Source organism: Pelophylax lessonae, assembly GCF_965119305.1.
Source record: "Pelophylax lessonae genome assembly, chromosome: 2".
In the NCBI taxonomy this organism is placed as follows: domain Eukaryota; kingdom Metazoa; phylum Chordata; class Amphibia; order Anura; family Ranidae; genus Pelophylax; species Pelophylax lessonae.
In genome coordinates, this window is record NC_138769.1 from 290750479 (window position 1) to 290881272 (window position 130794).

General features: G+C 45.6%; 1 protein-coding gene across 1 annotated transcript; it reads right to left on the reverse strand.

The window, feature by feature from the left end:
* Positions 1–20335: 20335 nt before the first annotated feature.
* LOC309547062 (uncharacterized protein) lies at positions 20336–95831 on the reverse strand (the record flags this gene model as incomplete). The annotated part of the gene is made up of 7 exons (XM_082246847.1): positions 95720–95831; positions 93791–94126; positions 78032–78355; positions 70343–70429; positions 70138–70258; positions 20485–20585; positions 20336–20409 (listed from the first exon to the last, which is right to left on the reverse strand). Exons 1-7 carry the CDS (start codon positions 95799–95801, stop codon positions 20336–20338), a joined length of 1125 nt encoding a protein of 374 aa, XP_082102973.1. The 5' UTR covers positions 95802–95831.
* Between the last annotated feature and the right edge of the window lie 34963 nt (positions 95832–130794).

Sequence of the window (130794 nt, forward strand, 5' to 3'; positions counted from 1 at the left end):
CCGGTATGGTGAGTAGTATGTTCCCCCTTTTCCCCTGACGGGTTGGTGGTGAACGCGGGCCCCTCTCTGAAATGGTAAGGATGGGTCTCCCCTCTATCCTATAACATGTCACAGATCCCCCTATTTGAGTGTGATTTTTGTGAACAAGAAACCAGGAGACTTGGTTTGGGAGCTGACAATCTAATGTCATTTCAAAACTGTAAAGATGACTGAAGTCAGTGGCAGTACTAGAATATTACTGTGGTAGCATAAGGTATCCTACCTGTCAGAGGTGTTCACAGGGCGATGTCTATGCATGTATAACTGCAGTCCAGATCGCATTCCTCCAGCAAGGGCAGGCTGCCTTCCGACGGCCCACGGACCGCATGCGGCCCGGCAGGGTCCGGTACCGCCGGCCAGGCTGATCACCATCCAGGGTGAAGTTTGGGGGGCCGATGCACTCCCACAGGCTGCTAGGCCGAATACAGCATCCCGCAGGCCGCTGCTAAGCCGCCGCTATCCTAACAGGCCGCCGCCATTGTCTTGCAGAGCACACGAGGCCGCCATATTGGCGTAGCCTCGTGTCTCCAGCATGGGGGCGGCCATGTTTGAGGTGACCAAACACCTTTGTGGAGCCAGGGGGAGGCGCCGGAAGGCGTGTTAAGGGGCGGAGCCGCCTCCTTTACCCAGGAAAAAGGGCCAAAGATTTCCTGTCTGTAACAGGACAGCACTGAGCAAGCTGATAACTTCTGTGCATCAGGGATGAGCCTTGGGGTCTCTCTCTCTCTCTCTCTCTCTCTCTCTCTGTGGGGTCCAAAAAGGCAGGTAACACTGAGGGGCGCTGTTGCGACTGGGGGATACAAAAAAAAAAAGTTTTTTACTTTGTCATTTTTTGTCGCTGGCAAATGTCTTGTATAATCATTGACCCTGCCGCATAGGTATCCCCACCTGATCCCCTCAAGGTGGCCGCAGGACCCTCCAGTACCCCACTTGTTTTTAATGCATTATCGGCAGTTTTGGAGTCTTTGGTATCCCGGGTGGAGGTGGCCTGTCAGGGACGGGGGTCAAGAAGCGACCCCCGCCTACCCCCTATTTTTTATCTGATACTTCAGATACGGATTCGGAGCTGGTCAATGCAGCTACAGGTCCCTCTTATGGTTCTGTTGTCTCAGGTAATGTCTCCTCAGCAGTGAGGAGAACGTTTCTGCCTCCGCCATAGCACAAGAGTGGTGGATACACTAGTTGTGTCCGTCCGGGAAACCTTTAGTCTTGAGGTTACACCGGCAGAAGTAGCTGAGACTGAAATTCCTTTTTGGTACTTGTTAGCCTACCAAAAGGGCGAAGGATTTTCCTTTACCCAAATGGGGTTGTTTTTAAACGAACCCCTGTTATTTCCTAACGCATGGCTAGGCGCTATCCGTTTGAGGAATCCCTCTTTAAAGGATAGACGGTACCACCTGCTGTCTTGCCACAGACTGTTAGGATAAAGAGGACCTCGTAACCAACGAGGACCTTCCCTTTCTGCTCATAAAGAGTTTGTTCGTTCCGCGAGGGCGGGCGATAAGGCGAAACCCTCCAAAACCCCTTCAGAGGGTTTTTCAAAGGGCGCTGGTCGGCTAAACAAAAAGTCCGGCTCAGTCTAGCCTGAAGAATACAGCCTGATGCGCCCCTTCCCATCTCTGGGGTGGGGGGATGTCTTCACCGGTTTCCAGATCCATGGCTTGCCAAAACCCCGAAAACCGGTCATACGGTCAGGATACAGGATCGAGTTTCGATCACTTCCACCGGTACGATTCTTCCCTTCTAACATTGAACGGTTTCAGGGGTCCTATTCGAACCTGTTCACAATGCCCAGGAAAGAGGGCAAGGTGCGTCCAATTCTGGACTTGGAATGTTGGATACATCCTGGGCAAGAAAGTTTCTCCTTGCGGAAAAACTCCAGAAGGTTCAGTCAACGATTCGGATGTTGCTGTCCCTCAATTGGCTGGGACGGATGGTGGCCTTCTTAGAGGCAGTACCGTATACCCAGTCTCATACCCAAATTCTCCTGAAGGAGATTCTTTTCTTATGGAATCAGAATTCCGATTTCCTGGACAATCGGATCCGGTTGAGCGAGCGGACCAGGGAGCCTCCGATGCTCAACCAGGGGAAGTCATTCCTTCCGATAGCATCCAGGTTACCAATAGGGTATCGGAACTGAGAGCGATCAGATTTTGTCTGATTTACTGGACCGAGCAGCTCTAGAGCAGCCCGATTCGGATCCAATCGCACAATGCCACGGTCGTGACTTATGTCAAGAAAGGGGCACTTAGAGTGTCCTGGTGGCCATCGAAACGACTAGCATCTTTCGTTGGACGGAACGGTTTGTTCTGGATCTCCCCGCAGTGTTCACTCCGGGGGTGGGAAATCGGCAGGCAGATATTTCAGCCGTCAGATTCTGGATCAAGGGGTATGGCCTCTTCATCCAGAGGTTTTTCACTAGCTGTCCCTTCACTGGGGCACCCCGGATGTGGATCTGTTGGCACCTTAGCTCAACAGGAAGGTGCGGAGGTTTGTAGCTCGCACCCGCGATCCTCTAGCGGACGCAGCAGAAACGCTGATCGCCCCGTGGGGGCAGTATCAGCTACGGCATGCCTTCCATCCTCTCAAGTTACTGCGGGAACTTCTTCGCAGGATAGAGGTGGAGGGAATTCCAGTTATTTTGGAAATTCCGGACTGACCTCGTCGAGCCTGGTACGCCGACTTGGTGAGGCTAGTCGCGGACGCTTCTTGGAGACTTCCTCTCAGGGAGGATTTGCGGTCTCAGGGACCGATCTTCCATCTTGCTTTACAATCGCTGGCTTAATGGCCTGGCCATTGAGACCCAGGTACTGAAGGACAAGGGAGTGTCAGCTTCAGTTATTCCTACCTCTAGTTAAAGCAAGGAAAGCGACTTCCAGCACATGGAAGTCTTGTATTGCGTGGTGTGAATCTTTTGGATTTCCCCCACATACCTATTCGGTGACCCGAATCTTGGTCTGTCTGCAACAAGGGGTTGAGCAGAAACTGTCCTTGAGCACTATCAAGGGTCAGGTTTCAGCGTTGGCAATCTTCTTTCAGAAACCTTTGGCTAATCATTCCTTGGTGCGGAATTTCATCCAGGGGGTGCGACATCTGGCTCCGCCAGTGCGCGCACCCTTACCGCCTGGGATCTTAATTTAGTGTGGTCGGTTCTTCAGAAACTTCTCTTTGAAGATATTAGGGAGATTCCCTTGCTTACATTTTCCCAGAAGGTGGCCTTCTTGGTGGCCATTACTTCTGCACGCAGGGTGTCAGAACTGGCCGCATTATCTTGACATTCCCAATATCTGGTGGTTCATAGGGATAAGGTGGTTCTCCTTCCAAATCCATCCTTCCTTCCTAAGTGGTTTTCAGAGTTTTTCATCTGAATAAAAATATTGTGTTACCTTCCCCGTGTCCTAAGACTAGCCATCCTTGGGAGTTTGCATTACACTCCTTGGATGGGGTTCAGAAGGATACACTTGACTACTACGAACTTGTTTTCGTAAGACGGACTCACTTCTGCAGGCCGCAATCTGAGGAGACTGTTGGTCTACCTCAAGGGTTTGTTGGGTGTTTCACTTAGGTCTCATCTTTTTGCTCGATGAGTCCTTGATGCTTCTGGTTGGCTCCGGTTGGGCCTTCTGGATTTTGATTTCTGTTATCCCACCCCTCATTTGTGGTACTGCTGTGGGACGTCCCGAGTTGTTATTAATCAACGAGGACTACGTCTGTCAATGAGCGACAGAGAAAAATGGATTTTTGTAAAATCTTACCGTAAAATCCTTTCTCTTAAGCTCATTGACAGACTTAGTACCCGCCCCTCTGTTGTTGGGTTGGGTTAAATTCTCTAAACACTGCTTTGTGACATAACTGATTTGCTGTAGCAGGAAGTGAGAGGATATACCCTCTGGGACTGCCCCTAGGGTGTGGCCAGAACGTTTTCTTTCCTGTCTAGTCCTACTCCTGTAGAGGGCAGTATAACCCGAGTTGTTATTAATCAACGAGGACTACGTCTGTCAATTAGCTTAAGAGAAAAGGATTTTACGGTAAGATTTTACAAAAATCCATTTTTTTTTTTTATTATTTTCTGTTCCTGTTAGAACTACAATCAATTGCCGGACTGGATATTCTAGATCTTTAAGGTCTCCCCAGTCTGACTAGCGAGCGCGCAGGCCCTAGCTCTGTGGTAGGTCAGCCGCTACTTAGTCCCACTAGACGGGGACTGGCCTGCGAGTGAAACACCTCGCGAGGAGGCACACGACCTGGTCGTGGCCTGAGTTGCAGCATACCTCTAGCTCACAACACCCCACTTTCTCAGATGGGGAGGTGGTTTGCCCGAAACCCGGAGTAGTGCCCACCCGGGTGTCCGGGTACCTGTCCAGGTACCTGACCAGGCTGTCTGAGTGCCTGACCGAGCTGAGCAGATGGATACTGCCGACGGATGTGCGCCTCATGCGGCCGGATCGGGCCGAAAATTGAGGACGCAGCTTTGCGGCTGATGGAGCTGGCTGTCCGAGCGATTAATCAGGCTGTCTAAGCTGCTGATCAAGCTAACTCGCGTCCTGATTGGGCCCCAAATTTAGGCCGCGACTTTGTGGCCTACTCACAGCCGGCTGTCTGAGCTGTTGACCGGGCTGTTCGAGCTGCTTACCGTGGTAATGGAGCGCCGTGGGGGCTGCATTTTTATATTTTTTTGAGAGAAGTGTAGCAGCCATTATTGTGTGGGGGGTACACTGCCTGCGCGTCTGCGTCACGGCAGGCCTCCCCTTCCCCATTTTAGGGAGCTATGTCCTTTTACGTCCTTTATAGTGGGCGACCCTTAGGTCTAATAGGTGGTCCTTTTGTGGACCTTTAGCCTGCGTCTCCTTGCGCGACTGGTCGACGACCTCCCCTGCTTATGTTCTCAGGTTGAGCTTAGCATATAGCAACTCTACTGGGTCTGCATCCACGCACTTTGGGTGCTCTGCAGTGAGGATGATTCCTCTTTTACTGCACATACTCATGCAAGGGCGCTGGTGGATGCACCAATTGTATCGGTACAGGAAACATGACAAGAATCCCCCCCCCCCCATCTGGGGTAGTGTGGTTTGGGCTGTTTTTTTATGGTGGGGGTATGCTGCCAGCAACTGGGCTAACGGCTGGGGGTGAGGCTGTACCTGGTGGGGGCTCCGGGCCCCAGGGATCCCTCTTAGGAGCCATGTGGGTCAGCTGTTTTGCTGTAGCCTGTATGGTCTATGGCCAGCGGGCACGTTTGTGTAGCCCGGCGACCATTTTTTTGTTGGACAAGCAAACAAGCTGACAGAAAAGCGGAGGCTGTGGCCCGCAATATGTTCACTGTTGCTGGTTTGGCACTTAGGCCGGTCTTCACCATTGCTCTGGTGTCACAAACTCTGACCGAGTGGGCTAAACTTTTGTGCCGTGACCTGGAGGGTGAGCAGCTCCCCCTGCCTTTTGCTGAAGGTTGACAAGTTTGTCCAAGGGCTACAGTTTCTGTGCCTCTTTGGATGCGGCTTTCTGGGCTGTCTGTTTCGGCAGTGGTACTTAGGCGCGTATTGTGCCTTAAGTGTTAGTCTGCGGACCAGACCTCTTAAAAAGCCTTAACTGAGGATTATTATTATTATACAGGATTTATATAGCGCCAACAGTTTGTGCAGCGCTTTACAATGTGAGGGAAGACAATACAGTTGCAATACAATTTAATACAGGAGGAATTAGAAGGCCCTGCTCGTTAGAGCTTACAATCTAGGAGGGAGGGTCAAGTGAAACCAAAGGCAATAATCGTGGGGGATGGGCTGATGAAGAAAATGGAGGTATAGTTGTTAGGTGTGGGTAAGATAGGCTTCTCTGAAGAGGTGGGTTTTCAGAGATCGCCTAAAAGCTAATAGAGTAGGAGATAATCGGACAGATAAGGGTAAAGGAGTTCCATAGGATTGGAAAGGCTCTGGTAAAGTCCTGGAGGCGAGCATGGGAGGAGGTGATGAGGGAGCTAGAGAGCAGGAGGTTTTGAGAAGAACAAAGAGAGCGGTTAGGTTGGTAATTTGAGCTAAGGCTAGTGATGTAGCTGGGGGCTAAGCTGTGGATGGCTTTGTAAGCTGTTAGTATTTTGAATTTAATTCGTTGGGTAAGCGGAAGCCAGTGGAGGGCTTGACAGAGAGTAGCAGCGGACACTGAGCGATTGATAAGGTGGATGAGTCTGGCGGCAGCATTCATGATGGATTGAAGGGGGATAGCCTGTGTGGAGGTAAATCAATGAGAAGGGAATTGCATTAGTCGAGGTGCGAGATGACCAGGGAGTGAACTAAGAGCTTTGTTGTGTCTTTGGTTAGAAAGGGGCGTATATTGGAGATGTTGAGGTGGCAAGATTTGGACAGCGATTGGATGTTGGGCTTGAAGGAGAGTTCAGAGTCCTGGACAACACCTAGGACCTTGGCATGCAGGGATGGGCTGATGGTAATGCCATCGATATTGACAGAGCGATCAGGGGAAGGCGCACTTGGTGGAGGAAAAATTTATAAGCTCGGTTTTGGATGGATTGAGTTTAAGGAAGTGGTGAGACATCCAGACTGATATATCTGATAGTAAATTAGTGATACGTGAGGAGACTGAGGGAGTGAGCTGAGGGGTGGATAAATAGATTTGGGTATCGTCAGCGTAGAGATGGTATTGGAAGCCATGGGAGGCTTTCGGCTGACCCAGAGAGGAGGTGTAGATTGAAAATAGGAGGGGTCCAAGAACAGAGCTTTGGGGGACCCCAACAGAGAAGAGGAGAGGAGGCAGTCGAATTGTAAATAACGCTAAATGTGCGCTTTGGATAAGTAAGATAACCAGTGAAGAGTACAGTCACGGAGACCAAAGGCATGGAGTTTTTTGAGGAGGGGATGGTCAACCGTATCAAAGGCAGCAGAAAGGTCCAGGAGTAGGAGTACAGGATAGTGTCCATCGGATTTGGCCATTAGTAGATCGTTTGTCAGTTTTAGGAGAGCAGTTTCAGTGGAGTGTTGAGGCCGAAATCCAGACTGAAGGCGATCAAGGAGGCTATTCTCGGGAAGGTGGTTGCACAGTCGCTTGTAGACCAGACGTTCAAGGAGTTTGGATAAAAAGGGGAGCAAGGAAATGGAGTGTAGGTTAAGATTGGTTTGGTCCAGTGGGAGCTTTTGAAGTATGGGGCTGACTAGTGCATGTTTTAGAGAGTTGGGGAAGATGCCAGAAGAGAGGGAGAGATTGAAGATGTGGGTTAGAGAGCGTAGAATAGGGCCAGAGGGTGAACGTAGCATTTGCGAGGGAACAGGATCCAGAGGGCAGGTGGTTAAGTTGATGTTGGCCAGTAGTTTAGCAATCTCATCGATAGTGGTGGGGTTGAATGAGGGAAGTAGTGATCCCACCTGTGGGCATGAAGCGTAAAGCAAGGAAGGTATCTGAACCGCAATGATCTCCTTACGAATTGTATCAATCTTCTGTTTGAAGTAGTTGGCAATCTCCTGGGCAGTGAGTGAGTCAGTGGGGGGAGGTAGTGGAGGACGGAGTAGAGAATTAAAGGTAGCGAAGAGTTGCCGGGGGCGGGATGACAAGCTTGGCAGTGTGGAGACTGGAATTGTATTTTTGGAGGGCAGATTTGCTGATAGCGCAGGGGCCACTTTTAAATTAAAATCTAGAGTGGTTGACTGGGGATAAAGAGAAGGCAAATTTATTAAATACTTTCTTCAGCTCAGTGTTCTACGAAGGAGCATGTCTATAATGGGGATGGTGTTTACACAGCCCATATGACCCACAATGGCTCAAAAGTGATATGGTCCAGAAATATTTAGACCGAACAAATGTGGATAAAGCACTTGGACCGGATGGCATCCACCCACAGATCCTGAACTAATTGAGTGCTGTCATTTCAAAGCCATTGGTTCTAATTTTTAGGGACTGTTTATTGACTGGAATATTGGCATAAGGCCAAAGTTGTAGTCGAGTAGTGGTTAATGATTCATACTCCGAATAGTCTAGGGTTGTTAGTGGTGTACCCCAAGGTTCAGTGTTGGTACCCTTGCTTTTTAATATATTTATAAATTATATATAGGGTCTGGGATTAAAAGTACCATTTTAGTCTTTGCAAATGACACCAAGCTATGCAGTGGAACAACCTTACAAGACATCTCGAACTTAAAAGCCAACGCTAATGCACTGTTTATTTGGGCAACTATGTGGTAAATGGGGAATAATGGGGATAAATGTTATGCACTTGGGGCTAAGAATATGATGCATAGTACATACTAGGGCGAGTACAACTAGGGGAATCAATGGTAAAGAAGGATCCGTGTGTTCTGGTAGATCATAAGCTTAATAATGGTACACGATGCCAAGCTGCAGTTTCCAAAGCAATCCTTTCTTGTATTAAAAGGCATGGACTGCAGAGAGAGAGCAACCTTTTTTTCCATTTTACCCCTGTACAAATCATCAGTAAGTCTAGGTTCACATCTATGCGGGCTGCGTTTGATGCGATTTTCTGGCTTGTTTTGCAGTCCATTTTTTTTATGGGTTTTTTTCATGCATTTTGGGTTTTTGTTGTTTTTTCCCCCCTTTAAAAACACTTTATATAGCTGGTTGCTAAGGAGTGGGCCAGGAGGAAGCTGGCCGCTGCATCCCTAACAACCTATAAGTCATCAACTGTCAGCAGGGTTTCCCTGGTGACAGCTAAATGTAAAAAAAAAAAAAAAAAAAATTGGTTGCAAAATATCAGGGGGGGGGGGGGGACGACAGTGTGGGTTCCCCCCACAAATCCATACAAGAACCCCCCCCCCCCCAAAGCATCTTGTCCCCATGTTGATGAGGACAAGGGCCTCTTTCCCACAACCCTAGGCTTTGGTTTTTGGCATCTGTGGGTGGGGGGCTGACAGCCCCCTTTAACTAGAGGGACCCCTGATCTTGCCCCCCCCCTTATGTAAATGAGTATGCGGTACATAGTACCCCTACCCATTCACCAAAAAAGTGTAAAAGTGAATAAAGACAGGAGCCAGTTTTTGACAATTACTCTATTAAAAAATAAAAAAACAATAGCCCCCGTTCGAGATCCATGGTCAATTACAATGCCACCACAGAACCCAGAAAACTGAATAAAAGAACTCCGCTCGTTACGAACGATAGGGCGGACCGCCTGCTCCATCATGGTACATTTCTTAACTAGCTATGGGGTGGGGCCACCCAGTGACATCACCAGGCAGTGGCCCAGCATGCATCAGTCGATTACTTTTTGGTTCTAAAAGCAGATGGTTTTTTATTTTAATGCATTCCATGCATTAAGATAAATAACTTGCAGTGTTCAGCAGACCCCCTAACACTTAACTGAACTCCATCTCAATCCAGCGATGTTACACGAGAGCCTCAGCTGTCCGGGACTCTCTCTCCTGATCGGCTGAGACACAGAAGCAGGCGCCATTGGCTCCCCCTGCTGTCAATCAGTAAGTGAGCCAATGAGGAGAGGGGGCGAGGCCAAGCCATTACTCCGTGTCTAAGCTGCTTGCTGTGGGGGCACTCGGTAGGAGGAAGGGGCCAGGAACGTCGGCGAGGGACCTGAAAAAAGCTGAATCTGGACTGCTCTGTGCTAAAACCACTGCACAGAGCAGATAAGTATGACATGTTTGTTATTTTGAAACAAAAAAAAAAAACAAGACTTTTAATCTATATTTCATCATTTTATCTTTGGGTCATCAGATGTCAGCAGGGTCTGCCACTGCCACTGACTCTAAATGTAAAAAAAAAAAGCTTGCGGGTGGGTAAAAAAAAAAAAAACGCATGGGGTCTCCCCCAAATCCATACCAGGCCCTTCTGGTCTGTTATATTATTAACCACTTTAGCCCCAGCCGCCGCAGATGTTCTGCGGCAGGTTGACTCTCCCAGGCAAAGTCCCGTACATGTACGGCGCTCGCCTAGGAGGAGCTAGGGGGCAAGCACGCGCCGGCGGCAGCGTGCCCCCGCTCCTCAGCTGCGGAGCCAGTGCGTGTGACAGGCGTCTCTGATGGCCGCTGGCCACTCGCGATCTCTACCTGCTGACAGAGGACGGACGGCTGATGTAAACACAGCAGTTCGTCATTCTCCCTGAGATGATCACAGAAACCTTGCGATCCTGCTATACAGTATAGGATCGCATGTCTCTATGGTCATCTCACATGCCCAGCCCTCCCACAGTTAGAATAACCCCCCTAGGCTTACATTTAACCCCTTGATCACCCACAGGGTTAACCCGTTCCCTGCCAGTGTCATTATTACAGTAACAGTGCATATTTTTAGCACTGATTACTGTAGTAATGTCACTGGTACCCCCAAAAGTGTCAAAAATGTCAGTTAGGGGTCCGATCTGTCCGCCGCAATGTCACAGTCCCACTAAAAATCGCCGCCATTACTAGTAAAAAAAAAAAAAACAATAAAAATTACATAAATCTTTTCCGTAGTTAGTAAACGCAATAACTTTTGTGCAAACCGATCAAAATATGCTTATTGCAATTTTTTTTTACCAAAAATATGTAGTAGAAAGCAACTTGGCCTAAAATGTTAAAACATTTAGATTTTTTTGGGGGAATGTTATATAGCAGAATGTGAAAAATATTTTTTTTTTTCAAAATTGTCGCTCTTTTTTTGTTTATAGCACAAAAAAATCAAAATCGCACAGGTGATCAAATACCATCAAAAGAAAGCTCTATTTGTGAGAAAAACCTGCGACCGCTCAATTGTCCATTAAAGTCACGCAGTGCCGAATCGCAAAATAGGGCCTCTTCTTTAAGCAGCAAAATATTCCGGTCTTAAAGTGGTTAAGTAAATTTTATTTACTTTGATTTGTGTTCCACTGAAATAATATAATATATTCAAAGAAAATGAAACATGTGCAGTGTGGACACATTGGGACATTCACTTAAATAGTATAACGAATGGCTGCTGATATGGATTGAACAGTGCAGCATGTAAAGGGTTTTCTAATTTATTGTTATTTTTATTATCTATTTCTATTTTTCAAAAAGGTTTATAACTCTTTTGCACAATTTCGCATTAAGCTGTTAGCATAAAGGTCTTGTTAACCCACATCACAATAGCTCCCCCGGTGGTTAGTGAGTGGATGTCAATGCACAAATGGGGACTATTTGTACTCACTACTTATGTTTACATCCAGGCTCTTTTTTCTTGATTCACAGCACTTATAAGCACTAGCACTTTTTTAATAATACAACTGCGCGCAGTGGTTATCTTGGAGGTGGATTTCACATATTTGTATCTGTAAAAATATTTGTATTTTTGTCTTTTTTGTATTAATTTATGCACAATAGCACTTTTACGGAGATATCACAACATAGATTGCACACATAAATATTTATAAGGGTAGCGCCGCAAACCAATATCCCATATAACACATACTTTACCCCAGCCCATAGGGATAGGTTGGTGGCAGCTTAAACCCCCCCCCCCCCCCTTTTATATTTTTTTATCTCTTTAATAGATCACCATACATATGCGTAGTGCTGGTCCTACCAGTTTTTTCTTTCAACACTTGTTTTTGCCCCCATTTTTCATGAGCTGAACTCAAAGATGTAAGAAAATCGGGATTCATCTGTGAAGAGAACACCTCCCCAAAGTGCCAGACGCCATTGAATGTGAGCATTTGCTCACTCAAAACGGTTACGACGATGAACTGCAGTCGTTGAGACCCCGATGAGGGCGACGAGCATGCAGCTGAGCTTGCCTGAGACGGTTTCTGACAGTTTGTGCAGAAATTCTATGGTTATGCAAACCGATTGTTGCAGGTGCTATCTGGATGGCTGGTCTCAGACGATCTTGGAGGTGAAGATGCTGGATGTGGAGGTCCTGGGCTGGTGTGGTTACACGTGGTCTGCGGTTGTGAGGCCGGTTGGATGTACTGCCAAATTCTCTGAAAAGCCTTTGGAGACGACTTATGGTAGAGAAATGAACATTCAATTTACGGGAAACAGCTCTGTTGGACATTCCTGCAGTCAGCATGCCAATGGCACGCTCCCTCAAAACTTGTGGCATTGTGCTGTGTGATAAAACTGCCTTTTATTGTGGCCAGCCTAAGGCACACCTGTGCAATAATCATGCTGTCTAATCAGCATCTTGATATGCCACACCTGTGAGGTGGATGGATTATTTCTGCAAAGAAGAAGTGCTCACTAACACAGATTTAGCCAGATTTGTGAATATTTGAGAGAAATAGGCCTTTTGTGTACATAGAAAAAGTCTTAGATCTTTGAGTTCAGTTCATGAAAAATGGGGCAAAAACAAAAGTGTTGCATTTATAATTTTGTTCAGTGTAGATCTACGATTGGCTTGGTGTTTAATGGCATCCCATTCTTAGTCCGTAGGGTTCAATATTGAGTTGGCCCACCCTTTGCAGCTTTAACAGCTTCAACTCTGGGAAGGCTGTCCACAAGGGTTAGAAGTGTGTCTATAGGAATATTTGACTATTCTTCCAGAAGCATATTTGTGAAGTTAGGCACTGATGTGGACGAGAAGGCCTGGCCCGCAGTCTCCTCTCTAATTCATCCCAAAGGTGTTCTTTCGGGTTGAGGTCAGGACTCTGTGCTGGCCAGTCAAGCTCCTCCACCCCAAACTCGCTCATTCATATCTTTATGGACCTTGCTTTGTGCACTGGTGCGCAGTCATGTTGAAACAGGAAGATGGGCCTAAGAGTTCTCTTCACTGAAACTAAGGGTCGAGCTCAACCCCTGAAAAACAACGCCACACCATAATCCCCCCTCCACCAAATGATTTAAACTAGAGCACAAAGCAAGGTCCACAAAGACATGGATGAACGAGTTAGGGGTGGAGGAACTTGACTGACCTCAACCCCTTTGGGATGAATTAGCGTGCAGACTGTGAGTCAGGCCTTTTCTCCAACATCAGTGCCTGACCTTACAAATGCGCTTCTGGAGGAATGGTCAAACATTCCCATAGACACACTCCTAAACCTTGTTGACAGCCTTCTAAAAACAGTTTAAGCTGTTATAGCTGCAAAGAGTGGGCCAACTCAATATTGAACCCTACATTTTTTTTCAGACGAAAACTGTGCTAATAAAACAAAAATCAACGTTGTGCTCACATACGATAAAAATGTTATAGCCTGCACATTCAGTTTTTGCCCTCTGAAAATTCGTAATCGGCTGTCGAAAACACTGTACTAACGATCCGAAAATCGTCAGATCGTTCGTTGGATGAAATTTTACCTCCGATTTTCTTATGTGTGCGGGCCTTTAGACTGGGATGCCATTAAAGTTCATGTAACGACAGGTGTCCCAATACTTTTGACAATTTAGTGTATATACCATAGATGGTAGATGCTATAACTTTCACAAAAAAACAATTAATTTACACTGCCTGTCATCTTTTTTCCCCAGATATGTAGCAGAATACATTTTGCCAAATTTTATGAAGTTTGATTTCATTGAAATTTTTTTTTACCTTTTTTTGTTTATATAACAAAAAATAAACCCGGTGGTGATCAAATACAACTAAAATAAAGCTTTATTTGTGTGAAAAAAAATAGTATAAATTTAATTTGGGTACAGTGTTGCATGATGAGACAATTGCAAGTTAAAGTAGTACAGTGCTGAATAGCAAAACATGGCCTGGTCATGAAGGGGGTAAAACCTTCCGGGACTGAGGTAGTTTAACACTGTCCAGACCTGTGCAAGCTGGGGCAGTGGTAACTGACTTGTTTGAGTTCTTGACTTCTATTTTTACAGTTTGATGGTGGAGCTAAAGTGTACATATTCTATTCTTTGACAGCAGCTGATATGTACATGCTGTAATCTCAGTAGATATGCTGAAATAAATGGATTTTAAAAGGCAACTCCACTTTTGTGGGGGAAACAAAAAGCAAATAAAAAAAAATTTAGCATATACAATTGTGTCAAAAGTCATATTGTAATTGAATGTTATTAAAAATTACCTTTCCTTTTCAATCTGCAGCTCTGAAATTTTCTTTAAAATGCAATGTAATATGGCTACCTGAAGGTACCTTTTTTTTTTTTTTTTTCAAAACACCAAGATGACCCGTGTTTATGAATGCTTTTGATTTAAAATGGCACCGTTGACATTCGGGTAAACCAGAAGTAATGTTAGATCATCACTTCTGAGTTACTATAGCAGTGGACGCGTTGGCTGGTTGCCCGGGTCTCCGGGTGGGATTGGAGGTCCCGACTAAGCCATGGAAGGAGGTGGGAGACGTCCTCTCTCGCTGCAGGCGTCATCCCAGTATATCCACCAAAAGTACAACAATGTATAGGTACGTTGCTGGCCCAAAAGTAGATAATAAATGTTTGCTTTTGGGTTTGTTGCCACTTTTAACTTCACTAAAACATGGAGATCTGCTTTGAATGGGGCTGTAAGTTCATAAGAAAAAGTTCAGTTTAAATTAGGGATCGACCGATTATCGGCGAGGGCCGATATTGACTTTTGCCGATATATCTGTATCGGCCCCGGAACTGCCCGATATTGCCGATATTCTAAATATTGCTCATGTAAGGGTAAAATGATGTCACATAGCATAATTCCATTTACAAATGTTATTGAATATGCCACTCACATATGTACAAATTAAAGATATAAGCAATTCCACATTAGCAGATCTGCTGGCAGATCGGTATCTCTCACCCACTTGCCGTAAGTGATACCCGGGTGATACCGCTCCGTTCGGCATCCACTCAATACTGCTCTGTCTCTCACCCGCTCCATCTCTCACCCACCCGATACCAATCTGTCTCTCACCCACTTACAGTAAGTTACACCCGGGTGATACCGCTCCTTTTGGCATACGATGATGATCCCCGAGGGCACGTGAGCACGCCGGGCGTGACAACGCATGTGACTTCCGAGATCATATGCCGGACGGAGCGGTGTCATCCGGGAATTATGCTATGTGACATCATATTACCCTAACATGAGTATCACCACCTAATGGTTGGAGGAGACTAGTCTCGGACCCTGACATAGGATGTACAAAATATTGCCCCATATCGGCCGATACCGATATGCGATGGCCAAAATATCGCTATCGGCAACGAAAAACCGATATCGGTCGATCTCTAGTTTAAATGACAGTGTTGTAATTGCTATATTTATGATTTTTGCTTGTATATGCCTTTTGAAATACCTCAATGTATTTAGGGACACAGCACAGATCATAGATCTTGACCATTGGGTTAGTGCTGCCTACAGGAGTAGGACAAAAAATTTACTTGCTTTGGTTAGACCCTGCTGTGGTTAAATCCCCTGTCTGCTAGAGGCATTTTTTTTTTTTACCTAATGTTGGGGTTTTAGTTTAGAATAGCTGACTGGCTGAATACTATAGGTACAAGAAGTCTTCCTGGTTCTGTCATTAAGCACATGCGGTTTCTTGCCATGTGTGGGTTAGACTATAACAGCCCTGTTGCGCCAAAGCAGCCTGTGGGATTTTTCTCCAGCAAATTCATATGACTGGGGTCCTTCTGACTGGCTTGTCACAGTGCTTTTCTCAGGGTAACAGCACCTCAGCTCTGTTTGGAGGCAGTCTGTCTTCAAGTGTGATGTACCTGTTGGTGTTGGCTCCACTCTGTGTCTGAATCCCAAATCCTAGTGTACTATAACCCCTGAAAGGCCCGCTAGTTGATGAGGATTAAATGTAATGAAAGCCCAGTCACTGCACATCTTCTGATAAGAGCAACATAGATGATGATGTGATCAGGGTTCCTTTTACCAGTGCAGAGGCCACCAGCACACACAAAATAGCGACTCCATGCACACTGATTCAGTAACCAGTCTAGGGGATGTCTTTTTAGGATTTAATGCTGATAGAACTAAAGGCTGTACCCTGTAAAGCTACACTGGCCCTATATCCTTACAGCACCAACATCATCCATGGGGATGTCCTGGTGACTTCTAAAGTTGATTCAACCCTTATTGTCAAGGACCCACAGTCCACTGATGGGGATAGATTGCAGCAGCTGTTTTATGTCTGAAGGTATGCCAATGGATGAGGGAACAGGAGCTGCAGAAGTGCAGGTACAGTGCATCCCCCAAATTTTTTTACCCCAAATTCTACAAACAATACCCCATAATGACAATGTGAAAGAAGTTTGTTTGAAATCTTTGCAAATTTATTAAAAATAAAAAACAAAAATAATCCCATGTACATAAGTATTCACAGCCTCAATACTTTTTTTGAAGCACCTTTGGCACCAATTTCAGCCTCAAGTCTTTTAGAGTATGATGCTACAATCTTGGCACACCTGCGGCTTCAGCATCTGCCTTTTCCCATTCAGCCAATTGGTCACCTCAGGAGCAGTGGTGGCCGGTTTATAGGGGGCGCAGGGGCGCCACCCCCCCGATCAGTGCAAAGAAAAAAAAAATTACAGTTTGAAACCCACTAGGGGCGTGGGACCTACTCCTGGCTATGGGGGGGGGGGGGGGTTTGCACCCCACGTGCTGCCACGCAGAGGCGCCGATTGGTGGCCTTCTGGGTGTCATCAGGGCGCAGAGCAATGCGCCCCGACACTCCCCACTGTAGTCCTGTCCTGGCTGTGATTGGTCCAGACTCCAGCCTGGACCAATCATACAGGACATCCCGGGTGACATCGCGTGGGGGCGGTGCGTGCGTCAGTCACTCACCATCACTCACCTTCCTGCCCATCAGAGTGGAGGAGCAGCGGCGCGCGTGGTCGGTGGAGACGTCTCTCCCGACTCCTGAGTCCCGTCACCCCTTCAGGAGCAGCAGATGCCAGTGAAGTTGGTCTGGTCGTGAGAGAGCCAGCCCAAGACGAGCAGGTAAGTGATAATTGGAAGCAGCCGCTGCCTCAGTGCCTCCTCTCTCTCCTGTGTGCGCAGGGCCGGCCCTACAATAGGAGCAGAGCGCTCCTAGTTTGAGCAGCGGGGAGCCCAGCCTACAGGCGGATGGCTGGATGATGCATTCAGAGTGCCCGTCCTGCCGCCTGGACAGAGTGACCGAATGGGAGTCCGACGGGACTGGAGGCAGCGGGGCGGAGGAGGGGGAATCTGGGATCAGAGGTGAGCAGAGGACACAGGGCTCATTCTTTCAAGCGGTACGATGTGGGTCAGCTTTCTTACTGAGAGAAGACAGGCAGGAGGAGCGCAGCAACGGTCAGACACCTGCCTGAAACCCTCCACCTCCTGACCACTGCTCCCCTAGCCTATCTATCTTTACCCCCCCCCATGCTCACCTTCCTAACTGGGACTGCACGAGCCCCACTACCCACCACTGCCTAATGACCTGATGCTGGAGAGGTTCTCCACTGTCCTGTCTCTCAGCCCACCTCCTGTGATGCTGCCCATCTTCTGTGATGCTGCCCCCCACCTGTCCCTCTGCCCACCTCCTGTACCATGACCTGTGCCATGCCCTTACCATGACCTGTGACATGCCTATACCATCTCCTGTACCATGACCTGTGACATGCCTGTACCATGACCTGTGCCATGCCTATACCATCATCTGTGCCATGCCTATACCATCACCTGTGCTATGCCTATACCATCTCCTGTACCATGACATGTGACATGCCTGTACCATGACATGTGACATGTCTGTACCATGACCTGTGCGATGCCTATACCATCACCTGTGTCATGCCTATACCATCACCTGTGCAATGCCTATACCATCATCTGTGCCTTGCCCTTACCATGACCTGTGCCATGCCTATACCATCTCCTGTACCATGACCTGTGACATGCCTATACCATCACCTGTGCCATGCCTATGCCATCATCTGTGCCGTGCCATGCCTGTACCATCACCTGTGCCATGACCTGTGCCATGCCCTTACCATTACCTGTGCCATGCCTATACCATCTCCTGTACCATGATCTGTGCCATGCCTGTACCATGACCTGTGCCATGCCTATACCATCATCTGTGCCATGCCTATACCATCACCTGTGCCATGCCTATACCATCACCTGTGCCATGCCCTTAACATCTCCCGTACCATGACCTGTGACATGCCTGTACCATGACCTGTGGCATGCCTATACCATGACCTGTGCCATGCCCTTACCATGACCTGTGACATGCCTATACCATCTCCTGTACCATGACCTGTGACATGCCTGTACCATGACCTGTGCCATGCCTATACCATCATCTGTGCCATGCCTATACCATCACCTGTGCCATGCCTATACCATCACCTGTGCAATGCCTATACCATCATCTGTGCCATGCCTGTACCATGCCTTTACCATGACCTGTGCCATGCCTATACCATCTCCTGTACAATGACCTGTGACATGCCTATACCATCACCTGTGCCATGCCTGTACCATGACCCCAAAGTCACGCAATTTTTTTACCGCGTTTTTTGCCGCAAAGCAATACCTGTTACATTTTTCTTTTTGCGCCCCCCAAAAATTTTGAGCACCAGCTGCCACTGCTCAGGAGTCCTTGGAATTTCCAGTCACACTTGCAGCGACCTCTCCCAGGTACTTTCTGCTGGCCCAGTGTTTTGTGTGCACAGTTGGTTTGTACTTTGCCTGGTGTGTTCAATAAACTGAAACTGTCATTGTCTCACCTTTGAAGAACTGGCATTTTAATTCTGCTCAGGTACAGAGCTTCATCCCCCATTGCTGTTGCACTTTAAAGTTACTTACCTGCCTGTCTGCCCCTGTACAGTGAGCCCCTCATGCACAGCTCACTGTACAAATTCAGCAATGCCAAATCTGACTGAACTCTCGCACATACACGAGAGTGATGTCATCCCCACCTGGCCAATGACAGTGGCCGGTGATCGAGACCTCCCCGCCCGAAGATGTCAGCAGTCGGGCGGGGAGCTCAGGAGCGACGCATCGCTGGAGGTGAGTATAGCCCTGCTATTTTGCTGCAACACAGTGCTGCATATTGTATGTAATTGTCGCTACCTACAGTTTATACCGGTGCCCAGCAAGTGCACCTGTTATTGCAGCAAATAGCTCATTTTCACCAGCTTGGCTCACACAAACTATTTAAAGCAACATTAAACGTGGAGTTAAGCTTTTAGGTGAAGACTGTGAATTGCCAATTATAACCATGTAAGGATTTGGTGAAACATCTTAGATAACCACTGGTGTACTAAAATACGTTTTTAATCATAGATCCATGCTATGTCACTTTTGTAACACCCTCCTAGGTAGCTGCTAGTGGGAGAGTAAATTTTGAGCCCTGTCTGCTTACCAGAGGGGCTGCAGGTAAATCTATATTGTTCGCTGCCTACCAGGGAGCAGGATCTGTTTGTGAGGTCTGCTCATTGTGCTCAGTATGCGATTCATTCGGTCTAGAGAGTGTTTCAAGCTGGCCGAATAGGGAGGCATGTTGGACAGTAGGAGGAAACCTGACAAATGGGTGCATAGGCTTTTGATACAGCCCTGATGATTGGCAGAGGGCAGGTCGCCTCAGTGAATGCTGGGATACTGTATAAAAGCCAGGAGCGCATGTGCTCGGGGTCTTTCGTTGGAGTGCGGAGTCCCAGGGGGAGGGGACGGCTGCCTCCTCCTCTGTAGAGGTGCCATGCGGTCTCAGGGGTCATTCTGAGACCGGAGGAGTGGTTAACGGGAGCTGAAATCAGAGGTCCAGGGAAGCTAACTGAGAGGGGAGACACTGGAGATCCTGTTTCTGCAGTATCGTAAGTACAGGAACTCTTGTCAAGGGGCCTGACATGAGGGGGGCCACCCCTGCTCATAGGATAGTCAGTGGACGGGTGTCAGTAGAAACAAGATGCTAGGGAAAGTATCTTGAAGATAAGATAGGATATTGTTCACCAAGTCATCTTAAGAGAGAGAGAGGGAGGATAAAGAAAGCAAGAGACTTACCCCTATTCATCTAAAGTGGCAGGATGAATTAACAGCCTGGCTGTTCCATATCTACAAGTGGAGTTGTGAAGATAGAAGTCCTCAGATATTGTGAATAGTTAATATTGGAGTATCCCACTATTCCCTTCTCCTATCCCAGTTACAAAATAAACAACAAAAAACCTAATACCCCTGGACCGTTTATTGCAGTGAAGAGCCAAGAGGAATGTAGGAACTGTATTTTCTTATAACAGTGTGTTGGTAACCAGGGGAGCCTGCAGAGTTAATATCCAGCGGTCCTTATAGGGGCAGTGATACACTTTATACACAATGGGGAAACACATTGCATAATGCATAGGAGGGCAACAAAACAGCATTTCATACACACCTCATATTTGGTGTGATGCTCTTTACACATGAATAAACACTAGAGGATCAAATGTGTTCCTGTAACATTGTGATGATTTTAACAACTGTAAAATTAACAAAATCCAAAAAGTATGAAAACAGTGATTTAGACTTTGCTTTTGTTCTGAATCTGGGATCTCTGTGACTTCTTGTAGATTTGCCGTACACCCGCAATGTCTTCTAGAAGAAAACAAATACAGTACAGTATAAATAGATTGATATTGATCCCATGTCTGTCTAAGTTACAAAACTTACCAGATGATCTCTTATATTGGCTAAAGAAGACAACACACAACACCATGCTTAGCAAAAGAATCCACCGCATAATATTCCACGGTTTGTGCCTGTTGGGACTTCTGCAAAAAAAAAAAAAAAAATTTCTCAAATTTTTGACAATTAAAAATTAAATTAAATTAGTTCATAAGAAATCAGAGATTAGAGAGGGAGGGGAAATCCCCCCAATAGGGACAGCAAGAAAAATAAATTAATAAAATTGCAGAGCCTAATCCTAATCCTAATCCACTCAATCTCAAAAAAAGTGTTTGTTGGAGTTCCACCTAAAATTTTAATTCCAGGCAGATATAAAATACATACATTAAAGCAGCTCCGTATTCACGATCACATCATGAGATTTGTTTTTGTAATTCAAGCAGTGTCAGCACCAGAATTCCACATGGTATCAGCGGCTTGCAGTCCCTGTATAGAACAGTTCATAAAGGGGAAAGGACAAGCAGCACCAGGGGTCAATCAATTGTGCAGCAGTCCCCCAAAAGGTACCAAATGTGGCAGCGGAGGGGGGAGGAGGCAGACAAGCAGAGCTTCTCCCTTTTGGGTGGAGCTATGCTTTGAGTTTAATTTGGCAAATAATTTGTGCATTTTTTAGGATCCTTTCTTTTTGAAAAGGAAATTATGTTGCATTTTCAATGACCACACTGTTAGAGTTCAATTGTTTTTGATGTGCATTACATTTTACAAGACCACAAATACAAATGTATTGCACAGTTTTCCCTCTAGCAGTTAGAGGTTTGTATCTAAAAGGAATGTACTTGGAATTTTCATAAAACTAGTGAAATAAAATTCAATTGCAGGATTAACCACAATGACGATTTTCAGACAGCCTGTGTAGACTAGAATCTAGTTATATAAGGTGGTATCAAAAAGTTTCGAGACTAGTTTTGTAACAGGCCAACAAGGACTCATTGCAGCCTCCCCGTAATCTTGTCAAATCATGTCAAACGTCTGTGTGACAGATTTCCCAGTTTCACGCAGAATTTTACAGTTACTCTGTGTTCTAACTTGCTGTCCATGATGAAATAGCAGACGTGGTAAGAATAGCACCAGTTGCACAATGCCCAATGTACACAGGACAATGTCTTTTGGCACACTGACTTATGAAGGCGGGTGCTCCCTGTGACTGTGCGTTCAGTCTTGTGCTGCCATGTGGTGATGTCTCAAAACTTTTTGATACCACTTTGTACTTAGACTCTGTTCACACTGCTGCGATGCAAAGTCGTACGACTTTGCCCTACGACTTCCTTGTGACTTGACCTGACTTGAATGTGATTTAAGAGCCTGTACAAGGGCTGAAATCATACTCAAGTCAGACCAAAGTAGTTCAGGAACCTTGGAGCGGAGTTGGAGCGGCGGGGTGTAGTATCAGTTAAGACAGCTCTCATAGAAAAACATCTTCATATTTTGTGGAAGGCCAGTGGGAATATTTAGCTTTGTGTACTTGGAGCCTTGGTCTTGAGTATTGGGATACAAGTGTGTGTTTACTAACACAGAAAACAGTACCAGACATGGTGTTGGTTTGGTCAAAGCAAAGTGCAACACAAGACGAGGCTCTTGCTCAGTATCAGTATGATCATTGGTTAGGATGGTAAATTGAAGCCATGTCTGATCAATAAAATACCCACATGCTACAGACGCAGCCCCTTCCAAAAAGTACAAAAAGTACAACATACTCTGCTCCCAAACTTCTCCCAAGGAGCCCTTGCGAATTCTGTTTATCATTGAGGCTGGGTTCACACCGTTGCAAATTGGATGTGGGTTTCACCGCATACAACTCGCATGTCAGGAAATTGTGACAGCCTCTCTATGGAGCCGTTTCATATATCCCTGGAGCGGATCTGGTGCGAATTGCACAGGAATCCTGTGCCTCTTCTGATCCATTTCAGGTCTGAATTCAGCCAAAGATTCGAACTAAAATTGGACATGAAAAGGTGAACAGGGACGTACCGGGCCCCTCCTGTGAGCCACTCCGTGCGGCAGTGTGAACCCAGACTAAAAGTGTACACAAAACATGAAAATGCACACAAAAAAACGACATACATATTATGCGGTCTGATAAAGCAAAAATGGTGCTGCGCTTATTCAAAAATATGTGCTTGATCTCTAATAAAATCACAAATAAAACATTCAACGTATGTGGTAAGTAATGAATCAATTTATATAATAAGGTGCATAAGTGTTAGAATTGTTTGTGATAAATAGGTAAAAAAGTTAATGAATGATATCAAGTGGCAGAGGTGCACGATTAGTAGGATGAAGAAAATATTAATTATGTCTTAAAATCGTGCGTAAAGGTCTAATTTGGGACACAGTTGGTACAATCAAAGGAATAGTAGGGATAATATTCAAAGTGCTAGATTGCAAACATACACTAAATAAATAAATGAAAATTATTATATAGAAGCCAAGTACTAAATCTTCTGATTGTACTACAACGATAATAAAAGAAACACTCATAGCAGGCAAACTCAAAAGTTAGAGCAAGTATTCACTTAAGAGCAATATCGTTGGGACTAGTAGATAAAGTGCATATATTGCTTCAAAAGGGAACCAAAGATGAGTCCACAGACTTCTCTTATTCTTAATAAAACACACACACACTGATGAGTCTAATTAATAAGGTCCATAGGTAAAGTTATAACGGGGTTAAATGGACAGGGCACCCTCCAAATATCTCTTTCCAAACAACATGGGGGGGGGGGTCTCTCAATCCAGATGGCAGTAAATCCTAAACGAGAAGTAGAAGGGGTGGGCGCAGAGATCCCGGATAAATGTAGCCTCGCTACCTGCTTATCTTACTGCTGTAAGGTAACAGCATAAACTCCGGCACCACAACGGGTTTGTGCTTTAGGATCCTCCCGCTTGCTCTACACTACTTCAGGGGGTGTCTTCTGCTGTGCATGTATGTCTTTCTCCTGGCAGCGGTAAGTTCTCCAAATAGACGATTCTCAGGTAAGTTTACGGGAGAAAGAGGGACTCCAATAGTGTAATAACATTTTTAAAAAATTATTTTATTAAAGTAAGAGGCAAAAACTCACATTAGGTAAAAGCCGCACAGCGGCGTACAGCACATGAGAGGCCGGCTGGTCCTTCGGCAACTGTTCCAATACTATCAGCTGCCCTACACGTGTCGTCACCGTCACGTGACTTCATCAGGGGGTCTTTATATATATATCTTGCCACTTTAAATCATTCATCAACTTTTTCACCTATTTATCACAAGCAATTCTAACACTTATGCACCTTATTATATAAATCGATTCCTTACTTTCCACATATGTTGAATGTTTGATTTGTGATTTTATTAGAGATCCAGCACATAGTTTTGAATGAGCGCAGCACCACTTTTGCTTTATCTGTCTGCTTTACTTGACAATAGGAATTTGTCAATCTTGGTTTTTGAAGCTGTTCTTTTGAGATCATTCTGTGGAGTGAGGGTACCCCCCGATTTTTTTATTATGCAGTCTATTGCTAGCATTAAAGACACCCTCCCATCAAACTATTTATTTCAACAAAAATATTTATAGGATTATATGTGCATTTAACATACTGGGCTCAATGCATAAAATGTTATCTACCGCTTTAAGATCAGCGCTAAAATAGCTTATAGCTTTTTTCAAGAATTATTTTGTAATTCACTTAAAAATGCTACTAAAACACTGCATTGGCTATTTCTTGAACTGATGCAGTATTTAAAGTGGAGTTCCACCCAAAAGTGGAACTTGCGCTCATTTGCTTCCCCCCCCCTCTGGTGCCACATTTGGCACCTTTCAGGGGGGAGGGGAGGACGCTGTCCCTCTGAAGTTTGGCCCCCTCCTCCTTCCCCCACCACCAAGCCAATCCGAATGTGCAGTGCAGTGTACGGTTAACATCAAACACACACACACACCATAGGTTGAACTGGATGGACTAATGTCTTTTTTCAACCTCACTAACTATGTAACTATTTTAAACACTCTATTTTCTGTGCTATTACCTGCATTTTTTTAAGTTGTTTTGTAGGGTTTCTTTAATACAGCAGGCATTGTTTTTCTGAGTTCCCCTGTAACGTTACCTGTTTATCCCACCAGAAAGTTTGTTATTTCTCTTCTTCCTATAATATTGTAAAAATGCTGTTTTGCAGGGAAATTGCACAACAGCATTGTCACTCTCTGGACATGGTAGTCTGAGATGGAGATGTAGTTTTAAATAGACTTTGAGTAAAAGACCAACTCCAGTTAACATATGTACCACTTTAAGGCCTCATGCACACTGGATGTTTTTACAGCTGCTCCGAGGGGCGTCTGACATTTTCTTTTCCTCCCTCTAAACACTCCTCCATGTTAGCCTATGTGTCCATGTACACATAGGCTTTTAGCAGCGTTTATTTGCAGGGGCTTTTAGAGGCAGGGAACAAAACCCACTGGCAGTGCGTCCAGGAGCAGCAGAGTTTGGACAGAAAAAAACGCTTGATGCTACTAAAAGCTGCCAGAAGCTGCTAAACGTGCCTAAAAGTTAGTGCTTGAGCATTTATTCATTTCAATGGCCAGAATAAATGATTTATTCTGGCCAATTAAATAAATTAATGCCCAAGAGCTTGACGCCGTTTGAAGCTTTAGACACCTTTAGAAGCATCAGGTGTTTTTTCTGCAAAATCGCTGCTAGCGTCTAGGTGAGTTAAAATAACGTGCTGTGTGAATGAGGCCTTAGGCCTTTCTTGGGTTATAGGTGCAGTACAGAGATGCAGGTCTCTGTATTCTTTTTGTTTCCACAGCAGTGCACAGGGATCCCCTGTTGTAGAGGAAAGAATTGTATAATTGTTTTGTCATATTGCAGTTAGAAAGTGTTCAAGAGACATTATTAACAATAAAGGGGATAGTGGGCATGTTAGCAGGTGCTCACAAAATTAAAAATAAAGTTTTCTTTATTTTGATATTGCTGTATATAATGTGAGGTTTATGTTGCTTTTCATTATAATGTGAAGCATGGTAAAATTATATTTTACTGTGCTTTTTAATGCACTGTGTAGTTATGCAGACAGTTACAGGCTGCCCAGGATAGAAAGGGGTTAACTGTGTCTAGACTCTTTTCCCGATTTCTAAGTCCTGTCCCCTGTTGTGAGCCACATAATCATCAGGGGACTCAGAGCAAGTTCTTTCTTCCACATGGGATTTACAGAGGAAGGTCTGCTGCAACATGTAGCCTTACTGGGGCATGTGGCTCCCTTCTGGGGTTCTCTCTCGACTAGGAACCTCCTAGCATTTGACTATTGCTACATGAACTTCGCTATCTAGAAAGGTATGGATCGGGGCATCCTGCATTAGTTAGTTAGGCCTAGACTAATGTTTCATGTGTGCTGTGCTGTTGAACTGCATAACTTTTAGTAAAACTGTTAACTGTCTCAAGCCTGGTCTGAGGTTACTACAAAAGGGTGCATGGTAGTGTATGGCAGGTTGCAAAGAACAGGGCCTGTTACACACACGGGGTTGAACAGGAGGACATGTAGTTGCTAAAAGTAACCAACACAAGGAAATGATATGGCAGCCAGACAGCAGGAGTATGGTACCATCAAGGGTGACAGGTTCTCTGCATAGTGAGGGGAGCAGTTCACTGTTCCCCTCCCAAGAGGTCAGTGCCCCAGCTAACCGGGACTGCACCTGTGTGGAGGAGACCTCAAAGACCTCGTGGGGGACTCCAGGCATTTTGTAGGAGGATATAGGCTTTTTGCCCTATGGAGGCTGGTAACTGAGACATTACCAGTTATACCTCTCCTTGCATTGTATGTGGCGAGTTCCCTACATGTACACATTGGGCTGTATTTTCTGTAAGTCAGCTGGCTTACTTCAAATGTTACCACCTGAGAGGTGACAAACTGTGGCCCTCCAGCTGTTGCATAAATACAAGTCCTATCATGTCTCTTAAAAAAGAATAGCACAACCATGCAAAAGAAATGACCATCAAACATGGAGACCATCCACAAATAAAAATGGGGATTTAGTTCCACCATATGGCCATATCGTGCTCAAGCCCACCACTGCGTCAAAGTACCCCATTATCGGTGGGTCCTACACTATCCATAAAAAAGGGGTGAATCCAGCCTCTCTTACCCTTGGAGACAACGCTCCTTGCTGGGAAGGTGTGCTAATGCACTGCAGGGGACTCCTCCTATATCTACTTGATAGAGGACACCAATAGAGTACAGGTGTGTGTGGGGGATGGGATGCTCAACCCCATAAGTCTGGTCAGACCGAATACATAATAAACAAGCAAAAAATTGGGGGAGCAAACCCTGAACATGTATATCTAAAGCCGGTGCAGCTATGGACCAAGCAACATGTATATTAAAAAAGAATAGCGCAACCATGCAAAAGAAATGACCATCAAACATGGAGACCATCCACAAAGATATAGGAGGAGTCCCCTGCAGTGCATTAGCACACCTTCCCAGCAAGGAGCGTTGTCTCCAAGGGTAAGAGAGGCTGGATTCACCCCTTTTTTATGGATAGTGTAGGACCCACCGATAATGGGGTACTTTGATGCAGTGGTGGGCTTGAGCACGATATGGCCATATGGTGGAACTAAATCCCCATTTTTATTTGTGGATGTTCTCCATGTTTGATGGTCATTTCTTTTGCATGGTTGCGCTATTCTTTTTTAATATACATGTTGCTTGGTCCATAGCTGCACCGGCTTTAGATATACATGTTCAGGGGATGCTCCCCCAATTTTTTGCTTGTCTATCATGTCTCTGCCTTTGGGAGTCATGCTTGTAACGGTAAGCCTTGCAATGCCTCATGGAACTTGTAGTTTGGAAATAGCTAGAGGGCCGCAGTTTGACACCTGTATATCACCTGCAATCTGATTCTTTTGAGGCCTTGATGTCTGCTTAGGGCATGTGTTTTACTGGTGCCACAGTTCCCGTCCTCATTGTTTCTTCTAGCTAACGCCCTTCTGTAGCATGTCAAGCTTGAGGTAAAGGATTGGTAGTTTTCCTTGTGATTGATTATCTAGAATCTTAATGTTGATGCATATGTATGTTGGTGGATAAGGACCACCGTCCTTCTCGACAGATGGTGAAGAATGCTACTGTATTTTCATTTATTTTAGCTTTTAAAATGTGCAAGTTATGTTTTTACTGAATATTTTGTGCCCATAAAATCCATGGACTGTGGTCCAAAAACCAATAAACTTTTGATCTCTAGTAATTAGGATGTGGCACCTGGTATAAGTTTAGTATCAACAGGTACCCACAGCACCACCTATTTCTCATTGCCTGTTTATTATTGTGACTCTCTACTGTGGATGAAGCCACTTGGTCCCTAGGCCCTAATGGAAATTCAAGAGAACAGTAAGGGGTTGAGGCCTAATGCCAGAATCTTTGCGAAGATTTTATAATAAAAATTTTAAAGAAATATCAGTCTAGTGCTTACCATCCTTAGGAAGTGTTTTGATATGTGCTAGTTGTGTTTCTGGTTGGAAGTGGTGTCCATGGTGAATACGTTAAAGTATAACTGAAGGTAAAACTTTTTTTTTCATTTTGGATAGAGTAAGGAAGGGTTATAACTTATAACCCCATTGCTGAAACAGGAAATCAATCCCTCCAAATTGAGTTAATCCTGGTGTGTCCCCTTTGGAAGATTTCCCCTCTATTACTGTTCTGGTGTCCACCCAAATGGGATTTGGGATTTTCTTTTTCTTTCACTAGCAATGATAGTCGCAAACCGGACAATTAAAGTAAATCTCCATAAGGGGGACACGGACAGCAATAAAAGCGCAGGTGTTCTAATCCTTCTCCACTCTATCCAAAAAAGTTTTGTCTTTAGTTACATTTTAATTAGTTTATAAAATTTAGACTTTTTCCATTAGGCATGCTTTTTTAGTGTTTCATAAATTACATCTATGAAAATATAATTATCCATAATTTCTGTTCAACTAGAAGGAAGTTTGGTCATACTGGAGACTGATACATTTTAGGAGATGGCCACTTGTCTGGTATACAATTTTTGGAGAGATAACATTTACTTGTCTTTTTTATGCAATATTTCTAAATGGGTGATACATCCAGTTTGCATGACAGGCGAGTGGTGACCAGCTCTCAATGGAGCCGGTTCACACAGATATGTGGCGGCCGCGGTCTAGATTCCAGAAGGGTCCTGTGTGTGTTTGGGTCCAGTTCAGGTGCGAATTCAGGCAAAAAATTTGGACCTGAATCGCACCTGAACCGATGAACAGACACACACTGGACCCCAGGCATGGACCCAGAGCCCCACATATGTGAACTGGGCCTTAGTTGATATTTTAGCTTAGTGTTTTAGTTTAGATCCTTATGATAACAGTTTTTTATGGATATAGGCTTCACAAGCCTCCCAAAATAATGTGTGGGTCCTGCCCTATTAATAGTAAAGGAGACAACGAGAGAAAAGCTGTGCTTGGATCAATCAAAGCAAACAAACATAATCAGTTCAAATAAAGCCAGCAGCTGCACATATGTGGGATAAAACATAAAGTTATTTTTGGAGCTTAATGATAACAACAGGGGTATCCATTTGCAATATGAGGCCAGTGACATGGAGGTGCGCTATCTGGATTTAAAAATCAAGGTTGATGGGAATTCTATCCTGACTTTTACATTTTTTAAGGAGACTGATAGAAATGGATATATCGATGTATCTAGCTGCCACCATCCGTCTTGGGTCAAGTCGATGCCTAAAAGCCAGTTTCTCCAGTTGCTAACAAACCGTATTAAAGAAATCTTTCTTTTTCCGGAATTTGATTGGAATTTTCCCATGTGGCAAGTGCCCTATTTGTGTGCTGAATGCATAGCAGCCGAGAAAGATTACATCATTTGAGAATTTTGCCATCAAGCAATTTATCACGACCAAGTATGTTGTATATATGATCTGTTGCCCTTGTGGCTTACAGTACATTGGTCGCACCAAACGGATGCTGGTAACGAGACTTAATGAACACGTTGCCAACATCCGTAATGGTTTCCCTGGCCATAGTCTCTCCAAACACTATGCCCTTTGCCACAATAAGGATCCCAAGGGGACGATGTTCATTGGGATTGAACATCTTGTGGCAAATTGGCATGGGAGTAACATGGTCGAGGAAATCTCAAAATTAGAGGCACGGTGGATTTATAGGGCCAAGACATACGCTGCTGGTATGAATGTGGAGTAGGATGTCAACGGTTTCATAGCTAATAGCTAGTTTCTCTGATTTCTATTTATATATCCTCATTTTTTTATTGTACTTGCTTTTTATGTGTACTTATTTTTATCTGCACATATATTTTTAATTAATTGATGTTAGTTAATTATATTGTTTTGTTGTGTGTAGTTTTTCTTTTGTAATGTTCATGTAGTACCGTTTTTTGTCCACAAGATGGCTCTGCATGTTTTTTTTTTACCATTTTTTACTAAAAATGTATTGAGTTGCCTTAGTCCACATTAGTATTAATCAAATTGGACTTTTGTGGAGGATTTTGCATCTTCTTTTGTAATTTTTATATATTTTCTTTATTTATTTGGGTTCTGAGGCTGTGCGTTCTGGTTCCTCTTCCGGTCCGGCTGTTGATCCATTCGCCGGATGTTGTGCCCCTCAGTTTATTGAGCCGCTCGTTCCAGTGTTCCGTGAAAAAACCATACCCATAAAAATTCCATACCCTCATCACTTCCGGTGCACCTACGTCAGTGAACAGCTGAGGAGCTTACTAGTGCGCATGCTCGGAGGGTATGGAATGTTCACGGTAGTGTGTTATAACGTTACACCGCATCAGCTGTTGCGGCGATTACATTAAAACATCTCCGCTGCAACATGAATCATCTCTGCTCCTACCCCTGTCACTTCCCTGATCTTGGCTACTAAATGTAAAAGCGGATCACGGAGCCGAGATCTCCGTGATTTAGATTTCATACACCCGCCGCCGCTTTTACATTTACTAGCCGAGATCAGGGAAGTCACAGGGGTAGGAGCCGAGATGATTCATGTTGCAGCCCACCTGTTTTAATGTAACCGGCGCAACAGCTGAGGCAGTGTAACGTTACAACACACTATCGTGAAAATTCCCTACCCTCCAAGCATGCGCAATGCTAAGCTCCTCAGCTGTTCAATGACGTATCCGGAGCTGTGAGCATGCGTACTGCTACGCTGCTCAGCTGTTCCATTACGTTTCTGACAGGAAGTGACGTGGGTATGGAATTTTCACGAGGTATGGTTTTCTCACGTTACACCGGCTGCTATATTAAGCGCATGATGCCGTCCTCTGACCACGCCCCTGACGAAGTCATTGGTTGACGAAATGCCGCGTTGGGCGGGTACTGGGACGTGTGACGTCATCGCGCCAAGGACTGGGCAAAAGGAACCGCACACTCAGCCAAGGCTAGGCAGTTCCTAAATGTTTTGCAGGACAATTTCATGGGTCAGATGGTGAATGCACCTACAAGAAACAATGCGGTACTTGACCTACTGATTACCAACAATACAGACCTGCTCACGGATATAGAAATACGGGGCAACTTAGGAAACAGTGACCATAGGTCAATAAATTTCAGTATTAATTACAGTAATAGGAAGCACAGGGATAATATAAGGACACTGAATTTCAAAAGAGACAATTTCCCAAAACTGCGCTCGCTGCTAGAAAATATCAAATGGGATAGAACCCTGGGAACAAAGAACATGGAGGAAAAATGGGAGTGCTCCAAGAGCATACTTAACAAGGGGATTGGCCAGTGCATTTGTAATGTTCCGGTACCTTTGGTACCCTAAATTACACTTTCCACAAGTGTATGCGCCCTACCATTTACTTTTGGAAAGGTGCGCATACACCTTTAAGACTGGAGCTGTCATCACTCAGCGCCGGACTAGATGGCTATTTAAGGCGTCGGTTCTCACTCACATGTGTTCGTTCAAACACCCTTATCTGGATGCTAACCTTGCTTGAAGCTTCCATGCTTGCAAGCTTACTTCGCTGACGGAACCTCGCTGCTCTGATCCCTGTATCCCGCTACTGGATCATCCGCCTCTCCTGAACCACCCTTCGGCTGTATCGCTAATAGTGCTAAGTACCCCACAGGGGAATTCTCTATAAACTTATACTAAGCTTACACTATCTAGCTCTGCATAGTAGAGACTGTTTATCACATCTGCATAAACTAGATTGCTAGCTCTTGAGACTACTGCTACTTTTCTGCACTGGGTTGATCTCTTTTGTATGTCCACCTGCTATTCTATCATCTGCTATCATACAACATTGCTAAACCTTCCTGCATCCATCTGCTACTGTCTCACCTTCAAGTGTCTATCACCTACCACCTCCACTCAACCTATCCCTCAACCTTCATCATTGTGTTACCACATGCATAAAGTCACTCTAAGAACCAGCTTGCTAATTGTGTGTATTTACTGGCTGAAATAAGACCTTCCACACATGATGAGTCATTGAGGTTGGGAATGGTATCTCAGCATATCTCTTACATGACTGCTGACGTGGAACTATTTCTACAGCTGAAAATCCACACCATATAAAAACGCAGGAGCGTTACAGATTGAACGAACCAAAAAATGGATTCAGCAGAAATAGTTCCAGAAATAACCACTCAGGTGACACAATTAAAACAGCAAGTATCTGCGTTAATACACGCACTTGCTGAATTAAAAGAAGACAATCAGGCTCTGTCGCAGCAGGTAATTAGACTGACACAACTTACCTCTGCTCAGTCCCCTGAACCCAAGATAAATCCCCCTTTGGTATTTACAGGCGATCGCAAAAAATTTCGCGAATTTAAAAACGCATGTGAGTTACTTTTTTTGCTAAAACCTCGTACCTACCTTACTGATCACATTAAGGTTTGTACTATTATTTCTTACCTATCAAGCGATCCTCGAGCCTGGGCAGATTCTCTTTTTGAGAAAAACGACCAGCTTCTCAACTCCTATGCCTTGTTCCTGGCAGAGCTCACTAGCCTATATGATGACCCCAATAGGCAGAGTACTGCTGATCTTCAGTTAAGATCCTTGAAACAAGGAAGGAGGCCTGTGGAAGACTTTGTCGCAGAGTTCAAGAGATGGACCCTTGATTCAGAATGGAATGATGCATCTCTGAAAACCCAATTTAGGCTTGGCCTATCAGAAGCCGTTAAGAACGAGCTCGCCCGAGCGGATCTGCCAAAAACCCTGGATGCATTAATACAACTCAGTATTACCATAGATAGAAGACTACGAGAAAGAAAGGCTGAAAAGATGGGAATGCCATTATCCGTTTCCTCTCGGAGTCTGGCCGTTCCTATGGAGGTAGGAACCATACGCCCACCGCTATCAACTATGGAAAAAGCCAAAAGACGAAATTAAAATCTCTGCTTGTACTGTGCATCCCCGGATCACAAGATAAACGTCTGTCCCCTAGTCAACAAAAAGAAGGGTGAGTGTTCACATGTCTCTCTAGGAGGATTGACAACTTCATTCACTAACCCCTACATTTCTGTTTTTTTGACATTACAGTGGGACCAGAACAGGATTACTACTAAGGCCATGATTGACACAGGATCTTGTGGAAATTATATGGATATATGTTTTGCTGCTTTAAATAAAATTCCTATTATTTCTAAACTCAAACCTGTCTCAGTAAGTCTTATTACCGGTGTTCCGTTATCCTCTGGTCCGATCACCGATCAGACACAAGCACTTCTAGTCACTATTAACGAGTCTCATAGGGAGACTTCTACCTTCGATTTAATACCATCACCCCACTTTCCCATTGTGTTGGGACTTCCCTGGTTGCACACACACCAACCAACCATAGATTGGAAGAAACGGTCCTTGACCTTCCCTTCTTGTTATTGCGAGGAAACGTGTAACCTCCCGTTTTCCGGGAAGATTCTGTCTGTGGTGACAGATGAGATTGCACCACTATGTTATCAGGATCTTTCTGAGGTTTTTCTTGAGAAAAATGCTCAAGCATTACCTCCTCATCGAGACTATGATTGTAGCATTGATCTACTCCCAAATAGCAAATTGCCGTTCGGTCATGTTTATCCTCTTTCACAGGATGAACTTGCCCATCTCAAAACCTATTTGGAACTTGGAAAAAGGTTTTAGTAGACCTTCCACTTCTTCCACAGCAGCAGGACTCTTTTTTGTTCGCAATAAAGATTCAAGTCTCAGACCTATCATCGACTACAGGAAATTGAATGCTATCACAATAAAAGATCGCTATCCTCTACTGCTTATCCCTGAGCTCATTGAGCAGGTGCGTGGAGCTACCTATTTTTCAAAATTAGACCTGAAAGGAGCATACAATCTCATTCGAATCCGTGATGGACACGAGTGGAAGACTGCGTTCAGAACTAGATACGGATTGTTCGAATATCTCGTGATGCCATTCGGCCTATGCAATGCCCCTGCAGTTTTCCAACGATTTATAAACAATATTTTTAAAGACTTACTAGATGTCTGTGTTGTGGTATATCTGGACGATATACTTATATATTCACGGACCCTGTCTGAACACATAAGACATGTAAGACTTGTATTATCGAGATTGCTTGCACATAATCTTTATGTGAAGCTGAAGAAATGCTTGTTCCATAAAGATGAGGTACTCTTTCTAGGCTACATCATATCCAAAACAGGAATCGAGATGGACATGAGTAAAATATCCTGCATTCAGGATTGGCCTACACCAACTACACGCAAGGCGCTACAGCGATTCCTGGGATTTTCAAATTTCTACAGGAAGTTCATAAAAAACTTTTCTGCTATTGTGAGACCCCTCACACAGTTCACTAGCATAAAAATACCATTTAAATGGTCAGAAGAAGCAAATAAGGCTTTCCACTTGTTAAAGACAAGGTTTACTTCCGCTCCCATATTACGCCATCCAGACCCATCCCTCCAATACATTCTGGAGGTAGATGCGTCAAACCTGGCAGTAGGAGCAATACTCTCCCAACGACCTACCCCCACTTCACCACTTCATCCAGTCGCCTTTTTTTTCTAAATCCCTGAGCAGTCCCGAGATAAATTACCCCGTGGGTGAGAAGGAACTGCTTGCTATAAAATTGGCTCTGGAGAATTGGCGACATTTACTCGAAGGCACCCAATTACCAATAATTATATACACGGACCATAAAAACCTCCAATATCTTCAGACTAGCAAAACTCTCTCGCATCGACAGGTACGATGGTCACTATTCTTTCTAAGGTTTAACTTCCTAGTGACCTACACACCTGCAGATAAGAACAAAAAGGCGGATGCACTATCACGACTAACTGAAGAAAACTACTTTGAAATTCCTTCCGTTCCTATAATACCTCACAAACGCATTATTGGAGTTGTCCGTTCCTTGAAGGAAGAGGTTCTGCATGGTATAAGGTTGGATTCACCCCCACCACAACTAACTACCGATGCAGAAGGCTTCCTCTACTACAACGACAAACTTTACATACCACCTACCCTACGCACCAAGATCTTGGAATTATCGCATGATGTGCCTATGGCAGGACATATGGGTATGACAAAGACTTTCAATTTGATTTCTCGGCAATTCTGGTGGCCTGACATGAAAACATCTATACAAAAATTCGTCTCTTCATGCAATGTCTGTGCCAGGTCCAAAATTGACACTACGAGACCATCCGGTCTACTATGCAGTCTACCAATACCCCAAACTCCATGGGAGGTTCTGTCATTGGACTTCATCGTAGAATTGCCTCCTTCCAAAGGATTTAATACCATCTTGGTGTCAGTGGACCATCTGACAAAGATGGCACATTTCATTGCTATTCGCAGACTACCTTCATCCAAACAAACGGCAGAACTCCTGATGAAACATGTCTTCAGATTACATGGTATCCCAAAAACTCTTTTGTCTGACCGTGGATCCCAATTTATTTCTAAATTCTGGCAAGAACTATGTCACATACTACGGATTGAGCGGAAGCTCACTTCTCCTTACCATCCGCAGACCAACGGACAGACTGAAAGAGTCAACCAATGCATCGAGCAGTATTTACGTTGTTACACTTCTTACCAACAGGATGATTGGTTGGATCTTCTCCCCCTGGCAGAATTTGCCTACAACAACGCAACTCACAGTACAACCAAGCAGAGTCCGTTCTACTTGAACTATGGGTTCCATCCCTCTATTCTCCCTCCACGCATCCTTCCTTCAAATAACCCAGTAGCCTCAGACTATCTTTCCCAAATAAAGGATTCTCTGGGTTTACTAAATACTACCATTGCACACGCTCACAGTCAACAAAAGACGTACTATGATCTTCGTAGAAGACCTTCTCCACAGTATACCATCGGGGACCTCGTTTGGCTCTCAACAAAAAACTTGAGACTGAAGATCCCTAGCAAAAAGCTTGGACCTCTGTTCTTGGGACCTTTCCCAATCATGAAACTTATTGGAAAAGCTGCAGTGCAGCTTACATTGCCAATGGACCTAAAAATCCATCCCATTTTCCATGTGTCGCTACTAAAACCCCATGTTCCGGACCAAGGAATAAGGCCTAATATTCCACCTCCCCCTCCTGTACAAGTTGAAGGTGGAGAAGAATACGAGATAAAAGAAATTCTGGATTCTCGTATCTACAGAAGAAGACTTCAGTACTTGGTTAGATGGAAGAACTATGGGCCCCAAGACGACACCTGGCTAAACACCTCTGACATACATGCCCCTAGATTAATCCGCAATTTTCATGCGAGATACCCAGACAAACCAGCTCCAGAGGCCTTCAGGAGCAGGCCTTAAGGGGGGGGTATTGTAATGTTCCGGTACGCGTTGGGTGGGTACTGGGACATGTGACGTCATCGCGCCAAGGACTGGGCAGAAGGAACCGCACACTCAGCCAAGGCTAGGCAGTTCCTAAATGTTTTGCAGGACAATTTCATGGGTCAGATGGTGAATGCACCTACAAGAAACAATGCGGTACTTGACCTACTGATTACCAACAATACAGACCTGCTCACGGATATAGAAATACGGGGCAACTTAGGAAACAGTGACCATAGGTCAATAAATTTCAGTATTAATTACAGTAATAGGAAGCACAGGGATAATATAAGGACACTGAATTTCAAAAGAGACAATTTCCCAAAACTGCGCTCGCTGCTAGAAAATATCAAATGGGATAGAACCCTGGGAACAAAGAACATGGAGGAAAAATGGGAGTGCTTCAAGAGCATACTTAACAAGGGGATTGGCCAGTGCATTTGTAATGTTCCGGTACCTTTGGTACCCTAAATTACACTTTCCACAAGTGTATGCGCCCTACCATTTACTTTTGGAAAGGTGCGCATACACCTTTAAGACTGGAGCTGTCATCACTCAGCGCCGGACTAGATGGCTATTTAAGGCGTCGGTTCTCACTCACATGTGTTCGTTCAAACACCCTTATCTGGATGCTAACCTTGCTTGAAGCTTCCATGCTTGCAAGCTTACTTCGCTGACGGAACCTCGCTGCTCTGATCCCTGTATCCCGCTACTGGATCATCCGCCTCTCCTGAACCACCCTTCGGCTGTATCGCTAATAGTGCTAAGTACCCCACAGGGGAATTCTCTATAAACTTATACTAAGCTTACACTATCTAGCTCTGCATAGTAGAGACTGTTTATCACATCTGCATAAACTAGATTGCTAGCTCTTGAGACTACTGCTACTTTTCTGCACTGGGTTGATCTCTTTTGTATGTCCACCTGCTATTCTATCATCTGCTATCATACAACATTGCTAAACCTTCCTGCATCCATCTGCTACTGTCTCACCTTCAAGTGTCTATCACCTACCACCTCCACTCAACCTATCCCTCAACCTTCATCATTGTGTTACCACATGCATAAAGTCACTCTAAGAACCAGCTTGCTAATTGTGTGTATTTACTGGCTGAAATAAGACCTTCCACACATGATGAGTCATTGAGGTTGGGAATGGTATCTCAGCATATCTCTTACATGACTGCTGACGTGGAACTATTTCTACAGCTGAAAATCCACACCATATAAAAACGCAGGAGCGTTACAGCATTCCAAAGGGAAATACATTTAAAAGAGCAAATAAAAATGCATATTCGTGCTAAAGAAAAGGCCTTCAAAAAATACAAGACTGAGGGGTCATTGGCAGCATTTAAGCATTACAAAGAGTGTAATAAGAAATGTAAAGACGAAATCAGGGCGGCTAAAATAGAACACGAGAGACATATAGCGGAGGAGAGTAAAAATAACCCCAAGAAATTCTTTAAGTATATAAACAGTAAGAAAGCGAGGCCAGAACACATTGGCCCCATAAAAGATGACAAAGGTAATATGGCCACTGAGGACAGAGAAAAGGCGGAAGTGTTAAATAATTTCTTCTCTTCAGTCTCCACAAAAGAATCGGGGGGCTACAGGAACCTAGCGTGTAAGACCGAACTAAACAACACACCTCAGGAAATACCGCCATGGCTTACAGAAGATAGACTTAAAACTAAACTAGAGAAACTTAACATAAATAAATCACCGGGACCGGATGGCTTGCACCCGAGGGTTCTTAAATAGCTCAGCCAGGTGATTACCAGACCATTATTCTTGATCTTTAAGGATAGTTTACAGACGGGTATGGTGCCAGCTGATTGGAAAAAAGCCAACGTGGTACCAATATTTAAAAAGGGGCCGAGATGTATCCCGGGTAACTATAGGCCGGTCAGCCTAACATCTGTAGTCTGCAAGATTTTGGAGGGGATGTTAAGGGACCACATACAAGACTTTAGTAATGAAAACTGTATTATTAGTAGTAATCAGCATGGATTCATGAAAAATCGTTCTTGCCAAACCAATCTATTAACCTTCTACGATGAAGTGAGCTGCCACCTAGATAAAGGAAAGCCTGTGGATGTGGTGTATCTGGACTTTGCAAAGGCCTTTGACACCGTTCCCCACAAACGCTTACTGTACAAACTAAGGAAGGTAGGTATGGACCATAAGGTGAGTACCTGGATAGAGAACTGGCTCCAGGGGAGAGTCCAGAGGGTGATGATTAATGGGGAGTACTCGGATTGGGCGGGTGTGGAAAGTGGGGCCCCCCAGGGTTCTGTCCTGGGACCAATCCTGTTTAATTTATTCATAAATGATGTAGAGGAGGGGATATCTAGTACAATCTCAGTATTTGCGGATGATACTAAACTAAGCTTGCCAATATCTTCTATGCAGGATGTGGAAACCTTACAAGCGGACCTGAACAAAATGGGTGGGCAACTACATGGCAGATGAGGTTTAATGTTGAAAAATGTAAAGTAATGCACTTGGGGGCCAGAAACCAGAAAGCAAGCTACTCACTAGGGGGGGAACCTCTGGGTGAGTCTAGGATGGAAAAAGACTTGGGGGTACTGGTAGACAACAAGCAAGCAAGCAAACAAGCAAGCAAAGCCAACAGAATACTGGGATGTATAAAAAAGGGGATTCACTCCAGAAATGAAGAGATTATTCTCCCGCTCTACAAGACTCTGGTCCGGCCACATCTGGAGTATGCTGTCCAGTTCTGGGCACCGGTCCTCAGGAAGGATGTGCTGGAACTGGAGAGAGTCCAGAGAAGGGCAACAAAAATAATTAGGGGAATGGAGGACATCAGCTATGAGGAAAGACTACAAGCACTGAACTTATTCTCTCTGGAGAAGAGACGATTGAGGGGGGATATGATATCAATGTACAAATACTGTACTGGCGACCCTAGCATAAGGAACAAACTATTCAGAGAAAGGAGATAAAATAAGACACGTGGCCACTCACTAAAACTAGAGGAAAGACGGTTTAACCTTAAAGTGCGTAAGGGGTTCTTCACTGTAAGAGCGGTAAGGATGTGGAATTCTCTTCCACAAGCATTCGTATCAGCAGGGAGCATTGATAGTTTCAAAAAACTATTAGATGGGCACCTTAGAGACCACAACATAAAGGGGTATACAATGTACGTTTAAAAGCAAACACACACACACACATCATAGGTTGAACTGGATGGACTGATGCCTTTTTTCAACCTCACTAACAATGTAACTATGTAAGGACGCAGTGGCCATCTTCTTGGTTAGAAACCGGGTTACATCTCTATGCTGACACTGCTCTGCTATTTATATGTGAGTTTATTAGCTTTATCTGTTTAATAAATATTGCCCTATTTGAACATACTACTCTATGAGTACTTCTTATATTCTTGGGGCCATTTCTTTTATTCTTCCCTGGGAATCTGATCTTGAGTCATCGTCTGTCCTTACTGAGTGCTGACCGGGCTAAGAACGTCTAGATGAGCCTGTGTTAGAATATATGGATGCCCTATGATTATCAGCAAGGCAGTAAGTGGCAGTGTGTTAGGAGGTGATTTGGTGGTGATGGTACACATTCCCCCAAACAGCTGATCCCTGTGGAATGACTGTTTCATTTGGACTGATACATAATGTTCTAGCGCTGCACCTCCCTTCACAACACCTTCCCTATTATTGTTCACTTTATAGAAAAGGAGCAGGTCTGCCTATAAGGTTTCAAGGAAGACTGGACAAGTTTAATTAACCACGTGCCTATTGGGCACTTTTACCTCCTTTCAATGCTGTCTCACTTTGAACGACAATTGCACAGGCATGCAATACTGTATCCAAACAAAATTTTTATTATTTTTTTCACATAAATAAAACTTTCTTTTGGTGGTGCTTAATCACCACTGGGTTTTTCTAGTTTTTGCTAAACAAACAAAAAAAGTCTGAAATTTGAAAAAAAAAAAAAGCAAAACATTTTGCAGCTTGATTTAAAATTTTGGAAACAAGTAATTTTTCTCCTTTACTGATGTGCACTGACAAGGCAGCACTGGTGGGCCCTGAGAGGCAGCACTGGTGGGGCATGAGAGGCGGCACTGATAGGTGTTACTTACATTTAGGCCCTGTTGGTCACTGATTAGCAGCACTGGTTGGCACTAATTAGCAGCACTGGTAGGCACTGTTGGGACCAATATCCCTGTAACATGTTGTCAGCATGAGGAGAGAATAGCCGTTAACCGGCTTGTGTTTATATCCTGTGATCAGCTGAGTCTGAAGGGGGTGCACAGGCAGCACAATCATGGGAGGACGTCCATGTACGCCCTCCCATCACTGGAATGCCGGGCTGTAGCCGCCTTTTAGCTGTAGCGTGGGCGGGAAGCGGTTAAAGGCTGAGTTCACCATTTTAAAGGCAGAATTCCACTTTTAATAACAAATAGAAACCTTTTCTAATGCCCTTTATGCCTAAGACACCCCATTGTGCTTATTGTGTCCAAGGAGGCTTTGAATTTTCACCGCTCAGTTCAAAATTTAAAAAATAAATGCTTTCTGAGACCTGACTTTCTGTATTGCATTATTATCCACTTGTGGACTGACCGCCTACTGCATATTTACTGCAGCAGAATGGTCCTGCAGCGCTGGTTCCTGTTCATGTATGTGATCCAGCACTTCTGGGTAGGGTGTGCACAACCGCTGCCTCAGTTGTGCTGTTTTTCGCTACAGCACAAAGTGATCAGTGGTTTTCTGGGCATGGATTTATGGCCAGCACCTGCTGATTGGCTGAGGGGATGACAGAAGAGTGTTCTGTGTTGGTAAACAACACAGAGCTCGCTACAGACAGCAGGATGTTATAACCAACACATCGCTCAGTAAAAACAGTACACAGTAAATATTGTAGGCATGCAGGCCCTTGATTGCCCCTAAATTAACACCCCTGCTCAGCCAGTGTCATTAGTACATTGACCGTGTATATTATTAGCACTGATCACTGTATTCGTGTCACTGGCGATGTCAGTGTAAGTTGGTCAATCCCCCCCAGCGTAGGTTGGTGTTAGATTGCCCACTGCACTATCGCAGTTCCACTATAAGTCCCTGATCACTGCCATTACTAGTATAAAAAAAATAAAATAAAATTCTGGTATATGTCCTATCGTTTGTAGATGCTATACCTTTCACGCAAATCAATCAATATACACCTATTTAGTATTTTTTGTTTACAAAAGACCTGTAGCCGAATACATTTTAGCCTACATTTATGAAGAAATACATTTTTTTTTTTTTTATGGGATATGTTTTATAGCAAAGTAAAAAATAAATAAAAATAAATACTTTATTTTTTTCAAAACTTTTGTTTTATTTTTTCATTTATAGCGCAAAAAATTAAAAACCCAGAGGTGATCAAATATCACCAAAAGAAAGCTCTGTTTGTGGGGAAAAAATGATATATATTGTTTGCATACAGCATTGCATGACTACGCAATTGTCAGTTAACCACTTTAGGACCGGAGGATTTTCCTTCTTTACGTCCAGGCCACTTTTTGCGATTCTGCACTGTGCGACTTTAACTGACAATTGCGCGGTCAAGCAACGCCGTACCCAAACAAAATTTACGTCCTTTTTTTCCCACAAACAGAGCTTTCTTTTGGTGGTATTTAAAAACCTCTGTGCTTTTCATTTTTTGCGATATTAATAAAAAAAAGCGACAATTTAAAAAAAAATAACAATATTTTTCTACTTTGACAGTTAAAAAATATCCAATATATTCAATTTTTGTCATATATTTAGGCCAAAATGTATTTAGCTACATGTCTTTGACAAAAAAATTCTCAATGAGCGTATTTTTAACCGCTTTAAGACCGGAAGATTTTACCCCATTTCTGACCAGGCCATATTTTGCGATTCGGCACTGCATTATTTTAACGGACAATTGCGTGGACGTGCAATGGTATAACCAAATTAAATTTATGTCTTTTTTTTCCCCCACAAATAGAGCTTTCTTTTGGTGGTATTTGATCACCTGTGCGAAACAAAAAAAGAGCGACAATTTTGAAAAAATAACAATATTTTTCACATTTTTTTATATGAAATTCCCCCCCCCCAAAAAATGTTAGAATCAAAATTTTTTAACATTTTAGGCCAATTTGTTTTCTGCTACATATGTTTGGTAAAAAAAAATTGCAATAAGTGTATTTTGATTGGTTTGCGCAAAAGTAATCGCAGCTACTAACTACAGGAAATTTATGTCATTTTTATTGTTTTTTTTTTTTTTTAACTAGTAAAGGCGGCGATCTGTGATTTTTTTTTTTTTTGCGGGACTGCGACATTGCGGCGGACAGATCGGACCCTTGACTGACATTTTTGACACTTTTGGGGGTACCAGTGACATTACTACAGTAAACAGTGCTATAAATATGCACTGTTACTGAATGACACTGGCAGGGAAGGGGTTAACTTTCATTGGTGGTCAAGGGGTTAATGTATGCCTGAAGCTTACTGACGTGTGTGGGGGGAGGGGACTGTGTGACACAGGCACAGATCGCAGGTTCAGCTATGCTGAATCCTGTAATCTGTCCCTGCCTGTCACTTAGGAGATCCGCCTGCTTTGTTTACACCAGCGGGCGGATCTCCTCACTCGATCCCCGACGATCAGGGAAGAGCGGCGGTGATCACCGCCGCTCCTCCCCTTGCCCGACTCCTGCTGTGACTGAATACAGCGGGAGCGAGCCTCCGGTGGCGCGCGCGGCGCTCACGGGGGGAGGAGTCCAGCAATGTAGAGCGGTCGGCAAGTGGTTAAAGTACACTGGCATAGTACCACTGGATTGGTGTAAGGCCAGTGTAGTGCGTATATTTAGAAAGGGTTTAAAGCCTTTACCAAGTAACTATAGACCTGTTGGTTTAACTTCTATAGTTAGGAAAATACTGGAAAGTATAATAAAAGACCACAGGCAGCATGGATTCATGAAAGACTGAAGTTGTCAGACAAATCTGATTTCTTTTTATGAGGAGGTAAGTAAAACCTTGGACAGAGGGATGGCTGTGGACGTAGTATACTTGGATTTTGCAAAAGCGTTTGACACAGTTCCCCACACACGGCTAATGTGTAAGGTAAAGTCTATAGACTTGGAAAAATCTGTCTTTAAATGGATAGAAATCAGGCTAAAAGACCGAATTCAGAGAGTAGTGGTAATGATTTATACCCAGAATGGTCTATGTTTGTTATTTTTTCTTGTTTTTTTATTAACACTTTATTTGATTTTGTATTATAAAACCATCCAATATACAGTGCCTTGCGAAAGTATTCGGCCGCCTTGAACTTTGCGACCTTTTGCCACATTTCAGGCTTCAAACATAAAGATATAAAACTGTAATTTTTTGTGAAGAATCAACCAGTGGGACACAATCATGAGGTGGAACGAAATTTATTGGATATTTCAAACTTTGTTAACAAATAAAAAACTGAAAAATTGGGAGTGCAAAATTATTCAGCCCCTTTACTTTCAGTGCAGCAAACTCTCTCCAGAAGTTCAGTGAGGATCTCTGAATGATCCAATGTTGACCTAAATGACTAATGATGATAAATAGAATCCACCTGTGTGTAATCAAGTCTCCGTATAAATGCACCTGCACTGTGATAGTCTCAGAGGTCCGTTTAAAGCGCAGAGAGCTTAATGAAGAACAAGGAACACACCAGGCAGGTCCGAGATACTGTTGTGGAGAAGTTTAAAGCCGAATTTGGATAAAAAAAGATTTCCCAAGCTTTAAACATCCCAAGGAGCACTGTGCAAGCGATAATATTGAAACGGAAGGAGTATCAGACCACTGCAAATCTACAAAGACCTGGCCGTCCCTCTAAACTTTCAGCTCATTCAAGGAGAAGACTGATCAGTGATGCAGCCAAGAGGCCCATGATCACTCTGGATGAACTGCAGAGATCTACAGCTGAGGTGGGAGACTCTGTCCATAGGACAACAATCAGTCATATACTGCACAAATCTGGCCTTTATGGAAGAGTGGCAAGAAGTAAGCCATTTCCTAAAGATATCCATAAAAAGTGTTGTTTAAAGTTTGCCACAAGCCACCTGGGAGATACACCAAACATGTGGAAGAAGGTGCTCTGGTCAGATGAAACCAAAATCAAACTTTTTGGCAACAATGCAAAACTTTGTTTGGCGTAAAAGCAACACAGCTCATCACCCTGAACACACCATCCCCACTGTCAAACATGGTGGTGGCAGCATCATGGTTTGGGCCTGCTTTTCTTCAGCAGGGACAGGGAAGATGGTTAAAATTGATGGGAAGCTGGATGGAGCCAAATACATGACCATTCTGGAAGAAAACCTGGTTCAGTCTGCAAAAGACCTGAGACTGGGACGGAGATTTGTCTTCCAACAAGACAATGATCCAAAACATAATGCAAAATCTACAATGGAATGGTTCACAAATAAACATATCCAGGTGTTAGAATGGCCAAGTCCAAGTCCAGACCTGAATCCAATCGAGAATCTGTGGAAAGAACTGAAAACTGCTGTTCACAAACGCTCTCCATCCAACCTCACTGAGCTCAAGCTGTTTTGCAAGGAGGAATGGGCAAAAATTTCAGTCTCTCGATGTGCAAAACTGATAGAGACATACCCCAAGCGACTTACAGCTGTAATCGCAGCAAAAGGTGGCGCTACAAAATATTAACTTAAGGGGGCTGAATAATTTTGCACGCCCAATTTTTCAGTTTTTTATTTGTCAACAAAATTTGAAATATCCAATAAATTTCGTTCCACTTAATGATTGTGTCCCACTTGTTGATTCTTCACAAAAAATTACAGTTTTATATCTTTATGTTTGAAGCCTATAATGTGGCAAAAGGTCACATAGTTCAAGGGGGCCGAATACTTTCACAAGGCACTGTATAAATGAAATTCCAAACATTAAAAACATTTCTTGTTCATGTGTACCTGCATCAAGTGTTCTATATTTTTGTGGTATCCATATATTTTTATCTTAATGTCTTGCTTAATGTGTTCTCCATCTTAACCTACCTTTTTTTTACTTTTTGTGTTTGTCCATTCTATCATTGGTGCTATTATTACTGCATTATAATATCTTTTTATATCTGGTGCTGTTTTGATCTCATTAAGTAGTGGGATATAATTAGCTTGATACAAATTCCCTAGAGAGGCTGTTAATTTTATTCCAAGATATTTTAATTATTCTTTCCCTCCATGTGAAGCAGAGCATGTTCTCCTCCCTTCAAAGACTGGGCCACAGGGCAGTATTCCAACATAATAACGACCCCAAACACACTTCGAAGACAACCACTGCCTTTCTAAAGAAGCTGAGGGTAAAATCCAAGCATGTCTCCGTACCCAAACCTTGTTGAGCATCTGTGGGGCATCCTTAACTGGACAGTGGAGGAGCGCAAGATCTCTAACATCCACCAGCTCCGTGATGATGTCATGGAGGAGTGGAAGAGAACTCCAGTGGCAACCTGTGAAGTTCTGGTGAACTCCATGCCCAAGAGGGTTAAGGCAGTGCTGGAAAATAATGGTGGCCACACAAAATATTGACACTTTGGGCCCAATTTGAACATTTTGACTTAGGGGTGTACTCACTTTTGTTGCCAGTGGTTTAGACATTTAATGGCTGTGTGTTGAGTTATTTTGAGGGGACAGCAAATTTACACTGTTATACAAGCTGTACACTCACTCACTTTACATTGTAGCAAAGTGTCATTTCTTCAGTGTTGTTACGCTAAAAGATATAATAATATATTTACAAAAATGTGAGGGGTGTACTCACTTTTGTGAGATACTGTATATTACCACAAACTAGTCTAGCTCACCTCCACTTGTTAACAACATACGTGCTGGGGTCATAGCAAGGCGAGTAAGGAAGGGGTGTGGATAATAAGACATTAGTAAATGAGACCCACAATATGAGAGGGAAATCTGCAAGAGGTGGGGCGGTCACAAAATCACCTAAAATAAGCTCAAGCCCAGGAAAAACAAAAAAGTATATGTCCCAAGAAGGAGGTCCAGATAAGCAGGCAGTGGAAAAACAACAAGGAACCTGTGTGAAACAGGCAGAAGCAAAGGATAAAAATGAACAAATTAGACTATTGACAGGTACAAGCACACTTAGTCAAGAATGGACCAAGATCTTGAAAGTGATTTAGAGATGGGATATAAGGAAGATCAAAACCTGAATGCTCAATTACCCACAAAAAAAGAAATGGGGGCCATGGTCGCAGCACTAGAAAATTCTCTAAAAACTGAAATGGCAACAATACACAGTGATCTGGGCCATATACTGTCACGAGTAGAAGATACATAAAAGAGATTGGATAGCCATGCACAAATAATAAACAAAATAAAAGGAGAAATGAAAGTCTTAAAAATCGAACAAAAAAACCTGGCATACAAATTGGAAGACCAGGAAAACCGTAACGGAAGGAAATGAGAATACGCGGCCTACCAGAACCGACACACAGAGAGAACCTAATAGAAATAATGAAGAATATATTCAACCCTCTATTAAGAAGAGAAGAGGCAGAAACCGATAAAAATAGAAAGTGTAAACAGGATCAGAAGATGAAAAGGTATCCCAATGAAGGCCCCAAGAGACATAATTATAAGATTCCAAAATTATGAAGAAAAATCCCAAATCTGGGGGAGCAGATAAAATATGTAAGCGTCAATCTCCAGATTTTTTGCAGATCTATCACAGGAGACATTAAGGAGAAGGAGGTTATTGAAACCTCTTTTAGATATGATGCAAAACCATTATATTCGGTATATTTGGGGCTTCCCAGCATGCCTAGCTGGCTGGAAAGAAGGACACATGGCAAAACTGAGATTCCCAGAAGAACTACAAGTCTTTTGTAAAATATTTGACATTCCCATACAGGGCATACCTGAATGGACAGTAGCCAGGAATGAAAAAACAACTCAGGAAGAAGACCAATGGCAATTGATCTCTAGAAAAATAAATTAGAATTTTGAATCTGAATAGAGAAGAACGAGAGGAAAACATAGGAAAAGATTTTGCTGGACTGGGGGAGGAGGAGTGGGGGGCAGAGAGTTGGACAAAATAGGAAATAAAAGATGGTGAACCTCAATATCTGGCAGTCTCCTGACCTTTGCCCCCAAAGTTAGGGGAAGCGGGTCCAGTAAGAGTGCCAGATAGAGCACCAGCCCAGAACAGAAAGAGCAGACAGGCAAAGAAGACCCAAATAGAAGCAACATGGATTTGCTCTATTACCAAGAGAAGATCAAAATTCTAATTTACAAGATTATTGGTATGGGGATGGGGAAGGGGAGGGAGAAGGGAGGGGGTGAGATGAAGTGTAGGAGAAGGGTAGGCGGAGGGGGGTCACTGTTCTAGAAATCCTTTGCTCTTTTGATTCCCCTTTCCACCTATGGGGTTGAGCCCCCCCCAATCTCTGGCCCTGTCTTTGGATTCTAAATGTACTGACTTACAATATTAGAGGGCTAAATACCCCAGAAAAAAAGACATAAGGTATTAGGGGAAATCAAAAGATACTCCGCAAACATAATATTTTTACAGGAGACACACATCACCGAATACAAATGTAAAAGTTTACTCAAAATTTTATCCAACATGGTATTACAGAGACTCTCCAACTAAAAGAGGAAAAGGGGTAGCAATAGGAGTGACAAAAGAAGTTCGATTTGAGCTAGAGGACAGGAAGGTGGATCCGGAAGGTCGCTAAATATTCCTGAAAGGTAACCTACAAGGGATGGAATGTACACTGGCTAATGTATATTGCCCCAACAAATCCGAAAGGTTACTTAACCTTCCTAGCGGTATTCCTGAGTGTGGCTTGGGGTTAAATTTCAGTGCCAAAAGCAGTACCGCCAGAAGCATCGCTGGATCCTGATAGAGGGGTTACTTACCTTGTCACCGGGATCCAGCGATGTATGCGGGCGGTGTGCGGCGGTGGATTTTCCTCCTGATGCTCTCTGTGCCCCGACTTCCATCTCCTGCGACGTGACGCTCGCAGGGGGGGGGGGGTGGCTCCGGCAGCAAATTCAAAAGTAATACACACCAGACACACTGATACATTGCAAAATAAAATAAATTCACATTAGATTGCCCCCCCCCAGTGCCCTTTCCTGCAGTTTTACTGTACTTTTTATGTATATAGGTATATATATATACACTTATGTATATATATATATATATATATATATATACGTATATACATATATATATACACGTATATATACAGCATATATATATATATATACTGTATATATATATATATATATATATATATATATACACACAGTTGTGTTAAAAATTATTCAACCCCCAATGCTGTAAAGGGTTTTAGGGAATTTAGTGTACATTTGTAATTGTATTCAGAATGAAATCCTACAAGGATTTCTTAAAGAACCATATGCAACTAAAATGACATCGATTGATTTTGTAATACAGTAGTAAATGTTTCTTTTGTGAATTCTTCATTGACACAATTATTCAACCCCTTAAAGACTACCACTCTGAAGAACAGAGGTTCATTGAAGTGTTTTCAATCAGGTATTGAAAACACCTTTGGATGTCAGGGAGCAGCAATAAAGCCTAATAAGCACCAATTAGGCAGCTTTAAAATGACTGTGATACTCAGCTCCTTCTAGACATTTACTGGTGTGGTTACAAACATGGTGAAGTCAAGAGAATGGTCCAAGAAGACAAGAGAAGAGGTGATTACTCTTCACAGGAAGGGCAATGGCTATAAGAAGATTGCAAAGATGTTAAACATACCAAGAGACACCATAGGAAGCATCATTCGCAAATTCAAGGCAAAGGGCACTGTTGAAATGCTACCTGGTCGTGGCAGAAAGAAGATGCTGACTTCGACTGCTGTGCGCTACCTGAAGCGTAGAGGGGAGAAAAGTCCCCGTGTGACTGCTGAGGAACTGAGAAAAGATTTGTCAGATGCGGGTACTGAAGTTTCTGCTCAGACAATACGGCGCACACTGCGTAATGAAGGCCTCCATGCCAGAACTCCCAGGCGCACCCCCTTGCTGTCTCCAAAGAATAAGAAGAGTCGACTGCAGTATGCCAAAAGTCATGTGGACAAACCATAGAAATTTTGGGATAGTGTTCTGTGGACTGATGAAACAAAATTAGAACTGTTTGGGCCCATGGATCAACGCTATGTTTGGAGGGGGCCTATGAAGAAAAGAACACCTTGCCTACTGTGAAGCATGGCGGGGGTCAATCATGCTTTGGGGCTGTTTTGCTTCTGCAGGTACAGGGAAGCTTCAGCGTGTGTAAGGTACCATGAATTCTCTTCAGTACCAGGAGATATTGGATGACAATGTGATGCAGTCCGTCACAAACCTGAGGCTTGGAGACGTTGGACCTTTCAACAGGACAATGATCCCAAGCATACCTCCAAGTCCACTAGAGCATGGTTGCTGATTAAAGGCTGGAACATTTTGGAGTGGCCATCACAGTCACCAGACTTAAATCCGATTGAGAACCTCTGGTGGGACTTAAAGAAAGCAGTTGCAGTGCACAAGCCTAAGAATGTGACTGAACTGGAGGCTTTTGCCCATGACGAATGGGCGAAGATACCCATAGATCGCTGCAAGACACTTGTGTCAAGCTATGCTTCATGTTTAAAAGCTGTTATAACTGTAAAAGGATGTTGTACAAAGTACTAAGATTGAATGTCACTTGGGGGTTGAATAAAACTGATAATGAGCACAGAAAAGACATTTGTGGTTATTTCATTATAAATGTTATGTTATATTTGTCTGACCTACACGTGCCTCTTTGATTTAATTGTAAGCAGGATGACTGAACGATCAAAATCAATGTCAAACTGGCCAAAACAATCAATTTCAGTGGGGGTTGAATAATTTTGAACACAACTGTATATATATATTTATATACTGTATGTATGTATGTATGTATATATATATATATATATATATATATATATATATATATATATATATATATATATATATATATATATACATGCATACATACTTTAACTTATTTATAGTCATTTATTATATTATAATTTATGATTTTGTGTTTTAAACTTTATCATACCCGAGATGTTAGAACGAAGAACGCACAGTAAAAAAAAAATCATATGTAAATAGTTGGTTTGGGCTGCTCATTCTTAAGAATTACATGCAAAATAATGGTACCGCTTTCAGCACCTAAAATCGGAAAGAATCATACTGCCAGGGAGGGTAAAGAGGATACTTGGGAAAATTCACAGAATTTAAGAAAGGTAAATTAATCCTATTAAGAGGCTTTAACTTCTGTATGGACCCACGATTAGACAGTACGTCGCGGGGACTGGGGACCGTTGATTAGGAATGGTAAAGAAGAAATTACACCAATGTCAACTGGTGTATGTTTGGTGAGCTCAAAACCCTCGGGCAAAGGACTATTCACTCCTCAGTGCATGATACGTACTCAAGGTTAGATTATATTCTAGTGGAACACAGACAACTGGAATCTGTAGTAAAATCATCTATTGAAATATCATCACTTTCAGATCATGCCCCAGTAATAGTGAGGATGAGATTCACAAGAATACAAAATAAAACAAGTACATGTAGGCTGAATGAGGAACTGATACAGGATACAGAAATAGAAAATAAAATAAAAAACGAAATAGAACAATATTTTGTGCTGAACGAGTTCCCTGAGGTTTCAAAAGCCACAATATAGGAAGGGCATAAGGTCTATATTAGAGGAGTGTTGATCTTATAGCAGCAAGAAAGAAGAAGAAAAGATCAGGAGATATGGAAAAATAATACAATAAATACATGAGCTGGAAAAGATACATAAAAAGCAGATACCGAAGTACAACAGTCACTAATAATAAAAAGAGACCAACTAAAAGATTTAATGGAACAAGAAACCAGACAGGCTTTAACAGAGTGGCGAAAGACAAATATAAATGGGGGAATAAACCAGAAAGATATCTTGTAAGAATCCTATAAAAAATAATTAAATTATATAGAAAAGATGAAAAATATTAAAGGAGAGATGGTATATGTAAGATCAGAAATTGCAAAGGTTTTCCAAAGATACTATAGTGCCCTCTATTCGGTAAGGCAAAAGGAGACAAGAGAAGCAGATTTAAAAAGGAAAAAAAAATATAGAAATACCTAAGGGAAGCAAAACTACCAAAAGTCTCAGTAGATAAACTGCAGGCCTTGGAAGACCCAATAACACAATGTGAGATTAGAACAGCAAAAAAAAAAAAAAAACACACCAACAGGAAAGAGCCCAGGACCCGATGGATTTACAATAAGATACTATAAAAAATTCAACGAACATTTAATACAAAAAATATGTGCACCTGAATAAATTAGGTGATGGGGAGGAGATGAGGAGGGAGTCATTACTGGCATATGTCAGATATACCCAAGGAGGGGAAGGATACAACATTATGCTCAAGCTATAGTATCTCGCAAAAGTGAGTATACCCCCCACAATTTTGTAAATATTTTATTATATCTTTATATTATTATCTTTTGTGACAACACTGAAGAAATTACACTTTGCTATAATGTAAAGTAGTGAGTGTACAGCTTGTATAACAGTGTATATTTGCAGTCGACTCAAAATAATGCAACACACAGCCATTATAGTCTAAACTGCTGGCAACAAAAGTGAGTACACCCCTAAATTAAAATGTGCAACTTGGGCCCAATTAGCCATTTTCCCTCCCGGGTTTCACGTGACTTCGTTAGTGTTAAAAGGTCTCAGGTGTGACTGGAGAACATTTGGTGTTATCGCTCTCACTCTCTCATACTGGTCACTGGAAGTTCAATCTGGCACCTCATGGCAAAGAACTCTCTGAGGATCTGAAAAAAGAATGGTTGCTCTACATAAAGATGGCCTAGGCCAGGGATCCCCAAACTACGGCCTTCCAGTTGTTCAGGAACTACAATTCCCATCATGCCTAGTCATGTATGTGAATGTCAGAGTTTTACAATGCCTCATGGGATGTGTAGTTCGGCAACAGCTGCAGGGCCGTAGTTTGGGAATCCCTGGGCCAAAAGATGCCAAGACCCTAACACTGAGCTGCAGCACTGTGACCAAGACCATACAGCGGTTTAACAGGACAGGTTCCACTCAGAACAAGCTTCACCATGGTCAACCAATGGAGTTCAGTGCACGTGCTCAGCGTAATATCCAGAGGCTGTCTATGGGAAGTTGACGTATGTGTACTGCCAGCATTGCTGCAGAAGTTAAAGGGGTGGGGGGGTCAGCCTGTCAGTGCTCAGACCATACACCGCACGCTGCATCAAATTGGTCTGTATGGCTGTTGTCCCATAAGGAAGCCTCTTCTAAAGATGATGCACAAAAAGCCTGCAAACAGTTTATTGAAGACAAGCAAACTAAGGACATGGATTACTGGAACCATGTCCTATGGTCTAATGAGACCAAGATAAACTTATTTGGTTCAGATGGTGTCAAGCGTGTGTCGGGACAACCAGGTGAGGAATACAAAGACAAGTGTGTCTTGACTACAGTAAAGCATGGTGGTGGGAGTGTTATGGTCTGGGACTGCATGAGTGCTGCCAGCACTGGGAAGCTACAGTTCATTAAGGGAACCATGAATGCCAACATGTACTGTGACATACGGAAGTAGAGCAAGATCCCCTCCCTTCGGAGACTGGGCCGCAGGGCAGTATTTCTACATGATAACGACCCCAAGCACACCTCCAAGACGACCACTGCCTTGCTAAAGATGCTGAGGATAAATTTTGTACACTCCGTACATTTTATACATTGAAGCATTGCATTGGTGTAATTTGTGTGAGTTTTTCTCTACTTGATTATAGGTTATTAAGTGGGGGGATGTATGGGGTGACATATACGTGATTATAGTCACCATCCCCGAAAGTTGCTGCTTAACCACTTTCCGACCGCCTGCCGCTTTTTTACTGCGGCAGGGCGGCTCGGCTTCATCCAGTCACATAGTACGTGGAGTGCATGTGGTTTCGGCAGCGCCCGCGCTGAGGGAGGATCAGCAGGGAAACCGAGAGAAAACCCTTTGGGGGGGGATCAAAGGGGTTAAATGTATGCCTGTATGCTTACTGGTTGTGTGTGTGTGTGTGTGTGTGTGTGTGGGGGGGGGGGGGGGGTTCTGTGACAGGCACAGACAGATCGCATTTTCAGCTTAGCTGAAACTGCTGATCTGTCCCTACCTGTCTGAGAGAAGATCCGCCTGCTTTGTTTACTTAAGCAGGCGGATCTTCTCTCAGACAGGTAGGGACAGATCAGCAGTTTCAGCTAAGCTCAAAACTGCGATCTGTCTGTGCCTGTCACAGAACCCCCCCCCCCCCCCCCACACACACACAACCAGTAAGCATACAGGCATACATTTAACCCCTTTGATTCCCCCCCAATATTATCCCCTTCCCTACCAGTGTAATTTATACAGTAACAGTGCATATTATTTAGAACTGATTACTGTATTAGTGTCACTGGTCCCCAAAAAGTGTCAAAAATGTCAGTTTGGGGTACGATTTGTCTGCCGCAATGTCGCAGTCCCGCTAAAAAATCGCAGATCGCCGCCATTACTAATACAAATAAATAAATAAATAAAAAGTCCAAAAATATATCCCGTAGTTTGTAAACGCTATAACATTTGCGCAAACCTCTTAACCACTTGCTGACCGCCGCAAGTACATATACTGCGGCGGTCAGCCCCGTGCAGGCAAAGTGACGTATGGGTACGTCACTCGCCTGCGAGCCAATAGGGGGCGAGCACGCGCCGCCGGAGGCGCGCTCCCGCCCCCAGCTCGTTCACTGTGATCCCCGCACGTGTGACCGGCGGCCTCGATGTCCGCCGGTCACTTGCGATCGTCTAGTACAGAGGGAGAAAGGCAGGCGGCTAATGTAAACAAAGCCGTCTGTCATTCTCCCTTGTGTAAGTGCAGAGATCATACGGTCCTGCTATGTAGGATCGCATATCTTTGTAGTTACACAAACAGCCACATCCCATAACAGTTAGAAGCACGCCCCTAGGGACACATTTAACCTCTCCTTCTCCAATAAAGTTAACCCCTTCCCTGCCAGTGTCATTTTTACAGTAACAGTGCATATGTATAGCACCAATTACTGTAGTAATGTCACTGGTACCCCCAAAAGTGTCAAAAATGTCAGTCATGGGTCCGATCTGTCCGCCGCACTGTCGCAGTCCCGCAAAAAAAAAAATTGCAGATCGCCGCCATTACTCGTTAAAAAAAAAAACAATAAAAATGACAAAAATCTTTCCATTAGTTAGTAAACGCAATAACTTTTGCGCAAACCAATCAAAATACGCTTATTGCGATTTTTTTTTCCAAACATATGTAGCAGAAAACAAATTGGCCTAAAATGTTAAAACATTTTGATTTTTACATTTTTTTTCTGGGAATTTCATATAAAAAAATGTGAAAAATATTGTTATTTTTGCAAAATTGTCGCTCTTTTTTTGTTTATAGCGCATTTTCAAAAAAAATCGCACAGGTGATCAAATACCACCAAAAGAAAGCTCTGTTTGTGGGAAAAAAAGGACGTCAAATTCGTTTAGATACAGCATCGCACGACCGTGCAATTGTCCGTTAAAGTCACGCAGTGCCGAATCGCAAAACAGGGCCTGGTCAGGAAGGGGGTAAAATCTTCCGGGGCTTAAGTGGTTAAAATACGCTTTTTTTTTTTTTTTACCAAAAATATGTAGCAGAATACAAATTGGCCTAAACTTATAAAAAAAAAATACATTTTTAAATTTTTTTTATTGGGAATGTTTTATAGCAGAAAGTAAAAAATATGGTGTTTATTTCAAAATTGTCGCTCTTTTTTGTTTATAGTGCAAAATCTAAAAACCGCAGAGGTGATCAAATACCATCAAAAGAAAGCTTTATTTGTGGGAAAAAAAGGACATCCATTGTATTAGATTTAGAGAAAAGCATTGTACGACCGCGCAATTTACCGTTAAAGTAATGCAGTGCCGAATCGCAAAAAAAATGGCCTGGTCATTAAGGGGGCAAATCCTTCTGGGCCAGAAGTGGTTAAATTTGCATTGATTTATATAATTATATATTTATACATTGTATTCAATGACACTTCTTGCACCAATGCCATAGCTTTTTGTTTTTACAAGAAAGGAAACAAAATACATTTTCTCTTTCAATTGTTTTTATATGTTTCTTTAACAGATTGGCTGCATATACCAATCTGATCGTCTTTGCTGGGATGTTAGTAATTGGTTAATAGTTAACATCATTAATTACTCCCATATTGGGAACATATGCTACCGTTACTATTTTAACATCTGATGCAAGTGTGTATTGCCAGTTATGATTAAGCGATCTTGAACCGTGAAACGCGTCAACTGTTTGTGGCTCGATTGTCTTGTCTTGTTGGATATACAATCTTAATGAAGGATCATTTTATCTTCATCCACTGGAGTGCGGTCAACCTCTTTTCGTTTACTGTGATGGACTGGCCAAGCATGTCTCCAGACCTAAACCCTATTGAGCATCTGTGGGGCATCCTCAAACAGAGGGTGGAGGAGCGCAAGGTCTCTAACATCCACCAGCTTCGTGATGTCGTCATGGAGAAGTGGAAGAGGACTCCAGTGGCAACCTGTCAAGCTCTGGTGAACTCCATGCCCAAGGGGTCAGGACAGTGCTGGAAAATAATGGTGGCCACACAAAAGATTGACACTTTGGGTCCAATTTGGACATTTTAATTTAGGGACGTACTCACTTTTGTTGCCAGCAGTGTAGACATTAATAGCTGTGTGTTGAGTTATTTTTAGGGCATGTGGCCTGGTTTGGTGCAGGAGGGGATGGGGCCGCTTGCTCATCCCGTCCCCTTTCCTGACCTGCCGGGCTGCATGCTTAGATAAGGGGCTGGTATTGATTTTTGGGGGACCCCCACGCCATTTTTTTGCATGGGCTTCCCCTCAAAATCCATACCAGACCTAAAAGGCCTGGTATGGAACCTGGGGGGAACCCCCACGCCGTTCTTTTTCCATTTTGGCGTGGAGTGCCCCATCAAGATTCTCAGAGTGCAAGTTGCACCACAATTTGGATCATCATAATCCAACTTGGATGCGACTTCCATTCAAATCAATGGGCTCTCATAGGGAACCATTGATTTTCACATAAAAAAACGTATGACGCGGCCTAACGATGTACAGTCAGGTCCATAAATATTGGGACATCGACACAATTCTAATCTTTTTGGCTCTATACACCACCACAATGGATTTGAAATGAAAAAAACACATTGTGCTTTAACTGCAGACTTTCAGCTTTAATTCGAGGGTATTTACATCCAAATCAGGTGAAAGGTGTAGAAATTACAACAGTTTGTATATGTGCCTCCCACTTTTTAAGGGACCGAAAGTAATGGGACTATGTAACTATGTAATTGGCTGCTCAGCTGTTCTTTGGCCAGGTGTGTGCTATTCCCTCATTATCCCATTTACAAAGAACAGATAAAAGGTCCAGAGTTCCTTTTAAGTGTGCTATTTGCATTTGGAATCTGTTGCTGTCAACTCTCAATATGAGATCCAAAGAGCTGTTCTATCAGTGAAGCAAGCCATCATTAGGCTGAAAAAACAAAACAAACCCATCAGAGAGATAGCAAAAACATTAGGTGTGGCCAAATCAACTGTTTGGAACATCCTTAAAAAGAAAGAACGCACCGGTAAGCTCAGCAACACCAAAAAACCCGGAAGACCACGGAAAACAACTGTGGTGGATGACCAAAGATTTCTTTCCCTGGTGAAGAAATCACCCTTCACAACAGTTGGCCAGATCAAGAACACTCTCCAGGAGGTATGTTTATTATTGTTATTATTATACAGGATTTATATAGCGCCAACAGTTTGCGCAGCGCTTTACAATGTGAGGGAAGACAATACAGTTACAATACACTTCAAAACCGGAGGAACTAGAGGGCCCTGCTCGTTAGAGCTTACAATCTAGAAAGGAGGGTCAAGTGAAACAAAAGACAATAACCGTGGGGGATGGGCTGATGGAGAAAATGGAGGTATATTTGTTAGGTGTGGGTAGGATAGGCTTCTCTGAAAAGGAGGGTTTTCAGAGATCGCCTAAAAGCTAATAGAGTAGGAGATAATCGGACAGATAAGGGTAAGGAGTTCCACAGGATTGGAGAGGCTCTGGAAAAGTCCTGGAGGCGAGCATGGGAGGAGGTGACGAGGGAGCTAGAGAGCAGGAGGTTTTGAGAGGAACGAAGAGAGCAATTAGGTTGGTATTTTGAGACTAGGCTAGTGATGTAGCTAGGGGCTAAGCTGTGGATTGCTTTGTAAGATGTTGTAAGTATTTTGAATTGAATTCATTGGGTGAGCGAAAGCCAGTAGAGGGCTTGACAGAGAGGAGCAGCGGACACTGAGCGATTGGTAAGGTGGAGGAGTCTGGCGGCAGCATTCATAAAGGATTGAAGCGGGTATAGCCTGTGTACAGGTATGCCAATCAGAAGGGAATTGCAGTAGTCGAGGCACGAGTTAACCAGGGAGTGAACTAAGAGCTTTTGTTGTGTCTTTGGTTAGAAAGGGGCGTATTTTGGAGATGTTGCGGAGGCTGAGGCGGCAAGATTTGGACAGCGATTGGATGTGGGGTTTGAAGGAGAGTTCAGAGTCCAGGACAACGCCTAAGACCTTGGCATGCGGGGATAGGCTGATAGTAATGCCATTGATATTGACAGTGAAATCTGGGGAAGGGGCACGTGGTGGAGGAAAAATTATAAGCTCGGTTTTGGATGGATTGAGTTTGAGGAAGTGGTGAGACATCCAGACCGACATATCTGATAGTAAATTAGTCATACGTGAGGAGACTGAGGGAGAGAGCTGAGGAGTGGATAAATAGATTGGGGTATCATCAGTGTAGAGATGGTATTGGAAGCTGTGGGAGACTATCAACTGACCCAGAGAGGAGGTGTAGATTGAAAATAGGAGGGGTCCGAAAACAGAGCCTTGGGGGACCCCAACAGAGAAGGGAAGAGGAGAGGATGACGTAGAATTGTACATAACGCTAAAGGTGCGGTTGGATAAGTAAGAAGATAACCAGTGAAGAGTACAGTCACGGAGACCAAAGGCATGGAGTTTTTTGAGGAGGAGGGGATAGTCAACCGTATCAAAGGCAGCAGAAAGGTCCAGAAGTAGGAGTACAGAATAGTGTCCATTGGTTTTGGCCGTTAGTAGATCGTTTGTCAGTTTTAGGAGAGCAGTTTCAGTGGAGTGTTGAGGCCGAAATCCAGACTGAAGGGGATCAAGGAGGCTATTCTCGGCAAGGTGGTTGCACAGTCGGTTGTAGACTAGACTTTCGAGGAGTTTGGATGAAAAGGGGAGCAAGGAAAAAGGACATAGGTTGTTAAGATCGGTTGGGTCCAGTGAGGGCTTTTTAAGTATGGGGCTGACTAGTGCATGTTTTAAAGAGTTGGGGAAGATGCCAGAAGAGAGGGAAAGATTGAAGATGTGGGTTAGAGAGAGTAGAATAGGGCCAGAAGGTGAACGTAGCATTTGCGAGGGAACAGGATCCAGAGGGCAGGTCGTTAAGTGGACGTTAGCAAGTAGTTTAGCAACCTCATCTATAGTGGCGGGGTTGAATGAGGGAAGTAATGATCGCACCTGTGGGCATGAAGCATAAGGCATGGAAGGTATCTGAACAGCAATGATCTCCTTACGAATTGTATCAATCTTCTGTTTGAAGTGGTAGGCAATCTCCTGGGCAGTGAGTGAGTCGGTGGGAGGGGGTAGTGGAGGACGGAGTAGAGAATTAAAGGTAGCGGAGAGTTGCCGGGGCGTGATGACAAGCTGTTAATGAGAGTGATAAAATAGGTCTGTTTTGCAGTGTGGAGACTGGAATTGTATTTTTGGAGGGCAGATGGTGTCGGTTTCTGCGGGTAACTGTAAGGTAGCTGGAGGGAGAGGAGGTGGAGGAGAGGGAGAGAGTGAAACTAATAAGGTAGTGATCAGAGAGAGGGAAATGATTGTTTGAAAGGTTGTGCGGAATGCATAGGTGGGAGAAAACAAGGTCAAGGATATTGCCTTCAGAGTGAGTAGAAGCATGTATCCATTGCTTCAGGTCAAAGGAGGAGGTTAGACTGAGAAGTTTGGAAGTGGTAGGAGTGTTAGTATTAATAGGGATGTTGAAGTCACCAAGAATGATTGTGGGGATTTCGGAAGAGAGAAAGTAGGGTAGCCAGGCAGAGAAGTCATCAAGAAAGGTCGATACTGGTCCAGGGGGGCGGTAGATCAGCTATCCTTAGAGAAACAGGGGAGAAAAGACAAATGCAGTGTACCTCAAATGAGGAGAGTGACAGAGAGGGAGGTGAAGTACCTGAAAGGTGCTATGTGGGGCTAGAAGGATCCCGACACCCCCTCCCTTGCGTCCATTGGGTCTCGGGAGTGAATCCATAGAAGACCACCAATTTGCGATAGAGCAGCAGAAGACGCAATGTTGGATTTGTGAAGCCAGGTTTCGGTGATGGCGAGTAGATTAAATGAGTTAGCGATGAAAAGGTCATGGAGAGAGGTGAGTTTATTACAGACAGAGCGGGCGTTCCAAAGGGCGCAAGAGAAAGGGAGTCTGGTCTTGGGAAGAAGAGAGATGGGAACTAGATTGTGCTGACTGCGGCTGCAGCCAGAGGGTGCAGGGTAAGTGGTGTGTTGAGCACGGGTAAATGATGGAGGCCCAGGGTTTGGGGGTATGTCTCCAGAGGTTAGGAGAAGCAGAAAGGTGGGGGTGGTAATATGAGAGTGTGATTTATATGAAGGGGCATGCCCCAGTGTCCTGGAGGATTTGTGTGTGTGTGTGTGGATTTAGAAGTAGCAGGAGATGGTGAGTGCAGTAATAAGGTGAGGACAGAAGTGAGGGTGATATATATAAGCTGTGGGGCTTCAGGCTGTAATTGACTGCAAAGGATTTGCAACCAAGTATTAAAAAGTGAAAGTTTGATTTATGATTGTTACTCTGTCCCATTACTTTTGGTCCCTTAAAAAGTGGGAGGCACATATACAAACTGTTGTAATTCCTACACCGTTCACTTGATTTGGATGTAAATACCCTCAAATGAAATCTGAAAGTCTGCAGTTAAAGCACATCTTGTTTGTTTCATTTCAAATCCATTCTGGTGGTGTATGGAGCCAAAAAGATTAGAATTGTGATGATGTCCCAATATTTATGGATAATTATTATATTTAGCAGCGTCAGACGTTTTTACAGCTGTGTTCTCAGAACGCACTGGCCCTGGGTTTTTTTTGCAGCTGGAAAACACTTACAGCTTCAAAACGTGTGTGTGTGTGTGTGCATGAGACCATAAAATAACATGGAGGGGCGTTTTTAAGCTGCAAAAAAAAAAAACATCTGACGCTCCTAAAAGCAGTTGCAAAGGACACCCTGTGTGCATGAGGCCTTAAAAACTAAAAAAACAAACATGTTATACTTACTTGGTCTATGCAGTTGGTTTTGCACAGAGAGGCCAGAATCCTCCTTTTCTCAGGTCCCTCTTCTGTGCTAAAACGGTGCATGTTTAGGAGATATTTACAGTACCTATAGGTAAGCCTTATCATAGGCTTACCTATAGGTACAAGTTGCAGAGGAGGGTTTACTTCCTCTTTAAGATCTGTATATAGGATTTCCAAAGAGTAAAGCCCCGTACACACGAGTCGAAATTTGGCCGGGAATTTTCGTCCGACGACCCATCTGCCGATTTTCGGCTTGTTAGTATGATGCTTCTGACAACCAACTCCGACTTTTCGGCCGAAAAAAATCCTGGTGTGCAGGCTATAAAATTTTTGTCCTCCGTTAAAACACGTCCGATTTTTGTGCAGTCAGTACAGATTTCGACAGGGAAAAACCTTATGAGCAAGACTGGGCATGCTCAGATAAGAAAGAACACAAAGAAAGCAAGCCAACACATGACATCACTTCTGAAGTAGAATTTTGTTGTGCGGGAAAATTCGTGGGCAGTATAGGCACATTCCAACCAACAAAACATCACTCTGGACAAAAGATGGACGACCGGTCGGCGGAAATTCGCTGCGTGTGTACTAGGCTTAACTCAAGGAGCTTTTAGTCTAGGTTCATACTGGTCCGTGTGGAACACCGCATGTGATTTATACAGGAATCGCATTCCTGTGCACATCACATGTGATTTCTGTGCCGTGGGATTTGAGCCATACATTTTGTATAGCTCAAATCACATGTGCACCAAAATGCTGCAGGACCCATTTTTTCCTCACCTGAATCGCATGGCTTGGGTGTTCAAATCCATGCCATGCGATTCTGGCAATTGCACTGCATTTTGTGATCTGTTTTGGGGTGTTGTTACTTTACATTGACACCCGCAGCAGCATGGATGCTGTGCAATTGCTATGAAGTGAATCAACAAAAACCAGGCCTGAAGGCTTAAAGAAAGCTACTCAAGCTTGCTGGAAGTTTTAGCGCCGGTTCACACTATCGCGACGCTACTTCCCGGGGCGACCTCCGAGATCGCGGTGTGAGCAGCGCGCCGCGACCTCGGAGCGGCCGCCACGGACTTCATAACATTGAAGTCTATGGCGGTCGCCTCCTGGTCGCCCCAAAGAAGCTCTGGACCCTTTTTCTAGGTCGGAGCGACTTGTGTCGCTCCTATTAGAAAGGGTCCGCAGCTTCCCTATGGGAGGCGACCTGCGGCGACCTGTGAGGCGATCTGGTCGCCCTAGTGTGAACCGAGGCATACAAAAGCCTGTTGTAGATTTCATTAAAGCTTCCTATTCACACTGCTCTTATACAAGCTGAAGCTTGTGTGAAACTGGCTGTATGCTGCTAAGGTGTCTTGGGCTCCATCTGGTGGCACTATATTTTATAAGTGGATAAACTTATTCAGTAGTATTTTGACCCTTCTAAGTCTATGTACAACCCATAATTCTTCACTCCCAGGAAAAAGAGGCCAGCCTCCATTATTGGCATGTGGTTGATGGAGGACTGAATATATGTTCCCCTCCAGGCAGCATTAGTGGTAAGATTTGGACTTTTACCAATAGCCAGTAACTGCTATACTTGCTAGCAACTTAAAGGCTAGGTTCACCTTTGTTAAAAAAAAAAAAAAAGAGCACAAGTTTTGCTGGAAAAAAGGTGTACATTTATACACTTTTATTATATTTATATATATATATATTTTTTTATACAAACTTGCAAGACATTACACCTGTAATCTGTGGTTTGCGGGAGTGATGTTGGGCTCCTGCAAACTTTTCCTCCAGCTATCAGCTTGTACCACTGTATGGGAGCTGGAGGAAGATTTAATGGACTGAGTGCCTGCAGTAGCAGACAGGACTTAGGCCCCTTTCACACAGGCGGACCGTTCAGATCCGCCTGTCAGTTTTTTTGGCGGATCTGAATGGTCCCCCCATGCATCCCTGTGGGGCATCGGATGTCAGCAGAGACATGTCCGCTGACATCCGATCCGATCCGTCAAATATGGACGGATGGAAACCCTATATATAGCGACGGTCCGTTCCCATCCGGTTCCCCCATAGAGATGTATGGGGAACTGACAGCTGTGTCTCCGCACACAGCGCGGAGAACAGCTGTCATCCTCCTGCTCAGCAGGGGATCGGTGGGTCGATCCCCCACTGAGATAAACGGAGTCCGCTGATGGAGCGGATAGTGTGAAAGAGCCCTTATAGAGCTCTGTGAATGAATAATTAGGCTGTGTGGACGGATGCTCGCACAGCTGCATTGAGTTTAAATGTGACAGCATCAGGGGAGAGAACAATAAAACCCCCCTTCTATCACAGGGGGGTGGGGATTTGTACCATTTTACACATAGCTGACAACTGTCCCGTTTTTCCCGGGACAGTCCCGGCAAATAGGACCCTGTCCTGGGTAATTTACTCTACTACTTTGGCCTTAAGTTTAAAATTCCCTTTTCAATTTCCTGTAATTCTCTCTTTATTGAGTAGACCCTATAATCTGTGATGATATGTGGGCGGAGGTTAATTAAGCGGAGTGGGCAGAGCTTCAGGGAAGTGGGTGTGGTAAGTAATTGATAGCTGTGCTGCAAAGTCTCCCTGGAAATTTTTTTCAAATGTTGGCAACTTTGTTTTACACCCTAAATAGGATGTAGCATGGTGCAAAAAAGGAGTTTAGTCTTTAACACTGTTTATTGTATATTTCATGTATTTGTATGCATTTCTGTTTTTTCTCCCCAGTTTTGCCCACCGTGTTCTGATAAAACTTTACGATTTGTGCACACAGTCAGTTTTTTTTGTTGAAGGATAGCAGGATTTAAGTAATAGAGGATGCTTTGTATATCTATATGCAAGTAGACTAAACACAGGGACATTTCATTTTTCAGAAAATAAACAGTTTTACACATTTCTCTGGGAAAATGGCAGTTCAGGCTCACACTCTAAGCAGTGCACCCATTTCAGGATGCTTTTAAAATTATGGACCGGAAGGACCTCATTAAAAGGCAGATTTGCCACTGCTTTCATCTTGAGTCTCTTCACCTTGAATCTAGAAAATTGTTACCAATTCCACCATGCTAAATTCACCCAGGCCTCTTCAGGAGCTGAGCCTAATTCTGTTCTAATACCGCTTATCCCAGGATACAGCAATTACTAGGAGACCGTTTTACCACTGCTCCCTATACTGCTCATCCCCGGAGAAAGTCCTACCACTGCTCATCCCGGAAGAAATTCCTACCACTTCTATACTGCACATGCCAGAACAAGGCATTGCCAGGGGAATGTCCTACCACTGCTCCAACACTGCTCATCTGAGGACAGGGTGGTACCAAAAGAAAGTCCTACCATTCATCAAAGGACAATTCATTACCAAGAGAAAGTCCTACCACTGCTTCAATACCACTCACTTCAGGACAGGGCTTTGCCAGGAGAAAACTCTACCACTGCTTTAATACCACTCATCCCAGAAAAGGACATTACCAGGAGAAAGTTCTACCATTGCTCTAATAAATAGCTCATCCAAGGATAGGGTATACTATCAAGAGAAAGTACTTCCACCCACAGCATAGCACAGAATTCTCCTCAGATGGCCACATTAGGGGGCTATCGGTTTCTATCAAAAAAAGTTGCCAGATCTAGTTGACTCCACCCCAGATTCCTTTGACCCCCACTGCATTCTTCACAGACTCCACAGTTGCTGCATCTTCTCTTTTAGGTCTCTCATTTCCATTTTAACCTCTTGGTAATCATTTAATATATTTTCGGTGAAAGGAAAATGCATTTTATTATCCAACCACCAAACATATGTGTCCACGGGAGCCTGAGGTTGCTGAGTGTGCTCACGGTATGCTGCCAGAACACTGACAAAGCTGTTATTGGCAGTTTTTGGTCATGGGTTCTGATCGGGAGCCAGCAGGATGAGCTCCCAATCATGTGACTGCAGTGAAAGCTGATCACATATACTTAAGCCTCGTACACACGCAACGATTATTGGCCGACCGATCATCCGACTTTTGTCCAAGTTGTGTTTTGTTGGTTGGAATGTGCCTAGACTGCACACAAATTTTCTTCCAACAAAATTCTACTTCAGAAATGATGTCATGTGTTGGTTTGTTTTCTTTGTGTTTTTTCTTCACTGAGCATGCCCAGACTTGCTCATGCCCAGACTTGCTCATCAGATTTTTCCCTGTCGAAATCTGTACTGACTGCACGAAAATCGGCCGTTGTGTTGACGGCCAACAAAAATTTTATAGCCTGCACACCAGATTTTTTTCGGCCGAAAAGTCGGAGTTGGTTGTCGTAATCATACTAACAAGCCGAAAATCGGCAGATCGGACGTTGGCCGAAAATTCCCTGCCAATTTTTGACGCGTGTGTACGGGGCATTAGAAGATTTTAAAGCCCAGCGATTGTACATATGCATCCTGAGGTTGTGCACTCACTACACGCTTCCAGAAAACTGACAGAGCTGTCACCAACAGCTTTTGGTTATTGGTCTGCGATTAGAAACCATCACAAGGTCAAATCATAGAGATGCTGCATCACCTAGGCTTTAAAGCCCACTTAAATGGCTGCCCAGAGCAGCCTGAAGGGGTTAACTGATCAGTTTTAACTTTAGATAGGTACTCAAGTAAAGGAACGATAATTCTCCTGCGCTCGGGTGGTATGTAACAAAGGATGAATAATCTTGTGTGGTCTTTATAGGCACCACTCAAAGTCTTGCTGCCCTCTCAGGACCAAGGGTATCCAAAAACACTGAAAGATAAACAACAAGAGTGGGGCACACCAACCTCGCCTTTAATTACCACTTAAAAGGTTTATCAAAATCCAATGGTAACATACGTTGTACTCACAAACAATAGGTGATAGCACGCATGTAAAAACAATGGAACCAATCGTCTCCAAAGTAGCCAGGGCACTCCCCACGTGCTGGAGGACGTGCTGGTGTCCTCATAAAACTAACTTGGCTGATGCATTTCGAGAGAGGACCCTCTTCCTCAGAGCACTTTTGGGCTCTGAGGAAGAGGGTCCTCCCTCGAAGCGTGTCAGCCAAGTTAGTTTTATGCGGACACCAGCATGTCCTCCATCACCACAGGAGTGCCCTGGCTACTTTAGAGATGATTGGTTCCATTGTTTTTACATGCGTGCTATCACCTATTGTTTGTGAGTTCAATGTATGTTGCCATTGGATTTTAATAAACCTTTTTAGTGGTAATACACAAGGTCGGTGCGCCCCACTCTTGTTTATTGCTCAAGTAAAGGAGCTCCACTTTTAAAATAAATATAAACTTTTTCACTGTCTGAAGCAGTTTCTTCTTTCAGCAAATCTAACGGTTCTTTCAGATTTTTGTTCACAGTCAATAACAGGTACCCTATCATTGTACTTCTCTGTGCAATGTAGGTACTATCTCACCTTTCTCTATTAGGCTAATTATATGTCGGTGGCTTTTTTTTTTTGTTAGCAGTACAAGCAGTCCCTGATTTACAAACATCCGAATTACATATGACCAGGGCCGGAGTGGGAATCATTTTCCTGGAGTTTCATGCCTTAGACCGGCCCACTTTAGTTCACGACTGGCTATATTTAAAACCTCAGAATATAAGTTTGCAATGGCACACTGTTCTCTACAGCCTTGTAATTCATTGTATTTTTCAAAAAATATAATCATTTCCAATTCAGTGCAAATACAGTAGCCTACATCTGTTCCCCTCTGTACCCTCCCACAAATCTGTTCTCCTCTGTACCCTCAACCCCCCTGCACATCTGTTCCCCCAAACCCCCTTCTGCACATCCGTTCCCCTCTGTACCCTCCCATAAATCTGTTCTCCTCTGTACCCTCAACCCGCACATCTGTTCCCCTCTATACCCCCCCCCCCACAAATCTGTTCTCCTCTGTACCACCAACCCCCCCTGCACATCTGTTCCCCTATGTACCCCCAAGCCCACCCCCCACATATGTTCCCCTCTGTACCCCCAAACCCCCTTTTGCACATCTGTTTCCCTCTGTACCCCCAAACCCCCTTCTGCACACCTGTTCCCCTCTGTACCCCCAAACCCCTTCTGCACATCTGTTCCCCTCTGTACCCCCAAGCCCGCCCCCCCACATCTGTTCCCCTCTGTACCCCCAAACCCCTTCTGCACATCTGTTCCCCTCTGTACCCTCCAACAAATCTGTTCTCCTCTGTACTCTCAACTCCCCCGCACATCTGTTCCCCTCTGTACCCCCCCCACAAATCTGTTCTCCTCTGTACCCTCAATCCCCCCTGCACATCTGTTCCCCTCTGTACCCCCTTGTACACATCTGTTCCCCTCTGTACCCCCCCAACACTCCCCCCCTGCACATCTGTTACCGGCTGTACCCCCAAACCCCCCTGCATACAATCATGCACTATAAACTTGACAGCAGATTCAAAGTTTTTTTTTACTTCAGGTGACTAGACTGGGTGCAGCACTGGGTATGCTGCGGGTTCTTCCACTACCAGAGCCATGAACGGGCAGAGCGGTGCTGCTGCCTATCCTACTACAGATCCCCAACGGTCCAGAAGGAGGAGGGAGGGGAAATCGCTGCAAGCTCTGATGCCCAGGTGGGATCTCCCTCCAGCTAGCAGATCACTTCCTTGTGTACAGTGGAGAGGGGAGGGGCCTCTGACCCGGTGTTCCGTGAAAAAAATCTACCCGTGAAAATTTCATACCCTCGTCACTTCCGGTGCACCTACGTCCGCACCTACGTCATTGAACAGCTGAGGGCCTGACAAGTGCACATGCTCGGAGGGTATGGATTTATCACGGTACTGTGTGCAACATTACACTTGCGGCGCTTACATTAAAACAGCTCCTCTGCAACATGAGTCATCTCCGCTCCTATCCCTGTCACTTCCCTGATCGCGGCTAATAAATTTAAAAGCGCATCACGGAGCCGACATCTCCGTCATTTAGATTTCATACACCCGCCGCCGCTTTTACATTTACTAGCCGAGATCAGGGAAGTGACAGGGATAGGAGCGGAGATGACTCATGTTGCAGCCCAGCTGTTTTAATGTAACCGCCGCAAATGTAACGTTACACATACTACTGTGATAAATCCATACCATCCGAGCATGCGCACTTGTCAGCTCCTCAGCTGTTCAATGACGTATCCGGGGCTTTGAGCATGCGCACTGCTACGCTGCTCAGATGGAAGTGACGAGGGTAGGCATTTCTCACGGGGTAGGTTATTCTCACGGAACACCGGCAGCTAATCGACTTCAGTGTACAAGTGAATTGCTTTGCTTGTACACTGAAGAGAGAAGCTGGTTAGCTGCTTGGGTCAGAGGCCCCTCCCCTCTCCACTGTACACAAGGAAGTGACTTGCTAACCAGAGGGAGATCCCTCAGCATGTTTTCACAGCTGGAAACGTCGGCTATCAGTGACCTGACAGCTTGCCCAGCAAGAGAACACAGGGACAAAGCCATGACGACGGCCCTCGCGGGCAAAAAAACCGACCAGCCCACTGGGAATTCTCCCGATGCTCCCGATTAGCCAATCCGGGCCTGCATAGGACTCATACTTACAGAGGGAGACAGCAGGAAGAGAGAGGAAATCTCCCCCTAGGAAGGGAAGTTCACGCCTGTAAGAGTTCTCATGGGAAAAAGGTGTCCCCACTGAAGCTTTATCACCAATCCTTGTTTCCACAACAACCCACAATTATAAAAATACAATTGTCATAGGGACAGAAAGGGAGGTGAAATTTTCTGAACAGGGGCACAGACAACAAAACAAACCTCAGGAGGGTGTTAACCCTTCCCTATGCTATCAAAAAATATTTTTTTTGTCTTGAGCTACTCTTAATAAAAAATGTACCTGTTCCAACTTGCATACAATTCAACTTGAGAACAAACCTACAAAACCTATCATGTTGGTAACCCGGGGATTGCCTGAAGTGGAATTTTGTATCGAAGTATTGTGCATGCAAGTGTTTGGCTTGTGGCTGTGGTACACTCCTATTGACTACAGTTGGTCAATTTGGCAGTAGCACCTGTCAAATTTGACATGCAAGGTAAAATTATAGCTGCTTTGCATTGTGCCCCAGTAGTGTGTAAGCACCAGAGTAGTCACCAGGTTCATTTGGAGGTGAGCGGTCATGGGGCAGTAAAAAAAACGCAGGTCGACCCTCAATTTTTACAGCTTTCTTTTTCTCTGTCTAAAAGAGGCCTTAATCTTTTGCCCTTGGGGAACATGGCTAAATGATACATGGTGGTACGATCTCCATCAGTTCTCGCCTCTCAGCCAGTACATATCTTCAGCCGGGATATCTCTCTCTCCCATATGCAAGTTCTTTTCTGATTGGAGCAGAGCTTACCTACCATTGGGTAGAGCAGCCTGTTGCTATACACTGCTTCCACATCTTGAAGGGATTGTAAAGTCTCAAGGTTTTTTACCTTAATGCCTTCTATGCATTAAGGTAAAAAACCTTCTGTGCTGCAGTTGCCCCCAGAGCTCCCCTTTTTCTTACCTAAGCCCATTCGTTCCAGCGATGCGCACAGGCCCAGTGGCTCCAGTCGCTGTCTCTGTACTTATTAGGTAGATTGATAGTAGCAGGAGCCATTGGCTCCTGCTACTATCAATTAAATCTAGTGATGGGGGGGCGGGGCTCAGTCATGCTGTCTGTGTCAATGGATGAAACAGGGGGACTCGGGAGCGCGCCCGCACGGATGCCCCCATGGAAAGCAGCTTTCTGTGGGTGCACCCAATGAAGGAGGAGCCAGGAGCACCAACAGGGCACCCCAGAAGAGGAGGATCAGGGCTGCTCTGTGCAAAATCCTTGCACAGAAGCAGCTAAGTATAACATGTTTGTTAGTTTTATTTTAAAAAATTCAAACATTTACAATTCTTTTAAAGTAAGATCACCTTTTCACAAAAAATGAAAAGGTGCACTAACACCCTACAACCCCCCCCCCCCCCGGTCCCCTCTACAGTTATTACCATGTGTATTTAGCTATCGCATATCACACAGGCAGTGCAGAGATTTGAAAGACCTGCTGTTCTTTCCCTCCTTTCCTTAGGCTTCTGAGATGGATCAGAGCAATTCTCAGTTAAAATGGTAACGTGGAAGCATGTGACCAATCAGAATTGCTGTGATCCATCCTGGAAAGATGTGAAAAGCACAATTTTTAAGTTTGTATGTGTGGAAAAGATTTAAAAAAATGCCTCTTGAAGTGAACCTGTGGGTTTTGAGCGTCCAAAATTTCTGTGTATGGTTTAACCTTTAAGTCAGGGGAGTGGTAAGAAAGACAGTAAAAACGAGAAATGCGAAAAAAACTGTAACATTAAATATAATGGAGAAAATGAAGAATACACAGCAAGTATAAAAAGTATAATCAAAAGAGTTATTTTCACTTACTGTGAAGGCTGTTGTGTAGTATAGCTGTTATTCCGAGTACTGGATTGGTGGAAAATCGAAGGATAGGTGTTCAGATCACTGGACTGGGTTATTCCATCAGCTGGACTGAGAGATTTTCTTTCTATTAAAATGGAGCAATTAGTTCAATCTCGCACTTTTATTATTGCAGCCTACATCCGGTATACTGTATCTTTTTGTAGCTTACCTGAATTAGCTGGTAATGAGTGAGACAATATCTTTGTAGTTTGTCCAGAAGATGGCATGGGAGGCATCTGTGTGCTAGCAAATGCCTCTTCAGTCAGGAAAAAAAAAAGATATATTAATTAAATCCTCGTATGGAACCATCTTAAAGCTCAAGTTTAAGCTAAAAAATTTCCTCTTAAGCTTTGGTTACACCACCTATCGGTAATGAAGTATGTCCCACTATGTGCAGGATGCTGGATTCTGTAGAAATTTTCACTGCTGGACTGCCTTGAACTTCTCCTGCTGCTAAGCTTATAGCGATGCGGGGGTCAACAGCTTCAGGTGTCTGGGCTCAGCTGCATTGATAGCATTATGTTTTATTTAAATGTTATAGTCATGCTTATTTAAATGGTTGGGGTTATGCTTTAAACTTGTTTAGTTTTATTGAAAGTCTCTCTCTGTGTATCTGAGATATTCTTGCTGTAAGTTTCCTCCCATTGTTTCTGAAGTCATGGGAATGCTTGTTGGCCACATAGTATTTTGTTGTTCTGAGATGTTTGCTTTACTGTTGTAATATACACAACTATTTCCTGTATGTAAAGGTATATTGTTAAGTGTTTCTTGCTGACGTGTATAGACTGGAAATATATCCTCTTTTTGACTATCTTATATAAGATGCAAAGGCTAAAAACAAAGTTAAGTAACCCATTCACTATACTTACGTGCGAGTGCGTTACTTCCAGAGCTCTGAAGTTATGGACATGTGGAATGGAAAAATATGCCGGCAAAGTTTAGTAGTGATTACATACAGTGGGTACGGAAAGTATTCAGACCCCCTTAAATTTTTCACTCTTTGTTATATTGCAGCCATTTGCTAAAATCATTTAAGTTCATTCTTCTTCCTCATGAATGTACACATAGCACCCCATACTGACAGAAAAACACAGAATTGTTGACATTGTTGCAGATTTATTAAAAAAGAAAAACTGAAATATCACATGGTCCTAAGTATTCAGACCCTTTGCTCAGTATTTAGTAGAAGCCCCCTTTTGATCTAATACAGCCAGGAGTCTTTTTGGGAAAGATGCAACAAGTCTTTCACACCTGGATTTGGGGATCCTCTGCCATTCCTCCTTGCAGATCCTCTCCAGTTCTGTCAGGTTGGATGGTAAACGTTGGTGGACAGCCATTTTTAGGTCTCTCCAGAGATGCTCAATTGGGTTTAAGTCAGGGCTCTGGCTGGGCCATTCAAGAACAGTCACGGAGTTGTTGTGAAGCCACTCCTTCGTTATTTTAGCTGTGTGCTTAGGGTTATTGTCTTGTTGGAAGGTAAACCTTCGGCCCAGTCTGAGGTCCAGAGCACTCTGGAGAAGGTTTTTGTCCAGGATATCCCTGTACTTGGCCGCATTCATCTTTCCCTCGATTGCAACCAGTCGTCCTGTCCCTGCAGCTGAAAAACACCCCCACAGCATGATGCTGCCACCACCATGCTTCACTGTTGGGACTGTATTGGACAGGTGATGAGCAGTGCCTGGTTTTCGCCACACATACCGCTTAGAATTAAGGCCAAAAAGTTCTATTTTGGTCTCATCAGACCAGAGAATCCTATTTCTCACCATCTTGGAGTCCTTCAGGTGTTTTTTAGCAAACTTCATGCGGGCTTTCATGTGTCTTACACTGAGGAGAGGCTTCCGTCGGGCCACTCTGCCATAAAGCCCCGACTGGTGGAGGGCTGCGGTGATGGTTGACTTTCTACAACTTTCTCCCATCTCATGACTGCATCTCTGGAGCTCAGCCACAGTGATCTTTGGGTTCTTCTTTACCTCTCTCACCAAGGCTCTTCTCCCCCGATAGCTCAGTTTGACCGGACGGCCAGCTCTAGGAAGGGTTCTGGTCGTCCCAAACGTCTTCCATTTGAGGATTATGGAGGCCACTGTGCTCTTAGGAACCTTAAGTGCAGCAGAAATCTTTTTGTAACCTTGGCCAGATCTGTGCCTTGCCACAATTCTGTCTCTGAGCTCTTCAGGCAGTTCCTTTGACCTCATGATTCTCATTTGCTCTGACATGCATTGTGATCTGGAAGGTCTTATATAGACAGGTGTGTGGCTTTCCTAATCAAGTCCAATCAGTATAATCAAACACAGCTGGACTCAAATGAAGGTGTAGAACCATCTCAAGGATGATCAGAAGAAATGGAAAGCACCTGAGTTAAATATATGAGTGTCACAGCAAAGGGTCTGAATACTTAGGACCATGTGATATTTCAGTTTTTCTTTTTTAATAAATCTGCATCAATGTCAACAATTCTGTGTTTTTCCGTCAATATGGGGAGCTGTGTGTACATTCATGAGTAAGAAGAATGAACTTAAATGATTTTAGCAAATGGCTGCAATATAACAAAGAGTGAAAAATGTAAGGGGGTCTGAATACTTTCCGTACCCACTGTAGATAAATCCCTTAGATAGATACAGTTGCAGTTGCAGTTTGGGATCAAGTTTGGAAGCGGGTAGTCATCCAAGCCGGGATTGAGTCCAGGAACAGGTGGTAGTCATCCAAGCCGAGATAGTCCAGAAGCAGGTAGCCTGCCGAAGCTGGGTCATCGTCTGATGCAGGGTCATCTGCCGATGCGGAATCCAGAGCCAGGAAGGTCCTCAGCCAAGCCAAGTCATGCACGGAGAAATCACAGAGACCAGAAGATTGTTGGCAGTGATGCACCTTGGAGCACAAATGCAAGGGCAAGGTCTGAAAGCCATTAGGTTATATATATAGTCACTGAGCAACGCCTAGGCAGCAGACAAGTGATGATGCAAACAGAGTTTATAAGAGACAGCAGTCTGCACATGTCCAAGATGGCTGCCAACAGGAAGGCAAGGTAAGACCTTGAGAGTACCCTCACCTCAACGGCCCCTCCTCCGCGGAGCAAAAACGGTTTCTGAGGAAAGCGAGCATTGAAAGTGTGGAGAAGGGTGGGAGCATGAACATCAGTGGAGGGAACCCAGGAGCGCTCCTCAGGACCATAACCTTTCCAGTGAACCAGGTATTGAACCTGACCTCGGAACAGACGAGAATCCAAGATGTTGCTAACCTCATACTCATGATTGCCCACAGGAATGGGACGAGGGCGAGGAAGTGAAGTATAGCGATTGCAAAGCAGTCACTTCAAAAGTGACATGTGAAAGACACTGGAGATACGCACGCCAGGAGGAAGATCAAGGGCATAGGCCACCGGGATCACTTTACGGAGGATGCGAAAAGGGCCAACAAAAACAAGGTGCCAGTTTTGGAGTGGGCATCTTGAGGTTGAGATTACAGGCCTACAACCCGGACCTGGTATGAACCTCTCCCGGACCTGGTACGAAGAAGCAGATAAACGTCTCCGGTCTGCCTGAAGCTTCTGACGTTGTGCAGAGACCCATAAAGACTCTTGAATCTGCACCCAAGATGAATGGAAGGCATGAAGGTGATCCTCCACAGCTGGAATGTCCTGTGGCGAGAACGACTCGGGCAACACAACTGGTTGGAACCCATAATTGGCCATGAATGGAGACTTTCCAGAGGACGAGTTGACGGCAGAGTTCCTGGCAAACTCTGCCCAGGGTAGCAGATCAACCCAATTGTCCTGATGGTCAAAGATATAGCAGCGGAGAAATTGCTCCAGAGCTTGGTTAGAAAGTTCAGCGGCGCCATTGGACTGGGGATAGTAGGCGAAGGAGAGTCGAATACCCTGAGAACAAAAGGCACGCCAGAACCTAGAGACAAACTGACTCCCACAGTCCGATACAATCTCCTTAGGCAACCCGTGTAATTAAAAAAACTCCCTGGCAAACACCGAGGCGAGCTCCTGAGAGGTAGGCAGCCGCTTAAAGGAACACCGTGGCACATTTTGGAAAACCTGTCGACAACCATGAGGATAACCGTGTAACATCTAGATGCGGGAAGTTCCAGAATAAAATCCATGGCCAGGTGAGACCAGGGATGCTCCCAATTGGGAATGGGATGCAGTAGGCCCAAGGGAAGGTGCTGCAGAGATTTGTTCAGGGCACAGACCAAAACAAGCAGCAACGTACTCAGCAACATCAGTGCGGAGAGATGGCCACCAGAACTGACGGGAAATAGCCCAGGACATCTGGTTCTTACCAGGATGACCAGCAGTCTTGGAATTGTGGTACGTGCGCAACAGTCTGATGTGGAACTCCTCAGGTACAAAACATTTGCCAGCAGGTCTCTCAGTGGGAGCAACAGGTAGAGCAGTCAAGATCTGTTCCCCAAGAGGAGAGGTTAATTTGGTGCGGATGGCAGCCAGGATATGATCTGAAGGTATGACCAGTGTCGGCACGGAGTCCTCCCTGGACAACTCATAATACTGGCGAGACAAGGCATCAGCTTTAACATTCTTGGAGCCGGGCAAATAGGAGACCACATAGTTAAAATGAGACAAGAATAAGGCCCATCTGGCCTGACGGGCTGTGAGCCTCTTGGCCTCCTAGAGATATGTCAGATTCTTATGATCGTGAGAATGAGAACTGGAACCACAGAACCTTCGAGCAAGTGTCTCCACTCCTTGAGAGCCAGGATAATGGCCAAGAGCTCTCTGTCTCCAATCTCGTATTTGCATTCAGCTGGAGACAGCTTCCTGGAGTAGAACCCACAAGGAAGTAAGGATCCATCAGGTGTCCGACCCTGAGACAGGAGGGCGCCTACTCCCATCTCAGACGCATCTACCTCTAGGACAAAGGGCAAACCAGGATTGGGATGAGAACGAATGGAAGCCGAAGCTAAAGCAGACTTGAGGGCCTCGAAAGCTTGGATAGCAGCAGGCGTCCAATTGTGGGGATCGCTGCTCCTCTTGGCTAAAGGGTAAAGGTCCCCCCGGACGACGTCACATCTGACGAATCCGGTCGGGCTGTACCGGACACCACGCTGATCATGCCCCTCTAAACGCCGGCTTTTTACCTCTCCGCGGGACGCCGCGGTTTTTACTGTCTGCATGTCTTTTTCTACAAAAATGTAAGTGTGACCTAATGAATGCTTTTTGTTATTCAATACTGGATTACGCTATGGTCTCCCTCAATTTTTCTCTTCCACGTGTATGGCATCACACATGATTGGAGCCCTATTTGAATATATTGTTTAATCTTCTGCACTGTGGAGCCAAGGTTGTTAACGGGTGCATGGATCTATGCCTATATCCCTGTGTTTGTGGAGGCAAGAGTTTGAGCTGAGCTTTCTACCGAGCCTATTGTGGCCTGTCCATTAAGTTGGAGGCCCATTTATTTTGGTAAGCAGCCATCTTTTAGTACCTGTCACGGGTGTTTTCCTCCTGCCTCACCACCTATTGGGATTCTGCCTTTGGACTACAGCTCTTCATCAATTATCCATTCTGGGACTCACGTCTCTGATGGACTTTTTTTTTTTTATATATTTATTTTCTATTTCTATGTCACTACACATGTGTCCATGAATCAATGTGATAACCTTTATAAGCGCTACACTTTTTTTGATATATTTCTGTTGGATTTCTATAGGTCCTGTGTTTAGCTGCTTTTATAAAAACATTTTGGGAAGATTTCATAGAGAACCCCTCAGCAGAAATGATGTAGCCCAAGAAGGCAACCTGAGACAGGTGGAATTCACATTTCTCAAGCTTACAGAAAAGCCCATTCTCGCGTTACCGTTGCAGCACCCGTCTGAAATCCAGGTATTGTGATTCAATGGAGTCCGAGTAAATCAAGATGTCGTCCAAATAGACCACCATGCATTTCTGCAACATAACACGAAAGACATCATTGAGGAACTCCTGGAAGACAGCGGGTGCATTGCACAAGTCAAAGGGCATTACTAAATATTCGTAATGACCGGTTCTGGTATTAAATGTGGTCTTCCACTCATTGCCCTCCTTGATTGTTACAAGGTTATACGCGGCCGAAAGATATACGGAAGAGCCAAATCAAGAACATCTGGGGTCAAGTTCGGAAGCGGGTAGTCATCCAAGCCGAGATCGAGTCCAGGAACAGGTAGTCATCCAAGCCAAGATAGAGTCCAGAAGCGGGTAGTCTGCTGAAACTGGGTGGTCGTCTGATGCGGGGTCATCTGCCAATGGGGTCGGGGTCGTCTGGAATCCAGAGACAGGAAGGTCGTTAGCCAAGCCAAGTCATGCACGGAGAAACCACAGAGTCCAGAGGACTGCTAGCAGTGATGCACCTTGGAGCACAAACGCAAGGGCAAAGTCTGAAAGCCATCAGGTGATATATATAGTCAGGTGTGCAACATCATCACTGAGCGACACCCAGGCAGCAGACAAGTGATGATGCAAACAGAGTTTGTAAGAGACAGCAGTCTGCACATGTCCAAGATGGCTGCCAACAGGAAGGCTAGGTAAGACCTTGACACTCTTCCCCTTTTCACAGATCATGTTATCGGCAGTGTAATCAATGAAAGAAATTTCTCAGTGGAGAAGAGGGCGGGGGGTGTCGTGTCGTGTCCCTTAGCGGATGCTCTTAAGTTCAGCTAAGCCCAGAGACTCGATGCTGTTAACCCCTGTAATGCCGGAAGCTCAGCAGCAGGAAGAGGAAAGGGCAGCCCAGCAGTCACAATTTCTACAGAACCTAGCAGCTTGAACATCATTACCATACTTCATTACAGATAAGTTATGTAACTAAAGCTATAAAAAAAAGATGTTTACCTAAACTTCAGCTTTAACCACATACCAATTACCCAATAGCAGTTTTACTGCTGCAGGGCAGCCGCTGTGCGCAGAATCACGTGTATATATAAGTGAGCCTGCACTTCCAGGTAGGAGCAACAAATTTGCACCGCTGGTGGCTCACTCCCGCTGGGATTATACGCAGTGGGAGCCGATCGGCAGGCACAGCAGACTCTGTCTGCTGGCACCCGCCGATCATCCTGCAGAGAGGCAGAACGGAAATCTGCCTATGTAAACAAGGCAGATTTCAGTTCTAACAGGAGGGAAGGCATGGATCCTGTGTCTCTGCAAAGCAGGGACATGAAATCGTGTCTTCCCCTAGTAAAAGCAACTCCCACACTGTAATAATACACAGGCTAGGTACACAGTTACCCTTTGATCGCCTCTGATGGTAACTCCTTTCCAGACAGTGTCGTTACTGCAGTAATAGTGCATATTAATAGTGTTCCTGGTTCCCAAAAAAGTGTCAAAGTGTCAGTGTCTGATTTTCCGCCACAATATCAGTCCCGCTATAAGTCGCTGATCGCCACCATTGATAGTAAAAAAATACATTTAAATTCTATAAATATATCCCATAGTTTGGCAATGCGATAACTTTTGCACAAACCAATCAATATACGCTTATTGAAATTTTTTTTACCAAAAATATGTAGCAGAATACAGATGGGCCTAAATTGATAAAGATTTTTTTTTCTCTTATTGGATGTTTTATAGCAGAAAGTGAAAAAAACGTTGTTGTTTTTTTATTTTCAATATTGTCGGTCTTTTTTTTTTTTTTGATTATAGCGCAAAGAAATAATGCAGCGGTTATCAAATAACACCAAAAGAAAGCTCAATTTGAAGGAAAAAAGGCATACATTTTATTTGGGTACCGTGTCGCATGACCACGCAATTGTCAGTTAAAAAATAATGAGGTGGTGTATTGCAAAAAAATGGCCTGGTCATAAAGGGGGGTAAATCTTCTGGAGCTGAAGTGGTTAAACAATATCAGTATGTTGTTTAACTTACCATTATCCATGGTAACTATCAGTAAGATTTCAGTCAGTATGGCCTTTTTGCTGGATTCTACGCACTGATAGATACCACTATCCCAGAGTTCCACCTGTTGGAATTGAACTGTCAGTCTTTTCTTCTGTTCATCATTGATGGCTATAACTCTTGATTTATAATCTGTGCCTATGTTTCCACTTGAATGGGCCACCCATGAAGATTTCTTTTCATTAATCTTCTTAGACCAGAATTTGGACTTCTTGATGTTCAATGGATATTCACAATGTAATGCTGCCATTTCATGAAGTTTGAATCTGGCAACATGAATATTGGGTGGCAACCCTGTAACACACAAGGAGTCATATAAAATGTAACTTGTAATGACATATTACATAAATATATTAAACAAAATTATAAACGCAACACTTTTGTATTTGCCCCCATTTTTAATGAGCTGAACTCAAAGATCTAAGACTTTTTCTATGTACACAAAAGGCCTCTCAAATATTGTTCACAAATCTGTCTAAATCTGTGTTAGTGAGCACTTCTCCTTTGCGGAGATAATCCATCCACCTCAGAGGTGTGGCATATCAAGATGGTGATTAGACAGCATGATTATTGCACAGGTGTGCCTTAGGCTGGCCACAATAAAAGGCCCCTCTAAAATGTGCAGTTTTATCACACAGCACAATGCCACAGATGTCGCAAGTTTTTAGGGAGCGTGCAATTGGCATGCTGACTGCAGGAATGTCCACCAGAGCTGTTTCCTGTGAATTGAATGTTCATTCCTCTACCAAAGGCGTTTCAGAGACTTTGGCAGTACATCTAACCAGCCTCACAACCGCAGACCACGTGTAACCACACCAGCCCTGGACCTCCACATCCAGCATGTTTACCTCCAAGATTGTCTGAGACCAGCCACCCGGACAGCTGCTGCAACAATTGGTTTGCATAACCAAAGAATTTCTGCACAAACTGTCAGAAACCGTCTCGGGGAAGCTCATCTGCATGATGTTGATCCCAACAGGGTCTCGACCTGACTGCAGTTCATCGCGGTAACCAACTTGAGTGGGCAAATTCTCACAATCGAGGGCGTCTGCCACTTTGGAGAGGTGTTCTCTTCACAGATGAATTCCGGTTTTCACTGTACAGGGCAGATGGCAGACAGCGTGTATGGCGTTGTGTGGGTGAGCGGGTAAGGCTGGCCATACACTATACAATTTTCTTGTTCAACTTTCCTTTAGATTTACCAAAACCATGTAATATAGGGTCAAACCTAAACACTTTCAATTTGTATGCAGTCAGGCAGGCCCTTGCACTACATAGTTTAAGGTAAATCTAAAGGAAATGGAATAAGAAAATTGTATAGTGTATGGCCAGCCTAAGGCACATCTGTGCAATAATCATGCTGTCTAATCAGCATCTTGATATGCCACACCTCTGAGGTGGATGGATTATCTCGGCAAAGGAGAAGTGCTCACTAACACAGATTTAGCCACATTTGTGAACAATATTTGAGAGAAATGGGACTTTTGTGTATATATAAAAAGTCTTAGATCTTTGAGCACAGCTCATGAAAAATGTGTACATCAATATATTTGTTTCACTCTTATTTTGAATGGAAAAATATTACAGCGTCCAACATAGATATCTTGACATAGAAATAGATACAGACAGGACTGCTTATTTTTAACGCTCCCCGCCCATCCTATGTGAATGAGCCATTAGGGCTCGTTTACATCTGTAGCAGTCTTTCAGGCTGGGTTCACGCTCATCTGAATTGGATGCGGGTTTTCCCCGCATCCAATTCACATGACAGGAGAGGGTGACTTGTTCTCAATAGAGCCCGATTCACACACCTCCAGGGCGGCCGCGGTCCATGCTGAAAAAGGATCCTGTGCGTCTTCTGGTCCATTTCAGGTCCGAATTCAGGCAAAAATTCGGACCTGATTCGCACATGAAACGGAGAACAGGAACTCACCGGACCCCTTGCTGTGAGCCGTGGTCGCAGCTAGTGTGAACCCAGTCCTAATCTGCAATGAATCTATTTTCAGATAGTCTTACAGCAGTAGCTAAAAGGCATTTAGGAGGTAATACAGCTGCCTCTTGAATGCCTGTTTTTTTTTTTTACAGCAAAATGGAGCCTTTGAATAGGAATACCACACAGCAACTGCAAGGCTATCATTTGGCTCGCCTTTATGACTTGGCCTGATTTAATTTGCCTACTACAGGTCTTGGAAGGTATACTTTTTGCCACAGCATGTGTATGACACTATCTGGCGTCTGTGCTAGGTTATAGGAGAATTAAACCATGACTTAAGGTGGAAGTATCGTTGCTTTTTACCTTTTACCTACAGGTAAGCCTATAATAAGGCTTACCTGTTGGTATAATTAATATCTCCTAAACCTGCAAGGTTCCCACAACCCACAATGTGGTGTATTGTGGAGTCCTACAATATACACAGTGTCCCATATTTGTAAATATTTTATGATATCTCTTCATGTGACAACACTGAAGAAATAACACTTTTCTACAATGTAAAGTAGTGAGTGTACAGCTTGTACAACAGTGTAAATGTGCTGGCCCCTCAGAATAACTCAACACACAGCCATTAATGTCTAAATTGCTGGCAAAAAAAGTGAGTGTATTAGGTTTTCCAGGCATTGGGCCTGGTGTGGGTCTGCCATGGTTACCGGTAACACCTTCAGCCCATTTAAGCTGAATACCCAAGTGTGAGATTGGGGACAATGACCATTCCGGCATCTTTGGTTTGTTTTTTTTATTTGATATTGGGAATGGGAGAAGGGAATGAGTGGGATACTCCTCTTGCTCAACTAGGTACAACTGGGACACTTTGTGGGAAAATGCCTTTCAGTGCTGTCTTGACGTCGGCAGGATGCTGACCAACGCTTGCTGGCGCTTGAAAAACACTGACTTGCTGAACTGTACTTGAACTTCACTTCTGACACTCTGATCAGCTCAAAAGTCCTGGATTGTACTTAGACTTGACTTTTGACGCTCTGGGTAGCTCAAAAGTCCTGCATTCAGCTCCCTCCAGTCTTTCCTGACTGAGATAGCTCCTGTAACTGCTTGTGTTGCTGCAACTCTCAACACTGCACACTGCACGCTGTACACTTTAACGTTTCAGGGCCCAACCGCTGGCGCCCCCTTTACACTTCAGGGTCCTCTCACTAGGCACCCCCTCTACACTTCAGGGTCCTCTCACTAGGCACCCCCTCTACGCTTCAGGGTCCTCTCACTAGGCACCCTCTCTGCACTACAGGGTCTACACCAGGGGCGGACGTACAGGGGTCGCAGGGGTTGCCATGGCGACCGGGCCCCATGCTGCAGGGGGCCTGAGAGGGCCCCCTGTATGTATAGAGAGAAGGAGCGGCAAGCGCAGCTGAGACCGAGCTCCCCGATCCTCAGCCGAACTGCAAATCGGCACCGAGGGAGCTGGTCTCACATAGGAAAGTGAAAGCACAGTGTGTGCTGTGCTCTCTGCCTCCCCCTACAGTGCAATACCGTGTGCAGTGGCGGCTGGTGCTCAAAATTATGTATGTATGTATGTATGTGTGTGTGCTTATATATGTGTATGCTTATATATATATATATATATATACAGTATATATGTGTGTGTGTGTGTATATGTGCTTATATATGAGTATGTATATGTGTATTTTTTTTACAGCTTGTTCATAGTACCAGTAAGAAAATGCTATTCCTCTGAAAAGCGATACATGCTCATATCGCTTTTCAGAGGCATTTGACAGGCGGTGAAAAGGCAATATGTTGCCTCCTCACCGCCTGTTTTAACCCCCTAATGCAGGGGTGGGGAACCTGCGGCCCGCACAATGTGAGTCACAGTGTGACAGTGTGAGTCACAGAAAAGCTTCAGAAAAGGGTGGATCTGGGGCGCAGAGCAGTGCGCCCCGATCCCACCCATTTGTGTGACAATAGCGAATGAAAATTCGCTATTGTTACACAGATCCTCCTCCTAGGCAATCAGGAAGCGGGTCCGAGACCCGCTTCCTGATTGGCCGAAAGGCGAACACATGCCATTGTTCGAGGAGGAGGCGGGAGGACTCGAGGAGAAGCCGCCACTGCAGGTAAGTGCACTGGCTTTCTGCATTGAAAGGTGGAACGCTGGGGTCCGTCTGCATTGAAAGGGGGCACGCTGTGGTCAGTCTGCATTGAAAGGGGGCACGCTGTTGTCAGTCTGCATTGAAAGGGGGCACGCTGTGGTCAGTCTGCATTGAAAGGGGGCACGCTGTGGTCAGTCTGCATTGAAAAGGGGCACGCTGTGGTCAGTCTGCATTGAAAAGGGGGCACGCTGTGGTCAGTATGCATTGAAAGGGGGCATGCTGTGGTCAGTCTGCATTGAAAGGGGGCACGCTGTGGTCAGTCTGCATTGAAAGGGGGCACGCAGTGGTCAGTCTGCATTGAAAGGGGGCACGCTGTGGTCAGTATGCATTGAAAGGGGGCATGCTGTGGTCAGTCTGCATTGAAAGGGGGCACGCTGTGGTCAGTCTGCATTGAAAGGGGGCACGTTGTGGTCTCTCTGCATTAAAAGGGGGCACGCTGTGGTCAGTCTGCATTGAAAGGGGGCACGCTGTGGTCAGTATGCATTGAAAGGGGGCACGCTGTGGTCAGTATGCATTGAAAGGGGGCACGCTGTGGTCAGTCTGCATTGAAAGGGGGCACGCTGTGGTCAGTCTGCATTAAAAGGGGGCACGCTGTGGTCAGTCTGCATTGAAAGGGGGCACGCTGTGGTCAGTCTGCATTGAAAGGGGGCATGCTGTGGTCAGTCTGCATTCAAAGGGGGCACGCAGTGGTCAGTCTGCATTGAAAGGGGGCACGCTGTGGTGCTGGGGTCAGTCTGCATTGAAAGGGGGCACGCTGTGGTCTCTATGCATTGAAAGGGGGCACACTGCGGTCAGTTTGCATTGAAAGGGGGCACGCTGCGGTCAGTTTGCATTGAAAGGGGGCACGCTGTGGTCAGTCTGCATTGAAAGACGGAACGCTGTGGTCAGTTTGCATTGAAAGGGGGCACGCTGTGGTCAGTCTGCATTGAAAGGGGGCACGCTGTGGTCAGTCTGCATTGAAAGGGGGCACGCTGTGGTCAGTTTGCATTGAAAGGGGGCATGCTGTGGTCAGTCTGCATTGAAAGGGGGCACGCTGTGGTCAGTCTGCATTGAAATGGGGCACGCTGTGGTCAGTCTGCATTGAAAGGGGGCACGCTGTGGTCAGTCTGCATTGAAAGGGGGCACGCTGTGGTCAGTCTGCATTGAAAGAGGGCACGCTGTGGTCACTGTGCATTGAAGGGGGCACACTATACCTTGATTACTGAAGGCCTCTTTCACGCTTTTGTGACCTCAAAGTCACACAATTTTTTACAGCGTTTTTTTGCCGCAAAGCAATGCCTATTACATTTATGCATACATTTTGTACGGCCCCCGAATGATGTTACAAAAATCCAAATGGCCCTTGGCAGAAAAAAGGTTCCCCACCCCTGCCCTAATACATCATCACTATGCTGTAACTGTGTACAATGCACACAATTGCGGGGTGGTTGTAGTGCCGCCCCATTCACCAGGGGGTATACCAGCCACAGCATGTGTCCACCCTGCTGCTGTCTCGGCAACTACAGGGTGAATAGCTGGGGTTGGTAAAAACGCAGTTAAAGTGTGTGGTTTTACCACCCCTCAACCTCACATGTAAACAGGCCCTTGGTTCACATCTGTGCATCTGTGTGCTGTGTATAGGGCAGCAAATTCACCGCCCCACAGAAACGCAGGGAAAAAAAATTCCCTTTTTTTTTTTTATTCTGCTGCAGCAAAAAATGCACCATGTTTGCCAATGTGTAGGGGTATCATTAAGAATGAATGACACCCCTGCATGTTTGTCTGCGTGTCAGGAACACGTGCAATTTTGCGCGTATTCTGTGACACGGAGTAATGTGAACCAAGCCTTAGACTGGGGGGCCTCCAGACTGAAAATACTTTCAAGATGCCCTGACTGGAAAAAGATGGAGAAACACCGACATAGAGGAACCCTTCTCTCCATTTTCCTCCTGCAGCCGCTGAATGTCTGGGGGAGGGAGAGGAGGAGAAGCGGGGGGGGGGGGGGAAATGAAGAGATTGGTTCCTTTTATATGCAGCTACCTCCACAGCTCCTCCTATGCAGCTTCTTTCTGCTGCCCCACCTACGTCCCTACAGCTCTGCAAGGTTCCCGCTTCCCCTCTCCCACTGGCTGCTTTAGGGAATCTGTCAGGATGAAGCCTTTTCTGAATGGAGAGTCAGTGATCCATACCAATCACTGACTCTGTCTATTTTACAATGCTTCAGTATGTGAATGAATAGGAAGCTCTGTACAGAGCTATTCCTATCCATTAATTCTGTGCAGCTTCTATGAGGCTTCAGAGAAGGAGATGGAAAGCTGTGTCTCAAAGGTGGGATATCAGGGGTCTGTTTAGACTCCTGATATTTCTCCTAAAAAATTGTAAAAAATATTTAAAAAAAATAATATTGTAACAAAAAAAAAAAAAAATGAATAAAGCAAATGGTAGAAAAATGTAATTAAAAAACTACTGACACCAATGGCAGAACTACCACACAAACATTGCACTTGCGACTGGCCCTGGCGTTCCGCCACCAGGCTGGGAGGGAAGGGCTCTCTCCGGGGGGCCCTTTATGGTTTCTTGCATCGGGGCCCTGAAGGTTCTAGTTACGCCACTGGTCTACTCACTGCCACCCTCTCTTCTTCTTTTCAGGGTCAACACTTGCACCCCCTTTACTTTTACTCTTGCACCGGTTAGCTAGCTCCTGGATCCCCACGACCTTCACCGGAGTGGTCCCCTCTCTCTCTAGGTAGACCCCCAGGGGGCAGTTTGCAGTACTCACAAACTCGGAATGCTTTCCTGAAACTGGACCCCTCTCAACTCCGCTGGTCCTCGTTACACCGTATCCTCTCTGCAGCTCAGCTCAGCCCTCTGTCACCTCAGGCAAGCCGCATGGGACACCCGATCCTGCTGACAGGAGGAGAGACAGGCATACTCTCCCTCCTGGGACTCTGCTTCCTGCCAAAGACGCTGCGTCATGCGTTCCCCTCAAACTTATATCCACTCCCAGAATGCTGTGTGGCAGAATCTGCCTTTCTGGGGTAGATACAGGCCTGAGTGCACCATTGGCTGGTTTTCCTCCACTGCCCAATGAGAACCCTCTCATGGAGCACAGTGGGGAGACTCCCCAGTCTCAACAGCTGCACCTGGGAGACATGACAGCCCAGCTGAAAATTATGGCCCTGCTGTTAAGCAGCCAGGGCCCACTATACTTTACCTAGCACCTACTTTGTAGGGTGTTACATGAGTATACCCCTGAGTCAAAATGTCCAAATTGGGCCTTAAGTGTCAATATTTAATATTTTGTGTGACCACCATTATTTTCCAGCACTGCCTTAACCCTCTTGGGCATGAAGTTCACCAGAGCTTCACAGGTTGCCACTGGAGTCCTCTTTTACTCCTCCATGATAACATCACAGAGCTGGTGGATGTTAGAGACCTTGCGCTCCTCCACCTTCCATTTTAGGATGCCCCACAGATGCTCAATAGGGTTTGGGTCTGGAGACATTCTTTGCCAGTCCATCACCTTTACCCTCAGCTTCTTTAGCAAGGCAGTGGTCATCTTGGAGGTGTGTTTGGGGTCGTTATCATGTTGGAATACTGCCATGTGGCCCAGTCACAGAAGGGAGGGGATCATGCTCTTCTTCAGTATGTCACAGTACATGTTGGCATTCATGGTTTCTTGAATGAACTGTAGCTCCCCAGTGCCGGCAGCACTCATGCAGCCCCAGACCATGACACTCCCACCACTATGGTTGACTGTAGGCAAGACACGCTTGTCTTTGTACTTCTCACCTGGTTGCTGCCACACACGCTTGAAACCATCTAGGTTTATCTTGGTCTCATCAGACCACAGGACATGGTTCCAGTAATCCATGTCCTTAGCCTGCTTGTCCTCAGCAAACTGTTTGTGGGCTTTCTTGTGCATCATCTTTAGAAGAGGCCTCCTTCTGGGACAACAGCCACGCGGACCATTTTGATGCCAGTGTGCGTTGTATAGTCTGAGCACTGACAGGCTAAACCCCCACCCCTTCAACCTTTGCAGCAATGCTGGCAGCAATCACATGTCTATTTCCCAAAGACAACCTCTGTATAGGACGCTGAGCACGTGCACTCAACTTCTTTGGTCGACCATGGCGAGGCCTGTTCTGGGTGGAACCTGTCCCGTTAAAACCGCTGTATGGTCTTCAAATAGTTTGTATATGCGCTCCTAGGTCGCAGGGTACCTAGGCGCAAAAAGGAATAATTATGGGTGCCACATCCTTGATAATGGAGTAGACCCCCTCGATAGAGTAACGAGGGGGTCGGTACGTTGTGGTTGGAGCAAACTGCTTAATACATATGCTAAGAATAACATGGAAATTAGTTCGTCATATAACATAGGTCCTGATAGGATCATAGACACCCTGTCATGGACACCCGGTAACGAAATAATAGAGGGCCAGATGGAAGAAGACCCCACGGCCTTCAAATCCAAACAGAGGAAGGCGAGGTGGGTACACCTCATATGCCTAAGACCCTGGTATATCCAGGCAAAGGTTTACTCCAGGTCCAACGACCACACATACACCCTCCCGATGGGGACCAACCCCCTCGTTACTCTTTGTAACCTACCAGGCTCAGTCCATTACAAAGTTTTATCACCTGAACCTCCTCTCAGATGTTTGCTTACACCACGTGCTCCAGAGGAAGCTTACTATGTTAAGCGAAACATGTAGGGCAACTGGGATTTAACTCAACATCTGTTTATTCACATTGTACAGACGACCTCCAGAGACGGTTACCATCCCTCTCTATGGCTGCCTTATGAATACAGGTTACTTTGTGATATATGTGATTGTTGTTACAATTATAATTACCTAGTAGGCTGTGCGATTTCATTTGCACACCGTTTTGAGGCTTTGCCGCCTGATTTTATTGTATGTAAATTGTATGTCTGTTATTTTGTATATTTCTTTTCTGTCTTCGTTTCAAATGTTTTCCTGTGATTTTTCAATAAAAATATACATTTTTAATACCGGTGCCAATAAAGTCCAAATTTCTTTTTCTTCTATCTTCCGCTGTATGGTCTTGGCCATTGTGCTGCAACTCAGTTTCAGGGTCTTGGCAATCTTCTTATAGCCTAGGCCATCTTTATGTAGAGCAACAATTCTTTTTTTCACATCTTCAGAGAGTTCTTTGCCATGAGGTGCCATGTTCAACTTCCAGTGACCAGTATGAGAGAGATAACAACAAATTGAACCCACCTGCTTCCCATTCACACCTGAGACCTTGTAACAGTAACGAGTCACATGACACCGTGGAGAAAAAATGGCTAATTGGGCCCAGTTTGGACATTTTCCTTTAGGGGGTGTACTCACTTTTTTGCCAGCGGTTTAGACCTTAATGGCTGTGTGTTGAGTTATTTTGAGGAGACAGCAAATTTACACTGTTATACAAGCTGTACACTCACTACTTTACATTGTAGCAAAGTGTCATTTCTTCACTGTTGTCACATGAAAAGATATAATAAAATGTTTACAAAAATGTGAGGGGTGTACTCACTTTTGTGAGGAAAAAAAATAAATAAATAAATATATATATATATATATATATATATATATATATATATATATATATATATAATTTGGATACAATCTTGCATGATGGAGTCAATTTGATTATGGAGGTAGATATAGTCAGCACTCGATGAATAGCTGTGGCGCGTGAATCTGCTCTTATGAGGTTTTTTTTAAATTTAATTTCAGAATCATTCTAACCTAGGTTGATCTTTCCCCTGGCACCTCATAAGCTTGATACACACTATACAACTTTTGTTTGGTTTTCTTTAGCTGTACCTTCAACTATGTAGTGCAAGGGCCTGCCTGACCGCAGTGCATACAAATTGAAAGTGTTTAGGTTTGACCTCATATTACATGGTTTTGGTAAATCTAAAGATAAAATTCTAAAGATCATTTATAGTTTGTATCCAGCCTAAAACTAAGAGAGAGTTGGTGGGTGTCAGTCAGCAGCTGTCTGCTCTGCCCTCCTGCCCCTCACTGGAGCGCCGAGCTGTGGAGGAGACAGGAGCAGCCAGCCAGGTGCCTGTTCAGGCATGTGGGCAGATCCCAACTCTAATGTCGCGATCTTGCCCAAGCCTTGACTGGCTTGGGCAAGATGTCAGCACACAGCGGACTTCAGCCCGCTATCTGCTGAAAACTGGTCACAGGAGTGCAAAATAATATATGATCCATAGAAGTACAGCCAAATGAGCTTTAGCTGTACTTCTCCTTTAGGATTACTGTTGTGGGAGTATGTAGGGGCAGTTGAGTTCAGATTTCCACACAGTAATCTTCAGCATATGGAACACTCTTCACTCATGGTAATTGGCATCCCTGATGCGGTTTTTAATTTGAAAACCAGGCCTGAAGATTAAACACCTCCAAAACATATATTTTCTGAACACAGGGACCCTGGAGAATATAATGGTGGTGGTATAAATTTTTTATGTCACTCAATATTAGCATAATGATTTATTACCCAATGCTTGCTAAAATAAAAAAAATCAGGTTGCACCAAGAAAATAGATTCCTATCATATCCAGACATCTCAAGTCTCCCGCAAGTCGCGGGAGACTCCCGGTTTCCGCCCTGAGCTCACGGACACCCGCGAGCTCAGAGCAATATCCCGGCTGTGTGTCAGTCACTGAGTGTCATGACTCATGTTGATGATGAGTCAGCCTGCAGTGAGTGAGAACGGAGCTGCTGTAAGGACGGCTCACAGGCGGAGTGATATCACATGCACTCCGCCTGTGGGAGGAGCGGCAGAGAGGAAGCAATGGCTTTGCTCTCTACTTCAGCCGCATTCGTCCACTCCAGGAGGCATTGTGGCGCGCACGGGATCGGCCACAACACAGTGACCAACTCACCTAACCCAGAGGCCAGCACGCACCAGAGAGCAGCAGCAGTGACCAGACCAGCACCAGAGGCCAGCACCAGGTACCAGTGTCCAGGACCACTACCAGCACCAGTGACCAGGACCATTACCAGCACCAGTGACCACTACCAGCACCAGTGACCAGGCCAGCACCAGGTACCAGTGACCAGGACCATTACCAGCACCAGTGACCACTACCAGCACCAGTGACCACTACCAGCACCAGTGACCACTACCAGCACCAGTGAACAGTACCAGTGACCAGTACCAGCACAAGTGACCACTACCAGCACCAGTGACCATTACCAGCACCAGCACCAGTGACCAGGCCAGTACCAGTGACAATTACCAGTGACCATTACCAGTGACCAGCACCAGTGACCAGTACCAGCACCAGTGACCATTACCAGCACCAGTGACCAGACCAGCACCAGAGGCCAGCACCAGGTACCAGTGACCAGGACCATTACCAGCACCAGTGACCACTACCAGCACCAGTGACCATTACCAGCACCAGTACCAGCACCAGTGACCATTACCAGCACCAGTGACCAGACTAGCACCAGTGACCAGACCAGCACCAGAGGCCAGCACCAGGTACCAGTGACCAGGACCATTACCAGCACCAGTGACCAGGCCAGCACCAGGTACCAGTGACCAGGACCATTACCAGCACCAGTGACCACTACCAGCACCAGTGACCACTACCAGCACCAGTGACCAGTACCAGCACAAGTGACCACTACCAGCACCAGTGACCATTACCAGCACCAGTGACCAGGCCAGTACCAGTGACAATTACCAGTGACCATTACCAGCACCAGTGACCACACCAGCACCAGTGACCAGACCAGCACCAGAGGCCAGCACCAGGTACCAGTGACCAGGACCATTACCAGCACCAGTGACCATTACCAGCACCAGTGACCAGTACCAGCACCAGTGACCATTACCAGTGACCAGACCAGCACCAGTGACCAGACCAGCACCAGAGGCAAGCACCAGGTAAAAGTGACCAGGACCATTACCAGCACCAGTGACCACTACCAGCACCAGTGACCACTACCAGCACCAGTGAACAGTACCAGTGACCAGTACCAGCACAAGTGACCACTACCAGCACCAGTGACCATTACCAGCACCAGCACCAGTGACCAGGCCAGTACCAGTGACAATTACCATTGACCATTACTAGCACCAGTGACCATTACCAGTGACCATTACCAGCACCAGCACCAGTGACCAGACCAGCACCAGTGACCAGACCAGCACCAGGTACCAGTGACCAGGACCATTACCAGCACCAGTGACCACTACCAGCACCAGTGACCATTACCAGCACCAGTGACCAGACCAGCACCAGTGACCAGACCAGCACCAGAGGCCAGCACCAGGTACCAGTGACCAGGACCATTACCAGCACCAGGACCACTACCAGCACCAGTGACCACTACCAGCACCAGTGAACAGTACCAGTGACCAGTACCAGCACCAGTGATCACTACCAGCACCAGTGACCATTACCAGCACCAGCACCAGTGACCAGGCCAGTACCAGTGACAATTACCAGTGACCATTACCAGCACCAGTGACCAGCACCAGTGACCATTACCAGCACCAGTGACCAGGCCAGTACCAGTGACAATTACCAGTGACCATTACCAGCACCAGTGACCATTACCAGTGACCAGCACCAGTGACCAGGCCAGTACCAGTGACAATTACCAGTGACCATACCAGCACCAGTGACCAGGCCAGTAACCAGTACCAGCACCAGTAACCACTACCAGTGACCATTACATGCACCAGTGACCATTACCAGCACCAGTGACCATTACCAGCACCAGTGACCACTACCAGTGACCAGTACCAGTGACCATTACCAGCACCAGTGACCATTACCAGTGACCAGCACCAGTGACCAGTACCAGCACCAGTGACCAGGCCAGCACCAGTGACCAGTACCAGCACCAGTGACCAGTACCAGCACCAGTGACCACTACCAGCACCAGTGACCACTACCAGCACCAGTGACCATTACCAGCACCAGTGACCAGTACCAGCACCAGTGACCATTACCAGCACCAGTACCAGTGACCAGGCCAGCACCAGTGACCAGGCCAGGACCAGCACCAGTGACCAGGTATACTAATTACATTTTATTTCATTATTCTCTGGTTGTGTTAAATTGGGAAGGGGGGGCGCTGTGGTGGCGGCGTGCGTGCGTGGGGGGCAGCCGCGGCGTGCGTGGAGGGGGGGGGCACCTCCCTGAAATGAGTTTTTGCAGGTTGGGATGTCTGCATATCAAGCATAAAGACTGCGTATGCCCAAGAAATGTCGAGAAACTTCAGTGTCCTAAAGTTTCCATAGGCAATGCTTTAAAAGCTACAGGTTTTCAGTTTATAGTTAACTATGAAAATTGAGACTAGAATTATTGCTTTCACCGCCGCCTGCCCTGTAACATGCAGCGTGCAACTGACATGTCCAACACGACTTGTTTGTTTACATGCATGTACATGTGGGATGGGATGGGTTATTTGGACGATGATTATTTAAGAACTTGATGTAACTTTATTCTTTATAGCCAACAGTTGGCTTGTGACATTTATAGGTAAACTTGATCTGGGGATTATACGATTGCCTCTTGGGGGATCGGGAAGGGATTTTTCCCCTGCTGGAGCAAGTTGGATCATGCTTTGCTGTGGGTGTAGGATTGTGTAAATTGGTATTGTATGACCCCCCCCCCCCCCCGTTTATTGGTTTAACTAGATTGACTTTTATCTTTTTTCAACCGGACTAACTATGTAACTTATATACACACTCCCCCCCCCCTGCTGCTGCAGCCATATGTCAGTGGCCCGTAAAAGCATTAATAGGGTTCTTATGATTTATTTTGTGCCATGGTCATATTTGGTCAAAGACATCACCCGAGACACCCCACCCTTTTGTTTAAATTTTACAATAGGGATTATATATTATATATGTAATTTGTGGCAAGTGTAGCAGTAGGATCTGAAGTGTCATTTGATTGTCCTTTCTTTTCCCTTTGGCTTTCAGTGGGCATTAGTCATCATAAATGACATAAATCTGCATTTCTGGACAAGGTCATTGATGATGGATTTACATTGTGTGGGGAAAAAACGTTTAAAAAGTGTTTTGTATGTTTATGCTTTACACTATGTTTGTGAATGAGTAGGCCCCTCCTCATTGACATGGGAAGAGGTATCCCTGGCAAGGTAAACTCCCAAGTTAAGGGCATGTGGCTTCGTATGGTCCCCCTTCCTTTCTTGGCTTGCAAGTCTACATGCTCGGTTAAGATTATTTTTATGTAATTTGGGGGAAACCCCAAGCCATTTTTTTTTTGTGCGGGGTCCTCTTTGACATCCATACCAGACCCTTATCAAGGATAAAGGTTTGGTGTGTATTTTTTTTTTGGGGGGGGGGGGGGGCACATGTGGTGTGTGTTTGTTTTTTTTTTTTTTTTTTTACATCTATGTCAGACCCTTATCTAGGAATGGATGAAAGGAATCCCCTGCAGCTTTGTTTACAATAACAAGGAAGAAAGAAACTTGCATTTTTAAGGTTCCACTTTAAGCATTATTATTATTGCTACTCCCTGCCACACAGAATTAAAATGCTTTGGTACTTGGTCTCCAGGGCAGTGCCCTGCCCCCCATGCCATCTGTTTCACAATCCCTTGCTTTTCAGCCTAGAAAAAAGCCATTACTGGTTCTTAAAGTAGAAAAATCACCTTAGTACTAAAATCTCTAAATCCACTGGAATCCACAATCTAAGACTAACCTATCTAGCCCTGTAAAGAAGAAATCTCTTAAAGCCCCTTAATACCTCTATGAGTGATATCACTTCCCATTAATTTCCCAGCCATTGTTGGCTGAGTCTTCTGCGGAGCTTCCGCCGCTGGAGACCAGACCGGATCGGCTTCAGAAAAGGTATATATATAGCGATTTCTTCTTTACAGGGCTAGATAGATTAGTCTTAGATTGTGGATGCCAGTAGATTTAAAGCTTTTAGTATTAGGGTGAACTTCCACTTTAATATTTTGCTCCCAATAACTTTATAAGGGTTTGTATTTGGCACCTTAACTTCAGTACAGTTCAGTGAACCTGCCTTAAACCATACCCCGCTATTTGGCTCAACCCTAGTCTGTGAGATTGTTGCTTGAGGCATAGTAATTTAAAAATGTTCTTAGGCTGAAATAAAAATAAAATCAGGTACTTCAAATACTATAGCTGCTGACTTTTATTAAAAATGCACTTACTTGTTCAGGGATACATTGCTGTCCTCACCTGGGCTGGTTCTTCGCTGGTCTTCAGGTCCCTGGCACTACCATATTTACTGTGGAAAGCCAGCTGTGACTTCTTGCAGCTTCACAGCCAGCTCTCCACAGCTCATGCACGAGTCGTGCTGCACTTTATGAATGGACCCGCAGCCTCCTGGAACCTGTGACACATCCCAGGAAGATGCGGGTGTGGGGAGTGGACTTCCACTGGGATCACCTAGTGCGAGCGAGTACCTGTCAAAACTAGCTACCTGCTCCTTAAAAAAAAAAAAAACAAGAAAAAAAAACTTCCACTAGGTGAGGAGGGAGTTAAAGTGTTATTTTCCTTTTTTAGGTGTAGACTTAGAGAAAGTTAAACTTAAATAGAAAAGACTTTTGCTATATGGTTCCACAAATAGAATAAAACAATCTTTTTTTTCTATGAGCACATTTTTACTTACCATGAATTACTTGGAGCAGTACAGTCTGTATAATTTTATAATCACTTCCACTCCAAACTCTCCAATTGTATAAACCAGAGTCCCATGGTTGTAAGTTAAATATTGTTACATTAACAGTTCCGTAATGATCCATAGTTTGTGAGACATTGACCCGTTCCTTATAAATGCTTGGGTTGAATCCTGTTGTCTGAACAATATTCTCACATTCTGTTGTTGATATCTGCCGGCACCAGCTGCTTCCCAAGTTCTTGTATTGATATGTGTCGTAGATGCAGGTGATGGTTATAAAGCCTTTAACTGTGGCCCAGACCTCACGCACATCTGATCTGCAGGAACCTGAAGACAAGGGGCAACAATGCATGTATTAGCCCAGTGTTTCTTAAAGAGGAAGTAAAGTCCCCCCAAAAAAGGAGAAAAAAAAGCCCTGTAAAGAGAAAGGCATAATGAGCTAGTATGCATCGCATACTAGCTCATTATGTATTACCTTAAAACGAAGCCCCCGCCGTGCCGCCACCTCAGCGACAGGACGGCGACATGTCCGGCCGTCCTGCTTCCAGGTTCACATCCTCCGGCCATCTGATTGTCCGGAGGCGCAATTACATCACTCCCGCGCCTGCGCGCGAGAGCCGCCGTTCACGGCACTGAGCTCTGAAGGACGGGTGGCCGTTCCTTCAGAGCGCCTGCGCCGATGACGTCATAGGCAGTATGCACTCTATATATCTCCTAAACGGTGCAAGTTTGGGAGATATTTATAGCACCTATAGGTAAGCCTTAATATAGGCTTACCTATAGGTAAAAGTTTGTGAGGTGGGTTTACAACCTCTTTAAACTTTTTTCTGTCTATGTACCCTTTAAAAATCATGGACAGTCTCGAGGCACCTCATTCTAAAATGTAAAAACTATTCTAATAATTCTACATAATGCAGCACCATCCACACAAGTAGGACACCCAATGTTAGAGGGGATTTATTCTTTCAAATCAAAAACACTTTTGCAAACTGGTACTGACTAATATGCTAATGTTGCTCTTCGCCCCCTTAGTTTTTTCCATCACTCAACTAATGTGACCCCAACACGGAGAGGGGAATACAAGAAAATTTTGCAGGGCGACCGACATCCTCCATATCAACTGATGATGCCATTGGTCGTTAGGATGCCAGCAACTAGAAGGTTGTAATGGTACACAATGAAAACCTGAAGCTTTGTGTAACTAAAAGGCAGGCATGTTCCACCTGCTGGCTTGTGAACTATTTTTGGGCAAATTGTAGGCATTTTGCCAACCCTGAAGAAACCTCAAGGCCCCCTGGTTGAAAAAGGCTGTATAAGGCTGGCCATACATGTTCAATTTTCTTGTACAAGTTTCTGTTAGATTTACCATAAACCACATAATATGAGGTCAAAGCTAAACAACACTTTTACTTGTATCCATTTAGGCAGGCCTTTGCGCTACATAGTTGAAGGTAAATTTAAAGAAAATTGTAAGAAAACTGTATAATGTATGGCTAGCCTTAGACATTTAAAACTTTCACTTTGAAACTGAACATGCCCTTGGGTAAATCAACACCCCCCACCCTCAAATGTATATTATAAAAAAAACTATAAAAGTATTGTTACAATAAAACACACAAAAAATAAAAATTAAATCAAGGTGGGTTGTATTAGTATGATCAGTGCCACCAAATAACACTTTTGTCCATATTTTTTTAACCTAAATAGGACTATGTTCCATTTCAATAAATGGATGTAATGGATGCAGATGACCCTCCGTTTACATCCATTTGTCCATAGGAATGCATTGCTGTCCATTTTTCATCTGTTGCCGCCAGACGGCACGCCCATGTTACATGTTTCCATATTGATATTTATATGCAATACAAGACTACTGGAAATGTGATCAACAATATTTAGTTAATAATCTGTAAAACTCACATTGCGTCCATGTGTTGAAAAAAATAAGTAGAGCCACAAAACCCCGTGCCGTTTTATACAGGTTGGTTCTGAGCACGATCATTTTTTAGCTGCTGCCTTCTAGATTTTTCAGAGAGTAATGTGTTTTACTGGAGATTATTATGCCTATTTTTGTGCGCAACATATCTTGATCATTCTTCCCAAGCCACTGAAATAGGAAGTTTTGGAAGTAGCTGATAACCACAGTAAGGAAATATTTTGTAATCATAACCACAATGCAGACTATATATTTATTAACGCTAAGCCAATGAGTACCACTGTGTGCTCAGACAAACAAGTCTGTAGTAATTTTTTTTTTTTTTTTAAGTCTTAGGGCCCATTCACACTAGAAACTGCACATCTGCGCGTTTTTCCTTGCATGCATTTGATGTGCGTTTTTTTTTCTTTTAAACTTCAACTTTATTAAAGTATCAGGTATACAAAAGGAGAACACATCACCCTCTGAAAAGGGGTTACAAATGCGGTCACTGTACCCAATGTGGGCACAAAAAACAGGACAAGCAAGGTGAGTGTCAGAGATCTCATAAGACATTTTAACAGGGAATAAAAAAGGGGGAAGGGGGGGGGGGGGGGAAGGAAGATCAACGGAAGTCAAGTAATCAAGACAAATATGTAGTGATATCCTCAACATACAATAGCTCCGATAAAAGGTCCAAGCAGCAAAAGAAAAACAGGTACTATACCTCACAGCTCTTTCAGGCGGCACACAGCTCCAGGAACAGGCCCTCCATTCTCACACGCTCCTCCATCCCACACATTGTGGAGGGCTAAGCCTCTTCTGCAGCACAGGTTTCGACCATATCAACCCAGGCTCCCCATATTTTAGTAAACTTAGCCGGGCAACCCCTGGCTTCATACGTTAATTTGTACAAGGGAAGAACCTGATTCACCATATTCTTCCAAAGATTCAATGAAATGCCAGACGTGTTGGTCCATTGCATCACCACCGTCTTCCTGGCATAGAATAGTAATAATCTGAGGAACTGTTTTGGGCTAGAGCGCAAACCCACTTCCTCAAAGATCCCTAAAATGCACCATTTGGGGTTACAGACATTGGGGAGATCAAAGTGAGCAGACAAAAGAACAGTAACCTGAGACCAAAAAGGCCTAATTTTATCGCATCCCCACAGCATGTGAAGCAGATCACCCGTCATCTTACTGCACTTATGACACTCTGCCGTGGGTCCTGTGTTTCATGAGGAACAATCTACGAGGAGTATAGTAGGTGCGATGAAAGATCCTCAACTGTATCAGCCTGTCTCTGGCGGAAATTGCCGTCACAAAGTAGGTATGTAAAAGCTCTTCCCAGTCATCATCCGACAAGTCCGGAATATCTCTCACCCACCCGGCCCTAATGGCATCCAGTCTGGACGGCACAGTACGAATCAGAGCACTATAATAGGAGCTAGTTAATTTGGCATGAACGTCGCCCAATAATTATTTTTCCAATGGGGAGTTAGCCAGGGACACCGGGGCCGCACCGAACTGGGCCGCGGCCGTGTGTCGTAGCTGTAAGTAGCGGTAGTGCCAAGAGCCAGGTGTCTGAAAGTCCAGCTGAAACTGCCAGAAAGTCTTGAAGACTCCGTCGGAAAACAACTGGTGAGCATATTTGAGCCCCCTCCCTGCCCAAGCCGTAGCATCTGGTAAGTGCCTGAAGTGCGGGAGACTGGGATTGAACCAAAGGGGCTGATTAGGCGAGAACCCTTCCTCAGAATCCTGCAGCAAGGCAGCACATCTAGCATAAATTTTAAGAGAAGATTCCAAAAGGGCCGTCCCCCCAAAGGGGGCAACGGAACGGCGGTAAATAAGATTCGTCAAGGTCTCAAAAGAGGAGACCACCGCCGCCTCAGCAGCCATGGCCGCGTTGCCCCTCTGAGGGAAGAGCCACCCATGGACATACACCAATTGCGCTGCATAATAATAAAGGCGCAGGTTCGGTAGAGCCAGGCCACCCAGGGAGACCGGTTGTTGAAGTGTTCTAAGCGAAAGCTGTGGTGTCTTAGGATACCAAAGAAATGCAGAAATGAGGGAATCCACCTCCTTAAAGAAGTGGTTCGGGATAAAGAGAGGGCAATTTGCCAGGATGTACAAAAACTTAGGGAGCATGATCATTTTAAACAGGTTCACTCTCCCCGCCAGAGTCAGCGGCAGATGCTTCCAATGCTCCATTTTAGACTTAAGGGTCAGGCAGGGGAGAAGATTATTAGGAACATACATGGAAAGAGGCTGCTGTACCATAACGCCCAGATATCGGAAAGACACGGTAAGTCGCAAGGGACATCCCGGGGGCAGAAAAAGGGGGAGGTCCGGGTCAACCGGGAACAGACTAGACTTGGACCAGTTGACCTTAAAGCCAGAGAAGACCCCGAAGCCTTGAATAAGACCCAGGACCTTCATCAATGTGGAATGCGGATCCGACAAATAGAGCAACATGTCATCAGCATAAAGTGACACACGTTCCTCGAGGGACCCTATACGCATACCCTGGATCTCCGTGGAGTCGCGAAGGAGCTGCGCTAGGGGTTCAATAGCAAGCGCGAAAAGGAGCGGGGACAGGGGGCAACCCTGCCGCGTACCCCGATGTATGTGTAGAGGTTGTGATACCGAACCGTTCACCCGGATACATGCCAAGGGCTGGTCATAAAGGATCCGTACCCAAGTGAGGAAAACCCTACCAAAACCGAATTTCTCTAGTACATAAAACAAGTACGGCCATTCCACCGAATCAAAACGCTTTTTGCGTATCCAGCGAGAGCACGACCCTAGGTAGGGGAGAAAAGGATGGGACCTGCAAATTGGTAAATAAGCGACGGATATTAGTATATGCCGAACGGCCCAGATAAAGCCCGTCTGATCCACCCCCACTATGGCGTTAACCACCTTGTTGAGTCGCAAAGCAAGAATTTTGGAAAGAATTTTGAGTTCCACGTTAATTAAAGAAATCAGACGGTATGAATCACAGAGTTGCAAGTCTTTATGCGGTTTGGGGAGCAGGACGATAAGGGCTTCGCGCAGCGAATCATGCAGGTGACCCGCGTCATAGATGGCATTATACAAGGCTGACAGGCGCGGGACTAACAATTCCCCGTGGGGCAGGTACCACTCAACCGGGAAACCGTCAGGGCCAGGAGTCTTGTGCTTCCGAAAAGATTTAATCGCAAGCTCAATCTCCTCCACCGTAATAGGCACCTCTAAAGCGGCACTTTGTGCCCGCGTCAAGTTGCGAAAGGATATCGAATCCACATATTCATACAGTTCAGGAGGAGTATAGTGGGCTCTAGACATGTAAAGGTCAGTGTAATATGATAGAAATGCCTGAAGTATCTCCTCCGTAGAGGAGCACGTTCGACCAAGTCCATCATACACCATGGGTATAGTAACAGGGTCGGGAATGGGATGCGCCAAAAAAGCAAGGAGACGACCATTCCTATCGCCTGATTCAAAAATGCGCTGGGACTGGTACAGAAGCCTCTTTTACGTTTTTTCCGTAAGGGCAAGTTCATAGGTGTGTCGTGCAGAATTCCATAGGCGGTAATTCTCAGGGGTAGGGTCCAACACATAGGCCCGTTCAGACTCACTAAAAGCATCTGCCGCTTCCTCAACATTCGCCGCCACGGCTTTCTTGAAGGTTGTGACACCCTTCATATAGGCCCCCCTCAGCACAGCCTTGAAGGCATCCCAGCGGACCAAGTCCGAGGTCTCCCCACCATTCTCCCCCCAGAAGTGTGACATAGCGGATGTGCATTCGGCCGACACCGGCGGTTCCACCAACCAGTAGGCACTCATGCGCCAGACCGCCCGCTGCGGGTGTCTGGCCACCATAACGTCCAACTCCAGGGGGGAGTGATCAGAGATCGCTCTAGGCAAGTAATGCACAGCGGTCATTTTAGGTAAGAGATCAGGAGCAACAAATAACATGTCGAGCCTAGAAAAGGTGCCATGTGAACTAGAATGACAAGAATACTCTCTCCGCGTGGGATATTTCCAACGCCACACGTCAAGGAGGTTATATGCAGAAGCCCAGTCCGCAAGAGACAGTGAAGGGCGCACAGAACCATGCAGCCGGTCAAGGGAGGGGTCCAACATAGCATTGAAATCCCCCCCACCACCACATGTCCCTGAGCAATGGAAAGGACATCCCGCATACAAGCGTCCAGGCGCTGAGCCTCCACAGGCGGAGGGAGATAAACATTCACAATTGTGAACAATTGGTTCAAGTAGGAAAGGACCACTATAACGTAACAGCCAGAGCGATCGGTCTTGACCTCCATGATTTGTACAGGGCAGTCTCTAGTGATCAGGGTAGAGACCCCCCTAGAGAAGGAAGAGTACGTTTCATGAAAAGCATGAGCAATACGGGGCCGTTTCAACGCCCTCGTTCTGGGATCCAATAAATGGGTTTCCTGCAGAAGGAGGATGTTGGCTTTTGTACGTTTAACATAATCAAAGACCAGAGAACGTTTGATTTTGGAGTTCAGGCCCCGAACGTTCCATGTTAGCAGTTTTAAAGACATGACCTTAGAGGGTACATAGTGAAAAAACAATATATCAGCATGTGCCGGTATCCCCGGGCAAATCCCCCCCCCCCCCAACAAATGCATACATACCAATGGAAGAGGAGCGTGTGAGCAAGGAATATCCCAGGAGAACCCACCTGGGCCGCATGACCGCCGTGACCTGAATGCAAATAAAGGAGACCATCAGTGCTTGGACAAATACAGTAGAATACAAGGAAGGGAAGACAGGGAAAAAGGGAAACAGGAAACAAAAAACCCAAACACCCCATACCCCGCCAACCCGGCTCTCTGCCCAAAAGAAAAACTCGCAGAGAGCTTTAGCCCAAAAACCGTGTCCCAAAAAGGCATAACTATGCCAGAGTGTCCAAAAAACAAGGTTAGAGAAAAAAAAAGGTGAGTCCAAAAAAAAGGGGGTTTGGAAGAAAAAAGACAAACAAATGTCAAAGTACAGGGGGAGCCAGGGATAGCCAGAGTCCGGACAGCAGTGACGGTACACAGCAGGATAAGGGTGTGAATGCATTAGAAGAAAAAAAAAAAAAAAAAATCCCACAGTTCCGTGGAAGTCCTAGGCCCAAACAACAAAGAAAAATGTAGCAGCAGGGCTCAGGAACCAAGAAGAGATGTCCGGCAGGCCCAATAGGGGAAGGGCACGATCAGTAGCAGAGGCAGACCTACACAGGGATAGATCAAAGCCATCAGCCTAAGCCATCCAACCAGTCGGAAGCCTCCTTAGGAGAGAGGAAAAAATGCGCTTTGCCATCATTGAGGATCCGTAGTTTAGCCGGGTACAGCATACTGTATTCCATATGCTTGTCACGGAGTCTGCGCTTGACCGCATTAAAGGCTGTCCGCTGCTTTTGAGTGGAGGCCGAGTAGTCAGAAAAAATAGAGATCTTGTAGCCATTAAACTGTAGATCAGGAAGGTTACGGGCAGCCCTCAGGATACGCTCCTTATCTCGGAAATGCAGGAATTTTGCCAGCAGGGGTCTCGGGGGTGCTCCAGGCGGGAGGGGACGCATAGGGACCCGATGTGCCCGTTCAATAGCAAATAGAGGGGACAGGTGTTCAGTCCCTATGACAGTTTTCAGCCAGGATTCCAGAAAGTCCTCCACTTCCCTGCCCTCAGATTTTTCCGGAAAGCCTATAAAACGCAAATTGTTCCGCCGCATGCGGTCTTCAAGATCCCCAAGTTTAGTAGAATGGTCCTGCAAATCCCTCTGTTGGGATCTCACATCAGCAGTGAGAGGGGTGACAGTATCCTCCACATCACTGATACGTTGTTCTGCAGTTGAAATCCTTGCACGAATCTTCTGCATATCATGCTTCACTATGGAGAGATCTAGCCTGACAGTCTCTATTTGAGAGGTTAATGCAGCCTGGCAAGTGCGTATAGCCTCCATGATGTGTTGCAGAGTGAGGTCCCCTCCGTAGACCCCTCGCCATCTATCTCCCCCTCCTGTGTGCCAGGTACAGAGGGCGCCCCCCTCTCTCACCAAGGCTCTTCTCCCCCGATAGCTCAGTTTGGCCGGACGGCCAGCTCTAGGAAGGGTTCTGGTCGTCCCAAACGTCTTCCATTTGAGGATTATGGAGGCCACTGTGCTCTTAGGAACCTTAGGTGCAGCAGAAATCTTTTTGTAACCTTGGCCAGATCTGTGCCTTGCCACAATTCTGTCTCTGAGCTCTTCAGGCAGTTCCTTTGACCTCATGATTCTCATTTGCTCTGACATGCATTGTGATCTGGAAGGTCTTATATAGACAGGTGTGTGGCTTTCCTAATCAAGTCCAATCAGTATAATCAAACACAGCTGGACTCAAATGAAGGTGTAGAACCATCTCAAGGATGATCAGAAGAAATGGAAAGCACCTGAGTTAAATATGAGTGTCACAGCAAAGGGTCTGAATACTTAGGACCATGTGATATTTCAGTTTTTCTTTTTTAATAAATCTGCAACAATGTCAACAATTCTGTGTTTTTCTGTCAGTATGGGGTGCTATGTGTACATTCATGAGGAAGAAGAATGAACTTAAATGATTTTAGCAAATGGCTGCAATATAACAAAGAGTGAAAAATTTAAGGGGGTCTGAATACTTTCCGTACCCACTGTATATACTATATTAAGTTTAGTGTCACTTTTAGAAATGGGTGTGTTATATACTGTATGTATAGGTGTTCACTAAAAAGAGAAAGAAATACAGCATATAATATAAAGAACCAAAAGAATAAAAATTACGGAAAATAATTTAAAAGTGTTTTAAATTTAAATTTACATACATAGTTACATAGTAGGTGAGGTTGAATAAAGACAATAGTCCATCCAGTTCAACCTGTGTAGGTGTGTGTGACTGTAATCATCTAACATAGCCCTCAATCTCCTGATCCTTGAGATGTAAGTCTAAGAGTCTTTTGAAAGTCACCATACTACCCGCAGAAACCACCTCTTGTGGTAGACAATTCCACAATCTTGTAGCCCTAACAGTAAAGAACCCCCCACGTTGCCTGAGGTTAAAACGCTTCTCCTCTAATCGCATTGTATGTCCTCGAGTCCTCATGCAATTCCTTCGAATGAACAGCTTTTCTTCTAAGCTGAGATCCCCATTAAGATATTTATAAATTGCTATCATGTCCCCTCTCAGACGTCTTTTCTCCAGGGAAAATAAATTGAGCGATTGCAGCCGCTCTTCATAGGTAAGGTCCTCCAACCCCCTAATCAGTTTAGTTGCCCTTCTCTGGACTTTCTCCAGCTCCAACACATCCCTCCTGAGGACTGGCGACCAGAACTGGACAGAATACTCCAGATGCGGTCGGACCAGAGTTTTATAAAGTGGAAGGATTATAGTCTTATCTCTGGAATACATCCCTTTCTTTATGCATGCTAATATTCTGTTGGCTGTGGAAGCTGCCGCTTGGCATTGCATGCTGTTGCCTAATCTATCATCAACTAAGACTCCCAGATCCTTCTCCATTTTTGATTTCCCCAAGGGTTCCCCTCCTAACGTGTATTGTGTTTTTATGTTTTTGGTCCCCAAGTGCAAAACCTTACACTTCTCCACATTAAACCTCATTTGCCATGTCGTTGCCCACTCCGTAATTTTGTCCAGGTCATTCTGTAGGATATCTGCTTCATGCTGTGCAGTTATTGCCCTGGCCAATTTTGTGTCATCTGTAAAAACTGATAACGAACTACTGATCCCGTCCTCAATGCTGTTTATGAATAAATTGAACAAGGTTGGTCCCAGGACTGAGCCCTGGGGCACCCCGCTTACTACCTCAGACCAGTCTGAGTATGCGCTGTTTATTACTACCCTTTGGACACGGCCTTTTAGCCAATTCCGTATCCAAGAGCAAACCCTGCTGTCGATACCTGCAGACCTTATTTTATAAATTAAGCGCTTGTGGGGAACTGTATCAAACGCCTTAGCGAAATCCAAGTACACCACATCCACTGGTCTCCCCCTATCTAGCTCACAGCTCACTTCCTCGTAGAATGCTAAGAGATTGGTTTGACAAGATCGCCCATTTGTAAACCCGTGCTGGTTACTACTGATGATGTTGTTGTCTTTAGCATACTCTACGATATAGTCCCTTATCATCCCCTCCAAAAGTTTACATATTATTGATGTCAGACTGACAGGCCTATAATTTCCCGGGATATGTCTCTGGCCCTTTTTGAATATCGGAATCACGTTAGCCTTCCTCCAATCCCCTGGTACATCTCCTGTCCTAATACTGTCAGCAAAGATCAGGAACAGTGGTCTAGATATAACCATACTGAGTTCCTTGAGCACTCTCGGATGTACGCCATCCGGGCCTGGTGATTTGTTGTGTTAAGTTTATCCAGTCTTTCCCTGATTTCCCCCTCTGTTAGCCATAGTGGCAAGTCCTGTGTATTACTACTAACCATACAGTCATGGTCAGTGTACCCTTCCTTTTCCTGCGTAAAGACTGACGAGAAAAAAGAATTCAGCACGGTTGCTTTTTCAGTGTCCTCTGTAACCATCCTCCCATCATCGCTAATTATGTGTGCAATATGCTCTGCCCTAGTTTTTTTGCTGTTGATATATTTAAAGAATTTCTTTGGGTTTTTTTTACTATCCTCCGCTATTTGTCTCTCAAAGTTGATTTTAGCCATCTTGATTTCGTGTTTACACTTCTTATTTTCCTCCTTGTATTGCTGGAAGGCCGATACGGTGCCCTCTGATTTATATTTCTTGAAGGCCAATTTTTTTCCCCTAATAAGTTTTTTAACGCTACGGTTTAGCCAGCCAGGTTTGGCTTTGTCTCTTCTAAATTTATTCCCCATAGGAATGCACTGCAAGATGCCTTTGCTTAATATTGTTCTAAAGCATTCCCATTTTTCCTCTGTGGTCAGTGATCCCAGGGTTTGGTCCCAGTTTACCCTTTCCATCAATGAGTACAATTTTGGAAAGTCTGCCCTTCTGAAGTTTAGGGTTCTTATGTTCCCCACTTGCCTTTTTATATTGTTATTTATACTAAATGTGATCATCCTGTGATCGCTAGAGCCCAGGTTGTCCTGGACTCCTACCTCCGAGATTATGTCTGGGTCATTAGTGATCAATAGATCCAGGATAGCATTCTCTCTAGTAGGGGAATCCACCAACTGCGACATGTAGTTATCCTGTAAGGTTTCCGTGAATAGCCGGGCCTTATGCGAGTGTGCAGTCCCCTCTTCCCAGTCAATGTCGGGATAATTGAAGTCCCCCAATATGATGACTGATCCTAGTTTTGCCGCTTTACCTATTAGTGCTAAAAATTCCAGCTCTACCTCCTCCCCTTGGTTAGGTGGCCTATAGCAAACCCCCACAACTACTTTTCCCTTATCTTCTTCCCTATCGAGTTCAACCCACACAGATTCTAAATCCATGCTCATCCCATCCGTAATGTCACTCCTTTCTAGCACCTTTATATTATTCTTGACATAGAGACATACCCCTCCCCCTCTTTTACCAACCCTGTCCTTCCGGTACACCGAATACCCTTGGATATTGGCCAGCCAGTCATGTGAGGGGTCGAACCAAGTCTCCGTTATTCCCACAAGGTCTATGTCCTCCTCATGTACTAACATGTCCAACTCATCCATCTTATTAGCTAGGCTCCTGGCATTAGCATATACCCCTCTTAGTTTTACGGAAGTTAAACGTGATTGGCGGTTTTGTTTATTTCTGTTTGGTCTGCTGTTCTCCCGCACAGACCCGCCAATTGATGTTGTTGACCTACTGTCGCTATTGACCCTACAACTGCCTTCAGTCCTCTGCTCCCTCCTGACTGATTCTATTTCTGAGCCCTCCCCCCCGTCTCCTAGTTTAAAAGCCCCTCCAACTCGGTGGCCATCTTTCTCCCCAAAAGAGCTGTACCGTCCCCATTAAGGTGCAGCCCATCCTTACTAAAGAGCCGGTAGCCGACTGAGAAGTCAGCCCAGTTCTCCAGGAACCCAAACCCCTCCTTCCTACACCAATTCCTCAGCCACTTGTTAACTTCCCTAAGCTCCTTCTGCCTCTCCTGTGTGGCTCGAGGTACAGGCAGTATTTCAGAGAAAACCACCTTGGAGGTCCTTTTCCTCAATCTATTACCTAAGTCCCTGAAATCGTTCTTAAGGATCCTCCACCTACCTTTAACTTTGTCATTAGTGCCCACATGCACCATGACCGCTGGGTCATCCCCAGCCCCGCCCAACAATCTGTCTGCCAGATCTGCGATGTGCCGAACTCGGGCGCCCGGTAAACAACAAACTGTTCGGTTCACGCGATCTTTTTTACAGATTTCCCTCTCTGTCTTCTTGATAATTGAGTCCCCAACTACCACAACCTTTCTAACCTTTCCTGAGTTACGGCCCCCCTTCTTCCTGGAGCCGTCCCTCCCTTGGCAGCTGGGGGAGGGCGCATGCTCCAGCTCTGCCACCCCTGAGTTGATATCCCCCTCAACCTGCAACTCGGCAAACATGTTAGGGTGTACCAACTCAGGACTGGCCTCCCTGACTCTCCTCCCCCTAACATTCCTAACAGTCACCCAGCTGCGTACCTCTGCTGCTTGCGTCTCCTCTATTCCTTCCTCCTCTATGCTGACCCCTGCCAGCGCCTGATGGGTAAAGTCCAAGCTCCTTTCCAGGTTGTAGATGCCACGCAGTCTTGTCACTGTGTTCTCTAGATCCACGATGTGGGCTTCCAGAGCAACAAGTCGCTCACATCTTGCACAGCAGTATTCGTCCTCGATTGGTTCATCAAGGAACGCATACATGCCGCAAGAAGTGCACTGAGTGGCATCCCCAATCCTGTCGGACATTATTACCCTCTACTCTATGGGGATAATATTAACGACCTGCTCTTCCTTACCTACACTACCTCTAACTTCCCTGGTACAAAACCTGGGGTACCCACCAGTCGCTAATACCCTCACCAGTCACTAGATACTCACCAGTCGCAAGGATCCTCACCAGTCGCAAGGATCCTCACCAGTCGCAAGATACTCACCAGTCGCAAGATACTCACCAGTCGCAAGATACTCACCAGTCGCAAGGATACTCACCAGTCGCAAAGATACTCACCAGTCGCAAGCTACTTCACCAGTCGCAAGGATACTCACCAGTCGCAAGGATACTCACCCGTCGCAAGATACTTCACCAGTCGCAAGGATACTCACCAGTCGCAAGGATACTCACCAGTCGCAAGGATACTCACCAGTCGCAAGGATATTCACCAGTCGCAAGGATACTCACCAGTCGCAAAGATACTCACCAGTCGCAAGGATACTCACCAGTCGCAAAGATACTCACCAGTCACAAGGACACTCACCAGTCGCAAAGATACTTCCAGTCGCAGGGATACTCACCAGTCGCAAGATACTCACCAGTCGCAAGCTACTTCACCAGTCGCAAGGATACTCACCAGTGCAAGGATATTCACCAGTTGCAAGGATACTCACCAGTTGCAAGGATACTCACCCGTTTTATTATTGCTTGGTGTATGCTTAGACACATGTTGATAAAAAAATTGTAAATGTATGGATTCACACCAAGGCCCTAAAGTGGTTGTAAAGCCAGAAAGTATTTTATCTTAATGCATTCCATGCATTAAGATAAAAAGCCTTGTGTGCAGCAGCCGCCCTAATATTTACTCAAGCCTATCTCTATCCAGTGATGTTACAGGAGAGTTTCGGTTGCCCAAGAGTCTCCCACTGCTGTCAATCAGATTCAGTGAGCCAATGAGGAGAGAGGGGGCAGGGCTGGGCCGCGGCTCTGTTTCTGAAATGGACACAGGGAGCTGCAGCTGGGCTGGGGTGCCCCCATAGCATCCAGAAACTACAGCCCGGGCTGCTCTTTGCAAAACCACTGCACAGAGGTGGTAAGTATAACATGTTTGTTATTTTTAACAAAAAAAAAAAAAGAGACTTTACAATCACTTTAAATGCATCAGAATCCATGTATAAGGACCATGTTGTCAATTTTCCAGGTAATTTAGATGTATCTCTTTATTTATTTAAAGTATTTGTAAATATAATACATTTTCCCTTTAATCTATCGAGTACAACACCTAAAAGAGCATGACTACTTCCTCAGAAGGCAGGAAACACCATCACTGCAGTCCCTGTGAACAGTCAGACAGTATTTGCGTTTCCTGCTCTGGATGGAAATGTTCTGTTTGAACTTCTGGGGAAAGGGTGGTAGGGGCTCTCTCCTACTGTCCCCTTCCATCCTTTTTCTTTGCTTACCTTTTTATGATAAGTCCTGACTGGTGAAGGTCCTGCCCAGGGCCCCTTCCTAAGTTCCATGATCACAGGGATCCAGGATCAGCCCTCTTGGGGGGGGGGGGGGGGAGCAGAGTCTCTGCCAGTTTCCTTCACATAGTGGTGCTTTCCCTTTGCCAAGGGCGCTGGGGTGTCACTGCCGATGGAGGTAAAACCAGGGGACCGATATCAGGTCTTGTGTTCTAGCATGTGGCACTCGGGGTGAATGGATGGGTTTCCAGTTGGCCACTTTTGTTTCTGGCAGAGGGAGCACAGAAGCTTTAACAGGCATTTAAAGGGCCCCTACACATTGCTGTGTTATCTGTAACATGAATCCTGGCGTGCAAGGGGCTTTGCTGACTGCAGGCTGTCAATCACTCAGTACAGGAAAATAGAGGCTTTACTAATGTTGCCTACCTACCTGCATTGGACTTTTTGTGCTTTTTCTTCTCATATTTGCCTGCTGGGTTCTTGGAGCTTTACTAAGGCCCTTTGCAGTCCTGGTCTGAGCACAGAAGACTTTGTTTCTTGACATCCATGGATGTGTTTAGTGTTGCTAGGGTGTATGGTATGGAGGTTTTTGTTGTTTTTCATGCCCAAACTGCAAATATGTCCAAACCTCTTCCAGATCTAAAAAAGACATTCTACATTTTAACATTGTTAGGAAGCAATTCGAGTAAGCCGCTCTGTAAAAAATGCAAGTTGGATCTTGAGGAAAACTTTTCTTATGAGCATTAACCTTTTCAATACCGGGTTGAAAAACGGCCCCACACCATGATGTTCCCACCTCCCAAGCGTCACTGTTGGGATGGTGCTTTTGGGGTGATGTGCAGTGCCATTTGACCTCCAAACATTCTGTGTATTATAGCATCCAAAGGGTTCAGTTTTAGTCTCATCTTGCCTGGTTGAGGCAGGTTTATGGTTGGATTATATGCTCACTGGAACATTCAGGATTTTAGAAATCCTTCTGTAACCAATGCCATGGGAGATCTCCTTGCTCTTACTCATCATGAGATGTTTCTTGTGAGACACATTGGTAATTAGACACCTTTTTATAGGCCGTCAGTTGAAACTGAACCAGCAGATATTATTTTTCACTGACAAGGGGCAGGATTGCTTTCGAAATACTGATTCAGTGTCTTGGCTTTCCATCCCTTTCTTCATGTGTTGTGTGTCATTCTATTTTATTAAAGATAACATATTTTCTGAACGTATTTGTTTTGGTTTCTATGTATGTATGTATGTATTGCATGGATTGTTACCGTTAAAATCTCATGTCAATAGCACTTTTAGAATTTTACCTAGAAAAATGGTGACCTGTTCAATACTTAATTTACCCTCTGTATCTGAAAATTGATCAGTACTGATGTATTGATGGCCTTTCTCATTTCTTGAGGCCCAAAATGTCATGACAGTTTAAATATCCCCCAAATTAATTTTTGGAAGACAGTCCAAGGTATTTACCAAGAGGCATGGTGAGTTTATTAGTACATCACAACAAGAAAAATAGAAGCAGGTACAGTCACCGTCATTGAAAACATTACTAAAACACTTGTTACACAATTAAAGTCTGGTGAAAGGGCAATAAGGATGTAATCCCCCGTCCCGCGAGATGCCCGAGGAACCAGGGGGGATTGCCACAGTAAACAAAAAATAAGTAACAGTGCTATAGGCCTGTAGCATAATACTGCAATATCAAACCAATAGTTATGTAATATCAGGCTAAACGTGAGCGATACAATTGAGAGATTAGTTTGAGGTGGTCCTGACCTCTAATCACATCCAGTATCTCAACTGAGGGTAAGGCAGGGAGCTCATTAGTAAATTGTGCCCGCAAAGCATGGGTGACCTGCAAATAGTAAAAGTGCATAGAGTGCATGAAGCAATGGAAATGGCTTGATGGCGCCACCTGAAATAACATGTGACAAAAGGTATACACCCCTGTAAAACCAGATACTCGGGTCAGGAATATGAAGAAGCTCCGGTAAACGACGATTATACTACAGGGGAGTCATGGAATGGAATCCAGCGTCCCCGGTCTTGGAGGTCGCCAGGTCCCAGATCCATCTGGCCATCTTGGGCGTATGCTATAGGCCCCCCAACCAGAGGGAGGAGGGGGAGACGGACCTCCTTTTACAGATAGGATTGGCAGCAAGGATGGGAAATGTCATTATAAGGGGGGACTTTAATTATCCAGATATAGACTGGGCAGAAGGAACCGCGCATTCAGCCAAGGCTCGGCAGTTCCTAAATGTTTTGCAGGACAATTTCATGGGTCAGATGGTGAATGCACCGACAAGAAACAAAGCGGTACTTGACCTACTGATTACCAACAATACAGACCTGATCACGGATATAGAAATACGGGGCAACTTAGGAAACATTGACCATAGGTCAATTAGTTTCAGTATTAATCATAGTAATAGGAAACACAAGGGCAATATAAGGACACTGAATTTCAAAAGAGCCAATTTCCCCAAACTGCGCTCTCTGCTAGAAAATATCAAATGGGATAGAACCCTGCGAACAAAGAACACGGAGGAAAAATGGGAGTGCTTCAAGAGCATACTAAACAAAGGGATTGGCCAGTGCATTCCAAAGGGAAACAAATTTAAAAGAGCAAAACTAAACCCTGGGTGGTGTGGGAGATTAGCTCGGTGGCGGGTGTGGATGACCCCTTGGGGGGGTGCCTTTACACAGGGAGATAGCCAAGAAGTGGTTGCAAACAACAGTTTGGTTTATTCTTGCAATTTACTTCACACAAGTGCAAGCCTCAAAAACATCAAAATAAAAATAAAACACAAAATAAATCCTTGCCACTGTGGGCGGCTACCTTCTCACATACAGGAACCTACCTACGGAGTCTGTCTCCAACCTACTGTTGGGCAAACTTTGCTGATCCTACAGCAGACTCTCAATAGTCCATGTTTTTTCTTCACACAACAAATGTCCATTGATCATGTCCCTTTTCCTCTTCACATTGAACATGTCCCTTTGCTTTTCTCTTCACATAGAACACATTCCTTTGTTTGTCTCTTCACATAGCAAACAGTGTAGTCTTCACACTTGTTCCCTCCTCAGCGCACATCGCTTCAGGAGGTCTTCCCCATGCTCACACAGCTTTCAGGAGGCACACATCTGACTGTCCTCCTCTCCCCATGCCCACACAGCGTCAGGAGGCAGCAATCCTTAGGACTTCCTTTGGACAAATTATAGAGGCCTTAACTTCCTCATTCCGAACAGCTGAAGGCCTTTCAACTTCCTTAAGCCGTCCTGGCTACCTTTTCAGCCGACACCCTATAGTAATTGGTGAACTTTCCAAACCAGGTGGATAAAAGACGACAAAGGAAATATGGCCTTTCGAAAATTTGTGGCCATTGGAACACCACTATGGAAGGTCCCAGGAAGGAAATATTTCTCGCAGAAGAGCATCCCAGCGCTATATAGCCATGTTCAGCGGCAAGTGAATGTATATCTGGCACACAGTGTCGGTGTCAAGGTACATCTGACCACAGACACGTGGTCTAGCAAACACGGCCGGGGAAGGTATATAACTTTTACTGCACACTGGGTAAACCTTCTGACAGCCGTCAAGCATGTAACCTGTGGCACCTGTGTCGATTTTGGTTTTACCGCCATGTATTGCATGCAGGCCTGCCTCTTCTTCTCCTCCTCCTACTCCATCCTCCCTCTCCTCCTTGGCTGACTCCTCCCTTTGCGCTGCTACCGTCTCTTCCGATGCGCCGCCCAAGATCCCCAGAACCTATTCGGCATGCCAGGTGAGACATTGCCATGCTGTGCTGCGTCTGTTGTGCCTGGAAGCCAAGAGCCACACTGGTCCTGCCCTCCTTTCAGCTTTGCGTTCACAGGCAGATTAGTGGCTAACACCGCTCAATTTGACAGTTGGTAAAGTGGTGTGCGACAACGGTGCCAATCTGCTGAGCGTGCTGAAACAGGGCAAAATTACACACCTGCCATGCATGGCACACGTCCTGAACTTGGTCGTGCAGCGATTCGTTGTCAAAAACCCTGGGGTCCAGGACGTCTTGCGGCAGGCCAGGAAAATCTCGGCCCATTTCAGAAGATCTTACACAGCCATGGCTCGCCTTGCTGACATGCAGCGGCAACACAACCTGCCCGTCAGACGTCTTATTTGTGACTGACCGACGCGTTGGAACTCAATCTTGTGTATGCTTGATAGGCTGCTCCAGCAGAAACGTGCAGTTAACGACTACCTGTACGAACTCTGTGGCAGGACAGGTTCTGGGGAGCTTGGGTTTTTTTCACCGGCCAGTGGCTGCTCATGCGTGATGCATGCAGACTTCTGCAGCCATTTGATGAGATCACCAAACTAGTCAGTCGCATCCAAGGCGCCATCAGTGACATTGTACCTTACGCCTTCTTTCTGGAGCGTGCATTGCATCGTGTCATTGATCAAGCCGTCGAGGAGCAGGAAGATGAGGAAGTCGCAATGCTGGATGAATATAGAAAGCATATTATAGTAGATTTGTATTGTACAGCATTGTGACTGGCGAGCGGCTCTGCAGCGATACTACAACTACAAAGAGTGACAAACGCAATTAGAAAACAGTATTATAACTGGTGTGAAAGACCAGTGGCCCCCCAAAATGACAGATTGAAGCTGGAGTGTTATATAACAATATACTTTCATAATAGTGTATTTGGGTACTGCAGAAATTTTGCCTCTGCATCATCGACGTCACCTTCCCCACCACTAACATTAGAGATCGAGGAGTAGGCAGCAACAGCGGGGACCAACGTCCTTCGCCTGATCTGGGTACTGTCGTCAGACTGCTGAGTGGTGGCTGTTGCTACCTCCTCTTCCTGATCCGATGCCAAGAATGGCTGCGCATCGTAAATGTCTTGTGATGGATCGGAAAATATTTCTTGTGATTCAAGTGGAGGGTATATGGTGGTGGTGGTGGTGTCTTTGGGGGTGCACACAGCAGAGAGTGAAGAGGGTGCAGATAGAGAGGATGAGGAGGGTGCAGACGAGGAAGGCAGAGTGAGCCACTCAGCTAAGTCTGGTGCGTCCTTTGGTGTAATCGAACGCACCTTCCCACTTTGGCTCCGGCCTGGTGCTCCTGCCCTACCCCTACCACCCCTGCGGAAGGGCCTGCCTCTTCCACTGCCTGTCATTTTTTAAATGACCCTGTGACAAAAGTCTCTAGAGAAGCGCAGTATATATGGAAGAAGGTATATAACACCCCGCTTCAATCTGTCATTTTGGGGGGCCACTGGTTTATCACACCAGTTATGAAAAATATTTTCTAGTAACTTTTGTCACTGTGTGTAGCAGAGTTAACGCAGCGAAAGAGGCAAAATTTCTGCAGTACCCAAATCCACTATAATATACTTTCTATATTAGAAAGTATATTATAAGTGTATTACACCCCTATATACTGCACACCAAACAATAGTACACCTATACCAGTCCTTAAAAGGACTTTTTTGGACCAATTTGCTAGTGAGTTGTGTCACTGACAATCTGTCCCTGCTCCACACAGCAAACCTCTCCCTACACTGACAAAAGGCAGAATGTAAATGGCAGCCAGATCAGGTCTATTTATAAGGTAGGGGGTATGTCCATGTGCTGAAATGTCTCAATTGGCTGTCCTGTACCACATGATGGATGTGTCATGGGTCAAAGTTCTTCACAATGTAAAAGAATATGGCGGCCGCGAACATTGCCATATGTTCGCATGATCAGCGGACAGCGAACGAGAAAAGTTTGCCGCAAACCGACCACTGGGCGAACCGCAAGGCCATCTCTATTCTCTAGGCACTTTGATGCTTTTTGTACTATGTGTGAAATTATGTTTTCTACCCTGGATTATTTCAGTGCCAGTGTGACAGCATTTTCATGTCTTTTCTAAATGTTCTTAAGTAACATTTTGTGCGGACTCTATGAAAGTTTGTTTTGCTTTGTATGGTTTGTTAAATTCTTAATAAACTCTCTTCCTGATTTAAAAAAATAAAAAATTACTTTTCTTCCACTTCCTGATTTCTTGACTGTGGGCAGGTGATGGGTGACTGGTAGGTCACGTCCCTTCCTTGCTGACTCCAAGAACCTGGACAGGAGTGGCGCTGGCATTTACTGGAACTGATCCCTTTCCTCCTGCAGCATCTCAAAGGCGACGACTTCTCCTCTCTCACCTGCCGGCATTCAGCTGCTGCTGGAGAAAGGGGATCGGTTCCAGTAAATGCTGCCCCTCCTGTCTAGGTTCCCCTTCTTTTTGCTGCTTGAGCCTCCTGTACTGCTAGCTTCCCTCCTTTCCTATCCCAGTGGCTGCTATGGGGGAAAGAGTCGGCAGATTACATATTTACTCTATCCTTTCCTGAATGAACACATACTATGTGTTTACAATGCTTCAGTTTGTAAATGAACAAGAAGCTTTGTGTCCCCAATCTCCTTTCTCTGTCTCAAAAGTGAGATATTTCACCAAAGCCCCCCAACAAGGCCGTTAAAAAAAAATTGGAAAAAGTAATAAAAAATAAAAGTGTAATAGAAAAAATAAGTAAACTGCTGACACCGTGCACTGCCCTACTGACACTATCCACACACCATCCACTGCTCTACTGACTGATGCTATCTACTTTTTAAGGTACACTAAGTTTATATTTTTACAGTGACATTTTAACTTTTTTCAAAATATTTTCTTACTAATTAGTTAGGCTTTGCTAGTTGAATTCTCAAAAAACCTTGGTGATCTTTGATCTCTTTCATGTTGTTCAGATAGATCTCCACTTCTTAACGGTTGCCGACCCCTGGTAGGTAAGTTAGGATGGAAAGATAGGGTAAGGGGTCGGGATGGAAAAGAGGGGAAAAAAAGGGAAAGGAGGGGGTAATTAGAAGGTTCCAGGGGGAGGGTAGTGGATTAGGGGGATGTTTCACCTCTTCCCACCATGGTTGAGATGGTGGGAAATTGTCTTTATGAAAATGCCATAATTTGGATATTCCGAGTTGCAAGAGCCCCAGATAGTTGTTTGTTGGTCTAGCCTTTCATATTCTGCTACTAAAATATGTTATAGCACTACATTCACATGGGAGAATATAGTCGGTGCGAATGGCAGAAATCCGATTCCTGCTGTGGTTCTCAGTGAGTTTGATGACTGGCCGCAGCGATTTGCTGCTCTGCGTGATCGCTGCTGGATGCACTTTGACAACACAGGTCATCGCTGACTGTGCAGAGAGCCACGAGTAGTCGCTGGTGTCCTGTCATTATAGTAAATGGGGTCGGGCTGCACCGAGCTGCTGTAGGAACTGCTCCTACAATTCCTTAATCACCGGTGTGAATGTAGCCCAAGTCCATTAATGGTCTTGTTTCAGTGCCCATTCTGCTAAAATAAAACCAAGGGCAAATCTTTTTTTTCATTTAGGATAGAATAAGTGAGGGTTATAATTCCTGCCATTTTTTTGCCATCTGAGCCCCATTTGAATATTTTCTCCTGTCCCATACCCAAAATAAGAAATGAGAGGAAATACCTCTAAAGTGAGGGAATCCCTGGTGGTCACTATTGGAAGGTTTCCCCTCCCTTTACTTCAACTTTTGGTGATAATGGTAAACAGAACAAATAGAGAGGATGAATCTCCCTAATGGGGTACAAACCGCAATGTAAATGGACAGGGGTTCTAATCCCTCTCGGCTCATCCAAAACAAAAAAAAGTTTTACATTTAGTTACACTTTAAGGTAGGAATTTGGGGAGATCTCCAGTGGCGAGGGAGGAGAGCTAGCTGCGGTTAGAAAGTGACATTGGATATCTTTTTATGGAGGATTTTATGTATCCAAGGGTTATAGATAACAGGTTTATTTGGGATTTATTCAGGACAGTCATCCCTCTTGCCCTGTAATAAACATTTAGAATAGACTTTTCAGAACACAATACCCCTTGGACTACAATACAAACAACCATTAGGGAGAGATGGGTAAAAATGATGTTCAATACCTGGACATCTATACCTCCAAGTGAAGATTTTGAAGGTTTTATTTCTTAAGTAGTGCTGGCTATAGAATTTTTGTGAGAGGATGAAAGCTTTCTCCTAGTCTGCAGATTCAACTGGAACATCCCATTCCTTTTCCCAAATAGTTGTGTAATCATGGACCTCAGGATGTGAAAGGAGTGATTAAAAATGTACAGGTAAGGAGTCGAGTCACAAAGCAATACATTTTCAAGGGATGTGGGGTGGATGTTAACCCTGGTCTGTTAGCCATATACTGGAAAATAAGGAATAGTTGCTGATTCACAAGCCATTAGTTGTCTGTCCCATGTTTGCTGAAGAAAGGCTCAAATCTAGTGGGGGTGAGAGTGCAGGCAAGTAGAAATGCAGTGAGTTTAAAGCGGAGCTCCACCCAAAAGGAGAAGTTCTGCTTTAAGGCCTCCTCCGCTGCTCTTGTTTGTGAAATGGAGCCTTTGGAGAGGAGGGGGGAGCAGGTACCAGTTCCCACTTCCACTCCCCCCCCCCCCCCCGAAGTCTTCTGGTACACATGACATGTTTTAGGAGACTGCGGGACCAGTCACAGTGCAGCGTCGCTCGCACATGCGCAATGGGCATCCGGCTGTGAGGCCCCAGGCTGTCGCAGCCAGGTGCCCATAGTAAAGATGCCGGTGAGGGAGGACTTGGAGAAAACGACTAGGGTAAGCACACTGCTGGATCATGGGACAGGTGAGTGACTGTTAAAAGTCAGCACCTATAGTTGTAGCTGCTGACTTTTAATTTTCACTTAGGAAACTGGAGCTCCGCTTTTAGGTCATTTTGTTCCATGCCCCAGCTAAGGATCTGGACATGGCTGGAGGAAAGGATGGACTGTCAAACAAGAGGTGAAAAGTGATACGGCTTTGTCCCAAAGGCCAAACATTTGTTTCATAAGATCTAGAAGGTGGCGATCTTCCTTATGTTGAAGGGGTAATATTAACTGGAGAGCTGGTAAATCAGGTGGGGTTAAAAATAGTTAAGATTGGAATGGATATAGTGAAACCAGTATATAATTCTGGTGAAGACAGATGCATACAAGGCTATAACTGGGGCATTTGCATCCCCTTTGCCTTTGGGTAAAGAGTATTTTATGGTTAAGCCTTGGCCATTTTCAGCCCCATGTAAATGTGGTGAAAAGCTTTTGCAATTTCCTGAGGAATCCGCTTGGAATATAAATAGGAATGGTTTAAAAAAAGATTTATAAACTTAGAATTAATGTCCATTTTGCGTTTACTGTATTTAGGTGACCTAGCCACAGGGACATTTTTCTGTCATAACCGTAAGGGCTCCTTCAGACAAGCAATAATGCTTGCTGCCCTCTGAAAAGCAATATAATGATTTGATCCCCCTGCAGATATTGTAAGTTTGCCCACTTACAAAGAAATGAAGGGTCTGTAATTTGTTTTATCATAGGTATACTTAAATGATCCAGAAAAAAACACATGATACAAAGGTTATAAATTGAGCTGCAGTTCAGTGAGTAAAATAAGTATTTGATCCCCAAGTAAAACATGACTTAGTACTTGGCGGACAAACCCTTGTTGGCAAGCACAGAGGTAAGACGTTTCTTGTAGTTGATTACCAGGTTTGCAGACATCTTAGGAGGGATTTTGGTCCACTCTTCTTTACAGATCTCTCAATCCTTAAGGTTTCTTGGCTGTCTCTTGGCAACTCGAAGTTTTAGATCACACCATACATCTTCTATGCCACTCCATGAACTTAATGTGCTCCTTGAGCCACTTCTTTGTTGCCTTGGTGATATGTTTTGGGTCATTGCCATGCTGGAAGACCCATCACGACTTTAGTGTTCTGGCTGAGGGAAGTAGGTTCTCATCCAAGATTTTACATTACATGGCCCCATCCATTAGCCCCTTAATGTGGCAAAGTCAGCCTGTACCTTTTAGCAGAGAAACCGCCCCAAAGCATAATGTTTCCACCTCCGTACTTGACTGTAGGGATGGTGTTCTTAGGGTTATAGTCAGCATTTTTCTTCCTCCAAACACAGAGAGTCGAGTTAATGCCAAAGAGCTCAACTTTGATCTCCTCTGACCACAGCACTTTCTCCCAAACCTTCTCTGAATCATTTAGATGTTCATTGGCAAACTTCAGATGAGCCTGTACATGTGCCTTCTTGAGGAGGGGGACCCTTTGGGTGCTGCAGGATTTCAATCCATGGTGGCATATTGTGTTACCACTGGATTGTTTGGTGACTGTGGTCCCTTGAGATAATGTACAAGCTCCTGACGTGTAGTTCTGGGCAAATCCTTCACTTTTCTCATAATTATCCTTATCCCATGAGGCAAAATGCTTGGAGCTCCAAACCGAGGGCAATTGTTGGTTATTTTGTATTTCTTCCTTTTGAGAAAAATCGCTCCAACAGTTGTCTCCTTCTTACCAAGCTTCTTGCTGATGGTCTTGTAGCCCATTCCAGTCTTGTGCAGGTCTACAATCTTGTCCGTGACATTCTTTGACAGCTCTTTGGTCTTGCCCACGATGGTGGGTTTGAATGGAAGAAAGATATTCGATGGACAGGTGTCTTTTATATACATAACGAGTTGTTGTGAGCACTTTCCTAAATTGACAGGACTAATCTGTGTACCACATGAGCACATACTGTAGCCAGTCTTTGGGAGCCAGAATTATTGTTGGTTGGTAGGGGATCAAATACTTATTTTATTAATTGAACTGCAACTCAATTTATAACATTTGTATCATGTGTTTTTTCTGGATTTTTGGTTGATATTCTGTCTCGACCATTTAAAATACACCTTTGATAAAAATGTTAGACCATTTCTTTGTAAGTGGGCAAACTTAAAAATCTGCAGGGGATCGAATAATTATTTTCCCCATTGTATGTGCCTCTAGGGCATGTGGAAGAAAGAATGCTTCCTGGAGAAGAGATATTAATCACTAAATTCCTGGAGAATAGAAATTAGTTTACACAAACTTATCTACAGTAGAATTTTAACCGGAGTAATGAGTATGGTATTAGTTATAGGGTCTGTTATTCTTGCCAGAGGCTGCTGCATTTATTGCCACTTTCATATCTACACAAGGCTTGTTTGTTGGTAAATGTTACCATACTAAAGAAAACTAAAGAGATGAACTAGGGGGCGTGGCCGGGATGTGAAGCCGAGCGGACGTGTGAAGCTGGAGCTCCGATCCTGATCTCATCCTTTTCTACCCTTGAGCTACCCGATCATCCTTGGCACCCCCTTTTCCACCCTGGGTCCCCCTAAGAAGTCGAGCAGGAAGCAGCGAGCCCCTCCGATAGCTCCCGGGAGGCTCCGTTCTTCGGCTGCGCCCGCTTCTTCTCCCGGTCCCCAGAGGCCGCCGGCGGCCATCTTGGACACGAGGCCTCCTCTCTCCAGCATGTCGGTCAGCACCCAGACGGAGCCGGGCCCCGGCCGACCACAGGATCCCTCTCCATCGGACATCCTGGAGGCGATTAAGGCATGTAAGGATACCCTGACTGTTAAAATCGATTATCTGGCGACGGATATCAGCCTTATTAGACATGACTTGGACAAGTTCCGCTCTCGGGTGTCTGAGGCGGAGGATCGCATCTCCCGCCTGGAGGACAATTCCAGGGAGGACTCCAGGGACATCCATGCCTTACAGCTGCAGGTGAAGGCTCTCCAGGACAGGGCGATTGACACCGAAAATCGCCTGAGGCGTAACAACATCCGCATCCTGGGGTTGCCGGAGCGGGCTGAGGGCTCCAAACCTGCCGAATTTGCGGAGGCCTTCCTCCCCAAGCTGCTGGATTTGCCTGACATGCCGCCAACCTTCGTGGTGGAGAGGGCACATAGGGTTCCCCCGACCCCCCCCGCTCCGGGGGCGCCTCCCAGGCCATTCCTGCTGCGGCTGCTTAACTACAGGGACCGGGACAGACTATTGGCGGCGGCTCGTTCCAAGAAAGAACTCCGCTATGAGGACGCCCGAATTATGCTGTTCCCGGACTACTCGCAAGAAGTGCAACGTCAACGCCGCCAATTCACCGACATCCGCAAGCGTCTCCACGATCTAGGCATCAAATACAGCCTCCTCTATCCGAGCAGACTCCGGGTAATCGACGGTGATCGCACCCGGTTCTTTGATACTCCGGAACAGGCGGCTTCCTGGCTTGACGTTCGTTGATCCGTGCTGCCTCCTGGGCCCGAGCAACGCAAGTATCCATCCTGTTTTCATTGTGGCCCTGGATTTCTCCCTTATCTGTCCCCCTGCCTTGCCCTCCTGCCCCGGTCCCCTGCCTGCCCCCCCACATCTATTTCGTGCCTTGAGAATTGCCTTTACCCATTCATGATGTACTCTGGGTAGCTCACTGTTAAGGAGCTGGCTTCAAGACGTTGGACTGTGCTGTGACATTTGGTTTTCTCCCCTTTTTTCTCTTCTGCTGACCCTTCCGCTCCTGGTGCTGCCCCCCCCCCCCCCCCCCCGGCCACTCACTCAGGTCCCCCCCCCCTTGTTTTTGTTTTCCCCTGCCCCTCACTCCCGTGCTCTATGCTATAGCTCTTGCGGGAGCTCTGGTTCAATGACGTTGTTGTTTTTTGGGGTACAGGCCGGCCCCAGCTCCCCCCGGGGGGCCTTGGTTCCCCCCCCCGTTCCTTTTTTCTTTTTGCGGGGGATGCTGGGGTTTGGCAGGATAGGCACTACGTGCCTGGGTTATGTTGTTATTCACTTTTGTGTTTTAGTGTTCATTGTTCTGTGTTTAAGTGTGTGGTGCTTGGGTCCGACTGGTCTTGCTGCTCCCCAGATGCTACGGCAGGCCCCCGCGGGGTCCCTCCCCATCTTCACCCTAGCTGTTTGTTATGGCCTCCCGTGACTCCCAGTCCTTCTCCGTCATCTCCTGGAATGTCAGGGGCCTTAACTCCAAATTTAAGAGGGCTCTGATGTTTCAGTACCTGTCCTCCCGCAAGCCTTCTATAGTGATCCTTCAAGAGACGCATCTGGTGGGAAGCAAGCTACAGTCCCTCAAAAAGCCGTGGGTTCACAAATCATTTCATGCTTCTTACTCTAGTTACGCCCGTGGGGTCTCGGTGCTGATCCGCAAAACCTTGCCTTGTGAGGTGGAGGCGGTCCACACGGACCCCATGGGCCGCTATGTTGTTTTGGTCCTCACCATGTGGCACTGTAGATATGTGCTGGTGGGCCTATATGTTCCTCCTCCGTTTAAGTCTGATATTCTCTACACTGTGTTGGATAAGGTCTCCCCTTACTGCCCTGCGAAATTGCTGTTTCTGGGGGATTTCAATGCCATTCTCTCCCCTGCGCTGGACAGGCCTTCACCCCCTAAATCCTTTTCAGAGGATCTGCTGCATTGGTCGGAGGCTGCTGGGGTGCGGGAGGTCTGGCGTTGGAAGCAAAGAGGTTATTCGTGTTTCTCCTCTTCTTACAAGACCTCCTCCAGAATTGACCTGGCGTTTGCCAACTCCCTGGCGTTATCCGATGTGGCGACGGCGAAGTACTTACCGGCGGGTCTGTCTGACCACTGCCCCTTGGAGCTCACCCTCCGCTCTGGCGCGGCCCGTTCGGCCTCCATGTGGCGTTTGGGCTCCCAGTGGGTGGAACAACCGGATGTCGCCTCTCGGATCCCGCCGGTTCTGGAGGACTATTGGAGGAACAATGCCGACACGTCCTCACCTGGGCTGGTTTGGGACGCGTTTAAAGCTTATACTAGGGGCCAATATATGTCTATCATTAAAGCGGTTAAGGTACAGCAGGCCGCGGAGCTGACTCGCCTGGAGGGGGGGGTGGAGGGGGCCACTGCCGCGTACGGCCTGGACCCTTCTACCTCAAACTTCGAGGCGTTGCAGGCGATGAAGCGAGACCTCCATCTTCACATGTCCGAGGTCACGAGGTTGTCCATGTATCACTCTCGACAATCCTTTTTTGAGCAAGGGGATAGGAATGGTAGGTTTCTGGCGCTGATATCCCAGCATGATGCCCCCCTGACGGTGGTCCCAGAGCTCACTTCTCCCGCGGGGGTTCCCCTGACCGCTCCCGAGGACATCTTAGATGCCTTTCGCTCATATTATAGCGCCCTCTACACCACTACCCTTCCCCCAGACTTTCGACCGACTGCTTTGGACTCCCTTCTGGACCCCGTGGCCCTGGGCTGGCTCTCTGATTGCGAGAGGGAATGGCTGGTGAGACCCATCACATCTGAGGAGGTCCTGGCTGTTCTCTCGACTATTCCAGGAGGCAGGGCTCCGGGTCCAGACGGTCTCCCCGTGGACTTTTACAAGGCCCACTCTGGACTCTTGGCCCCTCTACTGGCTTCGTTGTTCACCAGGTGTCTTGCGGAGGGGTCTCTCCCTCCCTCGATGGCTGAAGCGCATGTTGTTCTTATCTATAAGCCCCCTAAGGACCCGAAACTGTGCGCTTCTTACCGACCTATAGCGCTGCTCAACACGGACCTAAAGATCCTGACCAAACTACTGGCTATCCGCCTGCAGCCCTTGCTCCCCTCTGTGGTAGACCAAGACCAGACTGGCTTTATGCCTCATAGGTCCACGGACGTTAACCTCCGCAGACTGTATACCAACCTCCAGGCGCAACATGTCAATGTGGGTTCCAGAGTGGTTGCTTCACTGGATATCGAAAAGGCTTTCGATTCGGTGGAGTGGCCCTTCCTGTGGGAGACTCTCAGAAGGATGGGGTTCCCCCTGCTCTTCATTAAGTGGTTAAAAATCATTTACAGCTCACCGGTGGCGGCTATTCGTTTGGGGGGACAGCTGTCGTCTTGGTTTGCTCTGTCCAGGGGCACGAGGCAGGGCTGCCCTCTCTCCCCGGCCCTGTTCGCCATTGCTATGGAGCCGGTGGCGGAGGCCCTCCGCATTTCCCCGCTGGTTCGGGGCCTGCGGATTGCCGGGCTAGAGGAGAGGGTGGCCCTGTACGCTGACGACCTGCTGTTGTTCCTGAATGATGCCGACTCTTCGCTCACGGGTGCCTTACATGTCCTGGAGGCCTACTCTCGGGTAACCGGGCTGCGGGTCAACTGGTCCAAGTCGCAGCTGTTGGCGATTGACCAGGGGGCCCGACGCTCGGCGCCGCCCGATATTCAGCTACAGTGGGTAGATGTGTTGGTGTATCTAGGAGTTAGGGTCTCTAGGGTCGCTGACGACTTTGTCGCTCTCAACCTGGAGCCGGTGGTGGCGGCGCTCAGGACCAAGCTGAAGGCATGGGAGAACTTGCCCCTTTCCCTTCTGGGCCGGGTTAACCTGGTCAAGATGAAAGTGCTGCCCAAATTTACGTATCTCTTCCGACACTCCCCGCAATGGATACCAAAGTCCTTCTTCGCTTCCCTGAATAAGTTGTTCTCCTCCTTTTTGTGGGGTCCCCGCCCCCCAAGATATAAACTTTCCACCCTTATGCGCCCCCCCTCACAGGGGGGCCTAGCTTTCCCTGATTGCCACAAATATTTTCTAGCCTCCCAGCTGGTGTCTGCGGCTTGGTGGCTGAACCCCGACCTGCATAACTCGGCGGTTGCGGTGGAGGCAGCGGTGCTCGGGTCCGTGGAGGCGCTCACTCATCTGTTGTTTCGGGGTCCTAGGGCCCCGCATGGTCTCACGACCTCCATGGTTACGGTCCTGCGGGCATGGAAATCTGGTTTGCAGCTAGAGGGCTACCCGGGCTCTGCTGTCTCCCCCAACGCACCTCTGTGGTATAATCCCAACTTGCCGCATCTCTGCTCCCTCCCGGACCCAGCGGTGTGGACGAAGTACCATGTTAAGAAACTTTCAGACATCTCCCCTGACCTCTCCTTTCCCCCCCTTCAATTTTTCGTGGATTCCTTCCATGTACCACCCTCCATGGTTTTCCGCTACCTACAGCTCTCCCATGCCTTCAAGTCCCAGTTTCCACCCGGTGGTTCCCAGGTAGTGCAGTCAGATCTTGAGCGGGTTTTGCGGCACGACTGCTCTGAACGAGCGCTGTCGACCCTTTACGCGCATCTCCTCCGGGTGCATTCTCTGGAGCTCTCTGGTCTCCGTGCTCGGTGGACCAGGGACGTTCCGGACCTGGACCAGGAGGACTGGATGAACATGTGGGAGGTTCCGTTCAAGATGTTGGTCTCACTCAGGGATAGACTTATTCAATTCAAAATTGCACACAGAGCCTACCTCACCCCGCATAGGTTACATAAAATGCACGCCTCCCAGTCGCCGGAGTGCTGGCGCTGTGGCCAGGCCTCGGGTGACTTCCTTCATATATTCTGGACCTGTCCCCATCTCTCTACCTTCTGGTCCGGGGTGCTACACACGATTGCAGAGGTCTCCTCCATCTCGCTAGATCCCTCCCCGAGAATATGTTTACTCGGTCTACTGGATGATCTGGTGTCTCGGGTGGCGGACCGCACGTTGCTCGGTTTATTATTGTTTTATGCCAGGAAATCCATTGTGCTCCACTGGCGACAGCGCTCCCCTCCCACGGTTCAACAATGGAGGACCCTGGTGAATTCAGTCCTCCCCTTATATAAAGACACATATGTGCACAGGGGTTGCCGGAAAAAGTTTGATAGGGTGTGGACTCGGTGGCTCTCCGATCCCCCCCCTGTCCCGGGTGGGGGAGGCGGGTCTCGCCTTCCGTCTTAGGCGGATGGCGCCCCTCGCCTTGGGGTGTTATGGGATTCTGTGATGTTTGGGGCTGACCTGTATTGAGCATGGGCCCTGCTGATGAGTTTTGGTGAGGATCTTCTATTGTTTTATAATATCTGCTGTGTCTCTCAGGGCTGCTGTGTATGCCTTTCACTTGGTTTGTACTACACTTGCCCTTCCCTTTGGACCCCTGCGCGGGTGCCGTGTTTCATTATGTATGTATTGCTGCTAGCTCGTATCTGGTCTGAGCCTGAGCACCAATGTTTGTAGTTGTTGTTTTTTCTTGCAAAATTCAATAAAAAAGATTTTCAAAAAAAAAGAGATGAACTAAATAGATGAACTAAATAGATGAAGGAGTTTAGACCTTGTGGTCGAGACCTCCAATAAGATGGTAGATGACTGGTGACTTTGTGACTGGTTTCAAAGGTATGTAGCAGTGGCGGCTGGTGCGTTGGGGGCGCAGGGACGCATGGAGCTCAATGGGTTTTTTTTTTTTTATCACCTGATTAGAGCCAGAGGCTCTAATAGGATTCAGCAAAGGGTGGACCCGGGGGGCAGAGCAGTGCGCCCGAGCCCACCCATTGTGTGACAATAGCGAATGAAAATTCGCTATTGTCACACTGATCCTCCACCTGGCCAATCAAAAAGCGGGTCCTAGACCCGCTCCCTAATTGGCCAAAAGGCAAACCCTATGCCATTGGCCGAGGAGGAGGCGGGAGGACTCGAGGAAACGCCGGGGGACTGAGGAGAAGCTGCCGCCGCTGCAGGTCTTAGGGGGGGGGGGGCACGATGATCTCTGCATTGAAAGGGGGCACACTGATCTCTCTATCTGCACTAAAGGGGGCACACTGATCTCTCTCTGCATTAAAGGGGGCACACTGATCTTTCTCTGCATTAAAGGGGGCACACTGATCTCTCTCTGCATTAAATGGGGCTCACTGATCTCTCTCTGCATTAAAGGGGGCATACTGATCTCTTTCTGCATTGGAGGGGGCATACTGATCTTTCTCTGCATTGAAATGGGGCACACTGATCTCTCTCTGCATTGAAAGGGGGCACACTGATCTCTCTCTGCGTTGAAGGGGGTACTCGGCACACTGATCTCTCTCTGCATTAAAGGGGGCACACTGATCTCTCTCTGCATTAAAGGGGGCACACTGATCTTTCTCTGCATTAAAGGGGGCACACTGATCTCTCTCTGCATTAAAGGGGGCACACTGATCTCTCTCTGCATTAAAGGGGGCATACTGATCTCTTTCTGCATTGAAGAGTGCATACTGATCTTTCTCTGCATTGAAATGGGGCACACTGATCTCTCTCTGCATTGAAGGGGGCACACTGATCTCTCTCTGCATTGAAGGGGGCACACTGATCTCTCTCGGCATTGAAGGGGCACACTGATCTCTCTCTGCATTGAAGGGGGCACACTTATCTCTCTCTGCATTGAAGGGGGCACACTGATCTCTCTCTGCATTGAAGGGGGCACACTGATCTCTTTTGGCATTGAAGGGGCACACTGATCTCTCTCTGCATTAAAGGGGGCATACTGATCTCTTTCTGCATTGGAGGGGGCATACTGATCTTTCTCTGCATTGAAATGGGGCACACTGATCTCTCTCTGCATTGAAAGGGGGCACACTGATCTCTCTCTGCGTTGAAGGGGGTACCCGGCACACTGATCTCTCTCTGCATTAAAGGGGGCACACTGATCTCTCTCTGCATTAAAGGGGGCACACTGATCTTTCTCTGCATTAAAGGGGGCACACTGATCTCTCTCTGCATTAAAGGGGGCACACTGATCTCTCTCTGCATTAAAGGGGGCACACTGATCTCTTTCTGCATTGAAGAGTGCATACTGATCTTTCTCTGCATTGAAATGGGGCACACTGATCTCTCTCTGCATTGAAGGGGGCACACTGATCTCTCTCTGCATTGAAGGGGGCACACTGATCTCTCTCGGCATTGAAGGGGCACACTGATCTCTCTCTGCATTGAAGGGGGCACACTGATCTCTCTCTGCATTGAAGGGGGCACACTTATCTCTCTCTGCATTGAAGGGGGCACACTGATCTCTCTCTGCATTGAAGGGGGCACACTGATCTCTTTCGGCATTGAAGGGGCACACTGATCTCTCTCTGCATTGAAGGGGGCACACTGATCTCTCTCTGCATTGAAAGGGGCACACTGATCTCTCTGCATTGAAGGGGGCACACTGATCTCTCTGCATTGAATGGGGGCACGATGATCTCTCCGCATTGAAAGGGGGCACACTGGTTATTCTGCATTGAAAGGGGGCACACTGGTCATTCTGCATTGAAAGGGGGCAGGCTGGTCTTTCTGTATTGAAAGGGGGCATGCTGGTCATTCTGCATTGAATGGGGGCACGCTGGTCATTCTGTACTGAATGGAGGCACGCGGGTCATTCTGCATTGAATGGGGGCACGCTGGCCACTCTGCATTGAAAGGGGGCACGCTGGCCACTCTGCATTGAAAGGGGGCACGCTGGTCAATCTGCATTGAAAGGGGGCACACTGGTCATTCTGCATTGAAAGGGGGCATGCTGGTCATTCTGCATTGAATGGGGACACCCTGGTCATTCTGCATTGAATGGGGGCACGCTGGTCACTCTGCATTGAAAGGGGGCACGCTGGTCATTCTGCATTGAATAGGGACATGCTGGCCTGTCTGCATTGAATAGGGGCACACTGGTCTCTCTGCATTGAATAGGGGCACGCTGATCTGTCTGCATTGAATAGGGGCACGCTGGTCTGTCTGCATTGAATAGGGGCAAGCTGGTCTGTCTGCATTGAAAGGGGGCACGCTGGTCACTCTCTGCATTAAAGGGGGCACACTGATCTCTCTCTGCATTTAAGATGGCACACTGATCTCTCTCTGCATTTAAGGGGGCACACTGATCTCTCTCTCTGCATTGAAGGGGGCACACTGATCTCTCTCTGCATTGAAGGGGGCACACTAATCTCTCTCTGCATTAAAGGGGGCACACTGATCTCTCTCTGCATTGAAGGAGGCACACTGATCTCTCTCTGCATTGAAGGGGGCACACTGATCTCTCTCTGCATTGAAGGGGGCACACTGATCTCTCTCTGCATTTCAGCATTGAAGGGGGCACACTGATCTCTCTCTGCGTTAAAGGGGGCACACTGATCTCTCTCTGCATTTAAGATGGCACACTGATCTCTCTCTGCATTTAAGGGGGCACACTGATCTCTCTCTCTGCATTGAAGGGGCACACTGATCTCTCTCTGCATTGAAGGGGGCATACTGATCTCTCTCTGCATTGAAAGGGGGCATACTGATCCCTCTTTGCATTGAAGGGGGCACACTGATCTCTCTCTGCATTGAAAGGGGCACACTGATCTCTCTGCATTGAAGGGGGCACACTGATCTCTCTGCATAGAATGGGGACACGCTGATCTGTCTGCATTGAATAGAGGCAAGCTGGTCAGTCTGCATTGAAAGGGGGCACGCTGGTCACTCTGCATTGAAAGCGGGCACGCTGGTCATTCTGCATTGAATAGGGGCAAGCTGGCCTGTCTGCTTTGAATAGGGGCACGCTGGTCTCTCTGCATTGAATAGAGGCACGCTGATCTGTCTGCATTGAATAGGGGCACGCTGGTCTGTTTGCATTAAACAGGGGCAAGCTGGTCTGTCTGTATTGAAAGGGGGCACGCTGGTCTGTCTGCATTGAAAGGGGGCACGCTGGTCTGTCTGCATTAAATAGGGGCACGCTGGTCTGTCTGCATTAAATAGGGGCACGCTGGTCTGTCTGCATTGAATAGCGGCAAGCTGGTCTGTCTGCATTGAAAGGGGGCACACTGATCTCTCTCTGCATTGAAAGGGGCACACTGATCTCTCTCGGCATTTCAGCATTGAAGGGGGCACACTGATCTCTTTCTGCGTTAAAGGGGGCATACTGATCTCTCTCTGCATTGAAGGGGGCACACTGATCTCTCTCTGCATTAAAGGGGGCACACTGATCTCTCTCTGCATTGAAGGGGGCACACTGATCTCTCTCTGCATTGAAGGGGGCACACTGATCTCTCTCCTCATTGAAGGGGGCACACTGATCTCTCTCTGCATTGAAGGGGGCACACTGATCTCTCTCTGCATTGAAAGAAGGCACGCTGGTTATTCTGCATTGAAAGGGGGCACACTGGTCATTCTGCATTGAAAGGGGGCATGCTGGTCATTCTGCATTGAATGGGGACACCTTGGTCATTCTGCATTGAATGGGGGCACGCTGGTCATTCTGCATTGAATGGGGGCACGCTGGTCTGTCTGCATTGAATAGAGGCAAGCTGGTCAGTCTGCATTGAAAGGGGGCACGCTGGTCACTGTGCATTGAAAGGGGGCACGCTGGTCATTCTGCATTGAATAGGGACATGCTGGCCTGTCTGCATTGAATAGGGGCACACTGGTCTCTCTGCATTGAATAGGGGCACGCTGATCTGTCTGCATTGAATAGGGGCACGCTGGTCTGTCTGCATTGAATAGGGGCAAGCTGGTCTGTCTGCATTGAAAGGGGGCACGCTGGTCTCTCTGCATTGAAAGGGGACACGCTGGTCTGTCTGCATTAAATAGGGGCACGCTGGTCTGTCTGCATTGAATAGGGGCAAGCTGGTCTGTCTGCATTGAAAGGGGGCACGCTGGTCACTCTCTGCATTAAAGGGGGCACACTGATCTCTCTCTGCATTTAAGGGGTCACACTGATCTCTCTCTGCATTTAAGGGGGCACACTGATCTCTCTCTCTGCATTGAAGGGGGCACACTGATCTCTCTCTGCATTGAAGGAGGCACACTGATCTCTCTCTGCATTGAAGGGGGCACACTGATCTCTCTCTGCATTTCAGCATTGAAGGGGGCACACTGATCTCTCTCTGCGTTAAAGGGGGCATACTGATCTCTCTCTGCATTGAAAGGGGGCACACTGATCTCTCTCTGCATTGAAGGGGGCACACTGATCTCTCTCTGCATTAAAGGAGGCACACTGATCTCTCTCTGCATTAAAGGGGGCACACTGATCTCTCTCTGCATTGAAGGGGGCACACTGATCTCTCTCTGCATTGAAGGGGGCACACTGATCTCTCTCTGCATTAAAGGAGGCACACTGATCTCTCTGTCATTGAAGGGGCACACTGATCTCTCTCTGCATTGAAGGGGGCACACTGATCTCTCTCTGCATTGAAAGGAGGCACGCTGGTTATTCTGCATTGAAAGGGGGCACACTGGTCATTCTGCATTGAAAGGGGGCAAGCTGGTCTTTCTGTATTGAAAGGGGGCACACTGGTCATTCTGCATTGAATGGGGGCACGCTGGTCATTCTGCATTGAATGGGGGCATGCTGGTCTGTCTGCATTGAATAGGGGCACGCTGGCCTTTCTGCATTGAAAGGGGGCATGCTGGTCACTCTGCATTGAAAGGGGGCACGCGGGTCATTCTGCATTGAATGGGGACACAATGGTCATTCTGCATTGAATGGGGGCACGCTGGTCATTCTACATTGAATGGGGTCACGCTGGTCTGTCTGCATTGAATAGAGGCAAGCTGGTCTGTCTGCATTGAAAGGGGGCACGCTGGTCACTCTGCATTGAAAGGGGGCACGCTGGTCACTCTGCATTGAAAGGGGGCACGCTGGTCACTCTGCATTGAAAGGGGGCACGCTGGTCATTCTGCATTGAACGGGGGCACGCTGGTCTGTCTGCATTGAATAGGGGCATGCTGGTCTGTCTGTATTGAATAGGGGCACGCTGGTCTCTCTGCATTGAATAGGGGCACGCTGGTCTCTCTGCATTGAATAGGGGCACGCTGGTCTGTCTGCATTGAATAGGGGCAAGCTGGTCTGTCTGCATTGAAAGGGGGCACGCTGGTCTGTCTGCATTGAATAGGGGCAAGCTGGTCTGTCTGCATTGAAAGGGGGCACGCTGGTCACTCTCTGCATTAAAGGGGGCACACTGATCTCTCTCTGCATTTAAGGGGGCACACTGATCTCTCTCTGCATTTAAGGGGGCACACTGGTCTCTCTCTGCATTGAAGGGGGCACACTGATCTCTCTCTGCATTGAAGGGGGCACACTGATCTCTCTCTGCATTGAAGGGGGCACACTGATCTCTCTCTGCATTGAAGGGGGCACACTGATCTCTCTCTGCACTGAAGGGGGCACACTGAT